This window comes from Atractosteus spatula, chromosome 19, assembly GCF_055471065.1.
Source record: "Atractosteus spatula isolate fAtrSpa1 chromosome 19, fAtrSpa1.hap1, whole genome shotgun sequence".
Classification (NCBI taxonomy): Eukaryota; Metazoa; Chordata; class Actinopteri; order Semionotiformes; family Lepisosteidae; genus Atractosteus; species Atractosteus spatula.
In genome coordinates this window covers 8,147,693-8,269,588 of record NC_142724.1, presented here as the reverse complement: position 1 = coordinate 8,269,588, position 121,896 = coordinate 8,147,693, and the positions used below count along the sequence as shown (strand labels likewise).

At 36.7% G+C, this 121,896-nt stretch overlaps 1 protein-coding gene across 1 annotated transcript; it reads right to left on the bottom strand.

Moving 5' to 3' along the window:
* Positions 1–2,621: 2,621 nt before the first annotated feature.
* Positions 2,622–116,002, bottom strand: LOC148817995 (cadherin-4-like). Its single transcript, XM_088937828.1, has 15 exons — positions 115,878–116,002; positions 111,628–111,694; positions 109,508–109,684; positions 79,155–79,310; positions 68,166–68,310; positions 61,043–61,215; positions 46,672–46,809; positions 34,880–35,065; positions 27,991–28,244; positions 17,736–17,878; positions 12,189–12,422; positions 11,601–11,834; positions 9,732–9,871; positions 8,603–8,767; positions 2,622–8,094 (listed from the first exon to the last, which is right to left on the bottom strand). The coding sequence occupies exons 1-15, from the start codon at positions 116,000–116,002 to the stop codon at positions 7,888–7,890; spliced, it is 2,544 nt and encodes an 847-aa protein (XP_088793954.1). The 3' UTR covers positions 2,622–7,887.
* Between the last annotated feature and the right edge of the window lie 5,894 nt (positions 116,003–121,896).

The window sequence follows — 121,896 nt, the reverse complement described above, 5'->3', positions numbered from 1 at the left end:
ATTTGGATTTACAATGGAAGCTTAAGGTCTATCTTCCATGCATCGATTTTCACGTCTTACAACTCAGGGTTGTGGTAGGCGAGGAGAGGGGAGTAAGCCGGAGCCTATCTCAGCAAGCACAGCAAGCAATGTGCGCAAGCAAAGCAGGGCATACCCTGGACGGAACACTAGTCCACACACAGACACAAACACACACTCACACCAGGGCCAATTTTCCCAGAAACCACCCTGCCGCCCTAAGGTCTACTTCACCGTATTGAAAGATTGTTATATAGAGGATGGGTCACTTAAACAATTTATCCCTGGAAAGTATTCAAATGTATCTAATAAGAATAATGAACAAAGAAGTAGTTAAAATAAGAAAGTATGAGGTTAATTCCACACTGAAATGTAAGAACAAAATAATGCAACATTTTTTTCAGGTTTAAAGAACTAGATTAATCTGGAATTTTGAATAAGGTACAATAAGAGGAAGAAAAGAGATATTCCATGCTGAAAAAAAGAAGAAAGAGAACACAACGTTTCGGCCGTGGAGCCTTCTTCAGGTCTGTAATATTTCACTATGCGATTCGCTCTTTGCTTTATTATGGCAATGCACTCCAAAGTTTCACAGTCAGCATGTGTTTGCGGAGTCAGTATATGTGGAAAAAATGGACAAGTAATAGGTTTATTCCATGGTGAAAAAAAGAAAAGAAAAAACACAACGTTTCGGGTTGTTCATCAGGTGTGTGAAGGCTCCACGGCCGAAACGTTGTGTTCTCTTTCTTCTTTTTTTCAGCATGGAATAAACCTATTACTTGTTCCTTTGCAGCCTATGCATGCTGACGCAACTACCCATCTGAACTATCAAGAGATATGCTATATTTGTTCTTCATTAAACAGAAATCTTCAAGACACATTCTTCTGCTTCATCGTAATTTCTTTCATTATCTTTTAGCCCACTTATCAAATCCATACAGTGCTCCCATCAAGCTACAGTACATGGAATTGGAGTATGGCCTTCGTAGACAGCACTGACCCCTTGTGGGCAAAGCAAAACTATATTTTATTATAGACCAACGTCAAGCAGACTTTTCTTCATCTTTTATTAAGAGTCTTTGCCAAAGTCTTTTGCTTAGTTAACTGGTTAACCTTTAATCCATTCAATAACATTATCAAGCAGTTGGTATTACTACAAAAATACAAAAGATTTTTTAAAGGTATTTAAAGGTTTTGCAAATGAAGCCTTGGATTGGGGGTGTGGAAGTAAGCAAAATCAGTCAGTAGTTCTTAGCTGAACGTCCGTTAGAGACATTCCACAGCTTTAATTGACTTTGTGGTCTTGAGTCCATTCTGTTTTTTTCATGTACTGAGATGGTTCTTTTTAGATACATGGTTGAAATGGGAGGGTGGTGGTGGGGTTGACATTAAAGATACATCAACACTTTACAGTGGAGTGGAGGTCTTTGTACTTTTCCAGCTGTCATGCAGACAGGGGAAAAACATAGTGATCTCCCTTTGTACAGCCTTCATTCAGTAATAGTTAAACTGAAACACATATGGCTCCAAGGCTTTCTTTTGATTTAAGGAGCTGTGCATTCATTCCTCTCCTATTCATCAGGGTTATTTTCACTATATTGTTTTCTTTAATGCCCACTATGCACCACAATCAGATGTCGGAGTCACTGTTTTCCTTTAGAACAGCACAAACTAAGATCCCAAATACTGTGCTGTTACAGTTCTGCAGCATTTTGATTTGCTTTCAACACAGCATATAAACATTAAAGGCAAGTCCAACAGATTACTCCCATTTCTGCTTTCTCTTGGAAGGCCGTGTTAAGGTCAAAGCTGAGGGATTCATTTAGAGCTGTATCTCGACTTTTGCCAAACACAGTGAGAAATTAAATCAAAAGCACTGCTCTCAAAACCCTAACATATTATATAGAAATCTTAGACCAAACCAGATTTTGTGCATGTCTGAGCTAAAAAGTGCTATTACTAATAGGAAGTGATATTGAAGAGTCCGGAGGAAAACAAAGATGAGACAAACATTTAAAAGGAGGGGAACTTTATTTATTACACAGGGGAGCTGGTGCTTATCACCAGTTCAGCTTTTATTTTTACACAATAAATCAGCAAGGCTGTTTATGTATTTGGAACCAAGATCGCAGTGGCACTATAAACACACGCTTAAAACAAGAAACTCTCTTCCCTTTTTTGTTATACTTTTTTGGTACAAAATGGTACAAACAACAATACAAAATAGTTGTGCTGTTGACAGTTTACAAAAAGTCTTGAACTTGTTAACTGTGCAATGATTGTGTTTTTGATTTTTTTTTCAATGTGAGTATGGTACACACCAGAATTTTTTCGAAAACAACCACAGTCATGCGGGCTGCAACACATTTTTTATCATGATTTTATCATAATTATTATTATATCATAATTATTTTGTCCATTATAAAAAGACATGCAAAAAAATCCAATTTTACATGTATATTTTGCCTAACTTGATCTGTTTAGCTTCAAGCAATTACTACATTATGTACACACTAAAGTGAGTAACATCAGGTGGTTAATTGTGTGCCTGTTGACGCCAATTAGATTTTTTTATTCTTTGTGGAACATGTTTGCCCTAATGCTAACCTTTTCCTTTTTTAAGTTCCTCGTTTAGTATTCTACACAGTCCTTAGATTTTTGTATACTTTCAGGATTGAAATCTGCAAGTAATTAATCTTTTGCTACTTTTCAAAGACAAAAGTTACTCTAAGGGGCATGAGGACTGAATGCTTCTTAATGTTAGAGGTTTAAAAATGATCAGAGGACATAGGGCAGTGGACCACCCAGACTGAAGCCTCTGAAATAGGCCGTTTGTCAACAACAGGTTATGTTATGACTTTGCATTGTAAAAATGACTCTGTCTTAGCAAGATAATTCAAATCAAAATGTGAACATTGTATGTATATTGCTGTTCAAAAGTCTTAGACATCTTACAAACAATCAGGAGTTACAATATACAGTATGTGTTTTATGAGCATCAACAATTGACCCAATTGACCCAAAAAGTAGTAGCATTTTCTACTACTTATGAATAAGGCTTGGTTGTTGTCATTTAGATATCTTTAAATTAATATTGATCAGAATCATCAAAAAACTTGGTCATAGCAAAGCATGGTGCTGAACTATACCTGAGCAGCCAATGTGAACTGTTCTCATAGCTCATCCATCACACTTTCCAGACATTCTCAAGTGTCAACGTCTGGTCTTTGTTATCAACATAATTTGTTCTGTATATCGAAAAAGCTAAAAGGCAACCATTTGTACAACAAAATAACTTTTAGCTTGAAACAAAATGCCAGAAAATTAGCAGATCTTTGCCACAAAGTTGAGTTTCTGCATAAAGAAGAGAAAAGTTTGAAAAGAGAATAAAATTCAACATGTCTAAGAATTCTGCACAGCTTTATATAGAAATATATAATATATGGCTTACATATCAGATACCAATTAACTAGAGGTCTACCAAATGCAACCCTCTTGTAACATATACTTACATACACTCAATTGAATCAGAAATTGTAATGCTTGTGTTTCTCAAGAAACACTTGCTAGTTGTATCATTTGAATTCATATTCAACAAAACCTTGAATGTTAAATTTTGCAGGAACCTGAATGATGGCCTCTAGGCCTTTCTGGTCTGCAGAATGTATGTCACAGAAATACGAGAATGATGGGAAATGAATGTTCTCACATAGTCTTGACAATTTCTGGTCCTGGCCAAGGTTTTTCTAAGACTCTGATGGATGACTGTGCAAAGTCCACATCAAAATGTAAATATCTATCCTTGTTTCCTCTACATACAGAGTCCAAAACAAGAGGGATGTAAATATAGTTTACAGAACATTTCTTAATTTTAAATTTGCCTTCATTGTAATGTAGCCATATAGACAATTAACTGTTGAAAGTATTATATTCCTAGTACAAAAGGAATCAAAAGGAGAAGCCACAAAATTAACATATTCCGTACTACTGTACCAATAATTATTACAGCTGTCAGATCCTAATGCAATATTATAGATTTTGGGGCAAGGATATAATTGGGCATTACATGGAAACAAACATCTGAACATAAATTACTGGTCGAGGTCAATATTTTCTTTAGACACAACTGCCTGTAGGTACTTTAATGTAGGACAGAAAATTTGAAACTGGGTTGATATTTTGTATAAAACATAACAAGTGTGAATATGGTAAAAAGAACCATTTAAAAGGACAATTGAACATTTACTTATTGTATGTCAAAACATTATTTTCACTTTCACTAGGGCGCATGCAAAATATTCTCAACCTGTTAGCAGCTTAAAAGTCTAGGCTAAAACAATGAACCAGAATAAAAAAAATTAAAATCTTAAATGCATTGTCAAATCCCTTCAAATCTGTATGGCTTACTATGTTGTATCTGCGATCTTGGGAAAGAAGGCGAGTTCTATACTGGTTGTATTGACAAACATCCATCTTAAAAACATGAAGAAATTTAACTCTATGATATTCGGTTTCTTTTGCTGGGGTTTAGAGCCACAATGGGGACTATTTGTTGAGCACAAGTCAGACTCCAATTTATGAGAATCACTATGGATGATCATCCTGTTCTGAAGAGCAGAATCATCTGAGAAACTAGAACACAGTACAATAGCTCAGCTGAATAATGATTAGGAAACCTGTCAAAATAGAAGCAAAACAAGTAGGCTACTGAATAGATTCTGAGGCCTTGGGGGGTACACTTTTCACTATGTCAAAAAAGTTAACAGTGTGTCCAATACTTAAGAAGAAAAAAACAAAAGATAGAAGGTAGTCTTGGAGTTGTCTCTCAGAAAGCATCTAATTTACAAGTGCAATCCATTTTTGGGTGAATTAATGTCTGTTGATTTAAACTATGCAAGGAATGTCAAGTTTTCCTTTTAAATGTTGTGCAACATTTAAATGAATGTACAAAATATCTAAAAATGCTAATGTAATGTTTAAAAAATGATGTTTTTTATATACAGTTTTTGTTTTGCGAATCATATATGAAAAGCAGCAACTATTTACCCTGTACATGCATTCCAATACACTGAATCATAAAAAAAACAAGTACAGTAGCTTTATTTTTTTCTATTTGATAACTTTGCCAAAGCTGGCACTTCCCATCTCTTAAAGTTGCTGCTCTATGTCTTAAAATATAAATCGGATGTTATGACCATTCTTGTTAATCATAATGGCTATACGACAGCACCTTCAGTGTGATTCCTAATTTGTCAAAAGGCATCAATGTGACAGAACAGCATCATCACATCAACACATGCTGTGTTCCCCACGCTGCTCATGATTTTGGTGATTGCAGCACTTCTGCTTTGTTCTGGAATTAAAACTCCATTCATGAGTTCATAGAATGGGCCCAATATGTCGATCAGTATACTTTTCCTGTTTTGCTCTTTGCTCTTTATAAGGCTTTTTCAGTGGAAATTACAGAAGTAAAGGCTAACTCTGTCTTGTGTCATGTCCTCTCTCTGTCCAGCTTGCTAGGGACTTCAGTCCAGTTTTCACTGATGTATTAAAGAGTCAATTACTACTATGATTACCTCAAGGACTTTGTTATCATTTGACAGATAAACTACCATAGGATAAATCTCCAGAATCGAGCAAGCTAACTGAAACATTATAAAAGAGATGACGTTTCCAAGTGTATGTAGAGGTTTCTAGTATTGAAAGGAGGTGATCATTTCCCAGTAACACTGGGTTTGACTCCAGGGAAGTTTTGCTATTGAAATGGATTCAGATGGATTTTCACGAATCCAACCAAACTAAACAATGCGCCAGATACCATGAACAAGGGAACACCACTGACAGGTAAAAATATTTGAGTTGCACAGAAAAACAGGGAATTGTGTTTCCTCAGGTCCAGAACAGAGTTTGAAGTAGATTTATTTGAGGGCACTAAAAGTTGAAGATCAGATGTGAATGAACGAATGAAATTGGGACAGCAAGGCAAGAGCAGTTTGCATATCGAGTAGTTATGGCATCACAATCCTTTTTTCGACATCAGGCGACAGAGGGTGTGATTCCTTTGTCCCCTGCCTAAGTCATTAGATTTCATTTTGATGGCCAACATGATCAGACCATATACAAAAACAAACTGGTTCCCCAAGAAGTAAAGTGCAGACTCTTTTTTTTTAAAAAAAATGAAATATACAATACACATATCTATTATTTAACTGAATGAATGATTTCGATGAGTGGGCGCTCTTGCACTGAAACTTGGAGGATTGATATTGGAATTTGTTAACTGAGACAGGTTTCTGGAACGACTTGTTATGCAATGGAATCGCATCAGCAGTGTCAATACCTGAATTTAGAACACTTTAGCAAAACTCACAATGAAGCAACCCAGTATAAAACACACTGATGCTCAATAATATGTTGAAGCTTCGAGCAGCAGGGCTCCACGATGCACGATTTTGCTGGTATGCACACCAGGAAAGGAAAGCAGCACAGACCGCTTGCGATTTTCTAATACTTAAAAAAAATACTTTACATTTTTTATAGTATATATTTTCCCTAACCACATTTACCAGTCTGACCACAGAATTACACCTGTCACTTTGAAACCTTTGGAAAATTCATGCATTTTTTTCACTTCATTAAACAAAGAAAAGTCACCCTCTTGAATCCAGATTCTCCACAGCTGTTACTTCTTTCTGACTTGTACAAGCCTTTGAGAGTTTCTTTCTTACATCTCAGGTCATCAGGAGACAAATGAAAGTAGAATCAATTAATATTCCCCTGTTCTCCTCATCCTACATCCTCCATGTCTGGTTAAAGACTTGCAACAAATGCGAAGCAGCACAGACAGGAACGTGTTTTCAAAAACGGTACAGGACAGCAGCTATCCAAACTCAAATGCTCTGTGATCCAAGGTATCAAAGGAAGAATGACTTTTTTTTGGAGTTCCAAGAGTTTAAATTCTTAAGATCGAGCATCAGGTATTTCAGAATTGTACAAATGGCATTGAAGACATACACCTCGTGTTTTTTTTTAATTCTGAAATAGCTGTTGCACATGAGAAGAAGTTTACGGACTTCTGCAACAGGAGCAAATATGACTAACTCTAACCCTGCAGCAATGCTCCACAGACCTGGGCATTTGAGTTTGGATCTCTCCACCATGAAAACACGGATTAGCTCCCATTGAAAGATAGTTGTATTATTTGCACAAAGCTCTCTGTTTTCCCTACTTTGTCTTACACAATACCCAGTTACACAAGAAGAAGAATCAAAATGAGTATTTGTACAGACAGATTTTACTTTTTTGTTTTTCCTACGTTACTGACCAGAGAGTTTTTGGGGTCATCGAGAGAGAGGGAGGGAAAGAGAGAAGCGTGCCGCCCGATCCATTCGAATGGCAACCAATCCTGAGATAGTGGGAATCCGATTAAACGCACCAAAAAGGCACTTTTTAACAACAGTGCTTCTGTTCTAAGGAATTCAAGTTAAGAAAGAGTGCCTTTCACTCTCTTTAGTGATAAAGCAAAGGTTTTGAGCAAAAAAAATAAACAACATCCCTGCTGGCTGCACTGGAACCGAATAATGGCACAGAGACAAGGCGCCTTTTCTCTTTTTCATGCTATTAGACAGCTTATGTTCTAAAAGAGTGGAAATAATCATAATAATAACAACCAAAAATCCAACTTAAAAAGAAACAGAAAACCTGCCACTAAAAATAAAATGCTATTGTTTTTTCTTTGTTTTTACAGTCAGCAGGGGAAATTCATTAAAAAGCTGCCTTTGTATCATCCTCACTTGGGTTGTTGTTGTTTTTTCTGTTTTGTTTCTTAAGCGGTGAAGCGTTGTTGACACGTCTTGCGGCCGAGGGCGGTTAGTCTTCGTCCCCGCCCCCGTACATGTCGGCAAGCTTCTTGAAACGAGGACCCCAGTCGTTGAGATAGTCGTAGTCCTGGTCGCCGGTGCTAGATGAGTTGAGCGAGCTGACTGAACCGGCAGTGGAGCCGCTGCCCTCGTAGTCGAACACCAGCAGGGAGTCGTAGGGCGGGGCGGTGGGGTCATTGTCTGCAGCTCGCAGGCCCTGTGGACAGTCCAGGTACATAGTGAAACAGTATTTTTGACACATTGTATTGGTGCTCTAGGCAGGGATATGATTCGTAAAAGGAGCTTCTTTTGTGATCATGCAAAAACCCCACAATACACAGCACTACAAGAGAGCTAGATTCTATTTAATTTTGTGGGAATAGCTCCTACCTTAATATTGTTGGAACACAATGACAAATGAAAAAGGACAGCAAAACAGACCCAGGCAGCGCAGCTGCCAGTCCCCGCCAGGTGTACATCTAGCTGTAACACTAGTTTTAAAATCATGGGATTAAGAAGGATGGGTGAGTTGTTCTAAAGCTCTTGCCATATGTTTGATGCCAAAAGCTTATGCCACTTGTGACACGAAGAATACATCCTCACCAAGATTATACTTGCTGACTACTGCATTAATTAAGCAATTTAAAGAAACGGTAGCTATGACAGAAGGTAATGGGATTAGAAGTGCATTAAGACTGCTGCAAGAACAGTATGTGTTTCTGTACCTCATTGATGAAATCCCCAATGTCTCCAGGATGGGGGACAACTGGTCGGATTGGGTACTGGGATTCGGCCACAACAGGCCTCTCGTCCACCCGCCTGATCCCAGGGGGTTTGCTGATGATGTGATCTAGCGATTCCGGCTGCTGCAGCTGGCTCAGGTCATAGTCCTGAAACACGGAAAGAAGAGCAACAATGGCACTGAAAGTCAGACTCATAGGATATTAATGACCGCTGCCTTTCAAACTACCATATTTTGTGCTTCTAAAATATAACGTTTGACAAAGCCTTTATCATAAAACAAATTATTATTATTATAATTATTATTTATTGGCAAGAATAAGCAGGAAAGCATCATTTGAAACCTCCAAGTACTAACTGTGCAAGTTTATACCAACTTTATCTTGCTTCTAGTTAGGGTCTAGTTTAGTCTGTTAAAAAGATTCCTGTAAATGGTAGTGCAGCAGGGGGAAGCTTCACATAAGCTGTCCTTATAATATGGGCATTTAGCTGGCATCCGGAGCAAGCCTAATGTTAATTATCCTTCCCTCCCTTTACTTGTCAAAACACCAACTCGCCTAAGTGCCTCTTTTTCATCTTCTACTAACCTGTAGCAGTAGAAACTCCAACTCAATCAATCCCCTTTAGGCTAGTCTGCTCAATACCCGACTCTTTTTACTGGCAGGCCTGGTACAGCAAAGATTAAGTCTGCTACTCAGTCTAAAGGTAAGTATAATACCCAGGTTTTGTCAGAGCTGTATTATTTTCCCCCAACCCTCTTAACTACAAATCTCTCCCAAGATTTAAGATCACACCATCTCAGAGACTTGGAACTGTGTCCACAGGTGCAGCCCATTCCTCGATTTCTTTGCGAGAATGTCATCCTTTCTTTTTTAGCAAATCTCGGCATCACCCTCTGGCAGCTGAGCCCTGTTTTCCCCATCTGGTCACCCTGGTCCAGTATTCCTAATTCCTATAGTTCCTTGTTTTTAGACTTTGTTGGCAATAATACAGAGTTCTTCAGATCCCCAAAGGAAAAACAAATTCAGAGTGATATTGTACCTTTGAGTCTTTTTCTTTTTTCCAGGTGGAAAACAAGCGAAAGGAAGGTTATGAAAATGAAAATACTCTGACCTGGTCCTCCTCTCCTCCACCTTCCTCGTCATATTTCAGGATGTTGTCACGTACATCATCTTCGGGGTCAATCAGCAGCTGCTTGGTCTGCCTCTCCTTCTCTCGTCGCTTCATCCAGACCACAAACAGAAGCACCATGGCTGGAGGATGATAGCACTGGTCAGTTCTTGTTTCAAGGCCGTGACATTAATCTAAGACCTCATGGTTTTGACCTCATTGCAGTTTTTAAGAACCTGCTCATCACTCTGGCAGCATAACCTTCTGTTACTGAATTCGATGAGCAAAATCATCCCATAATGCATTGTTTCAAAAGCCGGTTTCAATTTAGATCACAACAAACCATAGTTTATAAGTCCTAAAGCAATGCCTTGACTTTAAAAAGCCTTCAGTCACATACATAGAGTAAGGTATTCAGGGCAAAATAACCCTGCCATAAACAATACCCAATTCAGTGTGTAACAGGGCCTCAATTTCACATTAAGTACGATTCTACCTGATTCTTCTTAAAAAAAATACTCTGTGGCTAAGGATCTGCACCTGTGGCTAGAAGGTAGCCGGTTCAAATCCTGCGGCCGGCAGAGGAATCCTACTCCGTTGGGCCACTGAGCAACGTCCTTAACCCCAGCTGCTCCAGGTTGACTGGAAACCTCCTTAACCCCTGCTGGTAGGTTGACTGGAAAGTTATGGAACCTATCCAGTAGGTGCATCTATTGTATGTGTGTATTACCCATCAGGAGTGACCTAAACGAACCAATTACTGAGTATTCACCCATTTTCTAACCTTCCCTTCCAATTCATGGCCATTGGGAAGGAAGAGCCTATCTCGGAAAGCAACAGGCACAAGACACTTATAGACCAATAAATCAGAATTTCATTACATACAAGATCCTCTGAACAGCAATAGGATTCTAGTGGTTAATCTACGAGGATTTAAAAAAGGCAGGCCTAACTAAATTTGAACACGCAACAACAGTAACGGATACAAGCGGAGCATATATAAATATATTTAGATTTTCAGAAGGCTTTTGGTAATGTTCCTCATAAAAATCTTAAATTGTAGGCAGTAGTATACATTTATATCTTTTGGCTGAGAACAAGTTAATGAATGGAAAGAGAGACTACAGATAAGAGGTGAATGCCTAAATTGGGATAATGTAATTACCTTTAAATAATTAATTTCAAATGCTGTTTTAGTATGGTGTTGCAGGACTAGGAAAATATTTATGTTGAAAAGGAACTTGTCTAAACATTTTGTATCAGCCAGAACCCAGAGACCACAACCTTGATTTGGGTCAGGTGTTGCAAAACTGTTGTGTGATGGCAATAATAAGCACATGATGCACAATACATTGTGTCAAACCTACATGCTGAATATTTAAGCTACGACTCTCGTGAATGTTTATGTCACATTTTACCTGTTGACAAGCCTCATGTATCTATAAGTCTGGAGATAAACACAGCTATTAAGCACTTTTGTTTTCAGCTTAGAGGAAATGGAAAGTAGTGTCTGTGTGTTTTAGTTTAATTTTCACATGGTCAGTTTGTTTTGAGTGGCATGTGGATGAAGAAACTACCTTCTCTTTTGACTGTTTGTAGGTCTCACTGGTCTATGTACAGTATATGTGTCAAATAGGTTCTGAGCTGCATGTCAGTTAATAAAACCTGAAATACCATTATTACTGTATGTTTAGTATCTCTACATGAACTCAAAGCAGATCACTACAATATAGCGATGCATTCATCATCCTGCTTTTATGTGATTTTGTGTGTTTATTCATTGATTAACGAAAGATACCCCAGAAAACTGCTGTGATATGGCAAGTATTGCTCTTCTGTTATGTGCCTGCATATGCAATGCCAGACACTCACTGAGCAGTATGATGATACAGATGAGGATCGCAATGATGGCACCAGTGCCCAGCCCTGCTGCAGCCACAGCTCCAATGGTAGTGCAATCACCATTCTCATCACAGGGGCACACCTTCACCTTGATGATTGACTTGTTGGACATAGTAGGGTTTCCTGAGTCTGAAACAATGATCGGCACATCGTATACCCCAGACTCCAGGTACTGGATGTGCAGACTCAGCTGGACATAATCACCTGGGAAATCAGAGACATGGGCACATGAGTACATGCCAAATTATTATTATTATTACAATTTCTTACACTTTGTTCAAAGTGCTTTACAGGTTATGGGGACTCCCCTCCCCCACCAATGTATAGCACCCACCTGGATAATGTGATGGCTATGCACTAGTAAGTTCAAAACACATCAGCTATCAATGAGTACAGAGTTAAGACCTCGGTTTTATGCCTCATCCAAAGGATAGAGACTTTTTTTACAATATAGTGTCCTCATCACTGAAGCAAACAACAGTCATTTTGTTTCTTTTGTAATGATGCTAAATATTTTCAAAATGTAGTTTACTAAAGTAAGAAGAAAATGCCCCTCACCATTAAGACGGGAGATCGTCCAATTACGCCTCACGCTGGGAGGGGAGCTTGGCAGCTCAAACACAAAGGGGCCAACATTAGGCTCCACATCAGAGTCAGAGGCAGTGATGTTGATGGAGTTGGTATTGATCTTCTCGCAGATCTGGGCCTCTTTGGGCAAGAGCTCTGGTGCATTGTCATTGACGTCAATCAGGTAGATCTGTAGTGTGCCTGTGCCACTGGCTGGAGGAGATCCTGCATGATACCAAGACAGGAGAAATGAATTCAGCCCCACCTTCACTCCCTTTTAACATAATAATTTATATTGTGTTCTATGTTAGGGTTCCCTATAGAAACATATGTCTAATAATAAACTTATAATTTCCATCCAGCAATTTTCAAACATTTCTACAATTCAGGGCCACAGGAGAGTCGGAGCCTATCTTGGTAAGTAATGGGCACAACACAACCACCCTTATTGATCAGGAATGAACCAGGGAGGCAGCTGCAAGGGTTCAGTTGAGAAGAGAGGGAAGCTAAAACAAATGATCGTGGTTATGATATGTGGGTAGCAAGTGAATATTTATACATGGAAGAGGAGAAATGCAAGAATATTATTTTACCTCCTCCTGAACTTCTGTTAAATAACACCATTTATTGTATTTGTGTTTGATGGAAGAAAATAGATGCAGACAAATTCTGTAGATCACTAAGATATCAAAAATAAATGATGATTTGGTCATACAGTAAAACTCATGTAAAACCTAAGTAGTACAATATACAGTATCAATTTACAATATCCTTTACTACAATGGTTAAAATAATTATTATGCAATTTTACAATCAGAGTGATGTGATTTAGCTCTGATTCTTGAACCAATTATTGAGAAAAAACGTTATCACAATAATCATATGGGACATTACTTTTGGTATGTATTACTGCATTCATAATAATAAAAAATACAATTTATGAGCACTTTTTAAGACACTCAAGGTACTGTACAAAATGATACACATAATACATATACCAATAGCAAAAAGAGAGAAAAAAGGAAAAGCACATCACATTGACCTAGTAAAATCAAGAATAACACTAAATTATACATTAAAAGCTACAGTAAAAAGATAGATTAAAACATGTCTGAGAAAGTTCTACTACCTCATAAAAGAAAATGATTGAGATAGTCACTGAGTTCTATGTGAACATTAATATCAAATGAACCAAATGGAATGTTTCTCACACTCAACTGTGTGTGTTTTAATTCACCTAGGAATTACTAAATTGGACCACGCTTCAAATGAAACATGAAAGTTGGAATGAATGCAGATGATCTTAGCATCTTTACTTGTGTTTACTTCTAACACAGACCAGTCTGCTATGGAGTCTTTATGCTGTCTTGGAGACAGCAGTTGTTGAAACAAATGACCAAATTCTGAACCCAAGGGAGTCGACCGAAAGCTTCCAGTGAGAAAAAGAGAGCAATTATGAATTTGTAAAACTGTTGACAACTTCTTAATTATGTAAATTATGCTACTCTGGAAGGAGCTTGCTGGGAGCAACACTGTTAGCAGATGAATAGATGTTGTGGGAACCATTTTCATGTATTTATTTTTTAAAGTAGAATCTGCTCTAATATGCCCTGTTCATTGTAATCGTTCCTAGAAGATTTTTTAATTCACGATTTTCCTTCTATTTATTAAAATTTTATACATACTTTTTTTCTTGTGTTTATAAAAAATCCTTGTCATATACTGAAGGTTTCTAAAGCCCTGTCCTAATCAGAATAAATTTTTACATGGCTGACAAATTTTCTCAGATCTTTTTTTTGGGGTTAATAATCCACTGAACTGGTGTAGAATGTGAACTCCATGATTCAAAGAACAGATTGGAAGAAACTAAATCAAAATGTTCGTGCCACCTGGAAACTAACACGTTTTCACATCAATTTCGTGAAGCACGTACGAGTCAGACTCACCTGTTCAAATTCTCTCAACCTAATACGGGTGATTGATTGTGTTGTTCCCCTAGCAGTGCATTCTAATGCACAGATCTAATGTTCTACACTGCGCCCTACAACTTGTTTTATTGATTCCTGCTCTGCTCATGATATAAATGTGTGCTGCTTATGTTTCTTTGTAGGAGATACTAAGAAAATGTTGTGTAGACTTTTTTACCATGACTCTTCTATCTGGTTTTCACTGGAGCAACATTTTCAGGCTGGCCTAGATATAAAAAGTAGATATATTCCTTCCTGAGACTTTCTCACAGATTTGGAGAAGTTCTGCACACAAAAACCTTTTAGCACTTAAATTTATTACATTAACTCCAGTGAGGGAGCCCTCATTCCTAAGGTGATCCTGATTTAGAAAGGGTCTAATAGGTGGCATTTCAAAGAGATTCATCCACAAAATGGCAATTGCTTGCTATAGGCTCACATCTGTGCAACTCTTTTAAAATCAAACCTAGTGAGTCATTTTTGCTATAAAAGGTTGGAACAATAGTGAAAGAGAAAAGCACCTTCTGACAGGTCTGAGCTGGTCGGGAGTCTTAATTACACACAGCTGTAGTGGGATCTCTCATTATCATCCCCTTCACTTACTGCAGCTGTGCCTTAGCCTATTTAACCATCTTTTCTCCCTCTATTCAGCAGATCACTGATGCATTGGCAGTTTCCTGTCACAGTTGTAACATTAAAGAGCATGAAAGTGTGGTAGCTGACTAAACTCAATTTCTTACCTGTACTTTTTGGGTGTTTTATTCTTTATTTTCTCTTTGGATTTGGCCTCATGTGAGGTAAAGCTTAAGTCCTTCTAATGTAGCCCAATTTTTTTTATTCCCTTTTTCTTGGTTAATGGAGCCTTAACTCCTCTAGAAGGACTATTTTTCTTAATAAAAATAATGTCCTTGGACTGTTTTTTTTTAAGTTTCCTTCACAACTTGTTTTGCTCTTTGCCAGGCTTTTGTCTGCTTACTTTACCTTTGTTGTGTTAAGAAAGCTGGAACACAGATGTTTGTTAAAAAAAGCTTTAGTTTTGAGCTTAGCTTACATGAAGTTGGTTTAAAACTTAACATTTATTTTAACTTTAAAACTGGAAAGGATTTTTTAGTCCAAGGCTTACCTCTACTATTGCCTACTGCAACCTTAGAGCTGTGTTTTCTGGAAAAAGACTATATGAGAAACACAAAATGCTTCAAAAGGATTTGTATTTAAGATTTGTTTGATGTTGGCAGAGGAAAACCTTCCAGCAAGCTTTCATGATCTTATTCTAGCTTAAAATCCAGGTTAAAACAAACTATTTATAGGTACAAAGACAGTGGCTCCTAAATACTGTGTCTAACGGATTATGACAATGATGGCTGAGATTTTAATGTATTCTCTCACAGTGTTTACTCTCCAAATGCCATCACCCCAAGCTTACATTACCATAATCCCTTTAGCATTATCTCTGCAGACACTCCCACTACACTGATACTGTCTGCAGACGGGCTGCTAATTCATAATTTAATGCACATCAAAACTACATTTTTAATGGTCGGCAAATTAATCAATTCAAACCCCCAAGTGAGACTCAATACGACTGTAACTGATTCAGAACCAATTACAAAGTAACTTTACCTCTGAAAAAAACTCTCCCAAGCTTACTTTCAGTTCATGAAAATAGTAATTAAACATGGAGAAAGCATAGGCAGCCTTAACATAATCTTCAGAAAATTCAGGTTCAACTTTTATTTATTGAGAATGTTTCAGGTTTCCATGGCATTCTTTGTTTCAGAAAAAGAAATGATTCTGATAAAAGTAATTCCACAGCAGAAGTTGTTTTAGAATGTGGTTTATTAACTCAAATGCTAAAACATAATGAATGCAGGCCCTAATCTCTTCCAAAACCTACAAAGTTTCATATTCTGGGCCTTGGCAATGTGAAACAGGTTTGAATCTCATTAAACTTTAGGTAAATACATAATGCACTGCTCTACACTGATAAGGCTATGCTGAAAAGCTATTTGTTTCCAGTGCAGAAGAGCTAAGTATTTCTTTGCTGTTTGTATTTTTACTCCATTGAGTTCATGCTGTGATTTTATGGAACAAACAGCCAAAATTTAGAAACCAGGATCTTACCCAAAAAACAAAGAAAAAAGGGAAATGCTTTTCCAGTACGTTGGGGTGAATGGCCGTCTCTAAAGCAACCTTTGTGGACTAAAATCCTTCATCTTGGAGCAGAAATGTGAATTACATGGGGAAAAAAAACTATCCTTTCACGTATTTTGCATTTTATTTTTACAGATTGTATTTTTTTAATTTTGGGGCTTTTTGCATTCCACAAGCAGTAAGCATAACATAATTTGCATTTCAATAAAGAAGAATTTTGTGCACAAAATTATTCATCTGTTCAGCTGGTCCTGCCTTGGACAACATTCACTCATTCATACACATTAGCATTTAGGTTTAGTTTAAACCAAATAAATTGGGATTTGTAAGGCAGCCTAGTGAATTTATCCTATGTGGAATGGTAAAATTACATTTTGAGAAGATGGGAGAGCACTTTCATAAAAACATAGTTTTTTTTTATTTCTTGCAATGTTGTTGGTCATATACTTCCTATAGTAGTTTCTTCTTATAATCTCACAATGTCTTTCCTTTTCAGGCTTTGACAGAACTCCAAATTCTCTGGTTTAATCACCACTTTCCCTCTTGGACCTTTTCACTGTATTATTTCTGGATTTATTTCCTTTAAAATGTTTGAATCCAACAGGCATCACTCAGAATAGGCTGAATGTATTAAAAATAGTCTGCCTATTAGTAGCACTGGGACCCTGGGTTAAATTGCTGGGATGCTATCTGAATAGAGTTTGTACTGTATGGTCTCCTCATTTTCATGTGGGATTCCACTGGGTGCTCCTGTTTCCTCCTGGTGGGTTAAGTGACTTCTGGGAAAATTGGCCCTGGTGTGTGTATGTGTGTGAGATTGTGTTTGTGCCAATCTGTCCTGTGATGGACTGGTGTCCCATCCAGGGTGTACCCTGCCTTGCACCTGTTGCTTGCTGTGATAGGCTCTAGCAACCACTGCAGCCCTATATTGGATAAAGAGGTTAGAAAATGAATGATCAAGTGTGTTTTTGAAAAGGCATTTTCAGGAATCAGAACCATCACCGAAAGCAAACTTTTGTCTCATGACTTAGTCTTAATCTGTATGAAATCATATCTATTTGACGGGGATGGTCTGCCCACCTCTAACCTTTCATTTGGGTATGGTATCATTCAGACTTGAGAAAATGAAGCCTTGAGGTGTTCCCACACCTAAAACCCAACACAAAACATGAAAGAAACCTTGGCCTGCTACTAATCTTTCCCAGTTTTTCCTCCTCCTGCCACAACACGCACAAATGTAAACAACATGTTTCAGCTTCCTCACTTACACGCCTCCTCTCTTCCAATTTTTACGTTCTTTTGGTTGGACACCTTGGATTGCTAAGAAAAACTTACAAGCCTGCCATGACCTCAGCTCATATGGGCATCGTCACATTAGAGTGGCAGTAGAGTAGAAAGCAGTGCAGAGGCAGGTGCTTACCATTGTCAGCGGCAAGGAAGGTGGCCTCATAAATGTTATTTTTAACATAGATTGACTCCCGATCCAGGACTGCTGTGGTGATGATTTGACCGTTCGTGGCATTAATGTTCAGCCAATTTGCTGGATCTGACAGCTTGGAGTACCTAGGGACAGGAGAAATTAATATAGATGAACTCCCTCCCTCAGAGTGTGTTCCAACATGCTGACAATTTTCCTCCACAACTCCCGACATTTCAATGAAAGACTGGTTGAACCTCTTTCTCGCCCACCCTAAGCATGTTCTCTTCAAGATAAAGTGCCACACGCCCCATTTTCACATTTTAAGGCAGCATCAGTGTTACAGTACCTTATAGAAAAATAGATTTTTTCATATTTTTTAAAGCTGCAAGACGACGAAAACAATTCTATTCCAGATGCAGTTAGTAGGCTTAACCAAGCTGTCAATAAAGTTGTTTAAATGTGGCCAGAAGGATGAGATGTGAAGTGCTGTTAAAGGGGAACTGTAATATACAGTACTTTCATAAAGCTGAGCTGTGTCTTCCAAAATATTTAGTGGAACAATAATAAATCAGTACTTATAATGATACAATGTACCAGTAAATGTAGTATTTTTTAAGATTTTGAAACGGGATGCTGTAGAACAGTCTCTCTGATAAAAAAAATTAAGGAGTGAAGTTAAGTATACTGTAGGTGGAAAAAAAAATAAACATTGCCTTGGGCTCACCCACTTACCTCATCTTTTCATCTTTTGAAGTCTGAACTTTTTTACTGTGGCTCGTTAGTCTTAACTTGGGGTAGACTTTGATATCGACCAACTCCCAGGTGGATAAAACACAGTGTACCACTGATTAATCTGTTGTCAAACAACCATCAAGCAAGTGACCTTCACACTTTCAAAGCTACATTGACTTGAGCTCCGCAGCCTTCAGCACAGTCAATTTCACCTCATTTTCCACTCTTCTGTACAACTCATTGGAAGCAATTACTTCATCTGTTTAACAAGAGGGACCATTCCCAGCACACAGAGAGTGCAAGTAAGAATGTATATTTAAATATTTCAAGAATTATTTGCTCTTTTCTTTTCTTTTCAGCACTTTCTGTTTTTATGAAAAATTAGTCTTGCAAAGAGTCAAATACAGTACATGCAATTAAGTTTGTATGCAACATATTTTAGTGCACGTATTTATACGGTAATACATTCACAGACCAACATGCAGTGAGGCACAGCCAGCTATAGTCTGTCCATTTGTGTATAGGAAAAAATGTAAAACTAATACATGCATATATTTAAGTATTTCATAGAAAAGAAATACCAGCAAGCAAATGGTCAGATATATATATATATTAAGATTTGATCCCTATAGTTTGTTTCTCTTATCTTGAAAAGACATATCAGAACATTTATTGTGATAAAGCCTCAATCTCAGTCTATTCAATTTTAAAAATATGCTCACACAATACAATTTTATACAATGCTCCTAATATGATGGGTACAGTGACCTGTCTGAACAAAACTGTATTAACGTTTAAATTAAGAATTATACCTTTGAATTCTATTTAAATTCAGCCCTGCTAAATTAAATATTGTTCCGCAGTCACCCTGCAGAGAAATTTTAAAAAATAATTAAGCATATTATGTATTTGTTTCTTTTTTCAGTTTTGGTGGGTTTTTTTTTGCAATTACTAATACAATGACGTTGCTGGCTTAGTCCATAAAAAAAATCAAGTTGCAAAGTCTTGCCTAACCAAATCTGCACTGTTCAGTATTCACTCATCCTGAGCAATGGCAGGAATACTGATCAGATGATGAGTATAATGAGTTTACTGAGCATGGTCATTAACTATCAATATTAATTTCAGCAAAGGCACAATGATTAATTCACATTCATTTATTTCAGTTTAAGGTTAGCTTTAAAATTCTGTCTCAAAATGTCCTGGTGAACATGGAGTCATATGGATATCATAATCTTTTAAGATCCCTTTCAAGCGATGGTGTTTTGGTGTGCTATGGAGCAACATAGTAAGTTAAAATAGGATTAACACCTCAAGAAGATAATGCACATTACAAATAGTCTAATCCCCATATTAAAGGACTGTAGCATTAAAGATTGCACTTTAATTATGCAACCCAAACAGCACTTAATGAAGATCTAATAAAACGTATATTAAGTGAATTAACACATAATGTTTCTCTAGTGGATGCCAATTTTAAAAGCATTAAATAAAGTGTGTAATTTCATATAAAAAAAAACCCAAACTGAATGATTAATGGACCGTCTGAAGTTCAGTTTTTAATCTTTTCACTTAATTTGTTCCAAACCTGTTAGTTTTTAAATAAAGATCAGTAGATGGTGAGTTTCCCCCTGCACCAGAATTTCCAGACCAAAGTGGTCTGTGACACTAGGAGGTGTCGTGTGGTAGAAAAGATGAAGAACTTATCTTGTCTGTCTGTGCTGTAGTGAAAAGACCACAGCTGACAGACCTGTCAATCAGACCGTTGCCATAACATCCAGGTATGGACAGAAATCAATTCCACCTGAATATATTTAATACATGATATTAAAGACTTGCCCTGGTGATAATATGGGACTTAGTCTTAGTGTGTTTTTTGACTGGTCTTGGCAGTTTTTCCGTAAGCTTCTTTGTGTCGACTGACCCTGGCTTTGGACTTCTTTTGGATTGCTCTCCGGCTTGTTACAAGTGCTTGGTCTGGATTTTGGACTTGGCTTCCTGCTCAGTGTTTGGATTTCCGGATTTTCCTTTGGTACCTTGAGTTTGAGTTTCACAGCTTTGACCGTTGCCTGTTTGCTTCGGTCTTGGACTGTTTCACTGTTTCTTCACTTATGTGCTGTTGGACCCTGTCTTCGATTTTGGAGCATAACTAAGGTCCTGACCTACACAGTCATTGAAGCTGCCATGTCACTTTCTGTAAGAATATGGATATTAATTCTAGTATCCTGGCTGAACTGCACTCTGGGCTTGATCAATCCTGCCTCCCTAATATTAAAATTGAAATGCTGAAGTCATTTCTCATTACTCTCCTAGGTCTGCTTTGTAGTAGTGTTGATGGAGCATAATGGATGCTGCACATTACCCAAGAGGGAACTGCATCTCACTTGCAGAACCTGTCATTAATCCACCAATTTTAACCTTTTCTATTTTAACTTTAGTGAATATAATCACTCACGTTTTAATCTATTAGAATAATATATTCACACAGTCATATGTGTGAATTTGTCATGTGTCACAGTCATATACTTCCAGTGGCAAAAAGGAAGAGGATTCTGGTGAGGAATAAACAGTCTAGAAAAATGCTTTAAGATATTCAGGAGTGTTTGCTAGATGCAGAAGGAAATAGTGACCTAAGGCACTCACCCTAATTAAACAGAAGCAGATAGTGAATAAAGTACTAAGAGTTAATTGCCAGGTTTAACACTCAGTGCTTTTCAGAAGGCATACTTAATCATTCCTCTTGCTAGAGATAAGCTTTATAAAATCAAGACAATCAACCGGAAGGACCTGCAACACTCTTAATCCTCACAGCCTCTATATATGTCTGCTGGGCTGCTTAAAATTCTATGATCTATTTATCTATCAATAGCTGGAGAAGTTTTGGGCAATATTTTAATTATTTTTTTCCCAAAATAAAAAATCATTTTTCAGTCATTTATCTGCTAAATGCAGTTAAACCCGCTTTATTTACAAAATGCATGCAGTATTGTATATAGAATTATTATTCATAGAACTTTTTCTTGCCTTCTCTCATGCAACAAAACATAAGTTTGAAATTTCACAATTATGTTTTACTTCTTAATATCCTCAATCATTGTTTGCTATGCTTATTTTCTTTCACTTTGAAAATGTAATATACTATGAATGTACCTCCTAATATAGAGTTAGGAAATTCATTTTACAGCTCTATTTAAAATGATTATCATATATTTTCAGGCTTGGCTGAATGGACACCAGTTCCTTTAAAAGGACTGAAATAATTATCAGAATGTAGAAACCCTCCATCATTTGGTATTAGTTTTACAGCTGGGAGAAACAAAGAGGAATGAAATGACCCCCCACCCTTCACACACGCCAATAATTTTGTCAGCTAGGACCATAAAATGTTCTTCATCCATGATATCAAACTGTGAATATGTTGCCTCATTAACGCGTGACAAGCCCCCCTGCAAGATGACAGATGGGCTACAGTAGCATTAGACTAACAGCTAAAGAAACTGAAACACAATGGAAAATTCAAATGGGAGTTCAAAGTGACTTTTGCACTTTTGGATCCCTAGAAGCTAATGACATAGGTAACAGGACTGACATAATGTCAATAGATCAAATCAGTGTGAAAATTCATAAACAGATCCTAATGAAAAAGCTTTTTCAGCAGAATGAGAGCAGGTACCTTTTTTGTTGAATTATTTTTTTTGTTATTGAAAGTAATAGGTCTTATCCTCTTCAAAGAAAATTGAATAATACAGCCACAGATATTTCCGCACTCCTGTTTCTCTGCATCCCACTGTTACACAAGCACATGCAGCCTCACAGTAATCTATGGTAGTCATACATGGAATAATAATTGTGTTTAACACGTATTCCTCTGAAGTGCAATGATTATGGTCTCTTGCAATTTGCAGGAGGGATGATTTTGAAGAATTACTCTGGCAAAGCACTAAGAAATGTGTGGCTTCACCTCAGGTTTTTAAAAGAAACATACAGTCTTGAATTCACACAGCTCATACACATTGTATAAAACTGGCACATGACAGGTTTGCTGTTGTCCAATGAAGAGAAAAGTGTGTGTAGGAGCAGAAGAAATACAATGCTAGGTCATCTCTGTGTGAACCTGAAAACAAGATTTTTGAGATGTCTTGTGTTTAAAGTGCAGAGTCAGTGAGCCTATGTGTTTCACTGACCTTTAGTTTATTATACTACTGGAAGGACACAACATCACCTGTCAAACAAGACTGACAAGACGTTCCATGTGATTGCTACAAAGGGAATAGATAAATAAGAAATACACAGAGAAGCCACACATCCAGTATTTCCATGCATTTTTTATACTGCTCCTGGGTCTGCTGGTTGTCATATTTCACAGAGTTGATTTTTTTCCCCTCTTCTGTCTTTTGAACCAACTCTCTATACACATACCTCTGCTGGGGCCAGCGATTGATGTAGGCTACATTGAACACTGTGTGAGCTTTCGGGTTAAAAATGTAAAGGACATAAGAAAAATCCACACTGACTCGGCACAGAGACTGAGCGCTAAACCTGAACACTTAACAAAAATTGGATGTGATAATGGAAGCAATTGATCAAAACAAACTCAATAGTTTTCACGACAACCACAAACCAAAGTCTTCACAAACGAAGCACTCGGTTTTAGATTAAAAATACAAATTGTATTGGAAACTCGAAAGTAAAATCGATAGCAGAAAGAGAAGAAAACTCCAAATTGTAGTTAAATGTGGATAATGCATATCATATTTATAATGACAGGTTGCCTCTGTGGGAATGAGATTAATAGTGATACCACCTAAGGGGCAGCCACTAGGGGCTGCCAAAGACTCTGGAGGGAGAAATGTTTCTTGTAAATTAGGAAAGTAATTGAATGGAATGTCTAAATGTTCACCTGGGTATTAATTGGAATGGAATCAGCCGGTTGACCACTTGTCAGATGGGTCCAGTAGACCGGAGAGGTGCTGTTAGCCACATTGTGTATAATATCTGTGTATTTCGTATTTCTGTGTACTGTTTGGACTGGATCATGGCTAGCTTTCTTAACCTGCTGAGTGTATCTCATTGTTGAGCTAAGATCTTTAATAGAATGGTTCTATGCAGCTCTATGCACTGAGAGTTTCAAGTGCAAAGGTCTCCAAGAGCTAGTATAAAGTGGGGATTCTGCTACAATATTTATGGGTGTACTGTATATCAGGGATCTTCTTACTACCTCTGATCTTAATTGTTTAAAGAAATAATTGGACTAATTCAAAATAATTGTCTGTTTTGTAGGTCTGTACAGTATGTTTCAGAAGACACTAAACTGCAGTGTCAAAAACAAGTTTAAAAGACAAGCTTCAGACAACCCTTTTTTTATGAAAGCCCTTCTGTACTTGTGTAGACAGCACATTTATGCACCAATACAGAAAACATCCTGTCCAGGCCTGGGACATTCTGTTATTTCTTGAAAATTAAAATACGAGGTCTGAAATGTTATTAAATAAACAACCAGTGTAGGATATTATTGCTAATAAGGAAATAGATTTAAATCTAGTCATTGTATATAGTATCTAAAGTTTTTTTAAATAGTGTTTATTTTCCCTTTTATAGAGAGGTGGACTTATTTCACCAACACACTTCCTAATCTCTCGTTTTACAACAAAGAACAGGGAAAGCTACTGGCCAAAACACCAAATGAATACAAATAACTCTTTGTAAGGATATTTTGTAGTAACAGTCAATAGTTCGATTTAAATAACTACAGCTTTGTCAAAGATAATTGGAGGACTCTTAACGTTGAGCTGCTAAAACTAACCCAGAAATAAACACCTCCTGTGTATCATCCAACTGTGTTTTCAGCTCCCACTGATGAGCCACTTGAAATCTAAAGGCAGTACAATGTCAGCACAAATACCTGGAATCTAAAAATATCAGAAGAAAAAACAGCCTGCAGTGTGTGAGATAAGTGATTAATCTTTACATATTAACATTATATTGAAAGTCAGTGTAGTACAAGTTTTCAATGAGATTCCTGTTTAGAATTATACAGTAGCACCTTGCAAAAGTATTCAGATCTTTCCTGTGGTGTCCTGGTTTGTGAAATTACAAATTGATGCATTACACATTTTTAAACTTAATACTTTGGTCAAAACCTAAATACTCAAACTGAAGGCTTCTAAGGGTAAGGTGTTACAGTAATTGGCAGCAAAACTAAAGGAACCAAACATGGCTTTGGACAACCTTAAACAATTGTTATCCTATATCTAACTTGCCCCTTTTTTTGCAAATATTTTAGAAAGTGCTACTGCAATTTAATTTAACAATCTCCTCATTGCCTCTTAGAACCCTTCCAATCTGGTTTCAGACAATTACTGTATGTAGCATATAAACTGTCCTTGTTAAAGTTACTAACAATCTCGTAATAACAGCTGATTCTGGTTCTCTATCTACCCAAATTCTCCTGAATCTCCTAAACTAGCCTTTTATCAAATTATTATGCTTTTAATCATGACACTTTACTCTCCCATTTTGACGGTGTATTTGGTGTTTTGAAATTGCTCTTAAATAGTTCAACTCTTACCTTACAGTCATAACGAACACTCTGTTAGTTAGGTCTGGTGTTCCCCAAGGTTTGATATTAGGCCCCCTGTTATTCTGCATCTACATGTTCCCACTTGGTCATTTATTAAAATCACATGGTCTAAATGATTATTTCTACGCTGACGATTCTCAAATCTATGTCCATACAAAAAGTCTTTCCATCCATCCATTTCCTAACTGCTTTATCCAATATCTATTTTATCCGAACAAGCAATGGGAGTAAGGCAAGATATATTTTGGATGGGACACTAGTCAGTTGCAGGGCACACACTGGCACAGACACGCACACTCACACTCACACTAAAGTCCCACTGCTGTGAGACAGCAATGCTAACCTCTGTGTCACCATGCCGCCCCAAATTTAGATTCTCAATTGGACTCAAGTTAGGAACGTCACTGGGCCATTCAAGAACATTCTCTTTTTAATTTTATTTATCCACTGCAGCTTTGGTCTTGTGCTTTGTATAACTGTCCTGATTAATGTAAATGCAGTCAAAGTTATTTAAAAACACCACTCGGATCAAATTTCCAATTCTTATCTGACCCCAATACCTTTTATAACATTTCTGCAGGATCATTTAGGCACAGACTACAGTATATGTGGACTTTGAGAGTTTTTTTTCTCCTTCTTGCTACACACTATATAGGCCAGTTTTGTGAAATGCTTCCAAAATTGTTGACCAATGCACATTTTACCTAATTGAGCTATTGAATTCTATAGCTCTTTCAAAGTTCTCTTTGTCCTCCCATTGGCTTCCTTCACCAGTTTCCTCCTTGCCTGCATTCACAGTTTAGAGGGAGAGCCTGATTTAGGCAGTTCCTGAGTGGTATATAATGCACCTTCCAATTCTTGATGATTGAGTAGATTGTGCTCACAGGGTTAATTAGAAATGTCAATAATTTCTCCATCCTTCTCCTGATCTGTACATTCCAATGACTTTATCCCTGACTTGCTTTGAAAGCCCTTAGTATTAATAGTTGACTCTTTGCTTGAAATCCACTAACACCAAGGAACATCACAGAGACTGATGTTTTTATTCTGAAATCACTAGAACCACTATTATTGTACACAGACAGAGGCCACTCAACTAATGGTGTGACTTGTTAAAGTAATTTTGTGCACTTAAGTTAATTTAGGTTATACTTATTTTACTTATGCAATCATGAAATTTCCATTTTTCTTTTGTATCAATTATTTGCTTCTTTCTTTTTATTTCTTCAAATGTGTGGAGTAGGTGGTGTCATTCTCATCTACAGCTGGTGGAACTAACACTAAGAAAAGCTTACAGCTGGAATGCTGAAATCCAGTACATTAAAATGTAAATGTTCAAGTCTGCACTCAATTTAATTTCATTTGCTGTGAAATTTACTGTTAAATGAATTTAGCTGACTTTACAAGGGAAAAGTACAAGTGTTTGCAAAACACAAGCAGCCATACCATTAGAGTCAAGATATTCCAATCTTATCCAGTATAAGTCTTTATTACAACTAGGTCTTTTATTATGTAATATAATTAATCATCAAAACAATCAGTCAGTAAAGATGTGGTTTTGTCATGCTCCTGCACTGCAGTTCCTTGGAAGGTCTAACATTTGAGTACCCATGTCAAAAGGGAAAGGAAAAGAGAAAACTTAAACTGCATTGTTTACACTAAATAACAGTAAGACAAACCTATTAATGTAAAATTAATTTGTAATGGATAGGAAGTTGTGATGTACAGTAATGTGATGAAGGCAAAATAGTTCATAAAAGTATGACACATCTACCTGTACGTACTCTCTAACACCTAGAGAAGGAATGGGCAACTCCAGTTCTCAAGGGTTACAAATTTCTCTGGTTGGCATTCAGCTTGTGAATTACATCTTAGTTACTTTATTCAATTCATTATTGGGGTAAAAAGTTAATATAAATATTAACTGAAGACTATCTGGAAGACGTGCATGACTTCAGCCCTCAGGGTCACCCATGTCTGACCTACAGTGTGACATTTTCTTCTGAGGCGCTATTATAATGATAATGTTCAGACGGGTGGACGCTCTGAAAAAAACAATGACCTCTTGACCTTTGAAATGGTGTCTATATTTGCAGGGGTTTGTGTAAAAAGACTTGAAATACTAAAAGCCTTCTGAGTCAGTGAGCACAGAGCAGAGTGAGGCAAACTCGAATCAATGAGGGAGATGGCACTCAGCCATCTGACTCTGGGGTATGACAGTGAGGCACAGCGGTGAAAACGATCAAGAGAAACCTTAAAAGCACTCTGTAAATGTTAAGCTCATTACATGGTACTCCTTTAGTCTCATCGCAATGCAGGAGGAGAAAAGGTGAGCCCCCAAACCTGGCCCTCTGTAAACACTGCCTGCAAGCCAGTGGAAACCATTCCTTTGATATTCTGTGTAGACTAGCCTGAAGCTGTGTTGTACTGTGTATAAGTTTCCTCTGGCCCTGAGAACATATTGACAAAAAATTAAAAACTCTCAACTTGGGAAAAGCACATTTTTATCTAAAGCACTTTATTTTTTAGCACAATATCCTGTTCATTTGCAACCTATTTTGGCATCTGGAAAATCACCTAGCTGCTTATGAAAAGGAGTAGCAAACAAATTGATTCAGGGTTTTCAATTTTGATATAAAATACATTTTGGAATTTCTGACTCTCATAAAGCCATGACGAAACAGACATAAACATGCTTGCACCCTGCATGAATATATTGTCTCATTGTTTGGAAAAACATCTTGATGATAGCAAGGACTGCTGCTCAAGATCTGCAAAGCTGGAGTTACCAGGAGGTTTGCCCTATCCAAATTAAAGGGCAAGGCATTAGAAAATGATGTGGCTAAAATGTTCATTAGGCCAGTTCACTGATTTTACAAGTACGTGCTGAAGGGGCTATGCATTGGCAAAGAAGGACATGTTACAGAAACTTTGTTGTTGTACCTGATAGTCTGCTGCATGAAGCGGTCAGGGTCATTAGCGGCAAAAGTGGTTAGGGTGGTGCCAGCAGGGACGCCCTCCTCAAAGCGGATCTGTTTGGGGTTGGAAGGGAAGAAAGGTGCCTCGTTGGCATCCATCACAGAGATGGTCACCCCTGCTGTGGACTGGAAGGAGGACTGGATGCCATTGGCCAAGGGGGCCTGATTGGACACAGTCACTGTCAGCATGAAGGCGCGGTTCATCTCGTAGTCCACAGGCTGTAAAGAGAGAGACAGCATCACTGAGCAGGTGGTGCATTAGGAAAGAGTGAATAAGACCAACAAAGAAGAACTTTTATTTGCTCTGGATTTGGGCTATATGCAGTTCTTAAAACCTTTTTAGAAAATCACCTTGAATACCGACAACCTTAACAAAAAAACCTAAGCAGTGTGGGAGGAATGTTTAAGAATATACCTATGCTGAAATGACATTTAATACATTCAAAGTATAAAGAGCTTAATTAAAGTTTAAGACTGCTTTATAGCCCTACCCTTAATCCTTCATAAACACAGTGTGAATGGACATGACATGCTTTAAGTATTTATAACATGTTGTTGTGGCATCTCTACAATATGAAAACTGAAAGGCATGCTATGTCAGTAAAATAAGGGTTTATGAAGGATTATACACTGGAATATAAAATACAATGACAGTTTTAAACAGCTTTTATTAAGATGCTATGATCACAAGTTCAAAGGAAAATAAAAGTAGGTATAAATAAAATACAAACAATAAACTGATTTGTGTCTTAAAATACAGATTTATTTTAATAATAAAGATACTTCTGCACATGTCAGCACTGATCATGATAGACAAAGCTGTGATATAAAACGCAGCTCTAAACTAGCTATGTGGATGGTGAGGGATTCAAATTGACAGATGTGACAACACTGCAAAAGTCTGAAGTTAACACCATGAGAACTAAGACGGTGTGAAGCCTGAACTGGGCATGCATACATATTTAAAGGGTTTTCTGAAGGCATTTCATCATTTTGATCCACCTTGTCAGGGAGACATTTTTTGATAATACCTTCTCATGTGTTTGGTCTGCAATTATAGGATAAATTGAGTGGTTAGTTGTTCTTCAATAAGAATGAGAGAATACAGCTGGGCTCTCTTTTCAACCAAACACATTTTCCTCAATTAATCCACTTTTTGAGATTTACATATTCATTCTGCATTATGATTTACATATTTTAATTGCTAATTAAAAGTGTGTGGCAGTGTGAGGTGTGAGGTGCATTAGTATGCAAATTTCTCAAGTGCTAGAAGAGTGGAGATGATCCACACTGTGACTCCAGCCCTGAAGGTGAAGCAGCAGCCAGAATCCTGGCTCTCGATTCCATTTCAATTGGACTGTGACCCTCTGACAGCAGAGGTGGTCAAAGCTATCAGGACGCATTTGCTGTCAATGTCAATCAAGCTAAATGATCTGCAGGTTTTTAGAATGCACAAGTTGGGCTCTCTATTCAGTCATCAGAAGGAAGAATGGAAAATATGGTTAAATTAAGGAGGATTTCTATTGCATCATTTTAGAATTGAAATATTTTATGATCATTTCATCCATTTCATGGTCGCGGGGGAGAATGCTAGCAAGCAACGTGTGCAAGGCGGGATACGGCCCGGATAGGACATCATTCCATTGCAGGGAAGACACATATACACAGACGTGCACAGATTCACACCAGGGCAAATTTTCGCATATTAACCTGCCAGTATATGGACATTGGGAGGAAACCAGATCATCCAAAGGAATCCCATGCAAACACGGGGTGAACATACAAACTCCACGCAGATACCACCCCAGATCTCACCCAGGATAGGCAGCAATGCTAACCACTGTGCCAGCATATTGCTTCTTATTTTGCATAATTATAGTGTATATAATTATAATATAGTGTATATATTATAATTTGGTTATATAAATATAACCAAATCTTTTAATAAGGTCCCACTGTAAATGAAAGGGGTATATTCTGAATCATCTACAGTACCGCATGCTGTATTTTTGACACAAGACTCTCCATACGAAATGCAGTAAATGGTTGCTGTTGCTTTCTTTTAGAGAGGTTTTTATTTTAATAACAGCCCTGATTGGGCTGACTCATCGGCCATTCACATGTTCCAATAAAAACTACTTCCGCGTACCTGCTGTTAGTACATCGTTCACTGTTTTGTTTTGGTTAATTTCACAGCATGTTTTCACTTTACAGCACCTTCGCATACAATAGCTGCCTCTAAACCCCCTCAGCCACCCCACCCACCATGAGGCCAATTTCTATTTTTAAATGTTTTCATAACTCACCTGAGGATTTTTTTCCAGTATTATGAATTCTTATTTTAGAGGAAAATACATTAGGAGAAGTGTCAACGAGAGATAACAAATAGAACTTAATACAGTACATGACACTTCACTGGGGTAACACGTGCCTTGAAATCAAAGGGTGAATAATCAAGACTATTCACCAAGTCGCTCTTGGGTGGAGAAGATCAAAATATGAAATGAAGAATAAGGAACTCAGAAATATAGGCAGGCTTAAGACAAAACAATGAGACTGCCATTAACATGCACACAACCATTCTCTCTTTCTCTGTGCTAACTTGCTTGAAATGGGGTTTGGACCTTTCAATGGATCCTCATTAAGAGACTCTTCCCTACAGTAGTAAACTGAAGGAGGCTATATCATTTTGCTGCAGAATTTATTACAGCAGATAAAATATTACGGGTGCATAAAAGCGAACATGTTTATAATTGAGAAATCAATATTTAATTTGCTGCCATGGTCTTAGTGTTTCTCCCCTTATGAATTCCGCACTGCCTTCAGTTATTTTCTCATTGACACCAACCTCACAGTCCTTCCACTTGACTGCACTCACCGTGGCTCTCAAATGACATGAAATTCCACCGCACAGCTCGCACTGCAGCCCACAGCAAGAGATGTGCAAAATAAAATTCTAGGTTTCCTCAAAGAGGAAAAACAATGCTCAGTGTTCCCTTGCAGGTTTCATTGTGATTTAAAGTTTTGCAGTAACCAAGGCATGTTGTTGTTGTTGATTTACTGGATTTTTGCATTTGTAATGCTTTTTTTCTTACTTTTATATTGTATTCTCGCAAAATATATAGGTTTACATACTATATATACAGTAAATAGATTACTAAGTAGAGATGCTGAAGAGACAATAGTCATAGAGAGAGAGAGAAACAGGCGTGTTTCAGCCAGCAAAGCTTCTTCAGATATACAGAGGAGAGAATAGAAATATAGGGGGAAAAGGAAGAAAATGTGAAAATGACAGTAGAAAGATGGTCAGAGGGAGATAAATTTTATTGGACATGAAAGGAAATAATTAAAAAGAGATGAATGTATCATAAACATAGACTGAGGATGAGGCTGGTCTCTGTTGCTTTCCTTTCAAAGTACATTTCTTCCTTTCAGTACAGAATTAACCTTTACTCGTTTCTTCTGTAGCCCACATGCTGACGCAGCTTCTCATTATAACCTTAACAAATAGTTTGCTATGCCACAATTCAAATAGCATCGTGAATGCTGGAACTCCTGGGAAGGAAATAATACACGACAAGCTTGACAAGCCTGTGGAAATCAAACTCTTTACTAAATGAGGGCTACAATCACGTGGCCAATTCCAGGCTGTCCTCATGGCTCCTCCGGAGCTGTATGCAAGACTTCTGATGAAGATACGCAAGACTGGTCCTGTTCAGACGAAGCTGAAAATTTCAATTCCCCGGACATGATAAGGCAGGGTGTGCTCCCTACAAGCTAGGCAATAGTAAGATGGTAGATGAGACATTCCTCACACTACTGAATGCTTACAGTATATACACTGCATTGCCCTAAAAGGGAATGTTCTATGAATTTCGCTAAAAGCACAAAGAAAATAAATAAACTTTTCAAATTCCTGCATTTGGTGTTCAATGAAGATGAATATCAACAAATAAACTGAGAATTTATTGGGAATTCCAGAATCTAACCCTAGTTAAGTTGTAATGGCATGGCTGTGTTTCAGGACAGAAATGAAATGTAGAAAAAGTGGTATTTCCAAGTTATCTGCACATTTTGTTTCTGACATATATGGCCATATGCTGTACACTGCATTAGCCTTAAAAAGGAATGTTGTCTAAATAGCCGTAGAAGCAAAAGTTTGAAAGAAAGAGAATAAGCTTTTCAATCTCTTGCATTTTGTATTCAAATCAAAGGCATTTTAACAAATAAACTCAGAATTTTGTGAGTATTCCAGACTCCCACCCTACAATGCTCATTTAGGACACCATTCAACAAGACATTTCCATTAACAGATTACTTGACAAAAAACAGAATTTAAGCATTGTTGATGCATTCTCTTTGGTTTGGGGAGGTTGCTATGTCAGTTCTGACTATAACTTTCATTCGCTGAAGTATAGTATGCTCTGAACTGAGTAGAAGGTGATATTGATTCTTTGAAGGAAATCTGAACCCTAACCCTAACCTTCCCCATGCTTAGCTAGGGTTAGGGTTAGGATTCCCTCAAAACGTAGACAAGTTGTGATGGCATGGCTGTGTTTCAGGACAGAAATGAAATGTAGGAGAAGTGGTATTTCCAGGTTATCTGCATATTTTTCTTCATCCATATATGGCTATATGCACTGCATTAGCCTACAAGGGAATGGTGTCTATATTGTTCTAAGTGTAAAAGTCTGAAAGAAAGTGAGTAAAGTTTTGAAACTCTTGCATTCCGCATTCAATCCAGAGGCATATTAACAAATAAATTGATTATTTATTGGGAATTCCTGACTCTCACCCTAGTTAGGCCCAAAACAATGCTCATTGAGGACACCATTCAACATGAGATTTCCATTAACAGAATACTTGACAAAAACAGAATTTAAGCATTGTTGATGCATTCTCTTTGGTTTTGGGAGGTTGCTATGTCAGTTCTGACTATAACTTTCATTCGCTGAAGTATAGTATCCTCTGAAATGAGTAGAAGGTGATATTGATTCTTTGAAGGAAATCTGAACCCTAACCCTAACCTTCCCCATGCTTAGCTAGGGTTAGGGTTAGGATTCCCTCAAAACGTAGACAAGTTGTGATGGCATGGCTGTGTTTCAGGACAGAAATGAAATGTAGGAAGAGTGGTATTTCCAAGTTATCTGCACATTTTTTTCGTCCGTATATGGCTATATGCACTGCATTAGCCAAAAAGAGAGTGGAGTCTGTATTGTTCTAAAAGAAATGTTTGAAAGAAAATGAGTAAAGTTTTGAAACTCTTGCATTCCGCATTCAATCCAGAGGCATATTAACATATAAATTGATTATTTATTGGGAATTCCTGACTCTCACCCTAGTTAGGCCCAAAATAATGCTCATTGAGTACACCATTCAACATGAGATTTCCACTAACAGAATACTTGACAAAAAACAGAATTTAAGCATTGTTGATGCATTTTCTTTGGTTTGGGGAGGTTGCTATGTCAGTTCTGACTATAACTTTCATTCGCTGAAGTATAGTATCCACTAAAAAGAATAGAAGGTGATATTGATTATTTGATGGAAATATGAACCCTAACCCTAACCTTCCCCATCCTTAGCTAGGGTTAGGGTTAGGATTCCCTCAAAACGTAGACAAGTTGTGATGGCATGGCTGTGTTTCAGGACAGAAATGAAATGTAGGAAGAGTGGTATTTCCACGTTATCTGCACATTTTTTTTCATCCATATATGGCTATATGCACTGCATTAGCCTACAAGGTAATGGAGACTATATTGTTCTAAATGTAAAAGTCTGAAAGAAAGTGAGTAAAGTTTTGAAACTCTTGCATTTAGCATTCAAACCAGAGGCATACTAACAAATAAACTGATTATTTATTGGGTATTCCTGGCTGTCACCGTAGTTAGGCCCAAAACAATGCTCACTGAGGGCACCTTTCAACGTGAGATTTCCATTAACAGAATACTTGACGAAAAACGGAATTTAAGCATTGTTGATGCAATCTCTTTGGTTTGGGGAGGTTGCTATGTCAGTTCTGACTATAACTTTCATTCGCTGAAGTATAGTATCCTCTGAAATGAGTAGAAGGTGATATTGATTCTTTGAAGGAAATCTGAACCCTAACCCTAACCTTCCCCATGCTTAGCTAGGGTTAGGGTTAGGATTCCCTCAAAACGTAGACAGGTTGTGATGGCATGGCTGTGTTTCAGGACAGAAATGAAATGTAGGAAGAGTGGTATTTCCAAGTTATCTGCACATTTTTTTTCTTATATATACTGTACAGCTGTATGAGGGAATTGAGGAAGCTGCACCAGTTCACAGCCTCTGATATAGAAACACTGTCTTTAGAGAAAGAAAACCAATTCAGGTTAAAACTAATAACCACAATCTCCAATCTTAGTGACAGCCTTGGTCGTATCCATGTCAGCTGCTGGTAAGAAGGAAGAAGGCATTTGTCGAACTGGTCCGACAGGGTATAGAGTTTCTTCTTTTACTAATGGGCCAAAGCAGGGACCTGTATTCAGCTTGGAGGACTGTGTTCTGGTTCCTGACTAGACACTTCTACAGAGAATTTATGTGCAGATTTCCCCTTTATGCTACCAGATCAGGGGGTGGTCTGTTTCAATTATGTTCAGGTAGGGTTTTTTCTAACAGGAATAATTTGTTATAGCAACATCCTTCCTGCAATGACAGTTGTTAACGATTCTTATAGAACACTAAACACTAAAGTGATATCAGTGTTCTTGTTTTATTTCTACTTTTTTAATTAGGTTACATTTTCTTTTTAAAGGCAGCTACACATTCTCAGAGACAATATGCAAGTATTAAAGCACAGCAGTCTGCTGCCTCCCAATATTCCAATAGCCTACCTTTACCACTGTAACCATGCCATCATTGGTTATAGGGTCAGTCCGGATGGTGAAGTGGCCAGAAGGATCCCCGCTCACTATCCGGTACACAGCATTCCAGTTGGCAGTGTGGGGTTGGTCCCTGTCGATCACAGTTAGATTGGCAACCACAATGTTCACTCGGTTTTCTGGAACCTCGCCTGAAAACTATGGGAAATATACAAAAGACAAAGAAAGAAGGCAGTCAGCAGAAATCTGGAATGGAGTAAGAGCTCAAATGTAGTCTGAATAACACATTTATCATTGTGAGAAAAGCAAGGTTTAACTAGGTCTTAAGGCCTTCTTGGAAACTAAGTTTGGTTTCTGTATTTTATATCTGAATTTAAAACTGATACACAAGTATCGCTCAAGATTGCTTTGGTTTCACAAAATATCCACACCTCTACACCCTGTTTCTGCAGGCAATGTTTTGCATTCTCATTTACAGACCACTTACCACACATAACTCTTACTCAAACTGTAAGCTCTATTCTTCTTAAACTATGTAAGACATTTAGATAAACACTTAACAAAAGCCATCTGCTGTGAAGTGTAATGTAATAATCATTCTAAAGTTGTTTATAAATTCTTGCAGATACATGAGACACGTAAACAGTGCACAAATACATTGTTTTTTTTCTTTTTAGCTTACTTTGTGGGGCTAAAAACCTTACATTAAATTGGTATTGCATTGGCTTTCTTCAAGAATGCTCCAATATAAGCTTTGTTTTCTGTTACCAGAATGTGAATCTGAGTTAGAATTACTGCATTAGAATTCTGATTCTGACTCTAAATCTGAGTTAGAATTACTAGCAATGATTAAAATTAAACAAACAATCATTAAAGATGTTGCAAAGCGTTCTTTTTACATTGTGTCTTTTCTAATTTTATTTGCTTAATGTCACCCATAAACTTGTTATATACACAAAATTTTGTCCGGTTTAAGAAGCACTTTTTATATTTCTGCATATGCAGCATTTAGCGGTAAGGGTATATAAGTATTCTATAAAAACTTTGTAAAATTTTGCACCATGCCTCGTGTTGAAGAACTCAAAGAGAAGAACAGAAATAGGCATCAAACCACTGCTGATAACTTGAGCTTTTGAAATTAAACATTCTACAGTTTATCGATTAATCATCACCATCCATGAACAATATTGCAGACTATCCCAGAAGAGATTGTCAAAGTGACATCACAGTGGCAAGATTATACCATTGTCCACTCTCATTTTTGTGACCTTTTCACTATAGTCTATACTACAGTTTGACAGGCCATTGGAGCACAACAGAGACCAAAATCTATTAATACTGTCCCTTTCCTGGGGCAAGTTTAACCCAACATGGACAGACATGACTGCAGTGAGCAACACTTCACTGTAAGTGCTGTAACAGACAATGGCAGAAAATTGTTTTTCCTTAAAGAAGTATTTTTGGTTATAGACAGAAAATAAAGTAGAATGTAGAGAAAAAAGTGAGCTGTAGAAATTGGCTGTTGGGAAGGAGGACATTATTATGATACAGCCATCAAGTATCACTAATTGTCTTTCAAAATGATAGGTAAACATATGGCAGTAGTATTACAGTTGTACAGTTATTTGCTAGTCAGTGTTTTTATTTTTTGCAGTTGCACACACTATACAGCTATCTGAGTATTTCTGGCATTGAACAATGTTTGAAAAGTAGACTTTTCCACCCTTCACTCAGATTTAAATCTCACAGAACACAACTGTCAGACAGAATTGTGCACATCTGACCATGTACCATACTATTCCTATACTGTAGTCCACTTACTGTATATCTAGCAGCACTATGTATAGTAGCTTAAACAATGGGAGACATGGCTCTATTAGGAACATTGTTCTCTCAGTGTGCAACTGGCATTGTGAGTAATGCAGGTCATATTTGTTTTCAATCTTTAGATCTTAGTGTGTCTGTGATCTATGGCTGTCTGTAGCTGTTTCCTGTGGCTTAATATACTGTATGTAAAGCAGAATTAGGTGTCCTCAGACTACTCTATCTGTTAGATAGGTAGAGGGCTATTGTGTCGCACACTGTTACACTGTCTTTTATAGAGAACATCTAGAAGACCATGATGGTGATACACTGCAGTTACTGTCACAGTGATTGGTTACTTGTAGACTTTCAGCTATACCACTGTAAGAGGCAATACAATACACAACTGATTGATCCTATAGTTTAGCTATATGAAAGAATGTCTAAACAAAAGATTGAAACTTTTCCTTTGAGATGCAGTGAATGTCAACAAGGATCTTTATATATAAAAGGTATAATATTGGGAAATTGCACTCACACATCATAGTCAGTTCCACATAATACAGCTTTGAATTTTTAATTGACTCTAAAAAAGATGGAAAAATGCTCAAACTGGAATAGATATCTGACACAGACCAAAAGACTAGATTTTCTCACGTTAAGGTTGATTTATGGACCCAAACCTTCAAAGCCAATATCATTCTAAAGCGTTTTATGTAATCCTGAAATGAGACATTCATTACATACTGTATGCAGTGCAATGAAACTTTATTTTCCATATCTAAAAACAGAATGTAAACGTTATACAGTTCAGAACATTAAAACCTAATAAAGTGATTACATAGTCTTTATTGAGAACTGTCACTAGGAAATAGTGGTCCATATTTACAACCTAGTTTTGGTAATTGGAACAAATTGGGGGATTGTCAACATTTAGTTATGAACTCTATTATATATTACATATGGCTACCATCACCCATCAGTAACTAATATTTGGAATGAAGGCTAATAAAAATATGGAAATGGATGAGAGTTTTTCAATGATTAATACCACATAGTGGTTTAAGAAAACTGAAAAATGTGCGGTGATTTAGCTGAGAACATCCCATTAGTTAAAATTACATACTGTATGAGTTCACTGATTTTATTAGGAGCTTTTTCAGATGTTGCATTCACCTCTTAGGAGATTAAAAGACAGTGTACATTCGAAATGCAGGACATGGTTCCTATTAGCAGCCTAAGCATAGTCATTAGTCATAGAACTGGAATATAAAGTCCAACATATTCAGTATTGCCATTACAAAATGACAAGTCATTATCAGCGTATTGCGTATTTCAGTACCACTTCCACAGCTGTCCCTAACATTGGCTTTGCCTTGGCACAAGTAAGTGTAACATAGAAAATGAGCCATCAAACTGGGTTCATACTCATCTAGGCTAACTTTATGTATGTTTTAGCTTGCCCTGTGGAGAGAGCATGGCTACACTGCTGCCCTCCGTAAAAGATACTCTATTAACAGAAAAGCCTTGTTTCAAAGGTGTACATAAAGTCTATAACATTTTTATAATATAAAATAATCAGATGTCTCTCTCACCATGCTTTTGGTGTACTTGACTATGTTGTTTAAATAATTTGATAAGAGGAACTGAAAGAACACTACAGTGGAGCTCAACAGGCACCAGTCATCTATGCACACACACACAATTTGACAGCTATGTAAATACATTTTAAATATAAAAAATAGAAGAAAATAGTCAACAATAAAAATAATAAAGGATCTCTTTATACACCAGTCAAGGACCATAACGGAAGGCTGATTTTTAGAGTGATTAGTGTCATCAAGACAGAAGCCCACTGAGCTTCGCAGCAGCAATCAATAATAATGGAGGGAGGCTGAACAATTTCGCTTCCAGGGGTTGTCATCGTCAATCAGAGAAGTGTGCCGCTGGAAGACAGAGCTGCATCTCTTTCAATTTCTTTAGAAAAACTTCAAAATTTTCATTAATCTTTGGCACGAACTCCCTCTTTCCTGTTTCTAATAGTGATGCTCCAAGATGAACAACGCAGTGGTTGTCTCTTTGTCACATTTTTGGCAGCGTGTGAGGCAAAAATCAAAGTGCTGCACCGCTAGTACAAGAGGTAGGAAAAAGACATCCAAAAGCGTATTACTGAAGAACACAACCAGAGCTGCAAAGCTCTCATTATCTCTGTTACATTAATTTCTCCTCTGAATCAACTTATATACAGTATAGAGAAACAAAATGTACTGGATTAAAGCAAGAGTGATCTGCTGTAGGGGAAACTTACATCTTTTTTCATTCTTTGAATCCCCATCGTCATTATCTACAATACCTACTGTACAATATCCTTTCCTTTACTTTCAAAAATCAAACATCAAATGATAACATACAGTAAGATCACCTTGAAGACTCCAGCAATAACAGACTACAGTACGTTTGCCTGTATTAAACAAAATCAACAGAATGGTTAATTTTACATTATGCCTGTGGAGGTTTCAATTTCATAACCATGGCTTGATAAAATATTCATTATGAGTGTTTAGAAGAAATCCACATAACTTTCCGTTTGATCCCTTTATGATATTGTTTCTAGGTTTATTGCAAGCAAATATATTTGCATAATATGTTCAGTTATCAACTAAATCACTTTTTGTTGCCTACCGCTAAACAAAGTAATTTATTAATAGTTCTAGTGAAAGCTTCTTTATTCTACTCGTATAAATAAAGGATTTTTTTATTTATACAACTGAAAAAGAAATCGTACTGCTTTATTATTTGTGTTTGTTTCTAATCTCTAAAGCTGTAAATTATATAATAGGATTTATTGAGATATATACAATACAATATATACGTTTTGCATGGATATACAGTATACATTTGCAAGTATATCTGTTGCACTTCAAGTAAGCTACAAAACAATACTTTAAAAATTACATACTGTACCACACTCACATATTTCCTGTATAAGTCGTCTGCCTTTTAAAAATCCAGTAACACCATGTAATTAGTGCACGTAGAAATATGTAAAGATTCTTAGAGTTTTATTACATAAATATTTGTAATACTTGTAAGTCCTTAGCAATGTTTCTTTAGCTTATTGTAACTACATAATACATACAGTTTAAAACTGATAAAGTTGACATTTTTCCATGATAAAGTAATCTTTTGCTTTTCAAAATATTAATATTGGTATGTTAATTTACGTAAACTTCAACAAACCTACATCTTAATAGACAATAATTAATAACTAAGCCATGTCATGGCGTATTTCATGTATTTCAAACCTAATAATAATAATGTCACAAGAAAAACCAATACCATATATATTTACAATACAGTATATGTTAGAATATGTGGTACTGTATGTTTCTCAAGTACTTTGATCATGGGCATGTTAAGATGTCCTGAATTCCTTCTGCAGACAAAGAACACATGCAAAATGGGTTTCCTTAGAAGAAAATTTAAAAAATAAACCATTTTTGATGATATCATCAATAATAAATAGGCACCAAAATACACATTCAGATGTGAATGTGTATTCACTACATGCGGTTTGCCTAAATGTAGATTCCATCTTTATTCCACACTAGGTAATGAATTAATGGGTTACAGCTGTCTGGATTAGAACATTGCAGGTGACCCTTGGAATTCTCCAACCATAACCTTGTGCAGCAGTGACTGACCCCAAGAGCTCTGTTGGAACCAATTGACTGTGGCTCCTACTGGCACTGATGAAAAAACAAATGAACAACACTGCCCAGTGAGTTATATGGCAGAGGTTATAGGGTCTCCCGAGCCTGCTCTGAGTTCACTCTGTGCAGTTCAAGCTGAATGGAAAAAAAATTACCTTTGACAAAATGGTTCTTTTCTTACACTTCTTCAGTTTCTTGTCCTTCTCGCTACAATTAGTTCAGACTGAATAACATAATTAATTCTTATAAAATGTCTAACAGCATAAGGGTACTGCTGTGAGGTGTGAATTACTAAAAAAAATACTTTCTGCTCATACACAGACTCTAAAGCAGTGTATTACTTTAATAAGCACTGTTTTCTCCTCATGTGCACGTGCGTACATAAATGAGGTGCATGAATATTCAGGTGACAGGTTTTTTTTGGTTGTACTTTAACAGCAAATTGGTGTTCTCGTTAACATTTCAGTCATTATAGCTATTAAAGTGAACATAAGCAAATTATATACAGTAGCAACACCTTGTTTTCTTCTTAAAAACTTTTCTTTATCTGCATATTCACACTGGAATGCGTAGAGTCTTATTGTATACTAAGTGGGCTCATTAGATTTTCATTGAATGGCAGCTCTTATTGCTTGAAAAACAGAATTTTGTTTAATAATTATTATCTCTATCAGTCTCATGTGAAAAATCACCCACTCTATAAACTTCGATAGTGGAGTAACCCTGCTAGCTAATTCACCATCACAATAACAAGACACACCTTAAGGGATTTAAGTTAAACATAGTGGAACGGCTCAGGCAATTAACATTTTTCCTCAATAGATAAAATATTCGGCTCTTGAAAAAATCCACAAAGAAAATACACTAAACAATATGTTTATTCTGCAGTTACACTCTTCTCTTACCACTCTGCCCCCAGGCAATTTAAAATTAATTACCAAGACATTTTTGTTCTTTTTCAAGAGGAAACCATATTGGTAGTGAAACAAATGACCACTTTCAATAAGTTTTAAAAACATTACAAACACTATTTACAATATTCTTGTAAAAAACACATTTGTTTTCTGGACATTATTATTATTGAACGGTGCAACACATACAAAATTAATTTTGGTGTAGGAAGGAAAAAATAAAATGAATGCTTGATTAAAACTGGAAAAAAAGCCTTGTGGATCATGCTGAATTTTTCTAGCAGTATTTTAAAGGCTAGACAATTATCTACTTTCTTCCTATAATTTCACAGTAGTTGCCACCATAGCAGCCTTCCAAGAGGGCACTAGGTTTACAGCTCCATGGAAACCTTAACATTGGCATTGTTCACTGTACAACTATTCATTTATCTGTATGGTTTTCTACCAACTGACAGTAAGTTATTTTATTTTAAGGTTTTCGAAATATACTGTAAAATGTAACTCCCTTTTAAGCCCATATGAGCACAACGTATGAGCTCATATAAAACAAAACCAAAAAATAAAAATAAAATAATACAGAATCTACTGGTTTATAGTAGATTGGCAAATCAACCTTTAATTGTTTTGTTAATGGGCAGTGAAATAGACTACTTCAAAGTGAGAAATATTTAGCAAAATATAGCAGTTATAAATAATTAATATATGGCTCTGATGAAGTTCTGAAGTAAGCTGCATAGTATTTTAACAGTAAAGATATTCTTTCCCGTGTGCAGCTGCAAGATTAATTAAAAAATAAATAGTTATTCAATCCCAAAAAATGATATTTGGTGAAATCTTCTAGCAGTTTGTAGACATTTTTTAAATTACTGGGAAAACAAACACATGATGATATAGAGAGCATCTCTGTGTCAAAGATCATGTTTGACATTTTGCACACCACTTTTAACGTTAAAGCATGTTGTTTGTATCTCTATGCATATTATCTCTCCATTACCAGTGCTTTATGGAGGAATGCATTGGCAAACTTACTATGGGAAAGTTATCATTTGCCAGTTTATAGACTACAAGCAGACTCAGTGCTGTCTAAAAAAGGGGGCTTTTTTTTTGCTCAAGAACTGTGGAACTGAAATAAAAGTGAATTACTTACACCATTTCACTGCACCTGATGCTTTCTAAAGTGTACCGAAAGGCTCACTGATGAGCTCTAATGTGTACCTGGAGAGACACACTAATTCATCACATGAAGTCTTAATGGCCCCAAGGGCCAGCTTGAACACAGCTGGTGCCAGGGTTCTCAGGCATTAAGCACCTTATCTCCCCTTCATGCTCAATCCATTGATTCGCTTTCCTTTCAGTTTCAAGGGAATCAAGTATTTTATCAGCACATTAAGTGAAAGACACAAAAAGAAAAAGTAAATAACAGTCTTCAGCTGAAAAGGCCTAAAATATCCACAATGTTATGAAAACAACAGATCAAGGAAAAAAAAATGGTTTCTGTGTTTTGAGGCAAAGTTCCCAAAACAGACTGCATAAACATCTCACTTCAGTGCAAAATATGTATCAGTTTTTGTACTGTACTCTCAGCACCTTTAGTTGGTATGAAATAAGCATGACACATACTGTATACTGTAAGTACTTGTAAGATGTTATCATTACAAGGATTTATAGAATACTGTACTTTTAAGAGGATGATAAATGACCTTTGTCATGTAAGCTTTATCAAGGTAGAAAGATGTTTTTGTAGCCACAAAACTGCATGGAGCAGTACATGGAGCGGCGCGCGTTTCAGTTCTTTCCTGGAATGCGTCCTGAGTTTTGTGTGATGTTAACAGTCCTGTGGTAATCCAAGCAATGGCAGTCTATGTACTGTACTAATCCTGTGCCTCTACTGCTAAAAATGACCTGTAAGCAAGTTATGAAATCTAAATAGGCTATTTCATTGTATATTATGGTAATAACGATTAATTGAGAGCATATTCCAATGAGTCCCTGAGGTTGAAGCCAGTTAAGTTTGGGCAGTGTGTTAATCAGTTAGACCTGCAGGAGTGCCCCTGTGCTGCTTGAGTTCTTGGAGCTCACACTGGTTGAGAGCACCTTTATTATGGTTTTTAACTTATCTAATTATCTTTTTTTTCTTCCACAGAAAATTGTTCCAGCAATTATCTAAGTAGGAAAATGAGTTATGTCCATTCTGAATGCCTTTACCTTTAGAGATTGATTAATCATATTAGAATCTGAAGCTGAGGGTTGTTTCCAAAGGGGACTTTTAATAATCTCATTTTTATTCTGTGCTCTGTTACAGAGCAGAGATAATTCCTGCTCTACTGCTTTATCTTTCTCTTTTCTTTCTCTCCATCTTTTGGCTTCTTTCCATTTCTTTTCTGTGCCTGTTAGATGAAAAGTCCCATTTAAAAAATAGACAACACAAACAGGTTCCCGATAGCCTCCCTCCACTAAAAGAACAAACAAACTCAAACAAAAAAAGTGCTAGCTGTAGAATGGCATAATAGGTTCCTAAATGTTTGAACATTTTCTTCCAGTCAATGAAAGAAGTAAATAAGTGATCACTGCAGGCTCTTAGTGAGTCAAGCTGGAAAAATGATGGCAGGTTCCTCTTATCAAAACATATGCCTAGAACACAAAGCTTCCTGGTAAAGATGCTACAGAGTGATTACTGTATATTCTGAGAAGAAAACAGTGGATACATTTTAATTTGAGTTTATATTTCAGGCTGTACTAGCAGAGTGGTTTAGGATGGACAAGAGGCTCATAGTAATGCAAGAGCTTCACTGGAAGAAACTTCAACAGAAATTGGTCAAACGTTCATGAACCTACCTGAATGTGTTGCAAAAATAAGCTGGTGTTCAGAACAGCACCTGCTATTTTCTTTTCCCATTTTTGGTGCTTTCAATTTGTCTTCACTTTTCCCTCTGTGCAATGCTATATCCTAGAAACATTTTTGTCTACCAAAAGGAAAGGTTTCCGATCTTGCTGGAGCCGAGAATATAAGTATTTTTGTGTGATAAATGTAGCAGGGCAGTGCCGATAAACAAGCAGATTAATCTCCCTGACAGATGAGTGGTCTGACCAACTTTATGGTTCCAAATTCTGACAAGATGGGAATCAAAGCAGCACCAGAGAATCTGTTAAAACTTTAGCTTCCTCAGCAGCTCTGATACCAATTCTCTGTGAGGGCACATGATGTACTAGCCTCCTGTGGAGCAGTCATCTCTCACAGACATACACTGGGCAGCCCCAGGAGGGCTCAGACTGCACAGAGGTCAGAGAGGGGTCAGGCTGTACAAAGAAGAATAGCTGCAGTTGTCATAAACCTTCAAAGGGAAATTGAGATGTGAGACTGAAGCATAGCCATTGGATATTTTTTAAGTTTAAATTTAGTGCAAATGTCTGCACCGTGTAAAGGAAAGCTGGAAGATATTCATATGATATCTGCCTCCTGCAGCTCTGCATCTACTCATTTATTGTATCTTACTGGTCAATTATGATCCCTCAAGAAATCAAATAAACAGATACACATATTAACAAGTTTAACCGATCTCGTCGCATTAGATGAGACTCTTGTGGTGAGGTTTCTCCCCAGGACTCCCGATAGTGTTTGAGTCTTGCACACCAGAAGACTGGCCTTGCTTGTGTAATGAACTTGCCTGTACTCGTATGGGCTTGTGTCTGCGAGATGGAAAATTGAATCCCACGTCCAGCTACCCTGCTACACATGTCGCTTTGAGCGTTGTTTTCAATTTTCAATTAACCTCATCTCTGACTTGCTGCCTGCACGGATATCCGAGAACTGGCTCCCTCTCTTTGGGTTTGATTTTTCTGTCGGCAGTCACCTCACTCCATCTTCAACTTCAGCCGCGGCCTCCACAGCAGCCCTCCGCCCGCCTGCCTCTGCGGCGCTCCGATATTCCTAGCCCTCCGCCCCTCAGGCGGGTAAGCGCGCTCACCTTGCTCGCCAGCCACGCTCGCCTGTCTCATTTAATCCATCACGATAACAAATTACCTTCTGAGTTTTCTCATTCCCTTCTATCACCAGGATGCCGCTATGTGCCTGCATGCGTCTGCGTTCCTGGAATAGGTATCATTTACTCTGTAAGAGAACATCACCGTTCTTTGCCTCTGAGGCATAGGGGGAGTCCCATTAACCACCAGAACGGACAGGCACAGCTAAGGAACACTCAGTACACAGATGCTTTATTTCTCAAGAAAAAAAAGATAAAGATAACATATGGCAACATTTGCAGTAATGTTGCATTTGCTTTGAAGTTATGTGCCGGTAAGTGACCTTTTATCATAGGTATAACCATTATGCTGTTATTATCGCGGTTATGATTATTAATGATATGATTTCAAATGTGTATTATTTTCCCCTGCTTGACAGATCAAGTGTCATGTGTCTTTTCAAATGATGGCTCTGCTTATACTCATCATTCTAAACAGCTGAATACAGCTCTGACAGTGATATAGCCCCTGCTGTGACTGAAATAGAACTGAGTGGAGCTAAGTTGACAAAACATTTTTCTACTTTGGCTGTAAATAAGTATGGCTGACAAAGCTATGCTACTTAACCCAGTTGCTTTCTGTGTCATTAAACATTGTGATTGAAGGCTTCCAGTACGTCTGCAGATGAGTGGAAAAATCCACTCAAATTAAGAGTAAAACCCTGATGTGTAAAACCGTTGAGAGGGCCAGAACTGCCAAAATATTTGTTGGCTGGACTTAGTTTCCCTTCAGTTTCACTGCAGTTATGTGACAAAGAGAATTCAATGCTGGCTCAATCACCATGTGAGTCATTAATAAGCTTGTGTTTGAACCCAGAAAAAAAACAACAACAAAAAACTTCACATCCTGTTAGAAGCATTGAAAAAGGGATTAATGAGAATCAAACATCATTTCATTAAACCACACAGGATTAAAAGCAACCCCCCGAGCAACCCTAATCTCTGACAAAACTAGGTATTTTACCATTCTTTATATGAGACTTAGTTTATGTATTGCACACTTATGATGAATTAAGTTATTATTAAGTATTATTTTGTTACTTCCATTGTATAGACCTTTGACAAACTAAAAAGATTGGCTGATAAGCAGGTGCATTAATCTAAAAAGCTACCTGACTGGTGAGAGATCTCAGTGACTGTATGCCTTTACTTTTTAATTCCCGGGACTGCCTGGTGGCTCCAAGGATTTATTTCCTACTCCAGTCTCTCTGTAAGGAACCATGATATACCTCTGACCTGTAAAGTTGTCATCACTCATAGGCACATGCCAGGCAAAGGAAAGAGGTGGGAGAGAGGTCAGGTTATTACCATATACACTTGATTAAAGTAAAACAAACAAGGTAGGCATCCCTACTCACAGTGCTGGCAGTGAGCTCTGGAGGGTTATCGTTGACATCTGTCACCGAGATAATGGCAGTGGCAGTGTTGGACAGCCCAAAGTTAAGATTGCCTTCCATGTCAGTGGCTTGGATAATGACGGTGTACTGGGACACTTTCTGCAAAACAAAAGAAATGTTCATAGATTTTAAAGGACTTAACTCTTACCATCAAGAGTGAATCAATAAACACAATAGATACAATTACATGCTTGCACAGTCAGATCACCACTCAACATTAGCGTGCAAAAAGCACAAGAAAGGAAACCCGGTATTTTTTTGGATTAAAGGGTGGGTTTTTCATTTTTGGGTTTACAGTAGGTATTTAATAAAACTGTTGATTTAAAACTGTGAATGGAAGCTCAGATACTTTGAACCTGTAAAGATTTGTAATTTACATTGACGTAATTGGTAAACTACATAATTTGCACAGTACTGAATAATAAAATATACCCTGGGAATGGTTATAGATAAAATCTAACTACACACCAATTGGCAGAATGTTATAAATATAGATCCCTAAAATGGAAGAATGACAGTTTTTGTATTCAGTGCAGCACCCAGCACCTCTAAGCTGGTAATGGTTTTAAAATACATCACCGTGCGTACGTGAAGTTAGGGGCTATAAAGCAAGAGTGTACGTTATGAGAGAGAGGCCCATTTATTAAAGCCTAACTGTCCCCACAGTGAGCTTGTGGTGCGAGAGGATCATCAGTCATTTTAATGGGAGCAATGGCACTTTGAAAAGAAACACTCTATTGGAGATATTATTCGGGGTGAATGAACATTACTTAGTCTTTTAACACGAAAAATGCCTAGGAGTTATCCAAACCACCTTTTTGAAGTGCACAGCTGCTACTTCCTAGGTTTCACCGTACTGTGGATATGATTTGGAATAAGAGCTTTAATATTCAATAAATACATCTTTATGATTATTCTGGATCAGCATAGCCCTGGTAAATTGTACTGACTTATCTTAAACTATTTCAGTTTACCTGTCACACAAATAAGGATGAACACAATATTAAATTCAGTTAAGAAAAACTAGTCATTACTTCCAGTTATGTGTTTTTTTCTTCTACATTTAGCTGCAAGAACCCATTTATGATTGAAAAAAAAATACAATAACTTGTATCTCAAAAAAAGGTTAAAGTTACACTATTAAATTGTTAGCATTTCTAAGACACTTCCTTCTGTTTTTCCTAAGAAAAGCCTGAGATTGAACATTTTCTGGTACAGACGTTGAGTGTAATACAAACTGGAGATATACAAGCGTACTCAGTAAAAGGTTAGTTGAATTATTACATATTTAGTTTAAATTGTGCAAAATGAATATACCTGTCAATGTAATGTTAGAAACAAAACAATTTCTGAACCCCACTTCAGCAAAGTGAGAACTTGAAACAAAAGAGGCAAAGTGGAAACAAGGTATTGCATGTGGCAGGAGTAGGTCTTTATGTTTTTGACAGGCAATGGTTAATATTTCGAAAAGACAAGCACTTCATTCCAGGCTAGAGAGAAATGCTTTTGAACTGCTAAGCATTCACTCCCTTTCCTGAAATATCTATCATATAAAATAAATACCACCTCTTTGAGCCTTTGTATAGTCAAAGCTGCGCAACACAGATCACTCAGCAATACTTTCTGAAGCATTTAAATCACACTGACACTTAGGCAGGTAGCAGCCATTAATAACCTGTCTGTGGGTAATATGTAAGCCTTTCCTGCTCTATGTATTTTGAACCTTCAGTTGCATAGCCTAAAGTTATGATTCATTTAATCACTTCTGCATTTTCAGATATGAAATGTTTCCATCAAGAAGAAATTGGGGTTAGTGAGGAAATCAAAATGTCCCAGTTGTCAATTCAAACCTTGTGTAGAGTTCTGAGGTAAAACCCAATGATTTTTATGAATGTAGTTACACAATACTGTATATGATAACATTGAGGCAGGTCACCCATGGAGCACAAAAGACTTTAAAGTTCAAGCAAAGCTCACAAGATCAATGTCATACTCAATTTTGACAAAAATGTAATGTTGAAAGTTTATCATAGAGAAATAATCTAACAGTGTATTTTTCAGATACATAATATATTAATATATTAATCATTGTATGAACAGAGTTAAGGGTAGAAATACCTTGCAGTTTTTACTCCTATATTAGAATACATGAATAGGATTGAGATTGGAAATGTCTGTTAAAGTTCCTATACCTGTAATAAAAAATGAGAACTGTTTTTGCTTGAGACATGTTGAAGATCTTATTCCCTTACTTCCTCTAAAGACTTTAGGCAAACCAAAAACATTTTATGTAGCATTCAAACATACTCTACTTGCTATTATATGGTATTTATTTTTATTTGGCTATAATGTGATGCTACAGTAATTTTCTGGTCTTACTTTTTTAGGAAATTTTCAAAACAAGGGAATGCAGGGATTTACATTTTGAAATATGTCATAAAAGACTGCTTTGGAATAGACTTTAGAAGATTATTGTTGGGTTTAAACTTCATTGACTCTAATTAACATTTTTTATTGCAGTGGGTCTAATGCATGTAAAAACAGTCTGATGAATGAAGTCCAAGTTGTCTGCCATTTAGCATTATTCATGCTAAATAGAGACCCGGAGTAACAGAAATCCTGCACAAAATCTGTGCTGAAACCAGTGCCAGAGATCTGGAGTTTGACTTCAGGCGCAGATTTTCCAATCAACACATCCATTATCCACTCAATATACATGCACTAACTGTGCTCAAAACAAAAGAACTGGGTATAATGAGTTTTATAGATCTCCTTTATAGATCTCCAGTACTCTTAAATCAGGTCACAGGGAAATAAGCAATATTTTCTGCTAGAACAAACATACAGTCTTCCAGTTGCCCCAAGACATAAGGTTTAAAACTGTTTTATATAAAGACACTGGGGGTTCACAAAGCACATGTTGGGTGTTTCATGGTAGGAAAGAATATGATTCTACAGTGCAATTTTCAGTATTGCTTAAAGAAAAATAAATACATTACTAAGCCTGTGAATCAATGAGGTAGATTTGTAATCATACAAGATGAAGAAACTCAACAGCCAAAAGAGTCTTCTGGAAAATCTAGGTTATTTCCAACTGTGATACTAAGAAAATGTATCAAAGGTAAAGACGGTTATGAATAATTTCAGTTATCAATGTTAAAATGACTGTGGAGCAGAAAGGTGTAATTATACATTAATGCTGCAAAAAAGGGGATTGTAGAAATGTATGAAAATACCAGTAATGGTTACAACCTGTAACAAGTCAGGTTACAGTTACTTTTGAAAAGAGTAAGTTATTTTGATGTCAATAAGAACAAAGTACAATAATTTAGTGTTACAGGACAACTGTGAATAGACAAAGCACATATTAAAAAAAATGGCCCTTTCTTCACAAGTTTATAGTTTTAGACATGAGCAAAGATTTTCTGTCTAAATCTGAATTTTCATTTGGTCCCAAAATCCTCTGCTATAGTTTAATTAATAACAAACTGGCACAATATTGCCAGAGGTACAGAGAGGTCCGTTTCTTCTGAAAGGGTTTCAGTTTGCATTCCAGCTTGTCAGACACCAACTGACTGCAGCGATCATATTGTCACTTGTAATCTGAATCAAAATCACATTTACTTGAATTAGGCCAAAGCTTTATAAAAAGTAGTTTCAGTAATGCAGGGGAGAAGTAACATCAATCGAGAGCTGATTTAAAGCAATATATCAAGGACTGAAAAAGAAAATAAAGTTTTTATATTGTACACCTGGTTTAAATGATTATTACTTATTTGTTACAGAGCCTTTCAGGCAATGTCCTTCGTCAAATGGTTAGTAAAACTTTTACCATGATGCTTTAAACCTTTAGTTGTTTAAAGTGTACGTACTTAGTAATTTGTCATCCCAAGGGAAATTCACATTAATGATGAAGTATCCATAAGTCAATAGGTTTCATATATATTTTAAAGCCTTTTCGAGAAGATGTGCAATCTCAGTACTGTCATATGTTGTAGATATTTATCATAAGAATGTGTTGTTTTGTTTCCCTTTATTACATTTTTATGGATTGAACTTCAGTTATCACAAATTGGAATCTTCCATACAAATATCCTGCTTTATATCTAAAGTAGCTACAGTAAAAAGCTGAAACTGAATCCATCAAACAAGGACGATGACAACAATAAAAATACCTCCTTATATCACTAATTCAGGTTGCAACTACTGTAGCAAGACCATTTAAGTTTTCTTTCCTCACCATGTCAATGTTTGGAGTCGTGGTTTGTAAAACACTGTTCTGCAAGTCTGTGTGAGTCTGTATCCTAATATTAGCTTTTGTAAATAAGGGAGTAAGTTCTATTTAGATCAGTGATTGCACCTCTTCATCGCCTTGGCGAATTATGCATTGAAATATGTTGAATCCTATTTGAAACTCACACATAATCAGAGGTGAACTACCAAGAGGCTTTTTAAAGGTATTTAAATTGAGGCTCAGGACTAATTATCCCATAACATGTGACTGAGTATACATATGACCAACTTTTTTCCTTCCCCTTCCATCCACCTGTTTTGTTCTGTGGATGCTTGAAATTTGAGGACAAAAGAATTCTGGTTGATATTAGGATGATATTGTCTGTACAATGAAGGTATCTCCAAAAGCTACAAAAGAAGTGTAGCTTCTATTGTACAATAGAGGATATAATAAAAGTGTTTTACTTTCTCATTGAATCCACCAGAATGTTTCAAAAAGTTTTTGTTACTACAATACAGCACTGCTTTCCTTATGCTGACAGAAACCTGAATAAAACTGTATGCTGTTATTTAAGCCTTGCTTCACTAGACTTCCTGCATTTTACTTTTTTTAAACTTTAAAGCTCAGCAAAGAAATCTGTCACATGATTGTGCTCTCAAGCTGTAAAATGCATTTGCTGTGTCTGACAGCAGTGGCAGCCTTGCATGGTATAGATTCTACACATTTTCTAGAAGAAAAGCTGAGAGAAGCACTGCTTAAGAATGGTGCAAGCAGGAATGAGCTTCTGCTGTATGTAATCCTTCAGAGTTGGCTACACCTACAACTTTAATGTGGCACTTTAAGAGGGTGACAACTACTCAAGAAGATGCACAGTGGGACCCAATAACCTGTCTGGACCAATTGCTGTGAGTCATGGCCAAGTCTGTTAATGATGTTACTACAAAAAAAAAACATACAGTTTTCATTCCCTGGAGGCTGCATTGGTCCTGACCATGGTAGTGGCAGGAATCATTTTTTACAAGATGTTTTCTTTATGTCTGTCCATTGAAAACTCAGGCAGAACTCAAGAAAATGAGGGAAGAACCGCTGTATTTTCATTTGAAAACTTCTTTGAATATTGGATTGTAAAATAATGACTGCTTACCTATGAATTTTCCTCATTTGAGATCTAATTGAATTTAAGAAATCTGCATTAAAGCTGAAGCTCTTACAGTTAAACAGACAAAGCAAGACCATTAGGTACAATAATTCGTTAAACAAAGATTGTGCATGTATTAAAACAAACATTTTGTCCCTTTGCTAGAAAAAAACATTCTTATCTTTATTGAATTTTAAGAATGATGCTGTTCATTCAAATATTTTTACGGAATATAAATGGATTATCTAAAGACATTTTTTTTAGCTGTGAAGTTTCGAATAGTCTGTGAAGTTTCGAATCGGGTGCAGATTTTGCCAAATTATTTTGCACTGTTGCGTCACACAGCCCGACTCTATTAATTTATTCTTTGGGTCCTTCAGTGTTGTAGGGGAGTTTCTTTTTGAATTGTCATAAAATAATTCCTCCAACATTTTGAATGATTTTCTTTGGTAATCCACTTCTAAAGAGTGCTTTACTCATGGTGCCTGCAATCTGCAATCTTTGAATGGGTGCCATTGCTTCTGAGATTCAGCATAGCTGGAGAATATCCTTTCGATGGCCTGGCAACCTACCCAGGTTTCCATGTGCCACATTGCATGGAAACAAGAGTAAACTCCAACCTGGTGAGCCACTTGGCTTGTATATGAACCTACCTTACCTTTAAGTATTTATAGTATTGAACAAACAGGGACACCCCTATATTCCAATGTACTTCTATTGTACTTTTCTATAATATTCTGCAGTTTTTTTCTATATCCAAATAGTGATTCCTACACTTTCACTGTTTTCCATTCTCAACACAAATAGCCCTTTTTGAAATATGTATTTTTTTTTTATTTAGATCTTTATTTCAAAATCTGCATCAGTTTTTATCAAGATGTATGTTTGTAATAAGATTTCTAAATTAAATCAAGAGTTTGCTTTTAGGGAGTATTAATACTATTCACCATGAATCTATGCATATATACTGTACTTCAGATGAGATCTTTCAGACCCAGTCATTTAAAAGTTTCTGAAAAACCATCCATTACTGCGCTCTTTCAGGATCACCTACTATAACCTTTTGCTAGACCCTCCTACGTGTTTTCCTTGAAAGCTGTTATGTAATGTAAAGCTTGATTGATTGAAAATGTTGTACAACACATTAATTATATACAAGTGCCCTTCAGCATTTGTTAAAAATTGTAACATAAGAAAGTGTTTTTGGCTAGGTTTAACTCTTCTTCCTGAGACTCATATGTACAAAAGCAGGGCACAAGGTTGTTGAATGTTCACTATACGGGAAAAGTTCTGGACTTTGTTTCTGAGTCCCCCGTACATATTACCAGCAGCTTATTTCCGCTCCAGGAATTTAACTAGCAGATGAACCACTGACCCCTGAAAGCTGGTCTGTACCTGGGTTCACAAGGTGCCATCTCAACAGCATAACAAAAGCCAATTCATCTCACGCTGCGTATCCCCGGACACGATCCATGGTGAAAACCCCACCGGGATTCAGACCACTAGACTGTGAGTTTAGCATGAGTATGACTCACCCTTCACACTGTGTAAATTGATTTTTTTTAACCAGCTGAGTCACTACAGAAGTAGCAAATCTGAAAGAGACTACATTAGGAATACAGGCTATAGAAACACTTTTGGAAACTTCAGGTTATAAACAGCACCTTGTGCATCATACAAGCATACTCTCAACTTCCTTTTCATCTTCCCAAGTTTGTGCACGGATAGAAATGAGTGTTACATATGAATAAACTGTACAAATGTTGTTTTCTGCACTGAAAGACACTAAAACATCTAAATAAAAAAACAAAATGTTTAAACAATGTCTGCATCTATGTATAGATAGAAATGTTAAAAAATATCAGATTAGCTGGGTCATTATAGCTTGGTTTTTGTTAAACAAATGTTGGAAACAGCTCAACCAGGCTTCTTTTCTAAATGTAAAATCTGGAGTGTTTATCCAATGGTTAAATGTTTTTGCTCTGTATTAAAACATCTGTACTGAAGTTGATGTAAGTATTCATTTATACAGAAATAAAAAAGTACAGTAAGTTATTTTTATAGGGATGCATTTCTCAGTTCTGAAATAAATACCTGTGACTGGATATTTATTATTGCAAAAAATATTAGGCAATAATCTTTCTTAAAAGAGAGTGGACTTCAATAAGAAGATACTGGTAGCTTACTATATAAAGGAAAACGAATTCAATGTGGTGGTTTTCCTCTCACCACCCAGCACTCACATATCAAAACATTACAGGAACTGGTACAAGACCCATGAGCTAAATCTTTAATTGGCATGCAAGAGGAATGAAAACAAGAACTGCAGGCCTTAATGAGCCTTTTCGTAGGCCTTCGAATAAGATCTGAAGTGTCTCATTCACCTGCTAATTAGTGCGTAAATATTCTAATTAGGAAACAACTCCAGATGACTGGGATTAGCAATAAGGATGGCGCAAGCTGAGGCAGACAAGTGGCTCTCAAACCTTGCATGTCTTATTTAAATCCCTTCTGACACTGGAGTTCATGTAGAATGCAGCATTTACATAGTGCTACATAATTAGAGAAGTTAGCAATTGTTCATGTACTGTACCCAATTCTCCCTCCTCCCCCCCCAAACACTCACACCTTCACCAGTATTATATTACCTGTCACCTCAACCTGCGCAGGACTAAGTACAGTACCTCTCTAAGCATTAACCTGAGATGAATAGAATCACAGCTGGTGGATCCTGTTGTTAGTGCTTAACATGATCTCAGGCCATTTCGTTTTGGCAGAAATAGTATTGTTCCCCTTTTCCTTCCTTTTATTTTTTATTATTAAATTCAGGATAACAATGCCTTTTATAAATTAGCCCTTTTCAAAAAGTCCCAAAGTGCGGAAATACATTAAGAACAAATTAATAAACAATTGGCTCTTCCACAGAGCTACTAAAATAAGTGTGAATGACCGGTAACACACTTCCATGATGGCAGCTGCCTGGCAGCTGTTTGGTTCAGAGAAATCTGCACACGCAGCTGGGCAGCACGGTGGCACAGTGGTTAGCATTGCTTGTGACAGTGGGACCTGGGTTCTATTCTGGACTTGGGTTCATGTCATCTCCCTGTGTTTGTGTGACTTTCTTCCAGGTGCTCGGTTTCTTCCCAAAGCCCACATACCCATACTAGTACGTACATTAACTGGCTTCTGAGAAAACTGGCCCTGGTGGGTGTGAGTGTGTGTGTCCCCTGCAATGGACTGGGGTCCCATCCATGGTGTACCCTGCCTTGCTCCCATTGCTTACCCAGATGGTAAGCATTCTAGCTCAATGATGATCTAAATTGTTTAGAAAATATATATATTTATATATATTTAAATATATATATACAAACACAGCTGGCCCTAACAACCAGCCACTTAATAATTTCCATAATTGTTTTTACAGAAACTCCAAATTGTTGTTAAAACAACCAGACAGTGATTATTATTTGTTTCTTTTTTTATGTGTTGTGTTTTTGAGTGTGTATTTGTGAACCACTTTCCCAGACCTAAAAATGTGTACATCTGTTAGGGGCCTTATCCTCTGTCTAGTATCTACACAGGTACAGTACATGGAATGGCTAATCCCACACTCTGATTTTGCGGTTAGAAAATGGATTAGTGGTAAACTGATAAGAAACAGGAAAGGCACAAATAATGGGGGAAAAAAACAAGGCTGCACAGCCCACAGTACTCGTCTTGTCTCATCACCGACTTTGATGAGCCAGGCTCGTTTGCCCTTGGCACACGAGGCAGGGGCACTGATGGCAGTTCCAAACACAGGTCCTCTGACAGCAGTCCCAGAACCGATCCATTCAGACAAAAAACAACAAGACAGCTGTACACTGAGATCCCTGCAGTGTCAGCTGTGTACACAGCAAGGCTGGAGATATTGTGAGGGATTATTGATTTGAAGATAGGAAAAGATCACACGAGGATGCAGGGACAATCTGCAGGCACTCCTGGCTGTTTGTTGAAGCGATTAAGGAAGCACCTGTGGGCCCTCACCTCTGCACTTCAGGATCAGACTTATTTACCCTCAAGATGTCTCATCCTGACCCTAGCAGCATGGACCACTTGCCGTGTAGGCAGACTGTCTCCCTGGCTGACAACAAACTAAATAAATGCTGTTTTAAAAGTGGAATTCTCTGGGGGATGCCTTTTTTGTAGCATTTACTGATAAGTGCCAAATGCTTTTAGCAGTCAGAAATCATCACATCCTTTTGTCTTGGCTTTTCTAAAAAGTAAAAGTACCAGTTACTTCATGTGTTTGATTTTGCACATGGAGCTGCTAATGTCCTGAGAGTCTGTATTCAAGAAACAAATCCAGACATTTATAGCCAGTTCTGTGTCCCTAGGAGTGAACACCCAGATCTAGTTGCTACTGTCAAACTGGCCTGTCCTCTTAATGGATTTCAGCATGTAAACCGCTAAATAGGAATTTAAGTCATTTTTTATGACATCAAAGATGTTCAGCCAGTCCTGTCTGTGAGTATGCAGGGAATACTTTATCAGCAGACAGAAGATGAAATAGGTTTGCTAACATTTCAAATTAACCAAAACGACAGAGAACGGTGGAGCTAAACTCTAAACGAAGGGAAAGTTGCCTCATTTTTCGATGGTTCATTTTCCCATCACCAGGGGACATTTTGTTCAGAGCAAATGCTACTGGAGGCGGAATGTAGTTTTTATTTATGTTTTTGGACAAGCTGTTTGCATGTCCTGTGGGGAAAAAACAAAACAAAAATGAGACTGAATCCAGATATAAGCGAAGAATAATGAGGCTTTATTCTGCTTGGGATATTCTTGTGACAAGTAAACTCATAAAGTTACCTTATGTTCAGTGGTACAGTAACTTCTGAGGGTCAATTAAACCAGTGAAGATAAATGTATAGTTTTCATATGAAGTGTTATAAAGATGTACTATATGGGATTCACAAATATGTAGTACATACACATTTAGAGAAAAAGAACTTGTATTTTTGATACATAAAAAAACAATGTATATAAAGCTGGTAAAAAATAACATTTACATACCGTATTTATACACACACAATGTATATACAGAAGATCAACTAACTAAAAACCAGTATTTGAGAACACAGATTTATTTGAAGCACTTCAAAAAGTATTTTTTTGTGTTTTAAATTGTCATATGCCTACATTGTTTTCAAAGTATGAAGTAAATTTTCAAATAATATGAATTAATTCAAACTTTAAAAAACAGTACAGTGACTTTGAAAGAGCTACAGAATTCAGTGGATAAGATGGGAGAAAATGTGCATGAGTTTGCAATATTTCACTTCACAAAGTTGGCCTCTATTGGAGAACTGACAACCCATCTTTGCTACAGACTTTGTTGAGTTTGCAAACAAACTCTTTTGAAGTGATACTGCAAGCAACATGGCAATGATGTGTGCTCAGACAAGACAAAACTCGAACTGTTGAACTGTCTAAATTAAAAAAAAAATTCATCTGATGCAGACCCCATATACTGTAGTCCATAACTCAGTTAATTAGATCCCTTCTGTCAAGCATGGTGGTAGCAGTGTTGTGTTATACTTGCTATGTGATAAAAACATAGAGTAAAGCAGTGGCAATTGTTAGAGGAAAAGAGGAAAACCCACCTCAGATGTAAAACTGGGATAAAAATTCACTTTCCTGCCAGTGCTTCACTGTTGTGGTTTAAGAATAAGAAAGTGAATGTCCTTGAGTGGCCCAGTCAAAGTCCTGAATTGAATCCTATTGATTTCCAAAATGACATACGGCTGTAATTGCTGCCAAAGGTGCTTCCAACAGATATTGAGTTCACAGGTCTGAATACTTACAGTGTACAATGAACATATTTGAGTTTTTTTCTCGAGAGTTTTGCATACATTTACGGCAGACTGACAAATCTTTGGAAACCCTTAACCCGAGCATTCAGGTTTTCCATAAAATATTGTTTACAAAATTGTGTCTGCATCATTTTGTAATTACATCACATGGAGCATCTGAATAGTGTTGCCAGGCCAGTGCTGTATTACCTGTTTAAGCTCTTTATGCAACACTTTGAAAACTGACAGCATAACATCAATTAGCCAATGGGTGGCGCTGTATGCAAGGGAAACCATGACCCAAAAAAGGCTAGATGAAGCAGTGCCAGTCACGTCAAAAGATCAAAAGAAGGCAAATAAAAACATTGTTGCAAGTCAAGTGTCTTCATCCGTTAGCATTCTAATTTCATGCACATCTACACTATCATGGAATCTAATGAAAAGCTGCAGTTCTGATGGCACTACTGTATTGCTTAATCAGGTGCTACTGAATTACTGAGGTACAGAAAAAATGGATATTGGCCTTTATTTGAGATCCTTCATTAATGATCTCAGCTAGATAAACACTGCCTTAACAGTTTTTCCGGATATTTATGTTTTTTAACTAGAATCAAGACTGTGTGCTTAAGAGATCTATTTCATATGATTGTTTTCAATTACTCTGTTTGTTTCTGGCAGTTTGCTTCCTTTATGCCATGAACAAGACAATCATTATCTTGTTTGAATATACAGCAATACAATAGGCTTCTATAGGGATTTGGGAGTGATATGGAGCCTATTATCACCTTATCAGAGACATGATTTGAGATAACAGTAGTTTCAAGACGATGGCTAGCTTGTCTGAGAAACAGTTATTATGGGGATCAGCCTTGCAGACATTCTGGTCATTTGAAAGTCATTTATGGGGATGGAGTCTGGATGAGGGCAGGGAGCTGTATATCACAATTGAAAAGATCTAAATGTTTCAGCTGGAAGAACTACTATGACCTAATCTAGTGAGCATTAATTATGCAAGTATTTCTTTTTTATTCTGCATCACTCGCCTTGATTAACAGTTTTTTATGTTCAAACTTTACAAAACCAGTTAGACAAAAGTGCTTTTAGGTGGACACAGAATATTTAATTAATTGGTTTCACATATCTGCTATCAGGAAAACAGTCTCTTGAAATAATTTATCCATTTTGGAAATTAAGGATGAGGCACATGGAATAGTGTGTGAAGCAGTTCAATCTCTAAGGAAAACGGCTGTGAGTAAATAATTAAGGTCAATGTATTACACCTTTATTATTAACAACAACAATTCAATAATCTTTATTCAGAATGTTCCATGCCCAACTCGATATGCTCCAGTACTTTTCTGCTGCAGATTGTCTAAAAGTGCAAACTTAATTTCTTTCTAAACTTAGGAGTCAACATGACGGGACAAAGTAATGCAGTACATAAATGAATAAACATCTTATTCACAGCCTCACTGCATTGTGAAGCACCAGGAAGTTTTGACATTTGAAGAGTCCCAGCATACTACTTCATGAGGTAAACAGGTGCTGTAGAAATGTCAAAATCTCTCATTAAGGGCTGCTCAGTGATCCATTGCATTCTCTATTGTATTTAGAAATTTTAAAAGAGAGGTGGATTGGTCCTCTGGGGAAATACACAATTGGTATTAATCTTCTTTTGAAGAGTTTTGATATTGAGATTTTACATTTAGAGGAGACATCTTGCATATTAAACCCCAATCTATCAAATTTGTAGACCGGTTATTTGTCTTCCTTTCAATTCAACAATCTTTGACATGATGTTGCACTTGCACTGTGTTTTTACAGCTGGGGATGTGAAGTTAGGTACACAAAAGAAAGTTACAGAAAAACAGAAATATAGATGTGTCATCTATTTATCAGGAATTAAAGTTTCTAATACTGGGTTATGCATATATCATCTATCTGACTACAGTAGCTACAGTATCTATGGTTTCTCTGCCGTTTTAATCTCTACATTGCTGTCTATGCAATCTGACAGACATATGGTTTTGATATTAATTCACAGAATTATGGAACTATAAACTTCTTTTTCAAAACACTTTAGTTGCAATTTCTGAGTTACTTTACTCTTGAACTGCAAAAATATGGATTTTCACACACCGCTTGATCAAATTACATAAATAACAGATCTTCTAACATATTTTCTAAAAGTACTGTAGGTGTTAGTCTAAGTGTCAAGGTGTTTGTAGAACTGGCTGATAAAATGTTGAGTGCTTCCTGTTTGCACATTCTTTTCATATCCATTGTTGAAAAAATGTGTATAGAACTCTGCTGTCCAGTGCATATACTGTAACTGCATTAAAAGCTGAGAAAATGAACAGCAGCTAAGGTTCTATACCACCTGTCAAGCCAACAACAAATACTAGATTATCTACACTATCATATGAAAAACAGCTAAGGGAATTTCAATGGTTTAGCACATGACATGGCAATAACTTAGTACGTATTCATTGACAGATGCCACATGCATCCTTGATATACAGAATGGATAGATGTTGACATATTGTTAACAGTTTTGTCATGGTGACAATTCAATTATAATGGTAGAATATTCCCTGCTGGTAAATTGGTCTATGTTGTAAAAATGACAAGCTTTGTTAAACAATGACAACTTATAATAATGAAAGTCACTATGTACACTGTTGATCTAAAATAATACAGGCAACACATCATATTTGTGAAATATATGATGTAGGCTTATTTTCTAGCACTACAGTCAATATTTTTGGGATGACCCATTTTTCATTTTATTATCTAACGTGGTTGGAAGGTTAGGCTTGCTGGGATAAGCTCCATTTAATTGGCGACCCTGTATTGGTTGAAGCAGTCACAAAATGGATGGGTTGGAAGGTAATGAATAAGAGAGGGCATTCAGACCTAAACAGAGTTTTAGTAGACTTTTGATCTACTGAAAAGCTTCATTAGATAAATATTATGTTCCATCACGCCACACTCATGTGATTGATACAATAGGTGGTAAAAAATGATTTAAATACAATCTCATGGATGACGAAAAAGACTTGATTTTCCTAAATCAAAAATCATCTGAGCATGGTCACCCTGCCCCATACCAGACTGCAGACCTACCTCTCTGTCCAGCCCAGCTGCCACTGTGACAATGTCTCCCGTCTCGCTGTTGATGGTGAACATGTTGGGAATGGGGCTATGTGGGGATTGGGAGAGAATCCTGTATCGCACCATCCCATTGGCTGTGGTATCATCATCTGCATCGTTTGCTGTCACCTTCATCACGTAGGAGCCTAATAAAGAACAAGATCATCTAGGTTTTACTATGTATTATTTTATATGTCACAAAGCTAGATGTATGTACATTTGAGATTTCTACTATATTGCAGTTGCATTCCTTAAAACATCCATTTTTCTCTGTTGTCTTTGCTTTAAAATTTCATAGTAAAACAAACAAAAAAAATTGGATCCCACCCTTGTGCTTAAAAAAATAAATGGTGGTGAAACAAGATGTTTTTATTCAGCAGGCGATTCTCTCCGAGTTCTCTCATGTTTTGTTTCTCATTTTACAATTTACATTTTTTAATCACAGGTCATGAACAGAATGTTGATGAATGCAATAATTTAGTTTTTGACACCTGCCTCCACCCTGTTGGGAGGTTTGCTTACTTAATTCAGCAAATGCTACACATTACACATCATATTGAATTCTAGTTAGGCGGCTGATGAGAATGGATGAAGCTTTATCCTAACCTCATGTTCAGAGTTACAGGGGTTGTGAGCTCTCCATGGCTTTGGCCACACTTAGAAAACTTCAGTGCAGAACCTCACGTCTCTCAACAAAATGTAATGACTAGATAACAACCAAATCAGGCTTTCTGTTCTATTTGGGATTTTTTCACATTCACGTTAGCAAACAGATGTGCAAGACAGGGCCAGTTCGCGCTGTTAGTTCAGCTGCAATCTAATTGCAAGTGATAGCACCATCATTTCAGTAACACCCCGTGCCGCACTATTACTGTAACTGCAACTTCTATTTCAAACTTCATTAAATTTCAAAGCAAGATTTGTCACTTGCCCAGAGAGAAACTCGGCTCAATACAGTGCCGGTTTCAAAGGGGCCAGATCAATGTTTAGACAACTTCACATTCCCTTCCTCTTCCTTCCCTGTCAAAAGGGGAATGCAGAACACAATGTGTCAAACATCTACTCATTAATTTCATTAAGTGAAATTCTTAACACGCTTAATCTTGGCTCCTTTGTATGGGTGGGTGTGAAAATGCTACTATGCGCCTGAAAGGATTAATTTCTCAGCCCCTTAAATTACTATTTAATTTGAAAACTAATTCAGCTCTGTAATTGGCTTTCCACTCAAATCGCTGGAGCTCAAAATTCAAACTTTTATAATTCATATGCATCTCATGGATGGAGCCACACGGACTCGCTGGGCTGTGGTATTATTTCTCGGCTCAAAGCTGCTTCAGTTTCTGCTTTGCTGGCCCTGTGCAATGACGGGTGTCTTCCTTAAATGTGCACAAGTGTGTACTAAAATGGAATACCCAAAAGGAAAACAATTTCAGCTGCTAGGCTGAGAGCGGTGAAAAAGGCACCAACTGCAGCATTATAGCCAGGCTTCAGTGTTAATACAGCAGGTGTTTCACTCTGGCGTAAGTGCTGTTTAAGATCAGACAGCAGACAACAGTTTAGGTCGGTTAAAAGTGGGACGGTTATTTTAAGGACAAGACCCTCTGTAACTGCACCTTGTAGACTCGTGTTGGACAAATAGATGTTTGTTATTTAAATCGTGACTTTTAACCCCCTACTCCTGTGCAAAATCTGTTGTACCGCCAGGTGCCACTGTGTGATATGGATATAAATATCTCTTATGCCTGATTTTGAAAAGTTCTTATAAGGTATTAGAAAATCATCACCAAAAAGCTACTTGAAAAGAATGTATGCCTCTATGACAACATATTGGATGTTTTGAGAAACTTCTTTCAAAAACAACTGTTAGAAAGTTAAAAAAAACGGAGCACCATGAAAGAAATAAATACCTGCGTGTGCTTCCTTTTTTCCATGAGGTCTTTGCATGTGCCAAAGCACCCAAGCAGCAATGAATTGGATTGAAACTAAATTTCTTTTTCAGGGAACAGAAGAGGAGAAAGGGCCAAATGAGACCTCGTCCAGCCAGAAACCTACTACATTGCCGTCTGACTGGAGAGGGGGAAGCTGTGAACCAGAGATGCTTTTTCACATGGCTAAGCACTATCTCGCTTCTCAGTTTACCGCTACTGAATGGTCCAGTGACTGCCTGAAAGCCTCTGGGATGGGATTTATAAGTTTGATCCACAGATAAGGTTGAGTGTCTTTTGGAATAAACCAAGGAATAAGTTGTCTGAGACAGCCTAAAATACAAAGGGTCATATTGATGAATGCACTGTACTAATGTGATACATTTTTGTAGCTTTATCTAATGGAAATCATTGGTTATTATATTTAGAGTTTTTGATTTGCATTTGTATTGTCCTTTACATGATATTCTCTTTCTCAATGTCTTTTGCTCTCATATGAAACCTGACTATGTAGTAATACAATATGCAGTAGGAAAAGGAAAGAATCTAACCAGCTGAACAACACTTTTCACTTAATATAAAAATTCTCCCTCAGAAAGTAGAATTAACAAGACCTTTGGTAGTTATAAGAGGTTGAAACCCCTAAAACAATTTTCTTAATTATCTTTATGGAAGACCTCTTTTAAAAACAGAGAAAGTCTTTCCTCTATTTGCTAAGAAGAGAAAATATAGATACATTTTCCACAAAAAAAAAACACGATAAACTCTTGAAGGCTGAAAGACAAGCTCAAGGTAAACATGCAGTAAAACATTCTACCTTACTGCCTCTCAGGGATGAAGAGCAGTGAGAGTGACTTGGAGACTTCCACTTGCCCACCTAAAGGGCGATCAATAGGTTTTGCAATCCACCATGATAGAAGCAAGAGTTTTTGGAGACTCAAGACAGGCAGCGTTGGATGTAGTGATGAATGCTTTGCTGCTGCAAAGCAGTGTGTCCTGACAAAGCTCCTTAAGACTTTATCTAGTCTGGACTCCACAGTGCACCTTTCCCAAAAATCTTACTAACGTGCAAAAGACACTTGAACTTGAACAAGATCATGTTCCTCTATTTAGCTCTTTGCTCTTTATGGAGGAACCGTTAGGGTACTTCAAGACATGCCATTTGCTGTCAGACTAGCCCAGAGTTTTCTTCTGATCTCTAACTTACCTCTCTGTCTTTCCCTGTACACATCACTGCCAGGCGCACACTTCGATAAAATATATCAAAGAGCCTACTGTATATACAGTATGTTCTATACGGGGTTCCTGTAGGTTTTGCTCTTCCATTTAAGATTGAATAAAACCACATGTAGTACTTTATAAAACACTTCTACCAAAGTTTGGCTTAGATATTGATCTTTTGAAGCTTTCATCTTATCACCAAAAGGCAATAAAGCTAGTGAGAGAAAACCAATAGGAGATATTGTGATCTAGAAAAAGCACTTTAATACTATGCCTTTGCCACGTCAGTTTAAATCCTCAAAAGAATCTTCTTAAATGTGCAGAAATCATGTTACCAGATATATTGGTGTAGTAATAATTTTTATATAATGCTGTGAAAATATTGTGCACAGTATTCTAAATGAGGATTAACAATTACAATATATAATTTTAATATAACATCATTTAAATTAAATCATATACTTTTAACAATGTATCCAAACATTTTTTGCTTTATTTTATTTCCCCATTATGTCTTGAAGATGTAATTGATGTCTCAACTTAAATAACTAGCATTTAGTTCACCATTACATTTACCATTTACCATTTAGTATTGATTGTTTGTTTGCAAAAACCTGCACATGTCTTTGTTAAACTTCACCTGCCTGGTGTTTGCCTAGTCTTGAATTTTATCTAAATCTTGTTGAATTTTATTTTCTTCTTTTCTTTTAATTTCTTCTATTTGACCCATTTATTAACTATACCAGTATCTATATTATTGGTATAAACAAACTGGTATTGGAACAGCTGTGGTCCTAGTTCAGATCCCTGTGCTATTCCAATATTACATTGACTCACTTAATCACCAATTATTTGTATTATTTTCTATGCAATAAGAAAGTTCCAAACACTTGTGTTTCCCTGAATGCCTACAGTACCACCTGTAATTTGAGAGTTGATCTTTCAAAAGCCTTTGACAATCCAAATGTATTATATATACCGTTTCTGTTGTTGTGTAAATGAAGTTTTGTAGTGAAATATGAGAGCAAAGGACTGTACTCTACTACCCATTTTGTCGGCTAGTTTATATTGACACCTGCCAAGCCTCACACGTTTATCTCAACGTGTGGCTTTTATATGGAATGGGAATGGAAACAGAATGGGAATGTCTGTTCTGACAATGTTTGGCACTTTTTAACGCAAAGATTCATGGGTAACTGGAACGAGCTACCCAGGCACATATTGTTGAAGCTGATACCTTGGCTTTTTTCACAAAGCAGCTGGATGAGACCCTCAGATCAATTTACCTACTAACAACCAAATGGGCTAGATGACTGAAAGGCTTCCTCTTGTTTGCAACCGTTCTTCTGTTATAATTGAAATATTGAATATTTGGATTCCCAAGTTGTTTATTTCACAGCAGGAATCTGCACTTCTGCATTTAATCAAAAACTAATTTGATTTTTTTCAGGACAGTGAGACAATAGTGTAACTAAAAAGCGCTTCAGCTTCTCTGTTAGAAATACAAGAAATACAGTAATCATGATCAGGATGTACCAATGGATTACTGTAATGTGCTGTTAAGTATTTAGGATTTTTGCACTTGTTAACTTGTGAATGCAACAAACAAAATATGAAAACAGTCACACTTTCCTACTTGTCACTACAGTGACCAAGGATAATTACAGTCTTGATAATAATACCTGTTTCACATTTTTTAAATCATGTGAGAAAATACAGATCATTTATTTGAATTTTTCACAAGCTACTCTCTTCGAATAATAAGTTATTTAGTGCAGAGTTTCAGCTTAGCCTTTCTGTGAAATTAATGTGATTTCTGCAACCTATTACCTCCATACATTTTACCATCAGTTCTGTCGTCAGACTTGGGTACTTTCATTTGTATACCGACTTCTATTGGCTACTTGACACTTGCTGGTAATTTGTCATCGCTTTTAATGTGCCCTTTTGATGTGATCATCATATTACTGTATATATCATCACAGTGATTTCTTTAATGCTACCACAGAGTTTTAGCAGGGCAATACAGACTTTTTTATTTTTCTGAATAACCCCGAAAGTGTTTAGAGACAATGATTCAATTTTCGTTTAAATGTCTTTGTGGGCCTCGGCTCACGTGATCACTACCAGAAAGTGAAGTCCATTTTCACACAATTCTAGCTGAGTCTATCTTGTCTGATTGCTAGTGACAATGGGTTCTTTGCAAGGATCTTGAGACAAGGATTCAATCAATGCAGTGGAAGGACCAGCATCTCTAACCCCTAATAAAATGCACGCCTCAGCCTCTAATGGCAAGGTTATGTCAAGCATCTTCTGTGATTCAATATAGGTATTTCTCAGCAATTACTTGCCAAACAAAATATAATCACTGCTCAATATAATGCTGACTTACAGACCCAGTCAATACTATGCACTAAATATGGACAGCACTCAAGTTCTCAGACCTAGGGTTGCACAGGCTGCCACTCAGCAAAGAAGGTTTAGACCCAAAGCCTTGTCTTAGTCCCAGGTGGCCTACTTGTTCCAACATGAGAAGTCTGCATTGTGTGGTACAAGGTTTCAAGATGAATGTTCCTTAATGAATGCCATTGACCAGCAGTTAAAGGAAAAGACAGAAGAGCTGTTATCAGAGATTTGCAAACCTGAAGGATAAAAGACCTTCAGAATAGCAAACTTTGTTGAGATAAACTGTGGATACATTGTGGATTAAATGGGGAGATTTTTTTGCTTGATTTTGTATATCTGAGTTTTTAAAACCTTTTGAACACCCTTTGTAGGAGATTAATTTTGGACATAGGAATATAAGGTGTCCAGTATGGCAAAAAAGAAAATGAAAGTTCTAAACCCTCATGCATAAATAAAAAGAGCCAGTGCACAAATTATTCTTCCCCAAGTCAACAGAATTGCTAAGGTAAAAAAAATACAGAAACAAATCAAATTCATCTTCCTGTTGATGGCCTCCAGCAAAGGTCCAATTAATGTGTGGAAATGAGCAATTTCTTCAGGTGAGGTAGAGTAAGTGTGTATATGAGCTAAAGCACCTTGAAGAAAACATAGCTAACGCATTCCCAATGCTGAACTCAGCAAAGCTGCAAAGTCTGCTTCAAAGAACCCCATTCTGTGTACTAGTCAGGAGTCACTAGAGGCCTGGGGTCTATGCCTGAGGAACTTGCATTAGACTGCTGTCAGGCAGGAGCGTGTGCATTGATGTGTCGGGAGCTTTTCTAGGCAATTTTACCAGCCTGCAACAAAACCCTAGATTCTGCAATGTAGGATCCTGAGATCAAATTTTATACATTCGCCAAATGGATTTAATAGCTTAGGCTGTTAATTTAAAGCTCCATAACACAACGTTATGCAGTTCTCCTTAAGACGATAATTTCCCTAAACAGCCATTACAATCACCTAAAGTGGAAAAGCATGATATTATTTTAAACTTTTGTTTGGAAAATGGGCTGGTATAAAGGTCTCTGGCGCATTGCTACTCAGTTTGTTATTCATGTAATATGCTGTCTAAAATTATGATGTGCATGAATCTCTTTAACTGGTTTTCATCTTGATTAAGTTACTGATTACAAAGTACAGGGTAGGATCCTATTCAGCAGACAGGTCTTATAAGATCTCCTACTGGGATATCTTGTTGCACTGTCAGTGAGTGATGATGATTCTAACATTATCTATTTTATTAAGCTGTAAATGACAATTTACAAAAAGTTGCACATTATAGATACATTTAGGATTTGTTCTATAAAAAGAGCCCTTTCAATCATACTATTATACAAGCAAACAATTGCTAAGCAATGATCGGTAAAAGTATAACAGCAGGCTCTATAAAACACGGTGCTGTTTCACAAATATCAGTGCCAACTTTACAACAACAACTGCAGGAAAAGTGGAAGCCTTCCGTCAAGCTCATAACTCTCAAAGAGTTTTTATTATTATTTTTTTACCTGGCTTAGATCCTTCATCCACTGATCCATTGTAGACCTGGTTGTGAAACTCCGGCCTGTTGTCATTCATGTCTATCACATAGATGTAGAGATCAATGGGATTCTCCACTTTGATACCATTCATGTCCACTGCATGCGCCCTCAGCTGTTGGAGACAAAGAAAGCCCACAGTTAGACTATTCAGAACCACATTCAATTCCCTTTGGAAACCCCAGAGCCTTGACAGGGATATTATCACAGCGCAGAAATGCTCTAAAAAATCCACACGAGTTTACCAGAACAGTAAAATCACTGTGACCTAAAACAAAAATATAAAACATTAATTAAAACTATTGTTTCAGTTTTTCAAGTTTTTCAACCATTATAATCACCTTAAGTGGAAAAGCATGACATTGTTTTAAACTCTTGTTTTGAAAACGGGCTGGTATAAAGCTCTCTGGTGCATTGCTCCTCAGTTTCTTGCTCAGTTATTTTAAGTATTCAGGTTTTAAGAGTACAATACGATTAATTATTATTTCTCCACCTTTTAGTGTTTTAAGGAAATATTTATTCTCCATAGTTTTGGTATACAGAATTTTAATCTGTAAAAAACACAGTGCACAACGACTGCACAGCACAACTCTACTGCACATGCACTGGACTATAGGGACCTTAATTTAGAAATTGAGCAAAGGAGGCACTTTTTTACATGAGGGGTTGTGAGAGTGGAACACGTTACCAACTTATCTCATGAAGCTGATGCCTTGGCTTCTATTGAAAACTTCTGAATGAAATCATCAGATCAATTATCTAGTAGACACCAACCAATCTACCCAGGCCAATTCATTTTGTGTCATTTGTAACCTTTCTTTTGTTATGTTTTTAATAGATTTTGACTTGTGGGTAAACTCTTGGATTCCAATCAGTTAAGTTCCTATGCTTCAGTTATTAGTGAACTGCAAGAGGCAGGTATGGTCTGTTACTGGAAAAACATCTAACAGATCACATCTGCAGTACACAACAGATCAAGTCTTCTGTACACTTCTCATAGATCTGAAAATGGTTTTACTATCTACTAGTCTCATCTCAGAAGATCTCAGAAGCTAATTACGTTTTGACCTGATATTGTATGCTGGTAGACCTGACCTGAAGACCTGAATTTCCATACCAATGCCCCAGTATGGTGAAGGATGACACTGTTCCTAAGGTTGTGAGCCTTTTGAAGGAGACATTTAACTATGCTGCTGATTACTTGGCCATTAAAGATCCCATGGTGTTGATCACAAGAGTAGGGGGTGTTACCCTGGTGTTCTGCCTATTACCACTTTAGGCTTGCACAATCTGGCCTCCTTAAATGTTCCCCTTAATTAAAATGTTTAATTCTCCACCTGATTTGCGATAAAGTGAATAGCTGTCATGCATAACCCAGGTGGATTTAGCACTCCTGTGACAGATCAAGTAGTTGTCTTCCACACAAATGAAGTCCTGTGGATTCTTCTGGATGTAAATACAAATGTAAGCAATTACTAATTATTAAATAGTATTATTTTAATAACATGCTCTATTTTTTCTTTACATCATCTGTGGCCATAACAATCGCCTGTAGAAATGTAGTGACGGCCATTTAGAGCATTGGGATTTCCAGATTAAGCCGAATACACGTTACCTATACCTTCTTTCATGGCAGTATTAGTTAATTACAGAGGTATGCCAGTAAGCCCAGCTGAGGAAACCTTCTCGGAAACAGGCTCACTGAATGTCACAGAAGCCACTCAAATAGAAAGAAAACTTAAGCTTTTAAAGTTTGAATCCTTCCACAGCATCATTCTACTCTGTTGTACTGTACATAAACATTCTTCAAAAGACTTGTATTCCCTGCTTAATGGAAGTATGTGAACTTTCATCTGTTTTGTCTCCAAATGGTCTGTCCATTAAGCATCATCTTTCCTGTAGCTGCAATCATTTGCTTTCTTTAATAAGGAAAGAGGCTGGAATTACCATTCATTGAATCTAATAAAATATTTATTTCTTTTCCACACTCAGATCGACTTACTTTACACAGCAAGGAAAAAAAAGACTTTAGAAACTTTGGCTTTCATGATTTCAATATTCTCAGCTGGATCTTTGTTTCCTGGTGTTCAGATCCATGTGTTGTTCTTCCCTCTGTTTGAATACACTTGATTCGCACCCTCAGGAATGTTTACTTAGATGAATATGAATAGGTAACATAATATCTTCTGCTGAGTTTTCATCTCAGTTGAAAAGGTCCTCAACACATCAAATGGAAGTCAGTAAATATTTCCTGTAGTTTCTAATTTCACTTAAACATGAAAATGTATTTAACATGTAGTTGCATAGAGGCCTAATATTCATTAAAAATTTTAATATACCACACCATAAGATTTAAGTGGAGTATAATCTAAAAGTTACATATACTGTACCATTGCCAATATTCTTGTTTTAAATTGGAAATTACCCTTTTTAATTTTTAATTTAATTTTCTAATTTGGTACTGCTGTATAATAATTGACTTGGCCTATCATGATGACTCTTGTACCATGATAGGATGAGAAAAGAACATATGCTCTTTCCTATGGAAACGAAAACCATCTGCCAGTTTTCGTGCCATGAACCCCAGAGATAGCGTACAAGAAAATTATTGTGGGTTGAAGAAATGATGAGTCCATAACAGACAACTCTGTGATTTTAAAGGTACCCAACAATTCCCAGTGTTTCACAGTCACAGGTGTGTCTAGGAAACTACAGCCACCCTCAAGGTATTCAGGCAGTTGTGAGACTCAACCTGAGGCCTAACCTTACCTAATGGAATAACATGGACTTGAACTGCCAGTACGTGGTACATTAGGTCCCAACGCTAGCTCCAAAGGGATATCTTTATTAGTTAAGTTACTCAGTTTTTAATAGGTATTTTCATCTTAGTAAGAAAGAATCCTTACCTGCAAAATTATATCCCGGTAATAAGAGAACATGAGAATGCAATCAGGTAATAAAACAATGAGGAAAAAGCTTTCGTATGATCCATAAATACTTTTTTTTCAAAATGCTAACATATGACAGTATAATGTACAATAGAGCTAAAGGGCTGCAGACAGCAGCAGTAACATAAAAATAATCATATTAATTTAAACTTCTTAAGTTAGGGATTTTTTAAGTTACTTTTCTAAATCCTAATCAATATATAAAAATATAGCTCATTCATTTTGATGTCTACGTCAATAACCTCTGTGTTATACAGGCAGAAGAAAACCTGGCACTTCACAATCAAAGCAATGCATGAAGCACAATTATCAAATATATATAAATCATGGAAAGATGAATAGATCTAGTCTGTACTAAGCATTTAATAAATCTTGAATAGATGACTCAGAACCATCTGTTTTATTTCAGGCACTACGGCGAAAGGCTATGATTTGTTTTTCTAAGAACAGTCTTTAATTTTTCTCAATATTCCTGATTGTGGCTCTTGAATAAGCCGATAGTATTTGGGCACAGGTGTAGAAGCCAAGAGCATCAGAATCTCAGCCTGAGCTTATCCAAAAGCATCTCTCCCCTGTTGTGTTTAAAGAATGACAAGTCTAGGCAGATCCTGACAGATAATGCCCGATCGTCATACAAAAGAAGTGAAACCATGGGTGAGCACAGCTACAATTATGAAGCCTCTTTCAGATCATATACTATACAGATAATAGCAGGACTTTTTTAAAATTCTAATCAATAAAAGAAGCTTGGCAAAGAAATTATCCTGGACATTTTCTGGACATTTCTAAAGCTTTAAGAGACATTTAATTAATACAAACCTTGCTAAAAACAAGACCTCCTCCCCAGAATAAAGCATTTAGATATTTGTTTTCTACAGACAGTCAAACTAATCCTCTCCTTTGAGTTAAGAAATTGCTTTTTTTTTAGAAAGAATACATTGTAAGACTGAATTCTTTAATGTGTGGCATGAAAATAATTGAGCAACTATACACTACATGTGAGAGAAGAGTCTTGTTTTTCCTGATGAAAATAGTACAGTAGTTACTATGTAAAATATCTCGGGGTAGGTTTACATGGATATAAAGCTTGTAACCCAGACCTCTCCTATTTGTCATTCCTAAATCTTGCAACTCAGAAAGCAAACCTTGACCTTTTCAACTGGTGCAGCAGACAGACTGTGAAGTGATTCCTGCTGGAGAAGATCACACTGTGCATATTTCTCTGCTTGATGATTCTTGGCCTGGCCAGCACATGCAAACACAAAGGGCCTGCAGGCAAAACAGCTCCCTTTCCTAGTACTGGAAGCTTTCATTTTGGTTTTGGAGTGTGCCCTCTTCATCACTGTGAAAGTTTTCTGATCCCTTCTTCAATGTCATTCACAGCAACAGACACCCGTCTGGTAGACCTCTAAGGAAAACCAAGTAAATACATGCACTGTACTTGGTGCTGGTAGGTCAGTTTTCATATCAGTGCCCCATTATAGTGATATGTGATCTTTGGTTAATATGTTAAACTTGACTATTTGGTAATCTGGATAAATTTTACCCTCGGGTTCCACAGTCAGGATTACTTAAAATTCTGTCTTAATTCAACTACTGAATTCAATTTATTTTCTACCCATTCTGCTGCATACTGGCAATTCTGATGTATAATGGCTGCTACACATCACCTACCTGAGTCCCCTACCTAAGCTTTGGGATGAAAATAACTACATCATTGTAAATATTTTTTAGCTGTATTAGTTTTACACAGGCTTCAGCCTGTAAAAGGACAACAAATACAACTGAGTCACAGATGCAACTCTATGGCCAAGTCAAGAGGTTTCAGCATGTTTGCCAAACCTTCAGACAAATGTCTAAGCTTTGATTTTGCTAGTATGTTGATAACATGGAAAAGATCACATCAACAATTGAGCTGACAAAAAAAAACTCTTCAGTCTTTGCCATAGCAGTAGCCTTGGGAAAAAAAATGGAATTATTTCAATTCACTTCTTCAGGCATGTCTCTCTTCTTGATTCTTTATCCATAAAAAATTGCATCTACAGGTCTTCCAGAGGTTAATTTGACTTTACTTTTTCCTGCACATTGTTTGATCTTGCCGTGCACCCAATATCCCTGCACAACGACTGCAATGAACACACTTGACTGGTGTCAAGGAAGTTATCACTTCTGCTGTTGGATCTGGTAATTCAATAACATTAGAAGTCAAAGATTACCACAGTGTTTAAAGAATGGAAAATGTAATTCTGTGTTGGAATTAAAGTTATTATCTTCAAAAGAATGACAAAATGGTCACCGTTGGCTCCAGATGGAGATCAATGAGGAATTGTGCAATATTTTGATGTTGCATATTACACAGTGTTTCCCCTTTGCAGTAATTTTGTCTGAATTTGTACTCGACTTGGCTCAGAGGATGGGTTTTTGATACAGTAACTTTATGTTTTTCACATTTTATTTTCAGGCTAAAATGGAGTAGTGCAATTTATCATTTTTACAATTGAAGTGTTTGTCTCTGGCAATATTAATAATCAAATGGATTTTTATTGGAAAGTAAAATGGTTTCCTTTACAGTTATTAAAAAATATAATCTTAGCCAGATTGGCATTTTGCGTTGAGTTTACTGATGTTTAAGTCGAAGCTGGAACATCAAATAAATGAAAGGAATGCTCGATACTTTTTATGCAACAATTTAAGACATTAATGTGTTTTATTGTGTGACTAATATCAACTTTTCTGAACTACATCAGTAATCACAGTATTTCATTTATTCACTTTCAATTTATTTCATTTCTTCAATTTAAGAAGTGAATTTAAGAAGTTTTTATTCACAAAACTAAGATCACCCTGCAATTCTACTTAATTATACATGACACACTGGATATTAATACAGACTTAAGCAAACAAACAAAGAAACAAACAAAATCTGTTTTCTCAGCTGTAAAGCTATAGTCTGACGTATCCTGCAGGGAAAGCATGTGATTTAAGAACCTTGCTTGGTGCACAAAAAGTGTGGAGAGTGAATCTTTACCATTATTTAAATGTTGGCAGGTATGCTTGCTTTGCAATCCCTTGCAGAATGTGTTCCGAGTCATACAAAATGAATCCTCCGTCCTGTATTGCTCTTCTTTACAAATGAAACCATAAAGGCTCTTTGAAATTTTAAAAAAAACTCCCCTGCTAGAAAATGTTTCCTTCATGGGCACTGCTCCAGAAGCACTGACAAACTAGCACAGCAATGTTAATGTCACGTTTTGAACTCTACCACCTCTTTACTTACAATTATGCCAATTCAGCTTCTGCCAGGAGACTATTTAGGAGTTTTAGAAAGTCCAGTTTAAAAATTCTTGAGCCTTCCAAATGAACTGCTTTTCAAAGCCTAATCATCTACATGAGGTGCTGATTCTTCCCCGCTCTCACTCGGAAAACAGTCAGAACTGCTCAGTTCAAAACACCAAAGTTAGGCTTAGTAACAGGATTTTTTAACGGTCGGATTTTGTGTTTTGGGATTGGCAAATAGAAAATGTCTCAGTCACAAACAAAAATAAACAAATACACTGGGGAGTAAGAAAGAGAAAAAGTAAGAGTTGATAATACTTTCCTAAATTTCCATAATGGATAGAAAGATGACTGGAAGATCGCAAAACCTTAACCTTACAAACCTTACAACCCTTTAAACGTATGTGCTGATCCAGTTTGGTAATTAAAACAACAACCTGTTAATAAGAAAACAAGGTTATCTGTTCTTAGGTTCATGCCTTAATTGAACAGCCGATTGTTACACTTTATTTGTAATAGGAGCACAGCTGACAGGTGTGGCTGTGTGATATTTCATTCCTCCCCTAGTGTAATTTAGCCACCAATTTGTGTGCTGTTTTATTATTGTGGTTTGGTTATTTTTTGACCCTTGCTGCCAAAAAAATCTGCTGACAAATACTATTTCTGCATAAATAGCGATGCATTTGAAAAAAAAATCACAAACGGCAGCATTTAAAATTGTACAGATTTGTAGGACGTATACAAAATAGCAGTATTGAATACTCTCCCCTTCATTAGGATGACTTCTTTATGGTTTAAAGAGACTTCTGCATTTGGCTAATAAATAATGAAAACTAGCCTTAGACATACGAAGGTCACACATGAGAGGATGTTGTTTAGTCAGTTTTCCTCATCTGGTGGTGAGTAACTTACAGCTCTGCACAAATGTAAATGACTATCATTCCCTCTTTCAGGACTCGAGCTGGAGGGGGTGAAAACTTTACAGCTGATTACCTAGGAAAGTTAATTTGCTCAGACCTTGCACTTGTGGTTTAAAACACCCTTGGGTTTCATTAAAGCATTTTACAGCGATGAGAAATGTGTTTAAGAATTTATTACCATGAAACCCGCCATCTATAACTTTGCTATATTTATTTTATGTGTATATGTGAGTTAGGTGAGGATAAATTCAGGTTGCTTAAAATGTTCCATTTCTGGATGATTTTAGAAAAATGCAATGGGTTTATTACATATCAACTTTAGCATCTCCCCTGCTTTGGGACAAGCTTAACTGAGGGGAAAAAAGATCTAACCTTTTCAACTGAGCCTTATTGTCCCTGACTGAGTCAATTAGTTTGAGCAGGCAAGTCATGCCTTTTTTAAAACCTAGCAAATGGGGTGAACCTCACAAAATGCAACAGAGTAAGGAAATGGGTTTAAAAAGAAAATTCTATATACTGTATATATGAAGTGATGCCAGAGTGCCTGGAATACTGCTTCGATTTGTACATATCAAATTGTAACAGCAATTTATTTCACAGCTACAGGGGAAAAAAAAGCCATGTATAACAAAATGAGGATCTCAAGCCATGCGTGGGGGCCGTCTGAACACATTGTACTTCTACTGTTTCTCTGTTTGCGATACTGCTGTTGTATTCTGGAAGTCTCTTGTTCGGTAAAAACAGATTGTGATTCAATGATTTATGGAGACACACTATATAAATGTTGTAAGAGGGAGCAGCTGTTTACCGTCTTCCCAGCACAGTGAAAAAGCCATCAGATAAAGCAGCAGAACTAGACAATGCCTCCAGCTCAATCTGCAGGTTATTAAACCTGGCAGCAAAATAAGACAGCAGTCATGGGGGGGAATGCTGACGTGCTGGAGGAGCAAGCTCTGCAAGTCTTCCTGTTCCTCCATGTGCCAGTTTTCCAAGAAACTCAGAAGGAAACAAAGTGCACCAAAGAAAGGCCATATTCAGTGGAGTCGCTCGTTTCTGTCACACAGAATTTTACTTTGGGGCAGACGGTGCACTGCAGATTGCAAGCACTCAGGTACTGCATGTGCAGTTTACACTGTGATGTCTGCCATGCAGAGCTTTTCCAAAGCAAACAACTTTGGATCTTTGTCTTCAGTTTGTACTGCAGTTCAGAACCATGACTTTTATGAATGCAATCATTTAACAGACACCATTCTCTATTATTTGGTTCTAAATCAACAGCCCACGTAGTATACCAGACAGTTTGTCAGACAGCCATGATACAGCACTACTGTAGAACATACTGTTCAATGTGCTTGAATAGGAAGCAGTCAACAGCTTTATAAACTTTGCAACTTGCAATATACAATGACAACCAGATTCATGTCACTTCTTAACCTGTGAGATAATTAATAAATATAAATAATTACTTGCATAAATAATATGTTCTGAAGAGTGACATCAATGATATATATATAGACAGCCATATACATCAGAAACTAGACTTAGTTCTGGTTTTATACACTTTTAAAACAAACAACAAAACAGTTTTTTCATTATGTCTGACAGGTAAGATGAATATACACACTTACTTTCTTTATGAACAAGACAACACAGAGAAAAGAAAATTCTTCCTAATTGACAGCTGAGGTTCTCTGAATCTCTGCAAGTGAAGATTTTGCCGAGAAATCCTCTTCTTATTTATAAAAACGAAATGAAACGAGCGTCAAAGCAGGTCTGACAATAAAATTAAACAAAACTAAAGTGACGTTTCATAAAAATGTATCTCCCAAGGAAAGTGAAGAAAATAGCCTCCAGATAGGATAGATTATCTTCTATTATATATGTATACAAGGCCAATTAATGTTATAAAGTGAAAATCAAATGCCTGAAATACAAAAATGGGCAGAAGAGTATTTGAAAGGTGAAGTGCCAAATTAATTTAAAAGGGTCTTTGTACAGTGGAGTTTGCCTCTAGTATTTATATGGATTGAGAAACTTAGAGCCTCCAAAGAGGAATGATACCACAAATACAGCAGTTAGATTTTATGTATAATTCCAGCATGGTATTAATCTGTAATTGTTCCTCTGTATGTTACACACTGACGCAGCACCCTACTCTAACCTTCACAATATACGTCCATTTTATAAACTGCTTTATCCAATACAGGGCTGTGGGGAGCCTGAGCCTATCCCATCAAGCAATGAGTGCAAGGCATGATTACCCTGGACAAGACGCCAGCCCGTCACAGTGCAAACACAGAGTCAAACAAACACTGTTCTCACGAGGGACGTTTTTTTACAGAAGCCAATTAACCTACCAGTATGTCCATGAACTGTGGGAGGAAACCAGAGCACCTGGAGGAAACCCATGTGAACACAGGGAGAACATACAGTACTACATTAGCTCAATGCAGATGGCGCCCCAGGAATTGAACCCCTGGGCCTCAGCTTGGCAAGGCAGCAATGTTAACCACCGCTCCACAATGCCACCCCCTTCGCAATACCCAAAAAAGGCATACAAACAAATATGCCTGAAATAACAAGAAGTAAAAAAAAGAAATGACTGGGTTCCAACCATAGCTCTAGTTTAAAAAGAGTAATAGGATGTCCCAATAAATATGACAAAGCCATGGCAAGAGGCAGGAACCACTGCTGCACCAAGGAAATACTGAACTGGATTGCAACATAAAAAACCAAAAAGAAAAGACCAGTAAGTTTGAAAGAGCAAGCTAAGTGAGGACAGCCATCAGCAAGACTGCGGAAATGAATCATGGTAGGGGCATCGCCATCAGCTACCTAAAGGCTGATGATATAAACGGATATGCAGCTGGTCTCAATGCTGTGTTATATTAAGTGAAATAAGGTACAAAGGAGAGAAACTAGCAGACTGGAAGAGTGCATATCTCTTCTGCTAGCAAGGACCCAGAAGTTGAAAAGAAAGTGTTTGTTTCAAAAGAAAGCAAAACTAATGAATATTATCAAAGACAAGTCCAATATCCTATACATCATCTAAGTTTATATTTCAACAAGGTACCATGTTCAAAATGTACAGGACTTTTGTGACGAAGTGTAGAATCTGTGTGAAAATGGAAATATACCTTCATAAGATACAGAGACATTTTAAATATACGCCTTATCAATATTTTGGCTATAAGTTGTCTTTTAAAAGATACGGTGATTTTGAGGTTGGTTCAAAACTTTGATTAAAGGGAAGGCTGTAGGGTCATATGAGAGTTAGAAGTCAGTGCACCCCAAGAGGTTGTTGACTTGGTGGTGAAGATGGGGATGATGGAACAGTGTTGGTCAGGAATTGTCTACAGGAATGCGAAGTCCTCCTCACAGATGTTCATATGAACTACATAAAAAGCATCAAGGGCAACTTAACCAGATATTGATGAAGCACGGGAGACAAAAAAAGAATGACATTCTCACTCTATATCAATCTCAATTATAATTAGAATAAGAACTCATTTATCACATCTAGAAAAATGTCAAGAAATGGGCATGTAAAGTCATTGACAGATTGAAGAATGAAATTGACTGGATCCTAATTCGTAAGGAGCACATAATAAAACCTCTGCCAAAAATCATGTTATCAATTGGGTAATGAAAATATTCAAACAGAAATTGCACTTCATAATACATTCCTTTATGTATTACTTATTTTACCATTTAATAATTTCTTATTTTGTATTATTATTTATTTTATGATTATCAATAAAATAAGGATACTGCAGATGGTGCAGAGTATAGATATTACAATTGCCAATACTTACATGATAGGAGGCTCTTTCTTCTCGGTCCAAAGGCTTAGTGACAAACATTTTTCCAGCTACTGGGTCAATGCTGAACACCTCCATAGGGGGCTGATCAGCACCCACTCCAGTGATGCTGTACCGAATCAGAGTCTCTCTGTCTTGGTCTGACCGGATCTACAAAGAGATAAGACACAGAAGAGGTTTAGAGGCGAAGCTCTATTGCTAAAGAGTCAGTAATGGCCTACCCTTTTTCACTTCTATGAGAGGTGCTATATTGTACTTCATTAAAAAAAAAACTAAAGTGCAAATCCTGGAGCCAAAATCACTCAAAATATACAGTAGTCATAATACAGAGAAGTTATAACTGATGTAAAGAAATTTGTGTACTATATACTTTATTGTTTGATTTTTTTAACATTACATTAAAAAATACAAATTCCTTAATACTGTAACCTCTTATTTTTCTATCAGTCAAACCAAAATATGTTAAAAATAGTGGTGTAGCAGTTAAAGCTGGTGCATCACAGCTCTCGAATTCTGGGCTCAGGGCAGTGTGGAGTTTGCAGATTATTCCTCTATTCACAAAGGTTTTGCAAACATGCTGGCTAGGCTAATTGGTGTCTTTAAAATTGGTCCCATGTGCTTGTGTGTGTGCCCTGCCAGTCTAGAAGAAAGCCCCACCTTGTACCCTTTGCTATCAGGATAGGATCCAGGTTTCCACATCACTTACAAGGAATAAAAGGCTTTGTGATAATGGTTGAAAGAATAAATGAAAATGAAAGAGCACAACCCTTAGTTATTTTTAGCAAACAGACTTTTCATAAAGTCAGGACTTGGATATCTACAGTATCTGCTACTCTGTAACAATTTTGGGGACATCTTAGTCAAGGTAAACTGATGCTAGATATTCCATCATTCTGTTGTATAGAAGAACCAAATTAAATCAGATTTTAACCACAAGAAACTGTCTCAGACACAAAGATGGAGAGTTCTGAGCCGACCATATCCCTTATATTTTTAATGGCAAAACATCAATACATTATCTATGATAGACATTGACTAATGTTTGTTTGTGTTAGAGATGAGAGCAGAAACTTTAGTTCTGTATAATATACTGTATTCCACACCATTTGATTAAGACATGAAATAAAACTATGTAAGGTATATGCATAGGAAAATATAAATTTCCAGCCTTCCATTAAATACAAGCATATGTATTTGACCTACGCATAATAAATATTCCACAGTATGTCTCTTTCTCTCTTTTAATTTAACTTCAGCTGGCCCATGGATCTTTGTTATTGGTATTCTGTGTAGTGAAGTAATGATTAAAGCATAAGCGCTTGGTGCCTAATTTTAGCTTGTTTCATTACTCACTTAACTCTTTTACACACAGACACTGCTCCCCATCCAGAATATTTAATATTCACAGGGTTTACAAAGGCCAGCACTGGAAGTGTGAGTCTCTGTCACGCCATGAAGATGTTGTTTTATGGCAAGCACACTCATTATTTACAGCACTTAAGTCACAATATGCAGCCATTGAAGCATGATGCCGAGCTAAATGAATTAATATGTAAGTGGACAGATAAATTAAAGGATTATGTTAATTTTCTTACAACTATGAAGAGGCTGACAGAGAAAAGTTGTTAACATTTGATAGCTAAAGAGAGGTGGGGGGTGACTTGTCATCAAACACATATTTGCAAGACACTCTTTTGATATCATTATTTAACATGTAGTAGCAAAGATTTCCTTTTAACTTGAAAAGTGAGTCCTAGTCAACAAAGCACACCAAAGCATTTTTCTTGGTTCTAGCAAGAAAAGGATAAGACAACTACCTTGGTTTGGCGATGTACAGTATCTTGCTGCCCTCCTTTGCAATTACCAAAACTATATCATAATATTTCTTTATATATTCATGACCTCAGTTGGTTATTTATTAACAAAATGGACTCATTTATTATATTATCTGACACTCTAATACTGTATACTCTTTCATTTTGTATAGTGTATTGATGCATAGTGAAATATTTTAGTTTGTAGGAAACAGGGTGTCGGTCCTTATGATGTTTATATTTGTCTTAGTGGAAATAAATGTCAACGTGCATATTACCACTTATATTTCAGCAAAGAATTTTATAGCTTTAATGATCGAGTTTTGAGCAAAACAATCTAGAAGAGAAACAAATATGCATGTTTTTTTTTTCTGAGGAAAAAAAAAGATGCTGCACAGAAGGGCTTTAAACAATACAATGAGGATAAACTGACCGTTAAGTACACATCTAGTAAAATACATCTCCAAACTCTACTCTCCAAACTCTCCCTTTTTACCAAGAAATGTGTTTTTATACATCTACCACCTTCCCAAAAGTCCCGTTGAATTTCTTGGTAGAAAAAGTATTTTTATGTATGAAAAATCCCAGTAATAAAGTGTATATGGTAAATCAAATCACCTTAACCCAGAAAGGTGCATGTAAATCAGATCTAACTCCATGGTTATTATCTTCGGCCCTTGTCTGAGCAGCTGCATCTAAATTAAGTCTAATGCCCATATTCCATGTAAATTTCAATCCATTCAGCAAGCTCTTAGGCACCCTTTGCTCTTATCTGACCTAATAACAAATAATTGATAGTCTTCAATTATAGAAGTAGAATGAATACACCATAGAGCTGTGCAAACATTTTCTGCACAATTTCATTGGAGGAACACATAGGCACCAAATAAGGAGTGCTGCTTTTCAGCTCTCCAGATTGAATAAAGAGCAATTTGGTGCATTAAGTGTGCTGAAAGGTTTTAATGTGCCCACTCTTCCTCTCTGATTTTGATTCGAGTGTAGTGTAATTGGGTTTCATTTTGAGGAATCTTTAAAATTATCTTAAAATGGGTTCAAGCCCTTTAATCCAGTGATCTTGTGTCATTACAAGCATGGCTAGGGTATTAATGTAGTCCTATTTTTTGAAACACATTGCTCTCAAGAAACTTCCTTCTAATTGTGTGTAGCTCTCTCCCTCCTACCAATAACATTTATGGCAGGTCTTCAGATTAATATAGATTATTTCTTGTCAGCTGCTGGACGTTTTGACAACTACATCTTCCTAAAGAAAAAAAATGTTTCAGTAACAAAACTCATTTGAGTCCTGAAATATTCCTTGGGGGAAATGTAAATCAAATAGCAAACTTAATGGCAAAAATCAAAGACAAGTCTAAAAAGTATGTATAAAATGGATATTAATTCATGATGGGTACGTACATTACTGGAGGGTACCGGCGATGTCAGTCTAAATTTCCATCCACACCTCAGACTATAGTCTGCTAAAGCCGCACATAGTCACAGCACAATATCTATTCTACAGTATATCGCTATATATAAATATGACTGGAGGATATCACTTTCCACATGAAGATATTAATCAAGAAGACCACATTAGTAAAAATCATTCAGCACTTTAAAGCTACAATGTTAAATTTTTAGTTGAACAAAGCTTCCTCTCCACAAGAAAGAGTTGGCCATTTGTCAATCTAATCCTGATTAGAAATCCTAATGGCCGAGGTCAAGGGGCCGACCAAGGTCTATTCTAGAAAGATGTAATACTGGATGGTATACCTGGTCATTGCCAATACAAGCCAACGTCTGAGTCACTTATTAACCGATTCAACATTTCACGGGGAGCTGAGAGAAAATTAAATCTCATGGGGAAAACCCTAGCAAACAGAGGGAGAACACATTAACCACATAAGAGACTGCCAAAGTCAGGATGGGACTCCCGATATCAAGAGGAAGTTAGCAATAATCGCCACTCCACCATGCAATAAAAAAGTAGAACAAATTATTTCAAATTGTTACGCCTGACAAGAAACAAAGCAAAACTAAAGCCAAGTGAGATTTGTACCTAAGCTGTCATAGGATCAAGTAATTTACACTAACGTTAATTTCATAGAGTACAGATTGAGAATAAACTGAACATGAAACTTTTTCTTGGTTTCCTTAGTTATTCCAAAGTCATGAAGAAAAATGCAGAAAAATGAGTATATGCTTCATAAACATATCGTATAACATTAAGTGCTAAAACATGTCACATTCCCTGTACATTTTTGCAAAGCTTTGTGTATAAATAAACTGTTTATTTCTCTGTTCATCATACAATTTGCTTCCTGAACAAAGAGAGGAAGAAGTCAAATGTTCAAACCTGTATATAGAATCACTGCACTGCTACTCTTGGCTGTATTCTAAATACACTGCTGTTACTGCTACTGTATATATTTGGATATTAATTCTGCAGTATGTGGTATACCATACAGTGTAGGTATAACATATTTTAATTCTCTGACAGAAAAATGGCTGAAAATCTTCTCAGCTACATCTCTGAAGGAGGAGGGGTTTGACACTAGCATACAACATACCACTAAAAATGCATGTTTAGGCATATAAGGCTAGTTCCCTTTGACATAACTAAGTGCTAAATATTACAGAGTGCTGAGCATACAGTACCGAGTACTGAATAAAAGAGCTAAGTTCTAACATAATGATAGCTGTTAATAGATAAACTATATCACTTCACAAGAGCAATAATATAGTAAGTGCCAAATAAAAAAATAAAAAGCATCAGATAAGTTGATGATTTAATATTTTAGCTGTAAAAGTGCTCATCTCAAAATGGTGTATTTTGATAGCTGAAATGATCATGCTCTCAAACAGCAAATCTCTAGGGTGAATTTTGAAACTCAAATGGTGTTTTGAAAGCTAACAATATCAGTCACATAAAATACACTTACACAAGTTTTTAAGAGCAAAAACTAACATTATTTCCATTGTGCTCTGCCTCAAATACTTTCAACATTTTGCATTCTACATTCCAATCTATTTTCCTTATCTATATCCATTATTATTTTCTTTGAGCTTAAGAGCAGTGAGGGGATTTAACAGTAGAAAATTAATAACCATATCCTTTCTGCTGGAAGGCAGGCTGAATAATTACAGACAGTGAACTGGAAAAAAAATCTCTCCATTTTAGGGGTGTGGGCTAGGAACCATGCATAAAAATGAAATTAATTCAGTCTGTCCTCAAGCAAAATTTTGCATAAAACCTTTCCAGTAGGGCATGATACCATTTCTTAATTTCATCCTAATTTCTCCCGATTTCTTTCCACGTCCCATCAACTTCTCTTTTGAGAATCTGATACTTTAAATCACTCTTTTATTCAAAACAATTAACCAAATGCATCGGGGCCCTTTTAACTCGGAATGCCTGCTAGATACTTCAGTGAGCTTCTGGTCATATGTACTCATAACAAAAGAAGCTGAAACTGGGAAAGAAATCTGCATGTACACTGCATACAGATACAAAATATGAAAATATGGATAGAGAGACTTCAAAATCTTACAAAGCATTCATTGAGAGTTCTGTAAAAGTGGGGCACTGTCTACAATGTGGGAAGGGAGATAGGAGTTGATAGATACTGTATACAGCAAACAGAGTTTATTCTCACTTAAGAGTTCAAATGGAAAGGCACTGTTTTCTATATGGTAGAGGTGTGGTTATCCATTCCTGTACAACATTTAAGTTATTAAATTGTGTCTTAAAGGCATAATTTAGGCATCCTTTGAGTGTTTGATTATCTTTAATTGATAAATACTTTTTATTAGCTCATGGAGCCTAGAACTGAATGAGTGCAGCAATTGTGACAAATTGTATTTCATTGTTTCTCTGGGGAGACCCTGGGATAGAGCTGTATTGTAGAAACAAAGACAGATATACAAGCAGATAGATAACATCTTTTATGTTATTACGAAGCTACTTCCGACGTCATCACATTTCCATAATGTCTTTTATATAAATGGAATTTTAAATAAATAAAGAAAATTAAGAACTACAGATTCACTGAGTTGTCGTGTCCCCATGGGTAATGAATGATAAATTGATTCATTTTGAAGAGTTCTAATAATGAAAGCAGAGTTTTTTCCTTGGTGGAAAAAAACGGGATGTAAAAAAAGTGTAACGTCTCTCGGCACAGACCAGACACTGGTTAAATGACCTATTTGTAGTCGGATCAAAGCAATTTCCTTCATTACTGACAACTTGTCAGGTCTTAAGGAGATCTTATCAGTGAGCTTAGCTACCTCTGCAAAGCAAACTGAATCAAATGAGAAATTATCATGCCATTACCTCCCAAGGGAAAATTAAGCAAAAGGCACTGACAGAATGTATCAGTTATTTTATTCTCCACTGGCACCCAACAGAATATAGTATATGAAATAAACAGCTACAATACAACTAAAGCAGTGCATACTACCCTGATATTCTTTATATGGAATTCATGCACAAAAATAGGAAACACTTAGATATACTGTTCACTTCTGATGCTCATGAATATTTTTTCATGCTACATTATTGTTTTTATATTTTGCAATATTAAGTTTTTCTATTGTGTAAGTTGCCACCTCTTATGGTCCCCAAGATTAATGGCTTGTGAGTTTGTTCTTTACAGAGTAAAATAATCAAACAGCGATATACAGGAACAGTGGCCCATCCCTGATGTTCACTCAAAATGGTTTCCTTGTGACAATGCATTTCAAAAAGCAATATTTAACACTAACAATTTCTATTAATTTGAAGTTTCTATTGATGTGGGTATGTATCCTAAAATAGTATTGTCTGTAATTATGCATCAGACTAGCATTTTTAGTGCTAGGGTGGTTTAATCATAAGAAGTATAACTTTTATTTTAAATAGCTTCTTTAATGGTACAGTATCCCAAAGCAAGGTATAGGAACCACAATATTTTCTGTATATTTGCATCACTGTGGATAGTTTAGAAGAAGCTATGAAAATATTTTAGTAACGTATTTAAATATAAAGGTAAAAATACTTATTTTGCAGCTGAGGTTCACAGTTCGCTCACACCTAGGGAATCCAACCTAGAATAACTAGATACAGAGAACACACACCCCAGATAAAAGCCTGTATTGAGAGTTACAGTATTTTGTATTTTATGATGGCAGTGTTTGAAGCTACAGTTGAGCTCATTCTTTTAAATCTCCTGTTTCATGTGGTGTGCAAATGATTTCCCTTAAGTAGACTGCTTGTTTCGCTGCCCACTCCAGACTCATCACTCCATAGAAGTAGGAGAACAACATTAAACACCCAAGAGGCAAAGACTTCAGGTTCACACAGTTTTGAATATTTGTTGTACTTCCAAGAGACGCAAGCAACTCCTGCCGCAGGGGAGTCTTCTATTGAGCACCATAATATAACACTGTATTATAGATCTCTGGCAGGCACACTCTTGTAAAGTGCCCAGAGCTTTCTGCGTTGCATTTGTCGATTTAGGTTGAAGTGCTATTTTCTACTGCAATTCCTGATTCACTTTCACTGGTGTCTCTCGTGCTTGAGCGTGCCTCCTCTTTTGTATTGCTAGACCAAGGAAGAAGGTCACATTCCAAATATGCTGCAAACCAGATTTGACTCAGAGGAACTGTGATTTGGAAGCAAAATAAAACTGGCTTACAGTCATACAGCTGTCTAGAAGAGACACTTAACTATGTATAGAAAATGGGAAACAATGCCTCAAGTGTGGCATTTTTATTTGGTTTGTTTGTTTTCTTTAACTTTCTATTATTCTGGCAATTCCACTTTATATCAACCTTCCATCCCATTCGTAAAGGATTACTCTCATGCTTTATTATCTGTGCTGCACCAAAGAGCTGCTGCTCTTATAGATTTCAAAATACTTTTAGCACATGATGCAACAACTTTCCTAGACACATTCATGTTCAAAGAAACATTAATCAGTAGCCCCAACTAAATAAAAATGTAAATAGTAGTATATTTAATGATAAAAAGTATTTCATTCGCTTCTATTTGGTAATATCCTATTGTTAATTTGGTCTTGTTGATAATACCAAAACAGGTGGAGGGATTCAGGAGGAAGAATGACTGAACACTTTTTTGACACATCTGTTGCCAGGCATCTGCCATTTTGCATGCTGTGAGCTTTGCAGTGTCTTACAGGAAAGTTAGCATTGATTAATTGGAGGAGTGATATACAGTACTGTATCTGTCACTGATATTTCTGCAAGGACACAACCACTCTGCAAGTCCTACATGATCCTGTTGCATGGTAAGCAGAAGATATCCTGCCTGAATCAATTCCACTCCACCGTGGGTGCATCAGACCAATCATTAACCCCTGCTTGGGCAATCCTGGTCAGAGTTGGCTGGCAATGTAAGGAGACTATTAAACTACGATAAAAAACTGTACTAGTTAAGGAACAAGGCACCAGTCAGTTAAAGAAATGTTCACATGACAATGACTGATGAGGAAAATAAAATTTGGTATTTTGCTTTTATATGCATGGGAAAATAAACCAATCCATACCTAAGAATAATTTTATTGAAGCACAGGTTTTAAATACAGATATGTGTATATATATGAAGTATACGTTCTACATATTTTATACATTAAGTAATTACACTACATTTTCATTACTTTTCATTACAAGCTAAATGGCTTAACATATTGTAAATGTCCCACACTTGGGGAGAAGTTCTGGAAAAGCCTACAGAAGTTGCTCATGATTAAAGAAGGATGAAATGACTAATGGAAAATGAGAATACTTCTTCAAAGGTCATGTTACATGGCACTCTCTTCTAAGAAATTAAATCTGCCTTCATTATGTATGCAGATTTCCAAGAATACACATGCATTTATTTGCATCTCATAAAACATCTGATTAATGGTTAGTACCAAACTTGCATATCAGAAATTCTGTGTTTTGAAAGCAATGATAAAGCAATGACTCATGAATCTTCAAGAGTCCAGAAAGTATACCAACCACATTTTTCACATTTCAACACTCATTAAAGAGGAAATGTGAAATGACAGAGCTTTCTATTAAAGATTAAGCTAATTCATATTTTTACATAATTAATGCAAATGAAAGTATTTACTATTATTCTGTTATTTGTTTTCGATTCATCTAAATATTATTATGACAGCTGTCAAATGACAGTTTGACACTTGCATCCCAGCATGAACTTGTATAGACTTTGTTTTCCCTCTTTGTGCCAAAGAGCACAAAAGAAAACTTATGAAAAGTATACTGTAAGAAAAATGTTACTCTGAAATGCAATTCTGTCCATACCAAATAAAAATAAAACCAATGCTCCACCCTTTGAGGGTTTAATGTTCTTCATATGACATAGTCTACAAAAACAAGACCCCCATAGCTTCCCTCCAAGTGGTAGGGAAAACCAGAAGCACGCACACAGACTTCAGCAGACAACAACTGAAGGAGCACCATCCCACAACAAGAATGTCATTTATCTTTTTGAAGTTCCCTGCAAGCCCTTCTATGCAGAAGTGTTTGTGAAACCATACCACTGAGTAGGAGTAATGACAAACAGGTCATTGCCCACCATAAGCTAAAAGGAGATGAATAAGTATTTTAGTAATGATAAAAGTAACATCGCTGTCAAACCTTCCACTTTAGAACTGTCATCTTTAATTAAGACCTTGGCACAGAAATTCTATTACATATCAGTAAGAACTGAACATTGATTTGAAAAGAAACTGAATTACTTTGTTTTGTTATAGATTAGAAATCACACACACACGCACATAAACAGACTCTCTTAAAAGAACTAGCTGTCACATTTTTTTAAATATAGCATTTCTGAAAAGGGGGAAAATTCACAAATTTATCATGTAGCAAGTCTTGCGGCAGATTTTGAGTGACAGTTCAGTCAGTGATGCTTTAATAATGTTATAATGCAGTGACAGCTAATTATATCATAATCAAAGAGGTAAGGTACCTGCTCAGAATGTCTGTAGCAGTGTATGGTCTTTCACTGGTCTCACTTTGTACTCCAGTACTATTCTTTTCAGTTCCTCTATTTTTTTTTTACTTTATTGCTAAATGTAGCCCAATTGCAGTCCATATTTTTGTGTGAGAATTGGTCTATTGGTGAATGTATCCATATGTCTGTAATTATGATCTACAGTATACTGGCTTCATGCACTTTAAGGGAATTTGAGTTTTAACACAGCATTCAGTGCACATATACACAATTTGCAATTTTTGTAAATTGTTTCATTATAAGCACAGATAACTGCGATTTATTTGTACTCTGACATTGTGAATTATATTTTGACACTTACGTGTGCACTCAAAAATATATTTAACAGGTAGTATATGCACAATTAAAAATGGCATGGATTTATTTTTTATTAGGACTATGGGCTTTCAGCAGCCCAGGACTGTCAGCATTATTCTCATCCTCATAAATAAGCTATCTGCGTAGGTATGCTTTTTGGAGGGGATAACACGGCTGAATGGGTTTGGAGTTCTGTGACTGGTGACAGAGGATGGTGTTGACAGCTCTTCTAATCATTACACAAATGTAAAACAGAAAACTGACAGATGACTTCCAGATGTGAGCTCATTACAAACTGTGGAGAATGCAAAGACCTAGTTAAGTTCAAATGAAGTTTAAAGCTCACTTATTCCCTGTTTTTCTAACTGCATAAATATTTATCCTTTCATCCAACAATAAGTAACTCAGTGTTCCTCAAAATGGGTGGGAATCACATTGTGATTTGCAATCCTTCACAAAATGTTCAAATGAGTACAAATTTGTTTAAACTTTTGATTGTGTCCTACAACACACTGAATTCAGTACTGTATGTTGAGCTGCTTTATACTGTACATTTTGGGGTTATATATTTTTGAGACACTAATACACTGTTCACTGTTGAAGTATAATAATAATACATAGTATTACTTAAAACACAAAGCATGTGACAATGCTCTTCAGTGCTACATTATTATATGTATTTAATTTCAAACTTAGTGCCACTTTTATTTTAATCTCTTTGGCTGATGCCTTGCTTGGTTTTAATTACTGAGCTTCTTTACCACAGCTTACCCTGTTACACACAATGTGTAAAGCTGTGGAATGTACTCCCTCCCTTTTGATGCCTGCCACATCAGACACTACTGACCACATCCAGATGAGAATGTTGCAGGGTCCCAACTAGTTATAAGACATGATTCTTTTTATTTGTTTCTCTATAAAAATCACATCATTAAAAAAAAAATCTGGCACCATTGGAATAAAGCAAAAGCGAAAAACAGGTTAAGAGCTATTACATACTGTACAGTTCTAAATATTCTACAATTTAATGTACAGGCCTGTGAATAATTAAAAGATGATCCCATACACTTGACAAATAGTTTGGCAATATTTATTAACTGATTGACAATTTTATTAACTGATAGAAATGTCATTGGGGTCATTTCATTTAGTTTTCTTATTGTTTTTTAGCTTGCTGAATAACCAAGCACATTTTTTTGCTAGGAGCTACACATTTTCTAGTAACACATTGTGGTTTTGTGTTTTTACTGTGAATATTGTATTTACAATAGAAATTTATGATTTATTAATTGATTTAATGGTTAGAAAGGAGAAAGAGGCAGATGCTCTTCAGACAGATTCTCACACAGTTAACTAAGAACAGTCCAGCTAATGAAAAGCCCAAGAGCATCTTCTGACTGAGAGCAAATAAAATTGCTCTGTTAGCCTGGTGTGAAAAGACAGCAATTTATACCATTACTCTACCTACCATCACAGTTAATCCCAGGAAACCTATCCCTCCAGTGACTTTACTCCTTCTGCCATTTTAATTCTCATGATTGTTGCTCAGTGGCACACTTTACTGTAGAAATGGGGAAAACAAACAGACGCATTGCATTGCAACCCTAGCGTGGAAAGCCAGGTTTAGGTATACAGTATGAGTATGGCCACAAGATATCAAGCGCAATTTCCCATTCACTTTGTGTGTCACACGTAGCCATTACCCCTATCTCCCCTGCCCCTCAGGCCAAGACCTCTTCACAACACCGTCCTTTCTTATTCTTGAAAATGGATTTTCAAAGTACCACATAAAATGACAACAATTTCAAAATCCACCAAACAAATGTGTTCACTTTTTATTTTGCTGGATCAATACAATCAGCCTCCCTTCCCTGGTAGTGTAAAGACTTAATAGATTTGTTTTCTTCTGAGAGAAGATACTGTTTGTTTTATTGATTTTTTTCATAGACAACCAATAACCTGTGTTTAGCTTTTATGTTTCCACTTTCTTAGTTCTCTACATATTGAGGCACACAATGTGTATATAGCCAGTTTGTATTTGGCAAATAGGAACCTTGATTTTACAGCACATAAAAGGAGGGCCTATGTAGGAAGAGAATGGAACCATACAGTCAGATTCAAGCTCTCCGTGGAGTTGTACAAATGTTACAGTATTGGAAATATATACAGTGTATAGTATGTATAGGCTCTGGCACCCCCACAACCCTGTATTGGACAAAGCATTTAGAAAGCGGATGGATATACAGTATGTATTATCAGCTTATTCAGCTTTATATTAAAATACAAGTTTGTGATTTTAACACGACAGCATGAAATGAAATTAAGATGCCAGGCACCAAGCAATTTATAGGAAGTACTTGACATTTCAGTTCAGCTAGAAGTCCTCTAGTTGCTTATGCCAAGGTGCAGCTGGTCTCTCCAATATCCATTTTATGTGAAGTAAAATAATATTTTTAAAAGACTTTCCCTAATATTGATTTTTAAGAATGAATAAACTGATTTTAAGATGATCGGGACCCTTCAATGTTTTAAAGTATTTTATAAAGATGGAGCATGGTTCAAAACCTAAGACAGGACTACAAACAGAATGCTAAGAACATCTTGCTGATGAAAGAAAAACCACAAAAAAGCAAATAAAACTGATTAACTGAAAAGACTGGGCTGGGTACAGACTGTCTATAATGAGGTTTTCCCTCACAGTATCACATGCATCAGACATAATGACAGTGGAGGACCTGGGCTCTGCAGTGCAGCCAGGGCAGGGCTCTTTGACCACACACAAGAACACACATTTCCACAGGTTAGATCGGGCTACTGTTGGCAGAAAAGTAAAGACCTGGGAAAACGAGTACAATGACAGGCAAAAGCAATGGGGGAATTCGTCTCAGCAGGACTCAACTCATCGTCTAAGTGCCAGTAGTACAGCTTGATGTTTTGTTTCTTCCCAAGACAGGCTCTAGCATAAATTAAAAAATATGTTTTGCTCTCTGGAGATTGGCTAATGCTCTAAACTAAGTACCATCAGTCATGCATGAATTAATGATGAATAATAGATGAACGCTTGATGTATTATAGGGAATGTCTGATGACACCAAACATATTTTCTGTATCCGAAGGTTACATATATAATAAATATAACAGTAGACTTTAACAGTAGACACTCAATTAAAGCATTGATCATTGATATCTTTTACATGGCTTTACAGACACAGGCAATTTTATAGTACATTTCAAATATATACATTTCAAAGAGAGTGCATTCCGTGTATAGTCTATTCACTGATATTTATAGACTGTAAATAATGTCTTATTTTGGATTCATCTGACACTCTGTTCTATCAGTTTATGGACAAACTTCACTTTCTGTGAACGTTTTTCTTCTAGACTTGAAGCAGTGCCTCTGTAAATCCATTATATTCTCACATTTCCCCTTTACATTTCCATTCCATTGTATTTGAGAGTACACCTGCTAAATTTAGTAGTTAAAAGTTTTCACATCTAATAGGCCAGCTTCTCTGAAGTGCAGACATAGCATAGTCAGTGACACGGGTTTCATCTCTGTCTATGTGACATCCAAAACTGCAGCCAGACTTCCTTTAGGTGCCAATTAGGGTCCCTTAGATATATTTTATGAAGACACATGCCTACCAGAAACTAGGAAACGAATCAAATCGCACTTCAAAAAGGCAGTCAGTAACCATTAATTCAAAATAAACTTGAGCAATGTCAACTTCAGTGGAGCTAAACAGACATAGGGTGGTGGAAGGCTCTGTATTTCACTGCCAGTTCATTCAACCTGCATGACTTCCAGAACAGCCAAGACAGGAGTCTCTTGTTAATGACAATCACTCTTCCTAACTACTAACTGACATCACTAGTGCTCAGCAATATAACCCCTCTGAACTGTCTGCTATGAATATTTCCAACAACCACTCCTCATTAGGTAACTCACAGCATTCATTTTTTTCGCACTCACTTTGTTACAGCCCTTTTGTAATAAATGTGTTCCTCTGACTTCTTTTAAAACTTTGAGTTTTGTTTCTGTTTGATCACATAGTGCTTTTTGGTTTTGTTTTTTTTTTATCTCACGTATTGTACCTCTTCAAAGCGCTATCAAAAGGATTCATGTCAAACAAACCTTTTGTTTTGAAAACAGAGGTTTCAAATATACTGTACATGTCAGGCTTTGCATGTATTCTGTGATAAACAGGTAAGTGAAACTTGGGAAAACATTTCTCATTTTCTAAGTGCAGAAACAAAAAAAATGATCCTCCTGCAACTTCAATTAAGCATTACTGACCGATTACAATGAATAAGAACCCACTTTAGCATAGAAAAAGTGACACAAAAGCGCCATTATATGGCTTAAAATGTGCCAGGTGTGCATGATGTTCTTTGATTTGATGTCTGTTGCATTTATATTTATTGTTGAGCTTTAATTTCTTAAAGTATGAACCAAAAACTTCTAACAAAAGATACACACCAGCTGCAACACAAGAAACCTCCCATGTTTACTTAAATAACATTTAAGCGATATTTACCTAGGAAAAATCATTTTATTAAATACATGTTTAGGTCATGTGGAAACAGAATGCAAAAGAAAAACCTGAATATTTAAAGGAACATTGAATGTTAAGAACATATAGAATATTCCAGGGAGCAAGTAAGTCTTCCTCAGATCCGAAACTGCCGTGAGAAGTTATTGCCAAGAGTATGAACATTTCTCTATAGAGTTCTACATGAATAGAGATAAGGGTGTGTAGGTAAAGGGCTGAAAACCCATCAATAAAATGTATTATAATAATGTTGAAAAACATTAAAAGTACATTAAGATATTTTTCACGCTTACATATTATTGCTTTTTTCACATTACATGACATGGTGAATATTATTTTTAATATTGCTGTATACAAATTAGAAAGGAAAAGAAAATTCATAGATAGAGCCTGAATTCAGCTCTATTCACTTACTATGCAAATTCTGAGCTGTAAAAGCTTTGCTGCTATGAGTTCATGTAATCAAAAAGAACTATGAAAGACTGCCATTTAAGCTAGACTGAGATATTAAACATGAGGCATAGGCACTTACTCTAAAGACTCCAGTGTGACTCTTATCATAACGACTGTATAACTTCAAATATTATCTACATTTTCTGTCACAGCTGCAAATATTTCTAGGGGAAGGTCATTTGATACTTTTTTCAACGCTTAAGTTAGTCAAAGTCAAAATGCATTTTCCTTTTTAGGTTTCACAGCTCATAGTCTGTTTTTTTAGTTTCATAATGATATATTTCACATATTCATATTTTATATGAATTTCTTATTTGAACATGATGCTTATATTAATCCAGATAAGGTAACTTTTTGATCATGGCGTTAGTAGGCAACGATGTACGTGTACAGTAGATTATTTGAAAGCTGTCATCCAGACTTTTGATTTTCATAAATGAAATTTTTATAAATGAAAATATCATGGAAGAAATAGATACCCTCTAGAAACTTAATTATGTCATTTGCATCATATTGTCAACATGATGCAACAGTATCCTGTATGTACTGTACTTTATTCTTACATTTAGAGATAAATAAGCTTGTAAGACAGAAATATATGTGGGTCAATGCACTTCATCAACTGTTTAATGAAAGTCAGGGTAGGTCTAGTACATTAATCGTATTTTGAAGAATAATATTGCTGGACATGTGTGAAAAAAAATAATGATTCTTTGTGTCTGACATTTCATCGACTGAGATGAGGGATGGTACAATACACGCATAACTATTGAAATGATAATAATTTTGCTTAATATCTTTCTTTTAAGTGGATCAGTTATGTAAGCAGACTCTTATTTGGATCCTTATTTATACTTCAAGAGAACTAGATACAATTCTGGAAACTAGTTAAATGAAAAAAAATATTTCAGTGTTGGACTTGATTGAAAATGAATAAATAAAATACTGTATATGGGTTAGAAGTGTGCTGTCTTGTAAGTGCACCATTGTGATGGTTAAACTTTAATTGTAACAATTTTCACCTAAGAAATTCATTGCCTGGGTTTTTGTCCTATGCCTTTGGTTAATGTGATCACTTTTCCCTCCCCTGAAACTCTTGTACTGTATATCCATTGCTAGAAAGCACAGAGAGTGGGTTGATACAGTGATAGTAAAAAAGAAAATAAAATGGAAAGGCAATAGCTGCCATATGCGACTAAACAGACATCAAATTGGTAAAGAGTTTCCATCACTGGGCCTCTTGTCTGATTTAATAATAATTATCACTTTCAAATTAAACAAGTGTTTTAAAAGGAGAGTCAAGTGTGTTGGAAAGTGTTTTGTTTGCAAGAAGAGAGAGGCTATTAGGAAGAAAGAAAAGATGAAATATCTTTGACAGAAATAGACATCAAATTCATCCAAAAGTGATACACAATCAGTCCCAACATACTGTAGCCAGTATTTATCTTCCTTTTGATTTTAATTACAGTCTTTCAGGAATGTTGTACATAGTGTCAAAACTATAAGTTTTATCAGTTCCGACGTGCATCAGCTACTGACGCCTTGTGCAAAGAAGCATTTAAAATAAAAGTTAAAGAAGTACTAAGTTCCCAAACCTCCTTTTCTGAAGCCAAACCACATTCTGAGGTTTTATGCTTATTTTACAGTAGCTAAAGGACCAATACTTGAACAACTTCATCAGACACTTACATACTCCTCTGGCAAAGGAAGGAATAATTAAATCAATTTTTTACAATCACTGATAGAATCAGAGGACACATGTAAGTATGAATAGCGAAAAAAAGCAAAGATAAAAAACAGCCTATAAAACACCCTGCAAGTATTAATAGAAATTAAGAAATTAATCATACTTCCAATTTTTGTATGAGTAGAAATGCCATAATTTAAAGGAAACCGATTCTGAATTGAAAGTACTTTGCCAAATTATCCTAGCTTTCTCTTGGCATTAACAAAAGAATGAATTCCCTCAATCTCCCCAATGCAGCAAGAAGAATAGTGCAAATGCAGCCATTATATCCCTGTATAAAGAGGGCACATTCCCTGGCTCACATTAGTGAATTCAGGGAACTGAGGCTAAAATTTCTTTCTTTTTCATTAGATGATTGATTGAATCATAGAACCCAAGACAGCTGAATTGTTAAATGACTTCTTTTGTCAGTCCCAGAGGCTTTCACAAGGACAATATCAAGTCCCAATAGATCTGAGTACAAGGAAACACAATATGTATAATTAGAGTAAAGACTTGGATGCTATTCTAGTAGAATCTCAGATGATGCATTTATGCTGTTACTGCGCTTTTCTTTTTTTTTTGCATTTTGCCTTTCAGCCTGCTTTGCTACATTGGTGAGAACTATGCTGCACACAGAAAAGGACTCCTGAGAAACAGTATTCAGTTTAGCACAGTTATGGTTATCAGCTGAAGCAAAGCCCCAATGGTCAGACTGAGGTGAAAGCACAGACTGATTTTGTAACCCCAATTGATTTTGCAACAAGAGGTTGTGCCTTCATGAACTGGACTGTCAGACTATTGCAACATTTACTGGCTTAAATCAAATAATTCAGAGATAATGACCCCACACAACAATTAGTATTGAAAATCAGAACCCACGACAGCCTGGGTCAGTCAATTTTCTCGCAGTAACAGTGATCCAATGAGGCTGTCATCATAAAGTCCATGCACGACCCCAACTGACTTTGCTCATGCATAGCTCTGTAGCTCTGTACTCTTCTATTATAATCCACAAGTTCATTTTATATGCTATAAAGCCAGTTCACCTTTCACATCAGTGCCCACATATTACTATAGACTTCCAACCTTTTTTAGATTGCTTAAGTGTGATGTTATCCAAGGCACATTCCCTAAACAACATTAAAAGGATTTAAATTATTAATTAAATTTGCAAAGAATTCTTTCAGAAAAAAAGGTTCTGGTCTTTTGAGATTTTTTTATATGTCGGCATGTACTATTTGTACATATGTACTATATAAAAATTGATTCAAACAATTTACAAATTATAGGGATATAATCCTGCATGCTACAACACTACCTGGTATAATACTGCTTAATCACCATCAAGGCCAGACATAATTAGCTTTCTCTAAATATGAAACTCATTTGTAGATGTTGTACATGGCATTACCAAAAAGAACAGAAATCCAGTATTTCTTTCAGCACTTCACATAGATCAGAATGAATACCTTGGAGGGGCGAAAGATGTATAGAGTTTTTGGCTGCCCAAACCTCACCTCACTTTTGTAAGGATTGAGCCAGGGAATTTGGAGGAGGAGTATGGATTGAAATGTTGGGGAGGAATGAGAGAGAGATAGGTACAGGAAGGTCCTGGGTGCGAGATGAGGATCCAACCTTCTGTTATAAATCCATAAACCATACATAGCATTCTCAGGAGTAGTGTATTTGGTGAGGAGAGTCTTTGGATGACACTTCGATGGCTCCAGTTAGGCAAGATTCCACCCTTCATGACTGTTTAAAGGATATAAAAGTCACATCACTGGATTCATGGTGCAAAAGGTTTTATTGCGCACCACATTATTAGGTCCATAGTGGGTACTACTCTACATGAGTAAATCCAAATATATTTTGCAATCTGAGTTTCTAACACCATGCTTTATTTAGCTTAACGATTCATCTTGGTTGTCTGTTGTGTCATCTGTATTTGTCTGCTTGTTTTCAACTGCCAGGTTCAGTGTTTATTCATAGATACAGCAGTGATGACCGCAGCCATGGCAGGGTGCCCTAATAAGAGACTGTTGCAGCGTGAACTTAATCAGTTTCTGGGGGTTTCCACACTAATTCATTACAAGAAACACTATACCTTCAGGCAGGATCACAGCCAGAAGGGTTTTGAATGTCTTTAATAAAACACTGGTATCTCTGGCTCCAAAAGAAATGCATCAAGTAAAGAAACCCAGCCATGTCCATCTAGTTGCCCTTTCAGTATGTCTGGCTCAGTCCTAGTCTTACTTGGCCCCATAACAAGTCCATTCTGTGAAGCTGAAAGTTTTTAAAACAGAGGCTGGGGGGGGGGTAATCGGCACTCGACACATGCCTCCAAAGTAATGAATCTTTATTACTTTTTCTAATCAAAAAATCTATTTTAACTCTCTAGTTTTTATTAAACTTCTTAGTAAACTTTTAAACAGTTGAATGGTTGCAATTTCTCTTCCATAACGGCAAACAAGGAAAAAAACAAAAATACGGTATAGCCCTATTTTAGACAAAGTTTTTTTTTCCATTTTAACACAACAAAAGTCTTAACATCTGAGAAAAAAAAATGAAGACATCATAACTTAGGAGAAGTCCTCTTTGGTTGCAAAAGTGAAACATTTTAATGAAACATTTTGAAATATAACGAAACAAGTTAAACATTGTAATTTCTCATGGCCATAAAAACAGCTACACACACACACAAAGACCCTTTTCAAGCTACACTGTATGTAAGTTAAAAAAATCTACCAGTAATGCATGGAATCAACAAAAATATGTAGGCCTATGTTTGTTTACACAGTCTGAGCAATCAGCAAAACAAAATCCAAGACAATCCAGACTATTTTTGGAATGTTATAAATCTCCGTCAGACCAATATTTTAGGTCTCAAAAAGAGGACATGTCCAGGAAAAAGAGGATGTCTGGTCATCCTAGCTGAAACTGACCTACAGGATTTGACAAGGAGCAAATCAGTAACAATTAGGACTAACATAAGAAGAAAGGTCAACAACAGCAGGTTTCTTGTTGTTGAATCTTCCCATCAGCAAAAAGAGCTTTGATCATTTTAACTTATTTGCCTTGGGTTTGTGCATCCCTGTTGTCCAGACTGTTATAATTCTATAATATTACTAATACAGCATAGCATACTTCAGATAAAAAATTAATGACAAATTCAAGAAACTACTTTCAGAGTCTTTCCTTTTGGTCTTGTACTTACTGATGAGCCAAGTCCAACATGGCTTTTGAAGCCAACTATATTATGTGCTTAATGTCTGAAAGACATGACTTGAAGTTAAATAATTAACAACAGACAAGGTTTTTTTTTCATGTTATTACTTGTGCATTAGTCTAAGAATTACTCATTGCAATGTCTTCTGTAATCACTTCCACCACACAAGGGGATAATTGAAATGATGGCAGTTTTCTCTTATTTATGTTTACTTGAAAAGATTCTGCTAAACTGATGCATATCAAATAGTAAAGTATACAGATTGGTATTTCATTGTTTTCTAGCTGGCTACTATTTCAGCCTTTGAAAACCCCCAAATGCTTTACATTTCACCTTGGGGGAAAACAGGCACATTGCTTGATTAGAATATCATGTTTTTAAATGTCATGATTTATCACAAAGCATATCCTTGTTTAATCCATTCTAGTTATATGCCCAAGGTCTATTTTTGTCTTTCTATTTTTTATCCCTTTGGAATATTTTCTACAATTATTGTGCTTTTATTCCAGTTCACTCATGTTGCTGGGAGATGTGTAAGCATAATGAAGAAAGGGGGCATGGGTTTTTCATCTGCTTTGGCTCATTAGAAATAATTTCGCAGCGAGAGAGAAAAGCCAGTGTTACTAATGGCCTAAGACTAATGATGAACTCCCACTTCAGAGGCTTAAACTAGATGACAACTTTTGAGGATCACATTCTTTTGCATTTTTAAATCTATAATATTTTTAATATGCTTATTTTTTCTCTGTCTCTGTCACACAGAAGCCTCTCTAAGGAAACTCACAGGCTCCTGCCACCATTTGTCACCAAATAGTTTACTTTTCCCCATAAACAACTTCTCATCTCCCTTTAAAGGGCACACTCCTGCCCTTGACCAAATTGTAATTCATTTGTTTTTAGGAGATTTACTGTTCTATTTAGACATTCACAGATTCTGAAATACTCACAACCTGTATTATGTTGAACGTCTGAGGTTACAGGGTTAAAACATACTGTAATACACCACTATGATCAAAGAACACTCAAATATTGAAAGAATGTTGCTTAGTTAGTACACATTCATGTTTTCAAACATACAGTAAATTGTAACTTTGCTTTGGAAATAGGAAAACGATGTAACAAGAATGTAAAGGTCACAAAACCTAGTGTAACTTTTGTCCTTCATTATACTTTTAGTAGTTATTAAAAGTTATAAACTAAATGTTATAAATTAAGTTATAACATTTAGGTCATACTGTACAAAAAAATGTTACCTTCATAAATAACTAGTTATAGAAAGCTGAATGAGTAATTAAATTTGATTAATGAACAATGAGAAAAACAATGTTTGTTATTATTTGTAAGTGCAATTTATTATTAATAATTAATTAAATGCAATTTTATTAGTGTGTAAATGTACAGTTTGTTATTGTGCACTTTCTGAAACTAAATTAAAGCTATTGTATGCAGGCATACATAAATAAAAAGACAGTATCACCTATAAGACTCTGCATAGCTTGGCACCTCAGTACCTGTCTGAGGTACTATCGCCCTACTCCCCACCTCACAACCTTCACTCTTCTGATTCTTGTCTCCTAGCTGTCTCCCAGGCCTGTCTACACTCTATGTGTTAGCTCTGGAACGCTACCCTCAAGGATATCAGAGAGTCACCTTCTCTAAACTCCTTCAAATCCAGACTCAAAACCTTCTTCTTTAGAAGAGCCCTTACTTAACTGATTCTGTTCTTTACCCCTCTGCTCCCATTAACTTTAGTACCACCATCTACTGTCTCCTCTGTGTATTGTCATCATGCATATCTTGTGTATTTTTGTTGTTGTAATTCTGTAAAGCACTTTGAGAAGTCACCTTTAAAGGTGCTATATAAAATAGTTTATTATTATTATTTATTATTATTCAATTATATTCACTTAAAAAAATACTTTTACAGTGCTTATTAGTATATTCAACCAGATATTTGCTATCATTTCTGTCCATAAAGAGAAAAAATACTATCCACCACACACTGACCAAGTGTAGTGTAATATTTGGTGTGCCGCTTGTAAACTTTGAGAATTGCCCTGCACCTCCTATTACCCATTTTCCTTTGTGTGAAGAGGATTATTACACATAAAAGCTTTGTTCAGACACTCTCCCATCAGGGAGGGAGAGAAAGCATTTTCAATGAAACATGAAGAGACAGTTCACCTCCAGGACACAGCGTAGCAGTTACATAATCCCTTTGTTAGTCCCTTGTGGCTCCTGTGGCCAGCTTCTTCAAGGTGTGACCTAAAAACACTGTCTCCAAACAACTGCCATCACATTGACTGTCACTGTTCTATTTTAGGGTCTCTCTCTCCCTCTATCTCTTTCTGTCCTTCTCTGTGCCACCGCAGGGGTGAACAACTCAGTCCTATCAGGACACCTTCCTTTTGAGCGGTAACTGATTAATAGAAGAGGAAATGGTTATATTGGCCAGTAAACTAAATGCTTTAATAAATGAAGAAAGTTAAAGGAAGGCTGTGGTTTTAGATTTGCAGTTCTAAATGTATTCTGTAATATTAATCCCTTTGAAATTACGCTTAGTAATTTAATAATGCCTCATGCAATTTGACTCTGAAGGAATTTTTCATATATATATACAGTATATATGTTCTAAATGTGTATAGTAATAGCAAACAACCCAAACACCCTGATCCATTCTTTAGTGTAACTCAATTATCTACAATTTGTAGACGTAAGAAAAGAGGTTGCATATACAGTAGATTCTATCCACAAAAGCAGATTTCCAAATTTGATGGAGCAAGAAGGGCACAAAGCTGATGTAAAGAACATGATTTCATATTCAACATTTGGGGCAGCATGTTGGCTCAGTGGTTAGCATTGCTACTGTACCTCACAATGTTGGGGTTCTAGGTTTGATTCCAGACCTGGGGTGCTATTTGCACAGCGTATGTATGTTTTCCCTGTGTTCGTGTGAGTTTCCTTCCATAAACCAAAGACATACTGTACTGGTAGGTTACTTGACTTCTGGGGAAATTGTCCCTAGTGTGAGTGTGTTTGCAAACAAAAAAGGAAATATGCACGAAATGGGGGCAGTTAGGAAAAGGAAAAGGTGGCTAATTAAAAAGCTTTCTAAAGTAAGATAGTAGTAAATCAGGAATTGTCGTTGATTTTAGCAACACTGTGACCTTCAACTCTCCCCCTTGACTAATATTTTCCTTCATAAGATTTCACTGCATTCTGCTTTTTATAACAATGTTATAACAATAACACTTATAACAACAATTTCAATGGAAATTAAAAAAAATAAAAAGACATTTTAAAGGGGCTATTTTTTTAATTTCTAACCTGGGATGGCTAGATAAGAGGAAATTGTTATTGCACAGTTATTGGCACAGTCTGACCTTTAAAGCTTGCTTAGTTCAACAGTCAGTTTAAATCCTTCTTTATAAATGTGAGGTGAAAGCGAAGAATGGGATTTAGACAATACAAAAAAACACTATGGAGTAAACACAACTGGATATTTTTGGAAAGCAGAGAAAGAAAATGCTTTTAAATTAAAACAGCTGAAACAACTGCAATCTGTCAAATTACAGAAGGTCTTATGAATGTGTGAACAAGAAGGCAGGAATTCACACCTGGAATGAAGTTAAACTAATTTCACATTAGATTAAAGCAATGGTAACTCACCAAGTCCAGACTGAGTTCCAGACATAACTTACTGAACCATTACCCCTTCAACACTACACATAGGTATTCGTTTATAGAGAAAATATTGCCACAAAATTAATACAAAAACGGAAAGATTTTTTTTTATTTTGGTAAAAACATCGCAAACTAATGTAGATCCTATCCTGATTTTTTATTAATAAAAAAGGAATGTAAAGCAATCAAGATAGAAGTCCTAAGGCAGCAAAATAGGCCTGCCAGGAATGAGACTATCCCAGCAACCCTAATTATGATTTTTTTTCATTTCCCTTTTTGCTTAAAATTATTACAGCTTTCATAAAATTTAACAAAGCAGTCCAATTCACATAAAATGCATAAGTAATATGTTTTATCACATATATTTCATGCAGCTTTCAAACATCTTTTATCCCTTCCTGGCTAAAATGCCCATTGTCCAATAGAATTTAACTTTATTTAAACAGAAATAGAAAAATTATTCCACTGAATTTTATAGGCATCTTGGAACATTATAATCTTGAGCTTTTTAATGGCCGCAGTTCCTGGAGTCATGAGAAGGAAATTAACTTTAAATAGTCTTGTTCCCAGGAGTCTGCAGTTCTGTGGCTTATGTGTCAAGTCCGTTTCAATCAATACGAGACAACGTGCTTGCTTTGGTTTTGATTATCTTAAAATAAAACAGAGTGAGCATATAAAGACACCCAGCACACATGAAACACAAATTCCTTTTGTTTGCAGTTCATTCTGAGAACCATGGTTCTGACATGGTCCGTGCTTAAACACATGTCACACCAGGAATGCTGGAGAGGGATAAAATAACGGATTTAGCCACATGATCTTGGCAGAGAGCTAGGAGATAGCTGCCAAACTGGTCTATTAGGCCTACTGGGAAGATGACAGATCCAGAAGCTTGAGGAACTCTATCAGCGACAAACACAGTTATAGTATTTGCTGTAATCCATCAATTTGGTTCTATGGTTGTGTGTCTATGCTCGATGAATTGCACTACGAAAACTATAAGCATTAGCCATTCTTTTTTCTCCCCTTTAGGTTCTCCCCCAGTCATTGGACTATTTGATTTATTGATATCATCTCCAATTACATTACATTTAAAATTGCATTAAGGAAAATACCGCATGTGATTTTGCAGTGAAAGATTTTTCACATTCTAAATATTTACCGATTTTTATGAAATTGCAATGCTAAATGAAATAAACACACACAAAACTGTCACAATTTTATTGGCAAGCAATGATAGCTGAGGAGGAAAACCCGTTTTATTGCATAAATGTTCAGTTCTGTACAGAATTCTAAAACTCTGTCCATCTACTGCAGGGTGGTTTTTCTTTGTGGCAAACTTGGCTTGCACTAAAGCATTAGGAAAAGGCGATTTCAGTAATCTCTTAACATAAGCTTCTGCTGTACAAATCAGTGTGAAGGAGTGCTTTCTAAAGCTTGAACTATCAATGCCACAGGATGTTCCTCCAAGACTCAACTGGTGAAATGGTGATAAGAATTTCTATTGAAACGGCAGACCACCCAAACACCTGTTCTCTGAAGAAAAGCACCATGCACCGGCTGCCATTTCATCTTCCCCCATCTGAACCACAGGAAAGTCTCAGAAGCGTTTTTCCAGGATCTGTGTTTTGATCATGCTGTTCTTTTGGTGCATGTAAAGCACATAAAACCTTTGGCTTACCTATTTTTTACAATCCCAGCAGTTGATATTATGCATTGAAAATGCAGTTACATAGCAACAAATAGTCAGCAATGCAGAACACTATGCATAGAATCAATAAGTACATTACAGCACCTTGTTAGACAGTGATCACTTGTGCCTCCACAGATGTTACATGTTTGGAGTCTATTGGACAGTGTCATACTTTTAATCCCATTTGACCTTCTTAGAATGTCCCACAGCTCACCAGTAGATTACTGTATATTGTACCTCCTGAGAAAAGCTTTGGTATTACATCTGATATAAGACATAATAATACAGTTATACAAAACAGCATGTTAAAAAGAAATAAACAGATAACACGTTTGCAGTGATGTTTAGTATCATGATAATTGCTGTTTCATGATTGTGGCTACATCTCCAAAATGACATTTTTCTTGATATTTTACAATTGTCCAGTATGCAATAAAATAAGGCATTCTTCATGGTGCAAACTTTTAGATTCATGCCCAGTTTTAGAGAGGTTTTTTATTTAGTTTTATCACTACTTCTGTAACACAATATAAGATGAAATTGCTACAGGACATCACTCTCCTGGATTCACAAGCATACACAGACTCCGCGCAGCAGGAACTCTTTTGGCACAGTGTATTTGGTGCTTTTCAGGGCTTGTGTAAATTGGGTCCTGGGAGGTAGAATTTAAATCTGGAGTGTACGCTCATGTAGTACAATGCTAATCAAAGTCATGACTAGGATTAATGAGACTGACACCTTTTTATTGCAGAGGTTGCTGTAGAAGTTACAGGAAAAGAGTGTTACGGCTTTCATAGCAACAGATGGTTGCATTGTACAACAATGAAACTCCCTCAGTTAGATATTGGTCTTTTGGTAAAGTAGGTCTGGTGCTTGTCTGGGCTGTGTGGATCAGATCATTCTAAGATAGTTTGAATCTGGAATTTGACTGCCCACAGTATGCTTATGGCATATTTCTAGATTACTGTAGCTTGTTTGTGGTCCCTGTTATACTCCAAGGTAAACCTTGAAGAAATCAAGAGAAAATGGCAATCTGAAAAACAAACTAGGAGATCCTGGGATCTGTTTGTATGGTAAACATTATTTTAATAATCAGTGTTTTTGAGAAGGATAGAAAAAATCAATATTGAAAAAAGCTTTAAGGCAAACCCTTTACTTTGCAAAACAACACATGGATAAGCCACAACTGTTTTGATGGTATCGGTCCATTATGGTTTGACTTTTAACTCATCAGTACAGGACTTACAGTGGATTTACCTGTTTTATTAAAACAATTCCTTAAATAAAGCCAAATTTGAAGAACTAATGCTCCATCTGCGCATAAATTGTTTAGGTCCACTTCACATTTAAACATAATACTTGTTCAGCTGTTTGTTTGTACCATTAGAAATTGCAAAAACAAAAGGAGATTCATGTTTTTAGGAATGCCTGGACAGCTGCTCATGGCTCACATTCTCAGCTGCTGAACTTGAATCTTATTGAGCTGATACATTATACACCAGTATTGTGGCACTGCGAAAGAGCAAAAAATGGCTGAAATTTCACCTACACCTACCTACTGCATAAAATATATTGAAGAACATTACAACAAAATAGTGAAAACAGTGATTTTCTAAACTAAAATATAGCTTTGTCAAAAAAGTGATTAACAAGTTTAGAAAAAGGATATTGTAACAGGGCAGATTTTTTTTGACAAAAGAAGCTTAGAAATTAATAAGCTTACGTTCTCAATTTATCCTCCAGATATATGATAAGATCACACACAGATTATATTAAAAAACAAAAAATGGAAAACATTTGCTAGTAATGTTTCAAAACACTTAGGAGGGCAACTAGAAATGGCTGCCTGTTTATTGCCAATGAATACAGCTGCAGGCCAGCTCCACAAGGAGTCTTTGGCTCATGTTGTCACTTCACCAGCTATTGTTCGGCTTTCCTGATGACGATGCTCCTCATTTAGCTGCGTGCTGCAGGTGTCTGCGTTTGTTGGAAGGATTCTTCATACAATATCTTCCCACCTCATCTCAGCTAATTTGTACTGTATATCAAAATGCACAACAACTTTGTATAGCAGTCTATGTGAGCTTTTAATAAACAAAGACACTTGAATTCCTGGACATTTTGGGGGGGAAGCTGGGTGGGAGACAGGCAACATGAGTGGGTCTTTTTATGTCACCACGCAAACATCAACAATTCACTGATAGATACTGTAAGAGGTGTAAAGAGCAATTTACAATTTATACAGCCTTTAGAAAATTAAAAATTGATGCTTGCTAGTTGACTGTGGGTAAAAAGAGAGACCACTGTTTTAATCTTTCTATCTTTCTCTTCATTCTTTTGTTCATGAAGACTGTTGCAAGCGGCAGAACTGAACTAATTTTTCATGATAAATTTCCACTTAAAACCTTGAACAGATATTAAGGATGTATCATAAAACCATCTGAAAAATCTGGAGGTCTGTAGTAAAGTTAATGTGTGAAGAGCCTTTGTTAATGTTACCTTTTCCTGAAGCTATGATGTGTCCTATATGGGTGCTGTGTCCACCTTAATTCACTTGCCAGACATGAGGCATGGAGCCCAACATAACGGCCAGTTACATCAACGGTAGAGATCTCCTGTTGACAGGAGGTAGCGCCATCTCTGAGATGTCATTCAGTATTCCACAGGATGACAGAACACCCCATTACCGTGCGTATTGGCTTCACAGGTCATTAAACAAGGTAAGTAGCAACGTGTCGCACAGCGGTGCACAGTGAGTAATGGTGTCACAGTCTCTTACGTCTAAAGTTTCTTTACTGTTGAGAGATGTTCAAAAAACATGAGCACCTCTTTTTTACTTGAAGAGTATTTTGAAATGTGATTCCATTAAAATGCAACTAGTTAGAACTTGCCTGCTGTAAACTGAATAGGCCATCATTTTTCTCATTTACAAAAGTTGCTTTGAAATATGTTCTTGTTATCATGAATCACATCATTACAACATTTGAATGTATTTTTTGAGAGAAATGAAAGCAGAATGAAAGAGTTCATTTGAGAAATTTGCAGACTACAAAAATGCTTTCTCTGCAGACATTTTCTCTGTTAACAATGGCATTTGTTAACAATTATGATTTTACCTTTGACTGAAGTACTGATATTCCAGTCATATTTAACATGTCGTTGCTGGGCACAAAATATCCTTTCTGTTTTGTGAACATAAAATGAATACAGTACTACAGTACATAGCGTACATTACCCTACAGACACCAGAGACAAAAGGGTAAACTAAGGATTCAGACAAAACAGAATTATCATAAATCCTTAATGCAGTAGTCCTGAATATACAGTATGTACAGTAAACCACCTCTTTGTATTTGTATTTAGAGCGGAAAAAAGTGGATTATTTTTGTTTCCCACTAAACTTCTATAAAATCTACAGATTTTCTTCAGTCTCGGGTTTCATGTGACCCCAACAGATGAGCGCTACCACATGGGAACTTGTGCTCTCAGCTCTTACTGGTGCGAGACTTGCAAAAATGGGAGAGCAGCCAGTTCTTTAAATACCCTTCTTACTTGATAGCAAAGGGAAAAGTTTTTTTTCTTTTTTTGTTTCCTTTTCCACAAGATTCTTTTAAGTTGCTCTACTGGCTGTTCCCCAGGGACGGCAAAGAAAAAAAAATGCACTTCTGCACAATTTAAACCAAAGGCAAAAGCTGAAAAGGGCTTGTAAACAGCGGAAAAAGCTGATTGTTCGGTACTGTAAAAGGGTATTGCTAAGCCAATAAGAATTTCTGTTCTGAACAATGTTTTTATAAACTTACGGATAGGACTGAATTAGTTTCTGAAGTTTCTGAAGACAACCCCATGGATTATTTTATGATAGTGAATTTAAATCACTGTTCTCTGTCGTTACTATATAAAATTATATTTTAAAAGGTTTTATGTTATTGAGTCTGAGTTTTTCTTTCCAGAATTGAAATGTAACTTGGTACAGTTTGTATCTTACTGTTTTTCCTGTTGCGCCATACATCATTTTCTTAGTTTCTTAATTTTCAATATTTTTGTTCTTATTGCCTTCTGTGTTATTGTAGGAATTTGCCAATTGGAAATTATTTTTTTTTAAACTTTGATGTATTTTTGTACAGCAGTGGAGCTGAAAGACACACTTAACAAGCTCTATTCTAGATCAAACTTGCAGTGCATAACTTGCTGCTTGTGTAACGCGACAGTGAGCAGTTGTTGACTCATCACGGAACTGATGGTGTGCTAATCTCTGGCCAAATGCTTCAAAGAAGCAAACCTGAGTCTTCACAGATTAGCAACATCTCAATATGCTTTATAAAGTCAGACTTCCTGACAATTAAATTTATTTTGGTCATTTGTGATGAGATTCTGTTAAAATTCAGTCTTTGGCTGTTTGCCAGTGTCACTGGAATTACCTACAGAGAAATGGTGCAGTAGTCACATAGCAAACACTGTACAGTACATAATCACAAAGCTCAGGTAAAAATAATGAAGACAAAAATAAGAAATCAAAGCTACACTCATTTTCTTTGTAGGCATTTCTACACACTGTTGAGAGCTATTGCAATTTTGATAATTGTGTTAAAATCAATGAGTATTGATCAGACATTTGAAGATTGTCCTTTGAGCTATTCCAAAAACACAAGTAAAATGAAAAAAATATTAATTCTACAGATAACAATAAATAATAAAGAATAAATATTGTGTACATTTAGGTGCACCCAGTACAGAGTAGCAAAAAGAAACATATGTAAGTATTTATAAAATCCTTTAAAACTGAATTATTTATTATTTTCCAATAAATGTTTTTTTTAGTTCCATGAGGCTTAATTAAAGAAAAGAGCTTGGTGATTTTCTTTTCACACTTACTCTGACGAGCATCTGGGGGAACGGCCCTCTGGAATTTTCTGGCACATTGATTGGCGGGATGACCCAATCGCGTTTTCGTCGTCTCAACCCATTAGAGCTCAGCTGTTGTTTCCAAGGAAACAGGGTTACGCTCAGCTGAGGATCTGACTCTGGGGGTGTATTCTCTTTCCCTATTAGCTGTGAAGAAAGCGAGAAAATAAAACAAACATTAGGCAATTCCTCATCCAAAGACTTCCTCTTCCAAAGCACATAATGGGAAAGAATTTCCTACTATTATGAGGAAATGCTAAAATGACTAGACAATGCTCAATAAAAAACAATGTAAAAACTCTAAATGGGCGTGGCAGACATGATGTAGTAAGAACAGTAGTTTCAGCTGACCAGCCACTAGAGGCAGCTGAAGCATATATTGTTTGTATATAGGTTCACACGAGGTGTATTGTCTGTTTAATTAGGTAATTAGTGAAGGTCTGAGAGCCACATTTTCACACGGGGTTAATTTAGACTAGTTGATATATAAAGGGACTCAGGAAGGTAGCTGGGGCTGGAATGATTCACAAGTCTATGTTGAAGGGAGGTTAGCTGAATAATGTCTCCTAGTACAATATTGAGTGATTTTTTTTTTTGGTAGCTTTCAATGTACAGTGACTTATAAACCTCTTGTAAAATTAAGCCTGTCAGAAAGCTTTAATTAATGGAAGACCACACACAAACTACAGACCTAAATATGTGGTCATAATGCCTGTTTTGAGTTTGTCCTGATGACTTTCTAACTCTGATAAGACCCTACAAATTGTGGTATGCCAACATATGATTCACTCAGAGAAGTTCATAAGACAAAAAAGAATTTACATGCTTAGAAATACATGGTGCATTGATACAAAATTACATGCGTATTACATGCACATTCTCTCTTCTTCTGCACCATATATTGCTGTCTCACAAAAGAATGTTGTTTAATACACTCAACAAAGTCAAAGAACAATACTGTTATGTCACAATTCTGTGACATAATGTGTACAGAAACAATGGAAAAGGCAAAGCAATGCTGAGGGTTAAAAATATAAAGAGTCCAAGTACTGACAAGAAATGATGCAAGCAATACATTGTATTGAAAAAATATAATGAAAAAATGTATTCAGAGCAGAGAACATGTTGCTGGACAATAAAACAGGAGATATCCAGATACAGAAAGCTGGCACTGCAAGTGTTAAGCATGGAAGAAGGATGAAATTCAATATTATCGCACTCCAGGACAAATGCTGAACATTCAGCTCAAAACACATTCTCCAATTTTTAAAATCCTTTTCTGCTAGCTGATCTCGGCAAGCAGTCTCAATAATAATTCAATACATCTTGGGGAATTTCATAGTCTGTTAGAGGCTATGCAATTTAGAATAGGTTAAATACTTTGCAGGATCTGGGATGAAGATGATTTAGATCTAACATCTTCTCCCAGAGGGCTGCTGAATCATTTGTTTTCATGTTTTCTTTTGTCAAAAGGCAGAAAATGAATACGAATTATGTTGAGCTAAATAGGTGAACTGGAGATGGAATCCCAATATGATAATCTGTCAGAGAGCTATATAAAGGAAATCAGCTCATTAATTCTCAGTGTTATGCAAGAGGAGCCAATCACCATATATTTACATATAAAGAAGGCCTGTCTTAATACCCTTTCCATTTTTTTTTGACTTTTTTCTACACTTCCTTGTAGCTAGTTAAGGAAAGGCAGACCAGTAAAAATCAGGGAACAAGAAAACTTAAGGCAAACAAATTATCATTATATATGAAAACTGGCCTTCTCCATGGTAATCCATGCTAGATCATGCTTTGATCTTTCTAGGCTTGATTACTGTAATGTAGTGCTTGCTGGTGTATCCACATATATTCTTAACAAGTTGCAGCATGCCCAGAGTCAGCTGCTATTGGATGTAAAATGGAAGTTCTTAACTAAAGTTTGGGAAGGATAACAACAAACAAAGCCAGTTTCTTCCAGCTGTTTTAAACCATAATCATTACTAAATATCTCTACATATACAGTATATCTCACACAAGTGCCTCTTTTTGCATTTTTGTTGCATGCCTCTCCTTCATCTCATTTCCACCTTTGCACCTACCCCTTGATTAAACTGTCTCTCTGAATGGGGCTCTGAGCTTCCTTGTCCTGTGGCCAGTAGGCTGCCCCTAAACCACACAGGTTAAGCCAAAACTTAAAATACTCAATAAATATTCACAAACATTTAATACACGGATGTTGTAACTCCTTATGAACCAAAACTAAAATGCATGAGCATAGACAGTATCTCCTGTTTTAACTTCCTGGTACTGACTCCCTGTGGATTTCAGAATAAAATTTACAGTACTGCTGCTTGTTTTTAAGGGATTGAGAGGTTTTGCTCCTGACTACAGTACATCAGTGAACTGCAAACCCCTGTAAAACTACATGTCTTTTGTGCTTTTTAGACTCTGGCATGCTTTCAGTTCCCAACAGTTCAGACTGTTGAATAATCCCCTAGCCCATATCAGATCTAACAACTAAATCAGCATTTTTAAATGGTTTTATTTTTTTTTATTAAAACTCTTTTATATACTGAGTTTTAATTCTGCTTCATTTCCTGTTTTAATTTGTATGTGCTTGTATGTATTATTTTTGCTCTTGTCTTACTCTAAAGCACCTTGGAATAGTACACCATGGAATGTTATATATAAAATAAAATTATTACTACCGGCAACAATGACAGCACATACTAGATTCTAGGTAACAACATTCCATGCTTTGACTGACTTGTAGTTTGTTGGGTTGGAAGGCTTTGCCAAATGTCTTCTAATTCGATTCCACAGGTTTTCAGTTTTTTTCAAGGTTATGTGCTGGAAAACAAGCTAGCAGATTGAGCTTGAGATACTAAACCCATTTGAGATCATGTTCACCTATCATGGTCTCATGCTGTCATCCATAAAGAGGAAGTTCAGATGATAGTATCCATGAAGTGGATTGATCATAAGATTGATGATGTTGTCAAGATAGTACTGGCCCATGAACATACCATACACAATAATAAGCTCTGGTTTAAGGTCACTAGACACTCTTTTCTTCATGAATATATAGCCACTAACATGTCTATCTTTCTCTAGGAGTTTGATATGAGTTTACATTTCATAAAAACTCCTTAATGCCAAGTTTTGGCCATCTCGAATTGGCTTTCATTCTTGAACAAATCTTCCAAATCAATTACAACCAACACAGTGAAATATCTACAGTACTACAGTCTTATCTATGCCCGTTATTCTGTACCTGCTTGCTCTATTTTGAGAACTACCTGACAGCCCCCCCTACACCCAACTTGGAGAAAACAACACACGCAGATGTGGTTCTCTGACACACCTACTGTATATCCAAAAGGATACATGTTATGCTGGATTTCTATATTGCACAAAATCCATATGCTCTTCCTTTGGTTACTGTAGAATGTCAAACAAACTACTGTATGTACAAGCTAACATATTGATGAAAGCATGCTGTAGGTTGTCAACATGTGGGACTCAACAGATGCAAGCATAACCAGACAAAACGTATACTGAAATATTTTGTTTTATGCAGGGCGGGGGTGTTCTTTAGGTCTGACTATAGGGGTTGATTGCTCCAGTTCATACACTGTATCTGTTAATTCAACCAAATAGGAGAGGCAGGGGAACAGATGTGCTCCCTGTTAAAATTACTTATGCTCTAGCTGCTCTCCTAGGGAAATATTGCCTATAACTACCTGTACCATGGTCTCTGTGGATTTGTGGAAATGGTATACTGGCCTTTCTTTGATGGGTGGCAAGCTGCATTAATGAGAAGTCCAAATGATCAGGATTTTTGCCAGTCTGCACCAAGTGGGGTTTAAACATCCTCTGGCACTGAACATTACAAGAACAGCAATGAAATCACAGAATTTCTCTTCAATTCTGAAACATTAATCTATTCTGGTATTATTAAGCATATTTTTATCAAATTAAAAAAATATTATAACTATAATATCTGGTTTATGCCATCATTTTTTAAATGATTGGATAAAGCTGTGCTCTACCTGATACAATTCTACCAAAAATTACATTCTCTGAAGGATTCTTCATTTGCACATTTCTGACATCTGTTGTTGTTGATTTGAAAAGGGAGTCAAACTAACCATTGAAAAGACTAAGAGCCATGCACTTGTGTCTGCTTATCTAGATATGAGCAATCCTCAGCAGTTAGTAGCTGTTGAGCTGTGAGCTTCTGAAAGTGGTTATAAAATCTTTGTTTTCTAAATCTTTCTTCTTCTATAAATATTGTAAATATTTTAATGACATTTCACTTTCCTCTGCTATAGTGTGTTTCAGCATTATTTTTATTGTAGGAACAGGAAAATCTTCATTAAGGAAAATAAAATTAAATGTTCCTAATACTTGACATTACTGATAGTGTTGATGCTTAACAGCTCTTCGTTCCCAGACGAGACTGTTTTCTTAAAACCTAAATCATCCCTGTGTAATTTCATGGCAAACTATACCCTGGTGTCTCAATCAGAGATTAACTGCATATTATGTCTTATTCATCAGGAATATAAAATAAGACATAATTATATGATAGTTCAGGTGGGTAGCTGCGTCATCATGCATAGGCTGCAAAGGAACAAGTAATAGGTTTATTCTATGCTGAAAAGAGAAGAAAAAACAACTTTTTGAATGTGGAGCTTTCTTCTCTTTTCAGCATGGCATAAACCTTGTCACGCCCTCTACAGCTAGAGGGCACTCCTACTCTGTCCTGTCCCTAGTTTTCCTGTGCTTTGTTTGTCCTTCCAATTCATCTTTGTTTGGGTCTATATACTTCCAGGTCACCCTTTCCTCCTCGTTCAGCATTGAGGTTTCTGATGTCTTGAAACCTGCCTAGCACCAGGTCGTCTCCTCCGCAGCCTGAGAGCATAGGTTTCTACCTGACATCGTTTGACCTCCTGAGCCCGGTCTAACCCGTTTTGCCACTATGTATAGGATCTTTTTTGCTCCCCTGGCCATTCCATGGCATGCCTTTTCCGACATCTGTAACAGAATGCTGAGCCATACTTTGACCCTGCAAGTGGCGCTTTTTGTTTTCCCACATTGCTTTGGGCCTTTTTATTTCCAGTTCTCCTATTCTAATCGCAGGTTGCCACTCCCGACATCCGTGCCTGTGAGTGGGTCATTCAGCAGTATGCCTTCCCGACATCCGCGTACTAATACCTGGCTTTCCTTGGGTTGTCACTCCTGGCATCCATGACAGAATGTTGAGCTTTTTTTTTTCTCCTATTCTTGTTATGGGATGCCATTTCTGACTTCCGTGTCTGTGAGCGGGTCATTCAGCGGTATGCCTTGCCGACATCTGTGTACAAATACCTGGCTTTCCACAGGAAGTCACTCCCGGCATCTGTGACAGAATGTTGAACTTATTTTTTGCCCCGTGTGCAGTGTTTTTCTATGTTTTGCACCTGGATTTGTTTTTAGTTTTTACTCTTGGTGTTTGGTTTTCTCATTTCCTGGTTTCTGTGTTTTCTGGTCTACCTGACCCCTGTTTCCCTGGACTCTTGGTTCCTATCTGTTTTGAGTCTTTCTCGTGTGGTTTGTTGCCCTGGTCTCTGAGGTTTATTTTTGTTGCATATGCTTTTTTACGTGTTTTGTCTGTTTTATTGTGACGTTCCCCTGAGCCCTGCCTGGTCCCCCCTTCCTCTACTCAATAAAGGTTTTTACCCTGGAGGAGGGGTAGCTCTCAGCCATGGACTCCCAGAGGTTTCCTTTCAGTTAATTGAGGTTTTTCCTCCCCCCAGTGCTGTGCAGCTCATTTGTTTTTTGGACATTGGGAGCTGCCCGTGAAGGGGGGAGGGGATACTGTCATGCCCTTTACAGCTAGAGGGTGCTGTCCTGTTCCTAGTTTCCCTGTGCTTTGCTTGTGCTTCCGGTTTATCTTTGTTTGGTGCTATATATTTCTGGGTCACCCTTTCCTCCTCACTTTGGGGGTTCAGATGTCTTGAGACCCGTCTAGCACCATGTCGTCTCCTCCACGGCCTGAGGGCATAGGTTTCTACCTGACATCGTCTGACCTCCTGAGCTGGGGCTAACCCACTTTTTTGCCGCTACGCATAGGGTGTTTTTTGCTCTCCTGGCCATTCCACGGCATGCCCTTTCCGAAATCCATGACAAACCTATTACTTGTTCCATCATTATATGGTGTTATGCAAATGTTTTTTCAGGACTATTTAAAAATATAAAACAGGTGTTATGTCTGCCACAGTGAGGCAAGCTAGCTGTGACGTGGCAGTTAGTTATTTCACCATTATCCCATCTCTTTACGCTGTTTGCCACAGAAACCATTCACCTATAGACTTGAAGCACCTGGAGACTATTTTCAACCATATGCTTTCCAGGTAGTTTTCCACATAAGTACTTGGACTTGACAGGGCTCAGGGCTCTGTCAGTGAGTTTCGACTCAGAGCCGCTCATGTTGCGAGTTTGTCCTTGTCTTCCCTTGTGATGCCTTTCTTGGATTCCTAACCTCTGTTTTCTTTTCTGACTATACTCACAGTTTCCCTATTGGCTTGATCTCTATGTTGATTCAGTTTCAGACCCTGTCCATGAGTTGAGATTCTCGAATTTGACCTTCACCTTTCCTGATCATGGACTTGAACTGCGTTTCCTGCCAGTGTGCTTAGATCACTTAGCAAACAGCTTGTATCTCTTCTCCAGAGTTTGCTCCTCCCACTCAATCTAGTTCCCTGTGTGCTGCCTTCAGGTTCCCAAAACTATCTGCCTCTCACCCAGTAATTGGGTTCTCTCAACACTCCATCACACTGCACTCCATTGTGCTGCTACTTACATCTCAGTAGTACAACACTACAAACATGTACAAATGTGGTACTTATGCATGTTTGGAAAATGAAGAGTAAGAATAACATTTTAAAAATAGAAATATGATTACAATTAAAAAGGTAAACCATAAAAACAGTGGCTATATGTACCCTGAAAATGGCAACATAAAGTCAACCAATTCTCTCAATGTATTACTCCCTCCCAACAGCAACCACCCCTTCCTAGTCAGATCAGGAATCAGTGACTGTGAAATAATACCAGCCTTCAGCTCTTACTACACTCCACAGCAACCAGTCAAGCCAGCTGGCTCCATTCCCCTCCCAGCAAAGCAGTCTTTGATATTAGTCAGCCTTTAGCTACATAGACATCTGGAAGTTATTATTCAACAGAGCATAGCGTAAAACCCATCTCCATAATAAAATAACATATTGTGTTTAGTTCCATTTGCTGTAGAATCCCCTTACTATGTAAATCATATTAATTTCTGGTAAGAGACACTTTTTACCCATTCAACATCCTTCCCACTTCTTATCTGCTGTCCTTCGCTTTACATACATGTACATACTTCGATGAACACAAGTTGTCTCTGTTTCATGTACCTTAACTGCTGATTTGGAACAGTCCATCCAAACTCTGACATATGAATGTTTGGAAAGCAGCATGATATAGCTTTATAACACTTGCATGATTTTTAAAATAGTTTTAACAATTTTTAGAGTTTCTCTTTACTGTAAAAAATATCAAAGAAATGCAGCTGACAAAATGGTTTGAGGTATTTCTTTGTAACTGCAGAAGAAAGAAAGCAAGGATTGCACCTGCTTGTATGCTGATTTTACCTGAGCAAGACATTCAGCAAGATGAATGATGGTGCCAAAGAGGTGTGCTGAGCTCGCAGTCTTAAAAATAAAAAGATCTCTTTCCACACAGGAAGATGAGTTACAGAACAAGCCTTCCTACTGAAAATCAACATTCCCAGCTGGGGCTTTTGCATGTGGGAGCCTGACTTTTCTCTCTGCACCCTTTCAATCAACGTATTTCTTTCAGAACGATACAATAATTGTAATAAATTACAATTCAATAACAAAAGCAAATACAATTTGTAGAAGCTCAGTTTATTTATCCTTTTGGTTTTAAGCCAGTGTAAAAGGCCACCTATAATTTAAATTTTTACTGGCAATAATAAAATATAATAATACATTAAAACCTGTTTTCATCTAATAATAGAATAAACTTGTTATGTGTTTCTCAGATTATTTTCCTTTTTTTATTATTCTAGTTTAATTTTTTGGAGGGAACAAAAGTTACTGTATGAGTATGGCCTAAAAGGTTTGGGCTCAAACAGTATCATATCACAAACTGTAAACAATTTTTATGGCATTAAAATAATTTAGGAATTTAAAGAATCCTGTAGTGCCTTGCAAAAGTAGACAGACCCTTCCAATGTCTCCTTTTGTGACAATAAAAAATGATGTATAATTTAAATTAAAAATAATTAAAAAACTGAAATATGAAATAAGAATTCAGCCACATTAAATGGTGTTTATTTAACAGAAGTTTGGAAGTTGGTCAAATTGTAATATCTTTTGGTCTTGTCGGAGATGAACATTTTTTTGCACCCAGCATTATCACAACATTACGTTTATCTCATTCACCTCATAAAAATCACTTCATATACAGAGAACAAGCAGCTCTGCCATCCAAATGCCCTTTTCTTTAAATTTTCCTGACATCTTCAACTCTCCAAGCACGTGTGCCTACTTAATCTCACTTTTCCTTCCCCTTTTCACTTCTAATCTTGACTGCTTCACTCTTGTCCTCCCTGCACTTATTCTCTAGTCGAGCATCCAGCCCACCATACTTATGGCCTCAGTCCTTATTTGTTGTTTTGTCTCTCTCCTTCTACCAGTCCTTCTTTTCGCTGTCCCAGTGGGAGCCTTCTTGGTTGCTGACTCCCTCTCTGTCCCGTAGTTGTGAATGCACAGCGTCAGTGTGCGCTGGATCCTGGTCTGCTTTTTCTTAGCCTTCACTGTCCCTGATACCCGCACCCCAGTTATATATATATAACTTTCCCCTCCAAAAACGTCCTCCCACAACCTTGGCTAATCTTTATTCTTCTTTTTTACTTGGAATATGTTCTCATCTAGTTCTACCAAACATCAATAAGTGATAGTTCACTACCCATTCCTTCCTACTTCCACATAAGGCTACTTTTCCTAGTCACTTCCACTGCCCACTATAGAATTCCAAGCTCAAACTAGTGTCACTGCTAATTCTAGTGTTGCAACCTGTTCGCTGACTTGTGTTCTTTCACCTGCACCTCATGCTCTTTTCATTCACTTCCTTCTGCATCAGTGTTCCTCCAAACATTACATTTCCGAAATCTACTCTGCAACAAGCTGAAAACAATCACAGGTACTTCTCATTTATGCCATTCTACATTCACATTCTCTTCATTTCCTGCAAAATGTTTCAATCAAACCAATTTGTTCTTCAAATTCAGAATACGTGTTAATATTTTAGGGATATTTTGGGGTCAGGGGGTGTGGGGGTTGTGGCAGGGCTGATCTTCAGTTAGCGTTGTCATTTTCTCAGCCAGGCAAATTAACTGCAGCGAATTAGGTACTGTATGCTATCACTCTATACCCTTTTTCTTCCATCTCAGCTTTGTAGCTCTTTGAAAGTTTTTGTTGGCTGCACAGCGACATCCCTCATTAGTTTCCTCCTTGCCCAGCTGCTGAGTTAGAAGAGATGGCCTGATCTAGGCAATATCTGGTAGTACTATGCACCTTCCATTTCTTGATGATTGAGTAGACTGTGCTCACGGTGATATTCAGAGACTTCAGTATTTTCTGTACTCTTCACCTGATCTGTGCTTTTTATCCTGACTATTTCTGACATGCTTTGAAACCTCCTTAGTGTACATGGTTAAGCATTTTCTCTACTTTCACTACCTGATCAAGAAACCTAATAAAGGCAAGTGTTTTTATTCTCAAATCATGTAAAGTACTATTATTGAACACGGATAGATGCCACTAATTATATGGTTCATTAAGGTAATTTTATGCACTTAATTTAGGTTTGCCACAGCAAAGGTTTTGAATACTTATGCACTAATTTTTCAATTTTTTTCATATTTTCTATTTTTGCTTTCTTTTTGTTTTGTTCTGAATGCAGTACATTTTTAGTATAACAATTATTAATTGCTACTTCAAATCAGCAATGACGGCAAAATATGTAAAATGTGCAAGGATCTGAATACTTTTGCAAGGTATTGCATATAAAATCTAAAATATATAAAAATAACACAGCTAAATATTACAATGCCACACTTTAAAGAATTGTATAGTAATAACGTTATACAGCCTTACGTAAAACATCTTGAGCATTACATCTGTTATTTTGTTACATTACAGACAGATCAAATCCAACCTCAGTGTACTTCTTTAGCATGTTACAGAAAAATAAGACAATGCAACACTACAGTATGTCAAAGACAACACTAGCTTGGTTCAGGAAACAATTTCCTGCTGAGAGTACCTGCTGGGATAATGAAATCGACCTGGCGGGTGAGACTGGAGTTATTCATTGCTACTGGCAGCCCATTGTTGTAATTAAGGCGAAAATCTTAAAGAAAAGGCATGAACAAAGGATTTAACACACCCCCGCTGTGCTTTTCCCATGTGAGACACGAACAACTCCTTAATTGTCAAAAGTTTTAGATTGCAACATTAGGAAGTCAGAATTCATCTTGGAACCCACAACACATGTTTTTGTATCAATAAATGAATGCAGAACCCACAAGTTTTGTGAATGGTGATTTTGTGCCAATCACAACTCACAAAAGCAGAAAAGAAAAAGTCGTAAAACAAAATTAATCAAATTTAATAGGTACTCTTTTCCATGTTGTAGATAAAAGTTGCTGGTAGTGTAAAACACTGCAGGTCAAGATACTGTATATTCAAGGGTGTCTATTTAAGGTTTAATACCCAGTATGCTACTAATAAAGACGAAAATGTGAAATTGGTAATTTGGGACCAACTGGATGCTTGAGAGAGAAGGTTCGGTAGAAAAAGCTGTCAGTGTGTGCTGCAGACTTAATTAGATGACTCCCATGGCTCTGTGTAGAAGAAGATGGGGTGCTAGCAATCTGCATGTTGAGGACAATAAAATGTCTACTGCCCTTTCTCAGAATATAACAAAAAGTGAAGTTGGAATCTTCCAAGGCCAAAACTTTGTGCTTTAGTTGCAAAACATCAATGATAATGTCCTTAAAAGGTAAACTGCTGGTTAAAAAGGAAATAAATTAAGTAAAATAAGATGCCCACTCTATTTTCCACTTTAAAATCAAATATATAAAGCACTAGTGCATGATAAAAACGTCATTGCCAGTGCAATGCAAATCAAAGCAGCGTGAAATCAATTCAGGGTATTTTTAGATTCCCACCTGTGCTGCATGATAGCTTAAGTAAATAAATTATAGCACTTTCTGTAACGGCGATGTAACTCCCACTTTATCAAGTTTAGACACAAACCATTTTAAGGAAAAAAATTTTTTTTACAGACACCCTGACTTTGTAATATCAGTGTATAACTGGGAAAATCATCCATCCATTATCAGAAACAGTTTATTCCTGGTAAAGGTCATGTCAACCCCAACCCATCTCAGAACGCATGGGACACATGGCAAAATCAGTCCATCATAGGGTGCACACACACAAGCCACAGGGACGCCATAAACCCTGAGGTTGTTGCATTAGTGGTGATGTAGGGGGGTGTTAGCATGATGAATGCCTTTCAAATGACGAACACATTTCTGGATTAGGACAAACTGAACACAATAAATCTCTTAGGAAACCATATCATGGGAAGCATTACTTTTCTTAATTTTGTCGAAAACTCTTAAATGAATAATGTTTTCTGGAAAACATATACTGTATTTCTGTTGTCATTTTGAAATGTCAAAGGAATTATCATTGTGAATTGCTGGAAAACTAGAGCAGCACTTGGCACCAAAAAGAGTCATTGATAAAGCTCGGTGCTTGCCTGACAAATCAGGTTTAGACAAAATAGAAAAAAATTTCAAAATGGTGTATCCCACAAGATACGAAAATACGTTAGAAGGTTAATCTACCACCTCCAAGGAGCCAGTGCTCCACTGGAAAAGAGGTAGGAGCTCTCTGGTGGATACAGCAACTGCAGCTGATAGTTCAGGCTGAAGGAATGCTGTTAAGGTTAAGGAAAAGGAAAAACTGCATCAGACAGTTGGTTACAGATCATAAAAGGGAGGGCCAGTGTTGGTCCTGGGTTGGTCTGGTGTCAGCTACAAGATTCCCTGTAGTTCAGGTGGTTAATGTGAATAGGTAGTCCTACACCACACTTAAGGAGTATATAACACTTTTGATGGTAGCAATGGAACACCACCACGATAAAAAGTAATGGTAATGTTTTCAGTCAAATCCAGTGTGTTTGGTAACTGTAAACTGGTACGTCTTACAGAAATGATAGCAGGTGTTGACAAAGCACAATAG

What these genes read in the sequence shown, in the direction of transcription:
- LOC148817995 (XM_088937828.1), bottom strand. Translation starts at nt 116,002, where the DNA reads ATGAGCGGCTCTGAGTCGAAACTCACTGACAGAGCCCTGAGCCCTGTC. An exon ending in CAGGTGCTTCAAGTCTATAG is followed by an intron (nt 111,695 to 115,877) that starts GTGAATGGTTTC and finishes TGTGTGGTTTAG; the next exon opens with GGGCAGCCTACTGGCCACAG. An exon ending in GCATGGTTACAGTGGTAAAG is followed by an intron (nt 28,245 to 34,879) that starts GTAGGCTATTGG and finishes CTCTCTTTACAG; the next exon opens with CCTGTGGACTACGAGATGAA.